This window comes from Petromyzon marinus, chromosome 46, assembly GCF_048934315.1.
Source record: "Petromyzon marinus isolate PM22_M1 ecotype Great Lakes invasive population chromosome 46, UKy_Petmar_22M1.pri1.0, whole genome shotgun sequence".
In the NCBI taxonomy this organism is placed as follows: Eukaryota; Metazoa; Chordata; class Hyperoartia; order Petromyzontiformes; family Petromyzontidae; genus Petromyzon; species Petromyzon marinus.
The window spans coordinates 7,590,604-7,710,409 of record NC_133712.1 but is presented as its reverse complement, the minus strand read 5'-3'; the positions used below and the strand labels follow the sequence as shown (position 1 = coordinate 7,710,409).

General features: G+C 44.9%; 1 protein-coding gene across 1 annotated transcript; it reads left to right on the top strand.

Annotated features, from left to right (window-relative positions):
* The first annotated feature begins 13,732 nt into the window (after window positions 1–13,732).
* Window positions 13,733–118,889, top strand: LOC116952263 (cAMP-dependent protein kinase type II-alpha regulatory subunit-like). Its single transcript, XM_032971454.2, has 11 exons — window positions 13,733–14,665; window positions 29,643–29,678; window positions 68,528–68,580; window positions 75,361–75,444; window positions 86,191–86,297; window positions 101,114–101,267; window positions 103,041–103,142; window positions 112,777–112,851; window positions 113,198–113,263; window positions 116,876–116,999; window positions 118,331–118,889. The coding sequence occupies exons 1-11, from the start codon at window positions 14,272–14,274 to the stop codon at window positions 118,474–118,476; spliced, it is 1,341 nt and encodes a 446-aa protein (XP_032827345.1). The 5' UTR covers window positions 13,733–14,271; the 3' UTR covers window positions 118,477–118,889.
* The last annotated feature ends 917 nt before the right edge of the window (window positions 118,890–119,806 follow it).

Below are 119,806 nucleotides of genomic sequence, written 5' to 3'. Positions count from 1 at the left end.
AATAACTTGAGTGTATCCACACTAGACGCTCACTTTTTTATATATATATAAACACTGCAACCAGCACTCATTGCATGTCAATCAACCTGACGTTTTAAATCCCACAGCTGGAATTCATCCAACTGGACAGATTCACTCTCGTGGGGAAGTTGTGTGTGGCCAGGCGACAGCCAACAAAGTGTCCATTCGGGACCCTTGCAGGGCAGTGCAACCTTTTGCATTTGAGAATGGCCCATGGAAGCAGATTTAACAGAACGACTGGTCATGTGCAAACTCAACACATTCGTCAAAAGCGCCGTATGGCCACAAAAGGAAAAGTATGTCATTCGTGACATTCAGGGCATTCGCCCTTCTTCATAGTATATAGATGGCCCAGAGAGGTAGGTAGGTGATTAATTCTAGATTTTAAGCTTTCGTGACTGCAAGGATCCATACTCTTTGGTTCTATTCGGTAAAGTCACGTAGGTAAAAAATAAAACAACAAAAATCACGACGTTTCGGCCACAACACAAGTGGCCTTCATCAGGAGGAGGGACCGGACTGTCCAGAGGACAGCGTTGGAGTGAAGACAGCCAAGCCCAGGTCGCGTCCTTTAAGCTGTGTGGGAGGAAACAAAACACGCCTTGACAAACAGATTCTGTTTAAGGCCAGCCTATCTTTAATCTCAGAGAGGATAAGACTACTCCGTTTTGAACTCGATACTTTAGACAGGACTCTCCTACAAGCTCATTTAACACTAACACAAAAATGTCACCTTCTGATTGGAACCACGTAGACAACATGACTGCTTCTTCTGCCGATTCACTTTCAGTCAAATACAAAGCTAACCTGATTTCTAAATTCAACCACCTATCGAAGAAGAACCCAGTCCCACATATAACAAAACTAGACGTTAACAAAATCGTCATTAATCAGAGTAGCACCCCGATTTCGGACAATCTGAAAACAGTACTGGCTAGAAGGCTAAATTTTGCTGTCACCCCGAAACATATTCCTGTAAGATGATATAATCTCTCAGGTCGATGTGGCTCTTAAAGGCATAGGACACATCCAAACAGACGTTGTGAGAGCTGAAATAGCCACTATTCTTAAGAATGCTAAGAAACCCATTAGCAACATCAGCAAAATGAACGCTCTGAACTCACGAATCTAAAAAACAGAAGTGATATAGTCATCCTCTCAACCGACAAAGGCAACGCTACTGTAATTATGGATAAAGATTCGTACAACAACAAAATCCAGAACCTACTCAACGATGGAAGTTAATCAAAAATTAAAAATGACCCTACTAATAGCCTAACTATAAAAACCAACAAGATCATCACAAGTTCGACCTCCCTAATCGAACCAACTAAACGTCCCTCCTTAAAACCTTCTGCTGCAAGACCCCCTAGATCAGGGGTGGGCAAATTTTTTGACTCGCGGGCCACAATGGGTTCTAAAATTTGCCAGAGGGGCCGGGCCAGGAACAGATGGATGGAGTGTTTGTGTGAACTTATATAAATAACATGTAAAATCATTACATGAAAGGATTTGGCCTTTAACAGGTAGCAAAGCATTTATTTGCAAGGCAATTTAAAAAATTCCACGAACATGAACAATACAAAAACAGGTCGTAACTCCCGGTCAAAGTGCGCCATCTAATGGGGAAATGGGGGCATTACAGGAGAAAGGTAAAATTTAATTTAATAATAATATTTGGACAAGTTCGGCGGGCCGGATTAAAAAGCCCAACGGGCCGTATACGGCCCGGGGGCCGTACTTTGCCCATGTCTGCCCTAGATTCTATGGTCTCCCCAAGATTCATAAAGAAGGCACTCCACTACGACCCATCGTATCCACGATCAACTCTCCTACCTATAAGCTAGCACGTTTTCTGTCAGATACCTTGCTACCTTTCACTGGCAAGACCTCCTCAGCAGTACTTAACTCAGCTCATTTGGTCTCTATGGTCAAACACGTTGTACTGTCCCCTGACGATACCCTTGTCAGCTTCGATGTGGTCTCCCTGTTCACCAAGGTCCCGGTACCTGATACCATTGAAATAATTGAAAATTTGGTCCAACATGGACTAGACCCCGATACACCTGCGCTGATTAGACACTGCCTCACCAATACCTACTTTACTTGGAATGGCACCTTCTACAAACAAAATGAGGGTACCCCCATGGGTTCTCACTTATCACCAGTGATAGCCAATGTTTTCATGGAGAAATTTGAATCAGACGCCATCCAGACTTACACCCTCAGACCTTCCCTGTGGAAGAGATATGTGGATGATACTTTTGTCATTTGGCCACATGGGCTCCCAGCTTTGAACCTTTTCCTACACCACATCAATTCTAGACATCCCGCCATCACATTCACCATGGAAGTGGAGAAAGATGGCAAGCTACCATTCTTGGATGTTCTGTTTGAGAGGAGACCTGATGGCTCACTGGGGCATTCTGTCTACAGGAAACCCACCCACACAGATTCCTACTTGAAACCTGATTCCCACCACCCAGCTCAAAAGAATTCTCTCATCAAAACGTTATACCACAGGGCACATTGCATTTCGGACCAACACCACCTGACCAGTGAATTAAAACATGTACACCTGGCCCTCAAGAGAAACGGATACTCTGACCGTACCATCTGCCAAGCTGTTTCTCCCTCCATACAAAAACAACCACTTGATATTTCGATTTAAAGCTTTCGTGACTGCAATGATTCATCTTCTTTGGTTCTTTCGGTAAAGTCACGTAGAATGAGAATAAAATAATAAATTGATAAAATAAAATAACACAATAATATTCTCACGACGTTTCGGCCACAACACAAGCGGCCTTCATCAGGTGAAGGGGGCGAGACTGTCTGGTAGGACAGCGCTGGAGTGAGAGAGCCACGTTCAGATCACGGCTTTTAAGCTGTGTGAGAGGAACAAAGAGCCTTGACACAGGAATTAGCATAAAATTTAGCATTGAAATGGCTGAATGATTAGCTTGTGACTGGTCACAGAAATAGCTATGTTAAAAGTTAAAGCATACACATCCGCAGAGGCACCCATTGTTAAAAGGAATTAGCATAGAATTTAGCATTGAAATAGCTAAGTTAAGGCATACACATCCGCAGAGGCACCCCTTGACAATGGGATTAGCATAGAATTTAGCATTGAAATGGCTGAGTGATTCGCTTGTAACTGCTACAGAAATAGCTACGTTAAAGTCAGAGCATACACATTCACCGAGGCACTTAGTACAAATCAAACAGGAGAATTTAGCATTGAAATAACTAGGCGAATTTAGCATTGAAATAACTGGGTGATTTGCTAGTGACTGGTCACAGAAATGACTACACATCTGAGCTATTCACAGTACTATATAGTGAACCAATAAAAACTAAAATATAAATTACCTTCATGTTATCAATAAACTCTATATTCTCCAATCAGCTAAGCTACCAACCATAAGTCGTTATATATCACAATGCTATATGGCGAAAAAATGGGTGGATTCTTACCCTCAAATTTCCGTACCACGGATAGCTATGGGCCCCGTTCAGACGGACGAGTTCGTCCATGGTCGGAACAGAGGAGGGGGAGAGAGACAGCTGCGAGGCCCTAGTATGCTCCATGTTGTAAACCATACCATTAACCGTGGTGTGAGAGGTATTAAGAGGCAATGCTGGCGAAAGAGCTGCGGTCTGAAGGACATCGTAAAATTACAATTAATTAAGAACAGAAATGATTTAACACATCTTTCCAGTGGTTACTAAGCCTGAATCCATCTTCTCGGTTGAAATTGTCTCTGTGCTTGTATATGTGAATGGCCTCATGAACGAATCTCTCATGGTAGCCGGTTGGTTTGCAAAGAACCTCCGTCTTGGAGAAGTCAATGTCATGTGAGCCCACTGAATTGTAACAGTGATCTGCCACGGCAGAGGAGTTCGTCTTACCGTGTTTCAAGTCTGCTTTATGTTCGCGGATGCGGTCCGAGATATGTCTTTTGGTTTCTCCAATGTAGCTACTACCACAGAGGCACTTTAGTTTGTAAACGCCTGGGTACTGTATGTCTGGAAGAGCATCTTTTACAGATGGAACTAAATCACGGATTTTGTGTACTGTGTTGAATCGGACCTGGATCTTGTGTTTATTCAGGATTTTGGAGATCTTTTTAGTGACCCCTGCAATGTAGGGTAAGGTGATGGTTTTGAGTGGCTCCACAAGAGGATCCTTCTTCATGACTGGAGTGATGGCTTTGCGGATTGTGTAGTCGGAGTAGCCATTAGCCCTGAGAGCCTGGTGTACGTGCTTGAGTTCACTGGTAATGTGTTCCTGGTCGGAAATGCATTGGGCTCTATGGTATAGAGTCTTGATGAGGCAGTTCTTCTGGGATGGATGGTGGTGGGAATCCGGTTTCAAGTAAGCATCTGTATGGGTAGCTTTCCTGTAGACAGAGTGGCTCATTGAACCATCATGTCTCCTTTTAATTAAGACATCCAGAAAGGGTAGTTTGCCATCTTTTTCGACCTCCATGGTAAATCTGATGGCTGGGTGTATGGAATTGATGTGGTCGCGGAATTGGTCTAGAGCAGGCTGGCCATGTGGCCAGATGACCTTTGTCATCTGACCTTTGTCATCTGGCCACATGGCCAGCCTGCTCTAGACCAATTCCGCGACCACGTTGATGACACCTTTGTCATCTGGCCACATGGCCAGCCTGCTCTAGACCAATTCCGCGACCACATCAATTCCATACACCCAGCCATCAGATTTACCATGGAGGTCGAAAAAGATGGCAAACTACCCTTTCTGGATGTCTTAATTAAAAGGAGACATGATGGTTCAATGAGCCACTCTGTCTACAGGAAAGCTACCCATACAGATGCTTACTTGAAACCGGATTCCCACCACCATCCATCCCAGAAGAACTGCCTCATCAAGACTCTATACCATAGAGCCCAATGCATTTCCGACCAGGAACACATTACCAGTGAACTCAAGCACGTACACCAGGCTCTCAGGGCTAATGGCTACTCCGACTACACAATCCGCAAAGCCATCACTCCAGTCATGAAGAAGGATCCTCTTGTGGAGCCACTCAAAACCATCACCTTACCCTACATTGCAGGGGTCACTAAAAAGATCTCCAAAATCCTGAATAAACACAAGATCCAGGTCCGATTCAACACAGTACACAAAATCCGTGATTTAGTTCCATCTGTAAAAGATGCTCTTCCAGACATACAGTACCCAGGCGTTTACAAACTAAAGTGCCTCTGTGGTAGTAGCTACATTGGAGAAACCAAAAGACATATCTCGGACCGCATCCGCGAACATAAAGCAGACTTGAAACACGGTAAGACGAACTCCTCTGCCGTGGCAGATCACTGTTACAATTCAGTGGGCTCACATGACATTGACTTCTCCAAGACGGAGGTTCTTTGCAAACCAACCGGCTACCATGAGAGATTCGTTCATGAGGCCATTCACATATACAAGCACAGAGACAATTTCAACCGAGAAGATGGATTCAGGCTTAGTAACCACTGGAAAGATGTGTTAAATCATTTCTGTTCTTAATTAATTGTAATTTTACGATGTCCTTCAGACCGCAGCTCTTTTGCCAGCATTGCCTCTTAATACCTCTCACACCACGGTTAATGGTATGGTTTACAACATGGAGCATACTAGGGCCTCGCAGCTGTCTCTCTCCCCCTCCTCTGTTCCGACCATGGACGAACTCGTCCGTCTGAACGGGGCCCATAGCTATCCGTGGTACGGAAATTTGAGGGTAAGAATCCACCCATTTTTTCGCCATATAGCATTGTGATATATAACGACTTATGGTTGGTAGCTTAGCTGATTGGAGAATATAGAGTTTATTGATAACATGAAGGTAATTTATATTTTAGTTTTTATTGGTTCACTATATAGTACTGTGAATAGCTCAGATGTGTAGTCATTTCTGTGACCAGTCACTAGCAAATCACCCAGTTATTTCAATGCTAAATTCGCCTAGTTATTTCAATGCTAAATTCTCCTGTTTGATTTGTACTAAGTGCCTCGGTGAATGTGTATGCTCTGACTTTAACGTAGCTATTTCTGTAGCAGTTACAAGCGAATCACTCAGCCACTTCAATGCTAAATTCTATGCTAATCCCATTGTCAAGGGGTGCCTCTGCGGATGTGTATGCCTTAACTTAGCTATTTCAATGCTAAATTCTATGCTAATTCCTTTTAACAATGGGTGCCTCTGCGGATGTGTATGCTTTAACTTTTAACATAGCTATTTCTGTGACCAGTCACAAGCTAATCATTCAGCCATTTCAATGCTAAATTTTATGCTAATTCCTGTGTCAAGGCTCTTTGTTCCTCTCACACAGCTTAAAAGCCGTGATCTGAACGTGGCTCTCTCACTCCAGCGCTGTCCTACCAGACAGTCTCGCCCCCTTCACCTGATGAAGGCCGCTTGTGTTGTGGCCGAAACGTCGTGAGAATATTATTGTGTTATTTTATTTTATCAATTTATTATTTTATTCTCATTCTACGTGACTTTACCGAAAGAACCAAAGAAGATGAACCACTTGATACTCCGGTCAAAACCATCACACTACCATATATAGCAGGCGTTACTAAAAAGATCTCCAAAATTCTAAACAAACACAATTTCCTGGTCCGGTTCAATACAGTACACAAAATCCGTGACCTGATCCCATCCGTGAAGGATGCCGTTCCTGACTTACAGTACCCCAGGGTTTACAAATTGAACTGCACCTGTGGTGACTGCTATATTGGGGAGACGAAACAACATGTCTCTGACCGAATTCGCGAGCACAAATCAGATTTGAAACACGGCAGAACGAATTCTTCTGCTGTAGCTGATCACTGTTACAACGCTGTGGGTGATCACGATATAGTTTTCTCCGATACCAAGGTTCTCTGCAAACCCACGGGTTTTTATCAGAGATTTGTCCACGAGGCAATTCAGATTTACAAACACAGACACAATTTCAACCGAGAGGATGGTTTCAAATTAAGCAAGCATTGGAAAGATGTTCTAAATCAAACCAAACATTAAACTAATTTTCAATGGTACAGTATATTTTTTCAAGTAGTGGTATCCCAAACTTTCACAGCAGCTTATTTCCCTTCACACCAACATTATGTAAACTCCCCCCCCCCCCCCACCGTGCCGGTCCAGTACATCATTGTTATGCTAATTCCTTTGTCAAGGCGTTTTTTGTTTCCTCCCACACAGCTTAAAGGACGCGACCTGGGCTTGGCTGTCTTCACTCCAACGCTGTCCTCTGGACTGTCCGGTCCCTTCACCTGATGAAGGCCACTTGTGTTGTGGCCGAAACGTCGTGATTTTTGTTATTTTATTTTTACCTACGTGACTTTACCGAATAGAACCAAAGAGTAGGTAGGTGATTATTTATTATCACCACCAAATAATTTGTTTCCAACATACTAAATCTATTAAATCCAGAAATGTCAATTTTTTTTAAATAACGCCCTACGTTGATAATAAAACATGTTAAATATATTTTCTCCAGTGTCAATTAAATACCACATTTTGGGGTCTCAAGGGCGGCCTGTTGTTCCAATCGCCCCCATTTGGATGCGCCACTGGCAACTTCAAAACCAGCCGAACGGTCCGGTGAACAACTGCTCCCCTCTCACTCATTCACCGCAAATCAACTTTGATGTCATTAGCTGTGCATCTCCAGAAGCTCTCAAGCGGACATCATGACGACGTTAACAACTCGCTTGCTTTGGGCACGATCGTTGTGACGAGCACGCGTGTGGAGTTGTATGGGCTGGCCACTAAGGGGCGTGTTGGCCACGCAAACTGCAAGGCCACAGAGAGCGTAACTTTAAAATCGCTACAATAGTACGAACCATACTAGAGTTTGACAGTAACAAAATAAGGAGACGGGATAGCGCCTTCAAATATATGTGCCTCCACATTTTAAAAGTATTTGTATATTTACACGTCCCATCATCCGCACGACCTTTCTGGGAGTGCATAATTTAATCAGCATTAGATTGGCACAAAGCAACAATTCTTTACCGGTTTTTGAGAAGCCAACGTCTGCTCAGCAGCCAGGCACGCATGTACCAGTGCTGGTGAACTGCCAGATGTGTATAAGGCGAGTGCCCCCTCTGTTAAAAGACATGGGTCCTAGTTTGAAGTGAGGAGAGGAATGGTTTCGCACCCTGGCTTTGAACCCAGCTACCCCAAGTTCGATTCCTGACGGCGGTCGACATCAGTAGCGAGTGATATTACACCTATTATTGAACAACCCGTACTGACAAGCGTGGTGAAGTATGGTCAAACAACCCCCGTGACCAGGGGTCGCTAACCTGTGGCTCCGGAGTCGCGTGCGGCTATTTACGGATTGCTTCGTGACGTTATTCATTAAGGACCACCGTCTCATATTCGCATGCGTTGCGGCTTTTGAAATACTGTATTGTTTTTACCGAATTATACAAAATAAATGGCACTTCCTGTTATTTTGGTTGCCGACCCCTGCCCATGACAGACACGGCACGGGGAGATCTCCATCCAGCAGTGGATTAGCAAATAGCTGTGCATATATACATATACACGTCCTGGAGTTCGTAACCAGCACACTCTGCTAGATTGACTCAAGGAACACAGCTGGTTTGTGTGGAAATATTTCCCAAAATAATAAATTTGAGAGTGTAATGCGTAAATATTTATCGTCCCAGAGAAGGACGCTGCGAAATCATGTTTATTTTGAATTGCTGGATTGGAAAGCCACATTATGAATAAATAAAGCAACAGTGTTCGTACACACACACCAGCCATACACACAACCACTGCCATTAGCCACTAAGTGGTGGTGATGTAACGACGACTCTTGTGCCAAGGATAGATTTACTTTGAAGTCGTCACGTGAAGAGGCAAACGAAGGCTCGTTGGCAAGAAGTCAGGGGACCGGCCCCAGGTGTTGTGTGCTCACTGGATGGGGTGGCTAGCAGGTGTACCGCACATACAAGTATACACATGTATACACAAACTAAAGACGAAGTTCCCCCTATTGCCGTAAAGACTTTAGACGCAAGTGCTGTTTAGGGAGCGTTCGTGTTTTTTTTGGCCGGTAGTGGTGGCTATGCACGCCTGTAATATCCAGCACAGCGGAGGCAGCAAGGTTTTGTGGATGACAAGTGGGCATTACCTGGTAAATAAAAGTTCACCAGTATTGTTCAAGCAAGCCTGACTGCTGATGAGACACCGAATGTTGAAAACGATCTAGAGTTTTGCTTGTGCTGAACCAATGCTGGCCGAGATTATTCACTCCCAGAAGGCCGTGGCGTCCGATGGAGTGTGTAAATTAATACTTTGCATTTTTTTGTGTTTTTTTGCGTCGAGGGACAAATATGTGAAGGAGGCATAGTGTCTGCTGATAGATTTTGTTAACCGGACAGCCCAGCTCTTACAAAAGTGGCACACGGATCATGCATAGCTGCAACTCTCACGTTGACATGTTTGGATCTGCACTGCTGGGAGGATATGGGGGCAGGTGGTGGGGGGTCATGATGAGCATTCTTGGTTTAATTGGCACCTTGGGTGCAACATGTTAATCATCCCCTTGTTCAGTCAAGCCTTTCCCACCTGCTGCTTGCTTCTTCCTGCCGGGGCTTTTTCGAAGGTGTTTCTGCGATGAACTGGCATTTTCTCGTCTGCCCTTGGGTTAATTACACACAACGGGGGAGTGGGGGGAGTGCGGTGAACACAGAGACACATGGAGACAGAGGAGGCATGGGTGCTGTGCTGTAATTGGAATGCCACTGTCATTCGATGCACGCATTCATTAGCTACCTCCATTATATCCTTGAGCCAAACATCTCCTTCATGAAGCAAATGCGACACTCGAAACCACACACACAATGTTCGTAATTAAATTTTGCTCACTGTGAAAACTTTAGTTTGATGCTCTACGTTTTTTATATTGAAACATGAAATGAAATGCTGCATAAATAATAATCATCATAAGTTGCAGCCCAATTTCAATCCACTGCTGGATAAAGGCCTCCTTTAGCAGTCGTATGTACGTATTATGTTGAACTTCTGTAGGTTCAGTCATAGGCGATGCTTAATGTCAAGCGGAACAGGACCAAACAGTGATGTTGGCACACCACATCGCTTTGTTTTGTCCTCCTTTATAGAAAGCTGCTTATATGATTATAGGAATATAGGGTAGGATAGCATCGGGTTATATGGATGGGCACACCTTGCACTTTTGCGGTAGTGCCATATGCCAATGTAATCCTTCCTCCGAGGCAGTGTTCCAGAAAATATAGAGAGATTACTTAAGCCCCGGTGATATCTCTCGTCTGACCACGGGATATTTAACGCCCAATGTGAAGCAGACATCACTCTTATTAATAGTTAATATACCAGCAGCATTAACCAGGGCGGACTGTCGCATTCAAACCGTGGACCTTTGCAACAAGCAGTGAGCGAGCTACCGATGGGCCATGTCACGGAAACTGTGTATAAGAAACGCTCAACTAACATCAGGATTCTCTCTCATCATTTTAAAACTGTAACGCTACCTTTTCCCTCAAAGGGGTTAGCGTTTGTGATGTTATAACAATAATGCAATTTCAAACGCCCAGTGTTTGACGCGTCTTCACGATCCAATTACTTGCAATGAGATATTATCTTCACATCATTTATTATTCGCCTTAACCAAGGCGCTTTACAGAGAATTAACAACTGTACGTATGGATGTAATGGTGGCGATGAGGTGAATAAAATAGATGAAGAGGAAGCGATGGGGGCCAATCTGTGATGCGTCAATTTGGTGAAAGCGAAATTTATTACGTTAAATGATTATACATGGAATGAATGAATGAATTGGGTTTAATGAGAGAAAGCCATGTAATGAGAATATGAAGAGGGGACAGTAAAGGTGGTGGTTATGAGGTGGATTACGGGGTCGTGGGGTGAGCTATAGAAAATAAGTGAGTTATTATTTTATTGTTTCCCTTCTACGTGACTTTACCGAGAGAACCAAGAATATGAGGGGAAGTTTGTTCCAGTGAAGCGAGGCGAGAAGAGAGATAGCGACTGCATGGATTCAGCACAAGGAGGAACAGAGAGACAGAGACAGTAAAGATTGAGAACGAGGAGGACGAGAAGGGACGTAGAAAAACACAAGAATAGCGTTCTTTTTCGATTTAAAGATTTCGTGACTGCAAGGATTCATCTTCTTTGGTTCTTTCGGTAAAGTCACGTAGAATGAGAATAAAATAATAAATTGATAAAATAAAATAACACAATAATATTCTCACGACGTTTTGGCCACAACACAAGCGGCCTTCATTAGGTGAAGGGACGAGACTGTCTGGAGGACAGCTCTGGAGTGAAAAAGCCACGCTCAGATCACGACCTTTAAGCTCAGATCGCGACCTTTAAGCTCAGATCGCGACCTTTAAGCTCAGATCGCGACCTTTAAGCTCAGATCGCGACCTTTAAGCTTAAAGGTCGCGATCTGAGCGTGGCTTTTTTCACTCCAGCGCTGTCCTCCAGACAGTCTCGTCCCTTCACCCGATGAAGGCCGCTTGTGTTGTGGCCGAAACGTCGTGAGAATATTATTGTGTTATTTTATTTTATCAATTTATTATTTTATTCTCATTCTACGTGACTTTACCGAAAGAACCAAAGAAGAATAGCGTTCTTCATTAAGTGTTGGAGACGACCTTTCACGTTTCACTCGTTATCGTTCTCATGGGTTTAGAGCAGCGGTCGGCAGCCTGCGGCTCGGAAGCCACGTGTGGCTCTTGAAGTATTGAAGGTTTATCTTTTTTTTTATACCAAAGGGGCCGTCCATAAATGACGTCACGCACCTGGCGGGGGGGGGGGGTCAGACATCTGTGACGATGTGTGACGAGGGAGGGGGGGTTTGAGAAATGTGACGTCACATCAAAAGCGCAACTTTAAATAAATATAGACAACACGTTCTACTTAATTAGACGTTTTAATGTTTTCTCCTACAACATCAGAGTGCAGCGCCACATTAAATACGCATTACAATGACAATAGTTTAAAGCGATTTGAAGCATGCTTTATTTTGGGAGGGGGGGGGGCAGAGCTTTGTGACGTCATATTTGAGGGGGGGGTCTGACTTTTTGTAACGCCACGTGACGAGGGGGGGTGTCAAAAATCGTCCAAAATCGCGTGACGTCATTTATGGACGGCCCCAATATTCAAATTCTGAAATGTGTTGAGATGAGATAAAATGTAAATCGCTTTGAGGAGCCTATGCAAATAGCTGGGCATATATCAAAACAAATCATTATTATGGGGATAACCTTAAGTGTGTTATGTTATCATTATAAAATGTGTTAATAATTATTATTAAGGTGTGTTAAATGTGCCGGTGCAGCCTTGCATTCGCTTGCTCACGCCACTAGAATGAGCAAGAGAGCTAGTTTTAGGCCTGCTCTTCCACTCTAGAGCAGTTGTTGGTTTTCAATTAACAATGTACTGTATGTGTAATGATCGAAATAAGCAACCACTCACCCCAAGCCAAACAATAAATAAGGTCTCTGATTGGTAGAATATGAACGTTACACTCACGCAAGATGGCCTTTGCGGTTAAAAATAGACAATTTCCTCACGTAAGATGGCCGTTAAAATGCAAAGGAAAACGATAAAACACGAACGTTCCTCACGCAAGATGGTCGCTACAATGTAATCCGAGTTTGCTTGACTTTCTCTCATGTAAGATGGCCATCATAACGAAATGGGGGAGATGGAGGAGACGGAGACATTGATTTCTCACGTAAGATGGCCGTTACAACATAACGAACGGGAGGGGTGGGTGGAAAGACACGTTGTCTCCCCACGTAAGATGGCCATAACTATTATTACTAACAGGGGTGGGGGAAAGAGAAACATCGACTACTCACATAAGATGGCCGTCACATTATAACGAACAGGAGAGGTGGGGGGGAGAGAGAGACACACACATTGACTCCCCACGTAAGATGGCCGTACACATTTTATACAACGAGAGGGCTCGTTGTTGTTTCCCTTCAACGTGACTTTACCGAAAGAACTAAGAATATAAAAACGAGAGGGCTGTTTGAGACACCGATTCCCCACGTAAGATGGCCGTCATAACATAATGAATGGGGGGGGTAGGGGAGAAACAGACATCAACTCCCCATAGTAAGATGGCCGGCTAAGTGCTCGCGGTTTGGAGTGACGTCTCCTCTCGGGTCCCCGTGACGGCCCCTCACCCCCTCGGGGTAGTCTGGGAGTGGGTGGTGGCGGCGGCGGCGGGGGGACGGCTCCGACGACTTCACTCGAGCGGCGGCTGCGGCGGCGGGGTCGCTCACAACAAAAAAAGGCGATCCGAGCGCTTAAATTAAATCACAATTAACGATTGCAGATAACCTTACGGCGTTACCGGCAGCGAAATAATGCTAAGCGTCGCGCTCACAACGCTGTAGCATTGCGAGCGTTTTTTCGTTTTATTATTGTCAGCGTTGCGGTAACAAGGTTATAAGAATAACTCTCATACAGAGCAAGGGAGAGTGCGCGCGTCTAAATTGTAAGGCGATTATAATTATTAGCATTATTTTTAATATAGCTAGTATAGTAACCATAACGATAGCATCATTGTCAGGCTCTGTAAAGCAGCAGCACTTGCTTATCGTTGGTGCATATATAGATTACACAATTAATGTTTGACGTAATATATAACTGGTGTTTGCAATAATTGTAATAACTATCAATGCGTTCACAATAGTAACATCGACAGACAGTCGCGTAAGCAGTAGCGCACGAGTAGTTTAGCATCTTGAGTTGCAATACGTTTATAATTATTCACAGTTATAATTCGCATAATACAACATCGTGTTGGTTAACAGGCTTGTTAGATAACACGAACTCTTGACTTTCAACGTATCTGCAATAATTACCGCCACTTATCATTGCCGCACAAGCAGCATCTCCTAACGACGGAGATAGCATCGGCACGGCATCGTTCTCACGAGTAGCAGCATCAGCAGCACTGCTGGACTACGTGTCGGTGATGAACTTATAAGAGACCATAACCAGCCTCTCAAATTACAATACAAAACAGCAACTTACACAGCGACAACGACCATTTGTCTACCCATCACATTATTGACAATCACAATTATTTACAATATACGACACCAGCAAAAAAATATCGGCAGTAACAACAGCAGCAGCAGTAACAACAGCAGGAACAGCGGGTTGCACCGAACTCCCATAGGTGATGAATATACAGATACCGGACGGACTCACGGAGCTCCTCCAGACCTTCACTGTGGAAGTCCTCCGCAAGAGACCGGCGGACATCGTCTCTTTCGCCGCGGACTATTTTGTCCAGCTCAAGGCGGCGCGGCTGGGACCGCAGGGCCGAGATGGGAGGCAGCAGAAGCAGCAGCAGCAGGTAGATGACCTCGTCTCCCCTCCTCTGGTGGCCCCGGGTTCTCCACCTGGCTCCCGCGAGTCATCCGCCTCGTCCCCCGGGTCTTCGTCCCCGCCTGCCGATGGCCGAGGAGGTGGCGGAGGGCTTCTGGCGTCGCTGGTCAACTTCGTGCCAAGGGGCTCGGTGGACCGTGATGAGGACGGTGATGATGATGACGACGACGAGTCGGATTTTGAAGGTATATTTAGGGTGTGTGTGTGCGAGAGTGAGTTCTAGGGGTGGTGTGGCGGTGTTGTTCAAGTTGCAAGTATTAATCTTTTTTAGTTTAACCGAGAATTAAGAGACCAGGATTAATCATTTGCAAGAGTGACCTGGGGCAATTAGCTCCTGGACGTATTGCCATACGCAAGAGTTGAATAGAAACCGGGAAATTAGACTGATTGCTATGCATAATCCCAATTGAGTTAATATGCGGCGACTACTTTTCGAATTTCGCTAGTTTAAGAGGTGGCATCAGGAGCAGCAGTGCTTCAGCAGCAACATCTGATAGTTTGACGGGAACAATTGATCAGAAAGTCCGTTATCATGAGCTTAGTTTAATCGTCATGGTCATCGATATCATCGATTGCATCAAATTCATCAGCAGGAGTTGCATTGTCATCAGCTTCATCATCATCAATGTAGTAGCACCATTTCCAGTAATGCCAGTCACAATCCATGAACAAAAACGTTATTCTCATCACGAATTAGTGGCACTTTAATTAATATCGTTTTCAGCAACTTGATCGTCAGCAGCAGTATCATGCTCATCACCCTAATCGGTATCTGCTTTAAAGTATATTTGTATTACTCCTTCATCTGTGCTTTAAGAATGTGTAGTAATAGCAGCAGCTAAATTTATCAAATATGCTCATACCCATCATAATAAACGGAATTTATAAACTATCATCAGCAGCAGGCATAGTCATCATCATTTGCAACTCTTACCAGTCAGTGATCTGGGCATATTACTGTATATCTTACGATCTTCCCGTCATCAGTCTGCTCAAAGTCCTCATTTCATCAACTCTGACCGGTTTTTTTTTACCTTGGTCATCACTCCACAGCGGTGGCGCAGAGGTTAGCGCACGGTGCGATACGACCCTGGCTGAACCGAGTTTGATTCTTGACCACGAGTGATATCTCAACCGCTCCTGGCCCCGGAGAAACTCTTTGCCAACACACTGACCAGCGTGGTCAGTGACACGGCATGGCTCCCATGGATCCTGGTGCAAAGAATTAAAATGGGCACTCCTTGTACCAGTGTCCATAAAAAAAATTTGTAGTCCGGTGCTTGTGCCTCCAGCCTATAGACCCCCCCGCCCCCCCCCCGGTGCAATTGCAACATTTTCCACACTTGGCAGCGACTCCTTTGGGCGTGATGAAGTCTTGTCAGACGACTCCCGTGGTCAATGCGGTGTGGATGCAGCATTGGATTGTCAATAGGTTATGTAAAGCTAGACTTTAGTACATACATAACACCAACTAAGTCCCCATGCCCGCATGTATACAGGAGCCAGTCTTCTTCCATCGCCTTGTGTACAGATCATCCCCTGTCATCCTGGCTCCTTCAGTTCTGCTTGCCAGCTTCCTAACATCCATCATGGTTCAGATCTCTTCTCGCCTCCATTCGCAGTAATCGTGATGATCATAATTACAGTTATCAATATCATTCCTGCACATGGATTATGTAAAGCTTTGCGACATGCATCTGTTCTGGGAAGTACTTTATTGTAGCCGACGGGTAGCTGTCGAAGCCAAACACGTTTTCATGTTTTAAATATTCCTTTGAATCCTGGTTTGTCATAAAGGTTTGGGCAACCCTTTGAATAAATTTGTCGCGTTTCCAATGGGACAAGTCCCACACTTGATACTAACGATGAATTCACATTTGGAGCATTTAAATAACAGTTACAGCCCCCCACCCCCTGTTTCAGACGGACAGCGATGATGATCAGATGCTTTTAACTTCAGTTGGAAAGGTTAAAAACGCCTAAGTTGCCCCCATCTTTATTTGCGTGTAAATCTCTATGGTAGGTCTCTGTGCTAAAAGCGACACATTGCAAAAGCACAGCCACTGTGAAAGTACACAAGGTAGTGCTCAATGTTAGGACCTTAGAAGGATGTTGATGTTTATGATGGCGATGAACGTGATGGTTAATGATGAGCCACGTTGACCCTGGCCTGAATTTGAACTTGCAATCTCACGACGCATGCTCTTCCACCAACTAAGCCACGCTTTTGACACCGTTATTAGGCGCATAATTATTACAGTTATATCACCGCCAGTATTTTGAGTGACCCGTAAATGATCTGGTTAATCGGCAACGTGAGTCAAAAGTAGTGAGGGCTCTTGTAACATGCTGATTAAATGATATGACCAAATCGCTAGGAATGTGCCTGATCCAATTGGATATCGGAAGATGATCAGGATTGAGCTTGGAATAATTGCTTTCATGGGTGCCCACTCTGTACAGCAATATTTTTACAGGCCCCTGGACTATAAGGGAGGCAGAATAACATTGCAGCAACATTATTTTCTACTGTACTTCTTTACTGCCACATCCACGCTTCCCCGCCTTGACCTACTTGCTCATCAAAGTGGTGATTTTACGTTTCATCATCTAAATCCCACAACACCCGCGGTGCGTGGAGGCCCTCACCCAGCAGTGGATTGACAAGGGCTGTACTGACACACAATGTACTGTACTCAGGATTGTGTTTTACGATTCCTCTTGTGTACTCGACTGTCTTTTGAAAGTGTTTGGTCTTGCAATGCCTCTCGAATATTTATTTATGGACTCGGGGAGCAGCGGCGCAGCACACTTTCATATGAACCTAACAATCTTAAGGTTTATTCTGGGTCACGGCCAACATCAGGTGGCGGGTGGTATCTGAAATTATCTTTGGCCTCCCCATCAATAACCTGCAATGAACAATGTGGTGAAGTATGGTAAAAAACCCATAACCACGTGGCTTGATGAGCTCTTCAGTGCACTGACAGATGGCTGTAAATTCTAAACTGAGTGGATGGGTGTTAAGATTATTGACACACTGCGTTGTAAAAAAAAACAGTGTCACAGCACAAAACTACTGGCCCAGTTTACGGAAACAAACGAATGTTTTATTGCAGGACCCTCCTGAAAGATAGTCTCGAGACTCATCCAAGGGCTCAGTGGAAAAAAAACACAGCATTGTAATTGTTAAACAACCATCATTCTCTCATGTTCGAGTGCCACTCCGTGAGTGCAGTCCACACGCTTGGCCACCACTATCATCGACTCAAAATCAGCACATTGCCAATAATGCACATGTCGTGCATTTCTGGTGTGTGTGTTGTGTGTGGGTTCGTTGCCTGACTCTTCTGATAAGTGGATTACATCGCAGGCAACGCGATGTCCCCGAGTGTGACCTTAATAAGGCCCCGTGCCATCCAAATGCGATTAGCGAACATGAACTGGTAGCAGAACTTTAATCTCAGGCAAATACTGTAATCTTGATGTGTTGTATTATTGTCTAGCCACACAATATATTGCCAAGGTGTGTGTGTTTGCCCCCTCCCCCGTCTGGCCTCCACACCTGGTTGGCTCACAAGTGAAGACATTAAATTTATCCCCCTATTTAAGAACGAAACAGGAAGATTTCTCCACAAATCTGGCTGTCACCTGATGATGCGAGTTGTAATGACTGGCGACACGTCGTACTCGAATTGTAAATGTTGCGGTTTTACTCTCCAACACACTGGTGTGCTGTACTAGTAACGAATTAGCATGTTTTGTTTATGTGACAAAGCTTACTAATTGGCTGTGTCAGGTGGTGGCGGGTTTAACGACATATTTACGTGATCTAACCCAAAAAACCTCTGGGTGTATGTTTGTGTGTGCGTACTGGTGTGGAAAGTGGTAGTGCAACGGTTAGTGCCACGAACCCGCCGACCTGAGTTCGATTCCTGCTCACGGCCAACATTGGTGACGAATATCCTAGCCTGGGCCTCCCCTAGTTCCACACAGTTTTTAAAATGAGTACCCAGTGCGGTGTCTAAACATCGCCACTAGGCATGGTGCTGGCCACCCCCTCGTGTGCCGTGCCGGCCTTATTCGGTGCTCGCTCACAGCGCTTGTCCCAACAGTTTGTCAAGGCTAAACGGGGGATTTTTGTTTTTGTGCGTGCGCATGGTCTTGTGTCGATACCGTTTGCCGCGGTGGTGTTTAGTTTTTGGGCGGACGTGTTGAGCGTTATCTCTCACTGGGCATGCTCCCCGCCGGCTCTGTTCACAACGGCTCAGCCGCCTGGGTCAGTGCTCCGTGCCATTGTCCATGCTGGTGTCCGAACCTTGATGTGAGATGGGAGCGTGGAATTTCTCCCCTCCCCAGAAATAACAGCTGCCTCAATGTGAAGGTCACGAGGCCAAGTCCCCTTTTTTTCCTTGATAACGTCAGTTAAGCTGGGGTCTTGCAAAAGCAGTGATGAATGTGATGGCTCGAAGCTGTCTAAAATTGAGGTCACTCTGGTTCCCGTGCTGCACACAAAGGGATGCCCGCGTGTGTTTTTGTGTGAACCCGTATTGCAAAAACAAAGAAGAAACATCATGCATACGTGTGGCTTACGCACGCTTTCCCACACGCTGGCCCACGATGACACAATGGGGCTTGTATAGCAGCTCAGCCGGGGAGGGTTCAAGCAACTCTTTGATCAATTTCCTTTCTGCTAAAGTTTTGTTCACATTAGATTATCTTTACTGTAGTTTGCCTGTTCCGCCCACAATTGATAGACGGACAAAGCTAATGCATACATACTTTTGACCTTCATTGGAAAGCTTTCAAAAAACAACTTATCCTTGGTGCCTGTGTCCCTGAGCCTGGCACGTACTGGGTGTTCGTCAGATATGTTGCCATCCTAATCGGCCACGTGTGAACTGAACGATTGCAAGCGTTGACAAGGGTCGTTAGGACAAGCTGTTTTTATTGTAATTTACTACTGTACGCGAAACGACCGAATGCTGTAGTGCGGGCCCGAGAAGGCCAGCACTGGTACAACAGGCGTGAACCGCATAGCGGGGCTGATGGTGAGATAAGCTTGCCATTGTGCAAGAGCCAGGCCCATATTGTCGCTTCTTTCCACGTTTTTCCTCAACTGTAGTGGACATCACGAGGTCCAATGATAATCATAATAATTCATGGCCTTTTGGCAGCTACTGCTGGATGAAGGCCTCCCGATGCCGTGTCGGCCACAGCGCTTGCTTGACCATACTTTACCAAAGCTGGTCGGTGTGGGCTGGTGAAGATGGGGGGGAGGGGGGAGCTCATGTCTGGTGCAGATATCAAGCCAATGACGTTCGCCATGGCCGGGAGTTTATCTCGGGAAGGCAGGTTCACATAGGGCAGTGTGTGTACCATTGCACCACCCGAACTGGGCCTGTTGCGGCATTCATTACGGAGACACTTTTACTTAATCACTGCAGAGTAGTTATGGTGGTGCTTTTGCCGCTGTCTCACTGCTGCAGTGCATGTCTGCAGTTGTCATCCATTCATCGCAATGGATGGATGATGAATGGCTTTCAACCCCCACTCTCTCTCTCTCATCGCCTTGGACAAATTATGCACCGTTGTGCAATCTCTGACATTTGCTCTGTCTTTTGGATTTACATTTCGCAGGTGACAGTGAGGTGGTGCTTACCGAGCTGTTCTCTTCGTTAAGCATCTTTACCCTGCTCTGCAGATCGGGGTCGTACCATTGCAAAAACAAATTAACAAACAAGCAAGCATTTGGGAAAGGGAGATGTTGCTATTACTTGTGCACACTTGTGCTGCGTTTGCTTCTCGGGTTATCAGATGAATGACGGGTAGACATCTTTCTAAAAATGTAACAGTAGCGCGATAACCCGAGCGAAAAGTGCCAGTTGGGGGAAAACGTTGTCCAGCAGCTCAAACGGAGTGAAGAAATACAATTCTGGTTTCTATCACTTGCTTGGGAAGTTTCCAAAATGTACCCTTCTCGCGCGGTTGTATATTTTGACGTTAAAACACTCGGCGCGTAACACGTGTGTACAACAACTGGGTAGCTCTTCTCCCCCCCTCCCCCCCCCCTGCTGTCTCTTTAGATATGCATGCGTATGACCTCTGTCGGTGTGCCAGAGCACAATTTTACATAGGCACACACAAAGATACCCTTACATAATTGATGCCGCTTAAATGGTCGGCTCTGGCAGACAGACGCACGTGTAGGATGCTGCAGCGGGCGCAGGATTTGTTTAATGGCGCGTGCTTGAACTCGTGCTCAGATTTGACTTTTCTCCTCCCACACCCCCGCCCGACCTTTCCTAAATGCATTAGCATCTATCGGTGGCGCTTTCCTTGCTCTTTGCCAGCCTGCTGCTGTGGCTGTGTAATGCATAAGGCCAGTTCCTCTTCTACACCCCCCCCCCGCCCCCAACGTGGCTGTTGATTCATTTTGCATTGCAGCGAAATAATGATTCATCGTCTGGTCTAGCAGGCAGTTGTGCACACTTGTCACACGCATCGAAATAGAGGTAATGGTAAAGATCCCACTGTTGCGGCGCACGTGTCGGCAGTGTGTGACGGTCCTCTAAAGCCTGGGACCTGCCGTAAATGTGGTGGTCACTGTTGTAGCCAGCGTGGGGTCCTTCTCGTTGCTGGTGGTTTCCATTGGCTGTTTGTTATGCCCAGCCAGAGCCGAACTATGATATGCTGACCTCACAAGATATATGAATCTGGCTCGGAGCAAAAGAAGGGTCTGGGGTCGAATGAGACATTAATTGCGTGCGATGTTAGTGGCATGGCTCGGCTCTGGAAGTGTAAAAAGCAACCTGGTGCCGCCTCCTGAACCATGCCAGGCTGATTGTACATGGCCGCAGTGTGGCTTGGTTGTACAGTGGAAAAGAGGTGTATTTAATTCCACAAGTGGAACAGCCCTCTCAAAGGATTCACGGGATTCAGTGGAAGTGCCTGAGGTGCTGAGAGCCAAACTAAGGAACCCTAACAACACAAATTACTTATGCATGTTCCAATATATTAGCATGATTGGCTACGTACGGTGCGAAAAAAGTTCAACATACATACACTCCCCATTTATCCTATACTGCAATTTCGATTAATTTAATTTTGGGTGGTGATTTTTTTCCTTTTTTGACTCACTTTTGTTTATTGGTTTTACAGTTTCAATCACCTAATTAGCATACATGTAAAAGTTATCATTCATAGAGTATGTATATTACATAATTTGTAAACAATTGGTTGCAAACACAATGTAATGGATAATTACAAGCGACCAAATTACCTATAACCTCCGTTAACTATCACCAAATCGCTCCGAATGCGTTCAACCTCTTGGAAGCTAAGCTGGCTCGAGTCTGGCTAGTGATTGGATGGGCTGTGCTGTTTCGAGGCGATGTTGCAGCAAAATCAATTGTTGTACTGTACGATCTACCTCTATGCTCCCTGCCTTTAACAATCTGATTGTTACCAATAGGGCTGTGCGTGTACATGATGAGCCTAATAATCTATTTGAATCCGATGTATCGTTTATGTGACACACAATACATTAGAGTAAACTAGATACTGTAGTTTGAGTTGGGATTGAAGATATACGAGCATTCGCGGAATGTTTTCCATACAGCAAGAGGAGCGCACGCTGGCACGCGGCGCATTCCAGAGCCCTTGGCTTCTGTGCGTAAGCACCGCGGTCAGTTTGCCGGGTGACGCGGTCGGTTTGCCGGGTGACGCGTACGAGAGACGTACGCTGCTACCCCCAAAGACAAAGATCTCCCCCCGTATAGCCTTCACAGACTTTTGGAGCAAGTGCTGTTCACGAGCTCCTGTGATGGCCTGCATGGTACACGAATGGGGTGGATCGCCAGCACCACACCACCCGACCGCCTTTGTCTCTTCAGTGGCGATGTTTACATACCGCACCGGGCTACTCATTTAAGGCTAAATCGACCTTGGACCAGTTCAGATAATTGTCACTGGTCTTGGCCATGAGTAGGAATTGAACTCGGGTCGATTCCCGCTCACACCCTGCCGCTCCCCCACACACGCACACGCTTTAGCCGCGTGCATGGCTACAGCATTCAAATCCCTTATGTAACCCATCTACTGGGACCTTAATTATAGGGGAGAGTTCGATTCGTGTGACCCACCCCCCACGAGAGCCCTTTGTTTGCGGAGGAACACCCCTTGTGGAGGAGTTATCCCGGAGTGGTTCTTCGGTTTTACCCGGCTGGCAAATCCTGCGCATACGGTCTTGGCACGCTGCGTGCGTGCGTGCACGTGCGTTACATGCCATGCCTCCGCCGTTTTGGCTGTCGGTCAAAATTGTATGTATACGCTGCACGATGAAAAGGGAGCTGCGTGGCCTACTATTTAAGGTCGTTGTCCCCTTCCACTGCGCCATCCCCGCTTTTCTTTTCTTTTCTTCTTTTCGTTTCGAATAAAACGTTTCCTGCCCTGCAACTCTGGCCGGAACGAGCCGAACCAGAACATGGACGTCATTCACTGCCGGTTGTGGTTGCTGCACAGCAACCGCATTGTTGCCTGCAGGCGATTGTCAAAATATTGAGAGTTGACACTGAAGCCCATACAATGCTCGCCACGGCATGCGGCGTTTTGCCGATGGCTTTAACGAGCTTGAAATGACGTTGCGATGAACTTACTCGACCGACAATAATAAAGATACCGCGGGCGTGTGAGATATAGGAAGAGGCCCTATTGTCTGAAAGTTGGTTTAAGCATGTGGGGTATTTCCGGTCCTGAGGCCTGCACCAAGCTTCAGCTTTCACGTTTTACACGTGACACGTTTTGCTTTGGGGCCTCTTGGGCACTGGGTTTCGATTTAGGTGCTCGCTTGTGTACACCTCGATTTAAAGCTTTCGTGACTGCAGGGATTGATATTCTTGGTTCTTTCGGTAAAGTCACATAGAAGGGAAAGAATAAAATAATAGAAATAAAACAAAAAAATTCTTACGACGTTTCGATTGCAACACAAGCAATCATCTTGCTGTGGTTTTCACACCTGATGATGATTGCTTGTGTTGCAATTGAAACGTTGTGAGAATTTTATTGTTTTTATTGTTATTTTATTATTTCCCTTCTACGTGACTTTCCCGAAAGAACCAAGAATATGCGTACACCTCGTTTTGTCAATCCACTGCTGAACGAGGGCCTCCCCACGCCTTGCAGATAGTGGGGCAAGGTGCAGAACGATAGTGGATGTTGCTGCACTGCACACTACTGCCCACATTGCCTCCTGTTCCTGTCTATTGTGCATTGGTGACCACCCATCCAACCGCCATCCTGGCTCAGCCATGTTTATTTAGCTTCTGATGTCTGACAAAATTGGGTGCATTCTCGGTGATTGTGTGGAGTCGTGGAGGAATAAGACGTTGGTTACTGCACTCTTGTGCACTGCAATATGAATTTGGCGATCTGAGGTATGCTCGAGTGAGTCTATGGTGGTGCAGTTTTAAATAATAATACAATTATACATAATTTACAGCCCTTTGTCAATCGACTACTGGATGAAGACTTCTTTACAGTGTAAACTATACTAAACCATTTTTATTTTACCAGGTAAGGGCCATTGAACTATATAGCTCTTTCTCAGAAGCGACCTGGCCTGAAATGATATCCCACCGAAGTGGGTTATCGTGTGGAAATTTATAGCAGCCAAATACTGAAACGCATGTTTCTAAATGTGGAGGGAAAAGCCAATGGACCCGAAGAAAAATCCACAAGGCCATGAGGAGAGCACGCAAGCTCCAAATATTCAGCCGTCAGGGTCCGGATCAAACCCACGAACTTCTGCATACCAGGCGACAGAGTTAACATCTCTCCACCACGGCGCCACTGTGTCGGTAATGGTGATTCTTTTGGCCACGCTTCACTGAGCTGGTCAATGCAGGTTGGTGAAGTGGAGGGAGACGGAGTAGGAGAGTGTGCCTGGTACTATTTCAGAGATCATTCCCGACTGATGTTGGCCGTGGCCGGGAATTGAATACATTGACTTCAAGTTCGGCTTTATAGCGTAGTCATACTGTGCCACTACTCTACCCAGTGCATCTTCGTTATTGTTTTATTTTGCATAGTTTACACCGATCTTGACAAACCTGAACTATTTTAATCATTTACGTTATAAGGGTGTGTGCTCCATTGTTTTGAAATAGAAGGTCATATAATTTGCTGCCACCTCTACATGCAAGCTGCAGTAGGCACAATGTATAAATGTAAAAGTGTACAACTCCCGCATGGACCGTTGACTTCAGCTTTCCTGGGTAACCTTTCTTCGGCTACAGGAAGCTCGTAAAAACACGTTTTTTTGTTGCGCTTAGCTCTTTTTATTCGATTTGATTGGCGACCAAGTTTGTTGTTTTGCTAATTATTATTCATGTTGTGCGACCATAAGAACATACAAACCTGGACGATTTGTGTTGTTCATTCTTGTTTGTGCTTTTTCCTAGCGATGGTCCAACCTTGTTGCCGTGTCGTGGAAATGAAGACGTTTCCTTGGCGCATTATTGTAGTACAAGCAGTGCACCACACTGTTTCAGAAAGTAAACCCACAGTTTGTCATGTCACCCGGGCCGTTCTATCCACACTCAACGTAATAAGCAATCGGATTGGTTGATGGTCCAGCAATCGCTGGTTCACGCCACTGACTCACTCGCTGAGGATCAGTCACCTCCTTATCACTCCTATATCCTTACTACTATGGCTACTTATTCTTGGTTCTTTCGGTAAAGTCACGTAGAAGGGAAACAATAAAATAATAAAAATATAAAAACAATATTTGTATTATTTTATGAATCCCTGCAGTCACGAAAGCTTTAAATCAAAATTTTACTATGGCTACTGTTCCAGTGAACTTCAATTGTTGATTCCTCTACTCATATTGGGGACTCAGTTTACCAGACGGACCCTTTTGTCTGATCCAGTTTGTGTTAAACCACCACAACAACACACTCATCCACTTACCCACTCACCTACTCACCCACCCAACCACTCACCACACTGCAGGTCAAATACCTTCTCTTCCTGCTTCGTCCTTGGCAACTGGTTTTACGACTGCAATTCTTCCCCATGGTCGCATTCCCCAAATTCATATAAACTAGTTTAATTCAAGCAACATGTTAACCTTAAATATATTACAACTTTGAGAGTGCTGTTTGTTTCTGGCCGCTTGGGCCTTTGTGCCTGTGCTCAGCAATCTTAAAAAGAATACATTTGAAGCACACACCTCTGTTTTATGCCCTTCCAATGGTGTTTTTCACGTGGCTATGAAACTGAAATTTTAATTTTCAGAATTTAATCTCGTGAAATTAAGTTAAAATGAACTTCAAAGTGATGGTGTTTTTTGTGCAGTCATCAGTGACCAGGCTGAAACTTATCAACCGGCTATACACTGGAACAAACTTCCTCTCCACATTAAACAGTCACCTCCCCTCACTAGTTTCTGTTCCTCACTCAAAACTCACTTATTTTCTCTAGCTCACCCCACAACCTCTTATTCTCCCCCTCATTACCACCACCACTACTTTTCCCTCTTCATATTCTCATTACATGGCTTTCACTCATTTCCCATTCATTAAATCGATTCATCATCATTTACCGACATCAATTTCACTTTCACCGAATTCATCCATTACAGATTCGCCCATTGCTTCCTCTCATCTATTTTATTCACCTCATCTCCACCATTTCATTCATATCTACTGTTCTTCATTTTCTGTATAGCGCCTTGGTTAAGGCACTATATGCATTATGTTAAGATGACCCAGTTTAATCATACGTAGCCAAAACCAGGATTTTAACCTAGGCTTTCAGTGTCTCTGACATTACATTAGCACCTTGATCCACCCAGCCACCTCTCAAAACAGTATTTATGCCATCACGTCGTCTAAGATTACGCCGTTTTAAAATAAACACTGCTGTAATCAACGTGTATTCAGAGAAAGATCATCAGATGTATTACAGTCATGGTGTTACGAGCTTCATCACGCCTTTCACTGTGTACAGCGCGCCAGTTAGGATTAAGATGCACGGCGGCGTAGTTGCTGCTCTAAATAATAAAATCAACATCTTGCTGGGTGTGGTGTGTCGTCAAACGTGGTCAACCATAGTGCGCAAGCCCTTGGATATTTCCTGTACACACCAGTCTTTCCCGCACTGCATTGTTAATGTTATCGGTCTTATTGGAGATTTCTTAATTTCTTCACACGAGGGATCATCCACTGGTGGCGCACAAGCCCAATCTGGCCCACGAAGACTTGTTGTTGAATGATCTGCCAAGATATACGGCTCTCCCCAGGCATAAAAAGACAATTTATTTGGTGATACTGCTGCTGAGTTGGCAGTGACGCACAAGGACAAATAGCAAAAACAACTCGACATGTTTGCCAGTAACAATATCACCTTAAAAGAACTACATAAATGTTTGGCGACTTTTCGAACAATGGCCCTTTTTCATAGCACATAACTAGGGAGGCCAGAGACAGTGGATGATATGAGTCTGAGACTTCACTTTACATCATGGCGCCTGATGAGAATTAAATTCTAACAATGTTTTCTGATGACAAGTTTGTTTTAAATCGGCACAGCAATAGTTGCCTAAGCTTATTTCGTATGGCTGATGTAGACGCAGAGAAACAACTACAATTTGACATTCAGGTGGTAAAGCCAGAAAACGGCGTCAGGAGCAGCAGAGTGTATCGCTGTGATGTTTCCTTGGTATTTGTTGATCAGGCATTGCATTGTTATATGCTGTATGGTCCGTTCTGGATGACCACGGTCATGCATTGGCTCATAGTAGCTATCGAGTCACAGACAAAACCTTCAATAATCAAAACGAATCTCTAAACACACTATCCTAAAAGTTGAATTATAAAATGTTGCTTTCACATTGCTTTGTGGAAAGATTTGTTTCTGATAGAAACAAGGTACAATCCACTTAACAATGGGTCCAGGAATGCATTATTTACCGAGGTTTGCATTATAGCTTTCCAGGATATAGCAGTGCAATAATTCCAACCAGTAAGAATGTTATATTCTTGGTTCTTTCAGTAAAGTCACGTAGAAGAACCAAGAATATGAATCCCAGCAGTCACGAAAGCTTTAAATCAAAAGTAAGAATGTTGTTTTTACTCTGAACGGTGTCCAATCAAGCCATTGAAGGTGTAGTTATTTCCTCCATAAATAAATGGTCAAGGACTCACCAAACTGGATGCGGTGAGGTGCCAATCAGTGATGACTGCCAAGTAATACACGCGTATTCTGATGGAACAAGCGACGAACTCCCCTGAACTACCCCGGATGCTGTGGAAATGAATGGCTTACAAAAATTTTAAAAATACGATTATATTGTGTTGGTTTTTCAAACGCCATGCAAGAGAAGAGTTAAAAAGGAAGTGTTATTTGCAGATGCTTTACGTATTATCATACACATAGTCTTGACATTTAAGGCATTAACAGCAGCTTACATATATCCGCGACGGAACCTTTGTTTAAAATTAAATTATGCTCGGGGCTCAAGGTGTTCGTTTGTACAGGTTGCATGGCTCAGCGCTGTGATTTTCCTGCAAATTGCGTGCGACATTGTCGCCTCCCGATTGATTTATGGTGGGCAGGATATAAAATGAGATTCCACCCGTGTGACCTGCCGTAATTAGTGGCTGGGCAACGTCATATTTAACTTGATTCACCCGCCTTGTCCTCTGGGTATCCAAGTGCCAAGCAGCTCTTCCATCACTGTACGTTTTCCGCGCTTGTGCTGTACAGCTCTCCGATGTGTTTTCAGGGTTACGCCATCTGTCGTTAGGCACGACGTCTGATGTTTTCGTCCAAGTGCTGGGTGGTGCTTCAGAAATTTTATCCACATCACCGTGGTATTTTATAAGCATTTCTCCCATTTTAATGAAGAGTGGACAAATTATATTTGTATTTGAATTACAGCCATTATTGGGTTAGGGTTATGACCAAAGCAGTGAGCTACTTTATGATTATTATAATGATTACCCGTATCAAGTGTTTTTGAAATATATGGTCCGAAATTTTGGAATTTTTCATCGAGCTGAAAATTATCGGACCATACTGCTCGACAGCGCTCATCATCATCATCGTCTGTGCCACCTGCTTTATCAGTCAGTGGCGTGAGCAGTAGCATGAGCAAGCAATTATATACCTGCACCTTGACCTCTTTTAAGTTCACTATAATACCTGTATTTTTGTTTCTTTTATTGTATGCTTATTTAACTGAGGGTCATCGTCGTCTGCAGTGTTCAGTGCTCCTAGGTGTGGTCTGGTCAGAGGGCAAGTATCCTTCTCCTCTTTCATATTCTGTGCTACAGACTGCAACTGTCTGCGTTTACAGTCTGGGCCCTTTTGATATATTCATCTGGTCTTGTTGACCACAATGTTTGTGTTCCAACGTGAGATTTGTGGTCAGTGGCTTGTCGAATCTTGTTGGTGCAATTGCGTCCCAATTGAAGAATCGTTGACGGAGCCTTTCCTGCAATAGCACCACATCTATCGTTCCATGGCTATGTAAATAAAATAAACTTGGAATTTGGCTATGGATTTGCTTCCTGATGGTATCGTTTCCTATGAAATGTATTACAATGCAAGAAGAGGTGGAAGAGTCACTTTTTCACATCTTGTACTTTATCTAAAATAGCCGTTAATGTCACTGTCAATGACCTGTGCGATGTGTGTGTGTATATGTAACAACAAAGACAAAGGTCCCCCACATAGCCTTTAAGAGACTGGTAGGGCAAGTGCTGTCAGCGAGCACCTATGATACACGAAGGGGTGGGTGGCCACCGCCACGCTCGACCACCTTTGTCTCTCAGGGGGGGATTTCTTTTTAAACATCGCACCAGGTACTCATTTAGAGCTGAGGCGACCTACCCGTATGAATGACACGGTGTGGGCAGGCCTCCGTCTAGCAGTAGATGACTAATTACGGTATATGTGGACATACATCATGTGGCACCTCTTGCGTTCATGCAATTGCTTCTCCTGTGGGTAATCATCTCTCTTGCAGATGACATTTGTGACAACTTGTATTAATATTCATATTCTTGGTTCTTTCGGTAAAGTCACGTTGAAAGGAAACAATGAAATAATAAAATATATATTAACCTCTGCTTTCTTGTTTATGTTTTTCAGCACCTGTGATCAACCGCTATGGAAGGCGAGCATCTGGTAAGTTCAGTTAATGATGATACCTGCCATTTGAATAATTGTTACAGAATATATACAACATACAACATGACATTATTTTTAATGCGATACATTGACCTCTCAGCATCACTTGCTGTTACTTCCATTTCACCTGTGGCGGCATATTGATCACATCCCGCCACCTATTTCAGGCCCACGATTGAAGAAGATTTTTAACAATCCTGTCTTATCAAATGATGATGCTGGCAAATGATGCAAGTGGGCAGTGTTGTTACTCTGTGGCCCATGGTTTGAGATTGGTGACCACAGTTGCACTCTGGGCTATTGTTAATATTCCATTGACTGGCAGAGACCATCAATTGACCATCAGCTATTGTCTTATCCACTGTTGGATGAAGGCCTCCCTACTCTGCTTCCATCATCTCTCATGTCCCAGTGCAGCTACCATCTGTTTCACACAGCAGCGAGATAGAAGTTGTTAATTTTAGCTTTTTTTATCAATAAAAGCATGAAAAAAAAGCGATCGTCATTTTACCAACCTTGATCCCACACTGACTCGGGTCAGTGTGGGACTCAGGCAAGCCCCGTGACCGACGTGGCATGTTGAGGCCTTCATCTGGCGGTGGGCTGACAAAGCCTGTCATTTTCTGGCACACTTTGTACGTAATGGGTCGTCACGCCACTCATCGCATTCGAACGCACTACGTGGTTTAAAGGTTCGCGCATGCCCAGTCAATTTGTTAATTGCTGAAAACGAACTGGAATCGATTATGAAATCTGTGACCTTTCGACTCCCATAATTGATTCTGTCTTATCGAAATAACGAAAATTGATTAGCAGCCCAAAGTAAGATACTCCTTTAACCTTTGTGGTGACCCGTAACTCAGTGGCATTACTGTCTTGCTTTGCCTATTGTCCTCTGTTTTGTTAGTGGCCTGCAAGTAAGGCACACAATACCATTGATTGAGTTCTCCCACTGAGTGGCACAACTGTGACTGATGGTCCAGATTACTTTGCTCTTCAGGGTCCTGACTAAACCCAATTGCAAATACTTCAGTTAAATATACCAGCCCTTGCGTCCTTCAGGCCAGGCTCTGTAAATGATTAATGCTTCTTGGCTGTACACTACCAGTGGCCACAGTATATTATGGAATCGTTTTTATGTTTTTTGGGTGGATTTTTTGACGCAAATATTTTAAAACGAAACTTGTTTTTTTAGCTGTTAAAACCCACTGAGCTATATATATATCTTTTTCAGAAGCAACCTGGCCACAAATGATAGCTCTACAACTTGGTCTATCATTGGGAAATATATAGTAGCCAATTACTCCAAACAGATGTTTATAAATGTGGAGGGAAAAACCAGAGGACCCGCAGAATAATCCACATGACAACGGGTAGAAGAGACACGCAGACCCCAATTATACAGCAGGCGTCAGGGTTAGGAACGAACCCACGTGCTTCTGCATACCAGGCAAGGGATTTAACATCTCGCCACTGTGGCAACTTGATGGTACAGTTAGGTGGTGTATGGCAGGGCCAATTATGGCTACTCTTGCCTCTTCCAAAGTGTCTGGCCAGCGTGAAAGAGTAGGCCTCTAAATATTCTCTCTCGAGGTGGGGGGGGGGGCTCTCTTGAGCTCCCTGAAGTAGAGGCCCATCCGCCAAAAGTAGCGTGAGAAAGTGATTGCAGGGCTGCACCTTTACAATTAGCGTTTGAATGGCGCTGTCTTCGTCATATCACGAGATGAAGACGTTGCTTTGGAATTCTTTCAGAAAAAAACATTGTAACGTCGTTCTGTTAGGATACAGTCTCTGGAAGGTGATATCACAGAACATCTGAGGACCCTTTCAAGTGACTCCTTATCAAACACTATCAGGCACATCTTCCAATATACTCTGCTGCAGAGACATTTGTGCATGACACAGTCAAAAAAACTATTATTTTAAATTCTTGGCAAGTATTTAATACATCAAGGGGAATATGTAGTACGTTGTTTTACACCTTATGGCATTTGGGTGGAGCATAGGCACACTGGTTAGCACGTTGTGTTATTCAGTCAGAAACCCGACTTAAATTCTAGATTTGAAGCTTTCGTGATTGCAAGGATCCATACTCTTTGGTTCTATTCGGTAAAGTCACGTAGGTAAAAAATAAAACAACAAAAATCATGACGTTTCGGCCACAACACAAGTGGCCTTCATCAGGTGAAGGGACCAGACTGTCTCGAGGACAGCGCTGGAGTGAACACAGCCAAGCTCAGACCGCTTTAAGCTATGCGAGAGGAATTAAGGTGCCTTGACAAAGGAATTATCATAAATGCTAATTTTTATGCTAATTCCTTTGTCAAGGCACCTTAATTCCTCTCACACAGCTTAAAGGTCGCGGTCTGAGCTTGGCTGTGTTCACTCCAGTGCTGTCCTCGAGACAGTCTGGTCCCTTCACCTGATGAAGGCCACTTGTGTTGTGGCCGAAACGTCGTGATTTTTGTTGTTTTATTTTTTTGCCTACGTGACTTTACCGAATAGAACCAAAGAGTACCGACTTAAATTATTGGTCCTGCCTTCCCCCTGCCCTGATTCACACAACACGCACTGACCAGCGTGGTCAAGTATGGTGAAACAACCTCCATGATCGACACAGCGGTGGGGAAGCTGTGGGGACGCTATTAGGAAGCCACTGGAGCTTTGAACTTCAAATATAGATTGAAAATCATTTCTTAAAAACAGCTTTTTGTGTCGAGTGTTGTTGTCCTTTCCCCGCACCTCCGATGAGCATGGTTGGCTACGTACGGTGCGAAAGAAGTTCAACGTGCATACCGCGCATCCAGCAGTGGATTGTCAAAAGGACTGCAAAATAAGTTGGCCATAAACTCTCTACCAATTGATATCCCAGCTAAATCATGGGTGACTGAAACACAGATCTAAACCGATAATTGTTCCCAGTGCCGACGCAGTGACCGGACGGACACACCATTTGCCCCCAGAGCTGCCCCACTACTTCGCAAGTGGGAGTTGTTTGGATTCTCGTTTTGTATGTCACCCTGGTGGCATTTGGCACAGATTCTAAAATTAAAATCGACACGTTTATGGAAAGTGGGTCAAGTAGAGGATGATTTGTTTCCGTGAGCACAGGAGTTCAAGCTCACAGACTTTTCGATAACACCAATCTCGAAGACCTTTGGCACTAATATTAAATATTAATTGCAACAATTGTTCACCCAGTAAAACCTTACTTAGTCTCAGACTAATTTTCAGAAAGAGCTTGCATTTGGATATTTATCCAGTTGTATTTTTAAGTATTTGAAAATAATGAAAATAAAACATGCTTACATGCATGTCATATGCATATGGAAGGTATGTGGAAGATATAACTTATCGTTGAGGGTAGAGTGTAATCTCCACACCGATTTTAAACTCATAAAAAAAACGATTTTACCACAGCCTGTCACACACCTTTGTTGACTTCCCACAAAGTTGTACTTAATTTATTCACTCTGAAAAAATAAAGTGATTAGTTGAGCACCACCAGGATTGCACTCCGATTGTAAGCTTCTCCCCTCTAAACAATGCCAGAATCGGAATACTTATACTGGAGGAATCCGATGAGCTATAAAGCTCTTTCACAGATGTCCAATAGTACCATAGGAATGCCATGTCGCCAAAAGTGCCATCGGAATGTGGAGTTTTCACAATTATGAGTCGAGCTTGAGACGAGATCATTTCCAACGGGGAGAAATTCCTCATTTTCCCAAACACTTTGGGAGACGGGGACAGTCTTTCTGAAACTAGGACTGTCCTGGCCAAACCAGGACATTTGGTAGCTTTATCAGAACCACTTGGATGTTTTTACGTCATACAATATTGTGAGAAATGCTTTGTTTTCAGTTTTCAATGTTTAAGTCGATAATGTTGTCAAACTCTCTTCTCGGTGTTTGGACAGATTTGTTTTGTTCCATTTCCTGTTGCGCAGTCATCGCATCTTTTAGCAGCAGTTCCCAGCTCATTTCCCCTGAGTCGAACGTACATTTTGATGAAATGCAGTGCACGGGTGTGGGGGGGGGGCTAGGTTGAGTGCACCCTGGTGTGACATTAACCATGTTTGTTTTTGGAGATTGTGGGAAAAAGGGCAGTCGTGGTTTTTTGGGGTTCACGCAACAGAAACACGACTGGGTGACATGGTTGCATATCCATTTCTTTGGGAAAAACATTTGTTAATGCTCAACACAACACGTTTCAGTAATAGGTTTTACCCTTTTAACTGGCACAAAAACTGACACCTTTATTCAAGGCATCATGTTTGCAATAACCACAACACAAGCAGTCAAAATGCAAACAAAAGAGACAACTGATAATAATATGCACTGTCCTTGAATTTGATTGGTCCACACCCGAGACGGCTTTTCTTAGAGCCTAGTCTCCACTGGTGTTGGACTAGAAGACGCCAAAAGGCGCACAACTCAAAAACAGCGCACTACCAGAGTATTGAGGGCTCGGGGTGAGCATTTACATCATGTTTGCAATGATTCCTTGAATAAAGGTGTCAGTTTTTGTGCCAGTTAAAAGGGTAAAACCTATTACTATATCTTGTTACTGGCAAAGGAGGTCTCAATGTAAATGCTCACCCCGAGCCCTCAATACTCTGATAGTGCGCTGTTTTTGAGTTGTACGCCTCAAACAGCGCACAACTTTTTGAGTTGTACGCTGTTTTTGAGTTGTACGCCTTTTGAGTTGTACACCCATCTCAAACCTATATAACATCCCGCCTCAGCATCTCTCCCGCTATATTTTTTCACCTGATGACGATTGCTTTGTGTTGCGATCAAAACGTCGCGGTATTTTCAATTTTTTTTATTTTTCTATCTATGTGGCTTTACCGAAAGACCCAAAGAATATGAATTCCTGCAGTTACGAAGAATGTTATAAGTGCTTCCGTGACGCATTATAACACATTCCTGCGGAGGGAGCTGGTAGGAACGTTGGGTTGCTCGGTCAATGGCCAGGGTCAACAGAACCAAATAATGATAAATACGTGATGTATTCCGCAAATATGCCCGACTGTGAGGGTGGGCACAAGCCGGCGTGAGTAGGTTAAACGTTGAGTTTTATAAGGGCACCACGTGGTGACCAGCCCCTCCCCACCCCTCCTACCCCCCATCCAGCCCCACCCTCCCCACCCAGCCCCTCCCCACCCTCCCCACCCAGCCCCTCCCCACCCTCCCCTACCCACCCAGCCCCTCCCTCCCCACCCAGCCCCTCTCCACCCTCCCCTCTCCACCCAGCCCCACCCCTCCCATTTTTGGATGCACGACGGACGGACAGACGGACACAATAATTCCCTGTGGGCTGGTGTAACCTGGAGGTTCCTACCAGTAAGATGTGTTGATGTAGTGGCGTGGCGCTGTTGGCATGGGACCAGGTGCAAGGAATTGAATGAGGTCCGCTGTCCAAAATAATCCCCCGCCCCCACTTCAGAGCCTGGTTCTCAGGTCCCTCTGGCCTGTGGACCCCAGTTGCGGCTACACACTAGCATACTCTTTTTATTTGCCAAAAAAAAAAATTACACCGCACATTACTCAATTGGGACTATACATAGCAGCAATCATCGCCCCCTGCTGGCAGACTCATGCCCCAGGTCGCTCATACAAATCAGACTCATCGTGGTCTCTTTAAGTTCTCACTCAGTTACACAAACAGACGTTCTTTTGCGTTGACGATTGAATTTTCTGTTCTTCTATTGGTCAGAGTTAAACACTCGTTTCATAAGAACTTCTAACAAAGTAATTAATAATTTCAGCAGTTTTTGACAACACGGTTTAGTGATGGACGCAGTGCTGTTACATATGTTGAGAATGAACTCACATCCAATTTAAAAGCGGAATATTACAGATATTGTGTTCCGATGATAATGTGTTTCAGTTGAAGCACACAATTTGTCAAGGAATATTTCACTGATGAAATAAAAGTCCATCAAAAATGACGCTTCCAAGGGAAAGCAGCATCGTTCAACTCCACGGGCTCTCATGCATTCCTAGAGAATTCAAACAAACCAAAGTGGATGCATGACATTTTGGCCTTAGACCAAATTATGTGTCCAATCTTTATAGTCCTCAGAAGCTTAACAGGGCTGAGCCTAGTTTAGTACTTTCAAATGGAGACTGCCTGGGAATACCCAGTATTAGAGGCTTTTGGCTGCGATGATGCAAGTTGGCAGCACAGTAGTGGATGCTTGAATATATCTGCGTGGAACTTTGTTACTTCCTTGTGCTTTGGTGGGGTTTCTCCATGTTTTCCGGTGTCCTCGACCGAGCCCATACATTCAAGAATTGAAATTGGCATCCCAATGTATCAAGGACCCTCTTGACAAGAGTGTGAAGACTCGCTGAGGCTTTCCTGAGTATATAAAGGGCATTGTAATAACATGGAAACAATGGTAATCCAGTGCATTTGCATAGTCACTGAATTCCAACTCATAGTCTTCACTGACGTTTTGGATAATTGTGTGCACAGTCAATTTAAAACCTGTAAAAAAATAGAAAAAAACGCCATTGGTTTATTTATTTTCCCACTACACTGACTTTTACAAATTTATGTCTCCTAATGTGGACTTGCGGAGTTCAATACTGTCCACGCCACACGCACACTGATGAGTACATTTCTGCCTTGATGTATTTGGCTCTGAGTGGCCCTGGCTGGTAAAGCTGGCCATATAGCTGCACTGTGCTGCTCAGTAGGGAACAGTGTCCTTCGGTATAGTATATATACAGTTAGGTAAAACAGTATTTGATCCCCTGCTGATTTTGTACGTTTACCCACTGACAAGGAAATGATCAGTCTATAATTTTAATGGTATGTTTATTTGAATAGTGAGAGACAGAATAACAACAACAAAATCCAGAAAAACGCATGTCAAAAATGTTATAAATTGATGTGCATTTTAATGAGGGAAATAAGTATTTGACCCCTCTGCAAAACATGACTTAGTTCTTGTTGGCAAAACCCTTGTTGGCAATCACAGAGGTCAGACGTTTCTTGTAGTTGGCCACCAGGTTTGCACACATCTCAGGAGGGATTTTGTCCCACTCCTCTTTGCAGATCTTCTCCAAGTCATTAAGGTTTCGAGGCTGACGTTTGACAACTCGAACCTTCAGCTCCTTCCACAGATTTTCTCTGGGATTAAGGTCTGGAGACTGGCTAAGCCACTCCAGGACCTTAATGTGCTTCTTCTTGAGCCACTCCTTTGTTGCCTTGGCCGTGTGTTTTGGGTCATTGTCATGCTGGAATACCCATCCACGACCCATTTTCAATGCCCTGGCTGAGGGAAGGAGGTTCTCACCCAAGATTTGACGGTACATGGCCCCGTCCATCGTCCCTTTGATGCGGTGAAGTTGTCCTGTCCCCTAAGCAGAAAAACACCCCCAAAGCATAATGTTTCCACCTCCATGTTTGACGGTAGGGATGGTGTTCTTGGGGTCAGAGGCAGCATTCCTCCTCCTCCAAACACGGCAAGTTGAGTTGATGCCAAAGAGCTCCATTTTGGCCTCATCTGACCACAACACTTTCACCCAGTTGTCCTCTGAATCATTCAGATGTTCATTGGCAAACTTCAGACCGGCATGTATATGTGCTTTCTTGAGCAGGGGGACCTTGCGGGCGCTGCAGGATTTCAGTCCTTCACGGCGTAGTGTGTTACCAATTGTTTTCTTGGTGACTATGGTCCCAGCTGCCTTGAGATCATTGACAAGATCCTCCCGTGTAGTTCTGGGCTGATTCCTCACCGTTCTCATGATCATTGCAACTCCACGAGGTGAGATCTTGCATGGAGCCCCAGGCCGAGAGTGATTGACAGTTCTTTTGTGTTTCTTACATTTGCGAATAATCGCACCAACTGTTGTCACCTTCTCACCAAGCTGCTTGGCAATGGTCTTGTATAGCTTTCCAGCCTTGTGTAGGTCTACAATCTTGTCCCTGACATCCTTGGAGAGCTCTTGGCCATGGTGGAGAGTTTAGAATCTGACTGATTGATTGCTTCTGTGGACAGGTGTCTTTTATACAGGTAACAAGCTGAGATCAGGAGCACTCCCTTTAAGAGTGTGCTCCTAATCTCAGCTCGTTACCTGTATAAAAGACACCTGGGAGCCAGAAATCTTTCTATTGAGAGGGGGTCAAATACTTATTTCCCTCATTAAAATGCAAATTAATTTATAAAATTTTTGACATGCGTTTTTCTGTCTCTCACTGTTCAAATAAACCTACCATTACAATTATATACTGATCATTTCTTTGTCAGTGGGCAAACGTACAAAATCAGCAGGGGATCAAATACTTTTTTCTCTCACTGTACCCTGTATATACAACGTGGTGTTTGTCTTATCAACTGTAAGTAATCGATTTCTCTACCGGTCATCGGTTCCAGTAGTCAACTAAATGGTTAATGCAAAATAGTTCGGAACAAAATTACCTTTTTCTACGTGTGCCGCTTGACGGGAGGTGATGGGTGTGGCTTGACGATGTTATCGGAATCTTCAGCCTCATCTCGCTGGGCATGGCTTGTAGGGGGTTTCCTGCCTACGGTGAGGCAGGATGTGATGGCAGTTGCTTTTTTTTTATCAGCCCAAGTAATCGAACACCAATGTCTGTAGTCTATTATGATTTTTAGTCTATAAAACAACTTAATAATCCTACCTCTAAATGTTATTATGAAGTAGAGTCAAATAACCCCATAATCCCTACATGGCATGGGGAGTCCCTCATCCAGCAGTGGATTAACAGAGGGCCATACATATGCGGTTACAATGTAAACGTCGTTGCTGGTACAGCTGTGATGGTCAGAGTCTTGGTGTCTGCGAGCTCTAAATGGGTGGTGGGTGGCAGAGTAGTTTTGATGCTAAATGGGGCGCTTGGCAGCTGCAGAGTAGGGGACCATGGAGACAGACACCAAGAGAGATAGTGGGAGGCACATTGATAGAAACCAACAACACTTTGAATTGATTTTGCATCTAAATGCAGTCGCATCTTGCTTTACAAAAATAAAATTAAATAAAAACACTACATTAGAGCCAGTGGTGGGTGGCGGTGGTGGGGGAGGTCAAGGCAGGGAAACATGAGCGAGAGGACTGAGAGCAACACTACGGCATAGATCAAGACCAAGATTGCGGGGCCAGCGCCAAACACAACGAGCCCCGGGGGCAGCCAGAACAGCACCAAAAGTTCCAGGGCTTCCACGGGAGGCCCGAGTGAGATATGTGGAGAGATGGACACCAAGAGGCACACAGTGAGAGCTGATGTGCAACAAAAGACACCTTGGTACATACAGAGTGACAGAGAGAAGGAATGGAGAGAGACACCGAGAGTGATAGACAAATGGGAGGGAGACAAACGACTCAATCGATACAGGAGACATGAAGATGGCAAGCCCATCCGAATACCAACCAGGCTCAGCCCTGCTTAGCGACTGAGTTTCTAGCTAAATCAGGCACGTTCGGAGTTATTTTGGTGTCATCGATGAGCGTTACCCACTGGTGATGTGCTGCACCAACAACAGCAGGCAATGCTGATGCTGCAATGCCCTTTTCTACATGAGAGCGGGGAAAGGGCATTGCTCTTCTTGGGTGGGATTACCGCTCAAGCCGAGCCTCCAGCGCCCTACATCAACAGGGGTTTATATGCGGCAGCGGCCCCCACTGTACTTCATTAGCACTGGAGCGCAGAGAAGAGACCGCCGAGAATTTGACCCTGCCCCTCTGAGCGATGTTGCCTGCCACCCTCAGGCCAAGCATTTTGTGAACCCTGCATTATTAATCTCGCCGCCCCATGTTTTTGTGCGCGTGCGTTTGTGTGCGCGTGACGGCACGTTCCCAGGCCCACGTTTTTCTCCCCTCTCTCGCATGAGAGTCTCCCATGAGCTTGTCCTGCGGCTCGTAGGCGGAATTGGATTGGGATGGTTTTGGTGAGGGCAAAGGTAGAGCTGCAGCCCAGTAATGTACCTGCTCAAGCCCGCTGCTGGCGGAAGAGCCTGCACTGCACACAGCTCTAAAGAGAGTGTTTTGGCCTACTCTGCCACGTTGGCCAGATATATTGGAAGCGCTCAAAGTACCCACACTTTATCCCACCACGCGCGACCTGCTGCGTGGACAGAGGTGGCAGGGTGAGATTGAATAAACTTGCCGCATTTTTTGAACTGCCGTTGCCCTCACACTGATTTGACTAAAATGGTTTAATTACGTTTTCACGGGGTGAAATAAGGCAGCTTTCTAAATCAGGGCTTTTTATGGCTTTGGACAGTGAAGATGTTTTGTCACATAAGCCCGTACATAATCCCCTTGCTCGATGACACAAATTATATAACGCCACCTTTGGTTTCACTCGTGAATTGTGATCTGAGCATCATGTTGTGCTTACTAACCACACACAACAAGACCCTGTTCCATCGGTGAACCAGGTGGCCCAACGGTAGAGCGAGCGGCTCACAATTTGGCAGATGCAAGTTTAAATCCTATTTTGGTTCTCAATTCAGCCGAAGCCTCGCTCCCTTGTCCATACAATAAGTTCCACTTTATGGTGACGTCAACAGAAGTTACCCTCTGGAAGACTCACTGAGTAGGAACTCACTTTAACCTTTTTTTATTTGACCCATGTAATCCATGAGAGAGAGATTACTTACTGCCTGACAGAGAATACAAAGTCTTTCAGGCACTCCTCTGGGATCCCTGGGTATCTATCAGAGCTGTAAGTGTGAATGACCCCACGGAGAGAGGCTCCACTTTGTTTTGTAATTGCTGCACATAACCCCATGCAGGGGATCCAAGGTGTCATGGTTATGAAACCACCTGCAACTGCACTGCAAGTCTCTATCAGGTTGCTGTTAATTAGTAGCACCATATTCTTAGCTCTTTCGGTAAAGTCACGTTGAAGGGAAACAATAAAATAATAAAATATATAAAAATAATGCAAACCGACACCTGATGACGACCGTTTGTGTTATGGTCGAAACGTCGTGAGAATTTTTTTTGTTTTATATATTTTATTGTTTTATTGTTTCCCTTCAATGTGAATTTACCGAAAGAGCTAAGAATATGAATTATTGCAGTCACGAAAGCTTTAAATCAAAATGTAGTAGCACCATAAACAAGCAGACGATATTACGCCTCCTTCCTGGGCAGTGGTGGCTCATGCTTGTAATCCCACAATATGGAGGCGAGGATTGGTGGATCGCACGAACGTTGGGTGTCGAGGAGCCATACCTTTGTTCGCCAGGAGAAGGCAGTGCAACAAGTGGACTAATTGCCATCTCTTTCCATCTGTACAAGGATAGTGTTTTCCTTCACGTGTGTGGGTTTTGTTTGGGTGTTCTGATTTCCTCCCACTTGTATAATAAACACCCATCATTAATTGCTTGGAAACATTTAAAATAAAAATGTAATGCAGGACCCTCCTGAAAAAGATTCCCTTGACTCAGTGTGGCTTTCCCAGATAATTCAGTAATTATTCTATTTTCATCCTTCCCAAATCTGCACTGCCACAAAATAAGTAAAAAAATAATTACAGCCTTTTGTCAATCCACTGTTGGATGATGACCTCACTCCTTACACTGTGTCAGTCGTGGAGAATATACATAACAAAACAAACAAACAGAACCGCTTTCACATGCCCATTCCTCCACGTGAAAAATAAAGGTATTATTTGTATACAGCTCATGAGCCGCACGGCCTTCTAGGAGTAACTTAAGTTACTCAGAATTGGTTGAATGGAAGCAAAAGTCTGGAGCTGTTTCGACATTCAGTGTTGCATCAGCAGAGTCAGACTTTCTTTAACCAATGCGGGTGAACTGCCAGATGTTCATAGTTGAAAGGAGGCGTTTTGTCTTTGCCACGACCGTGCTGTTGGTTATCTTCCGTGACGCTAAACAGGACAGTTTTCATGTAATATTGTTGATTAAATATAGTTGCTCTCAGTTTTGCTCCGTTTAACGCAGGCTCTCTTCGACGACGATGTGCGTTCTGCATATTTATTGGCTACCCAGATCTCTTCATGCCACTGCTGTGATTTTTTTAACGTGATTATTACTTGTGCAGAGTGTAAATATATGTCCCATGAACACCGTGTCCCACTATTGCTGGTCAAACAAGCCACCACACTTTTCTTCCCGTCGTTGAGAGCACCTGTCCAAAGGACAAAATAGTCTGTGCGTAGTGAAATGGTATATCAAATAGTATGCGGAATGACCGTGTTAGGGGGAATAGTTAGTTCACGCCGAGACACTGGGGGAAAAAGCGACAATGTAATACAAGCCTGTATTGCTGGTAATACAAATATATAATAGGCAATGTTTTGGGAAATGGCCCTTCTTCGTAGTACACAGCTCATGCTATGAAGAGCAATTGCCTGAAATGTCACCTTTTCAATATTTTTTCTCTTAAGGCCACAGTGTTTTTGATGAATGCTTTGGCTTTTTGCTACTGGTATAAGTAGCTTGCCAGTGCTGGTAGTAAATATTCACAAGGGAATAGTCATACATCGTGCAGTAATTTATTCTGACAGTTCTGGTTCCACTTGGCTACTGTGGCTTCTCAACATGCTCTGATTTCCTGAACTCGTTGGCATAGATTAGTGGCCTTTGAATAAAGGTGCCTGTGGACAGTGCTAGGAATTAAGACAGAAGGAGGATAGGGTAAGAAACTTGGAGCTTAGGAATATAGGAGGCGGCAATGGGTGGGATACGTGTGCAGGGTGGAGAAGATCAGGTTCCTGAGCTGGGCAGTGGAGTGGCACCCAGAAGACCTTAAGCAAGATGGTTGTGTGGGTTGTCAGAACGATCCTTCAATGTTCAGTGCTCACCCTTCAACAACTACAGTACCTGACAGAACGAAGGCATTAACCCTTTCCCGTTCCCATGACGTGCGTGTATGTCATTGGAACTGAACTGGAAGACAAACAAAAGTAAAATAACTTCATAAAATAATTTTAATGGTACCGAGGCTCCCACAAGACTATGCGGGAGGGCGTGGCACAGTTTGGCGCCAGCTATCATAGAGTGTGGTCGTGTCGCTACAACTATCTGCAGTGAGTACAATATATTTAAAAACAACTGCGCTATGCCTCTCTAGGGACGCCATGGTGGCGAGATGTTAACTACCCCGCTTGGTATATATGAGGTCGTGGGTTCGATCCCCAGCCTCACTCCTGTATGTTTGGAGTTTGCATGTTCTCCTCGTGGTCATGTGGATTTTTCTCCAGGGTCCTCCGGTTTTTCCCTCCACATTTAGAAACATGCATTTTAGAGTATTTGGCTGCTATAAATTTCCACATGATAAGCCACTTCATTGAGATATAATTTTTGCCCAGGTCGCTTCTAAAAAAGGTTATAGAGCTCAGTGGGCCTTACTTGGTAAAAAATATAGTTTTTTCGTTTAGTTTTTAAATAAAATGAACGCTGAACTGCTTGCTCATTCCGAGATTCAGCAGTGAGCGGGACCCACCCTGCAACTTGCGGTCTCGAAATAGGAAATGGTTAACAACCAAATGTGTTGGCAAAAGGATTGGTCACAATAGCCTCTTGACCTTTGGGATAACATTCCTAATTTACGGATGTTTTATATAGTGAATATATCTCGTGCTTTTCAGGATTTTTTTTAATTGCGTCTCTCTAACTCACAGCAGGGGAGGTCGCACCGTTCTAAAACCGTACCAAATCAAATGAATCATCTCATGACAAAGTGCCGAGGGTACAATTAGAGTAAACCGGGGGGGAGGGCGGTGGGTGGGGCAAAGACACCCAAGTAATTAAATATTTTTTTTTATTAACATCGCATTCGTCGCTGTAGTCTGCGTGCAAGCAAATTGGGATCGCAACGCGTCGCTGGGATACGTGCTTCGCAGGGCGCCCGAGGAGAAGCGCGTGCGTTTGTTTCTTCGTCCATTCGCTGCTTTGATTGAATCTGTCCCCCCCCCCAGCGGACGAGAAGGCAAATTACGGCAACTTCCCCACTCGCCAAAATAATTATCCTCCGCAGTGGCAGCACAGCGCCCTCTCACTCCCACCCCACCATGCAGACGCATGTGATCTCTCACACCCACCCGTACGTCAAACCGATAGCACGCTCATTTCCCTCATTTCGCGGCGGTGAAGGTAAAAAAAATTCAAGGTGCAGCCCTGCAATTGCTTGTCCATGCCACTGCTGCCGGAATGAGCTTTCGCTTAGAGCAGGGGTGGGGAACCTTTTTTCTTGCCAAGGGCCATTTGGATATTTATAACATCATTCGCGGGCCATACAAAATGATCAATTTAAAAATTATCCTGCTATACTTGGTCAAACATTTAATTAACTCACCCCTAATGTGATGGCTGGAACTGCTTCTCTTTGGTGAGGCATGGTAATGTTAGCTGGTATTGATGATGTTGCTACTTGCAACTGCTTTTCCAGGGTTGCTCCTAGATTTATTGAATTTCGAGTCCCGCCTACGGTTGCCTTGGCAGGGCCAGACCAAATGATTTTGCGGGCCTCATACAGCCCACGGGCCGGACGTTCCCCACCCCTGGCTTAGAGGAAGCTCTGGAGATCTTCACCAGAGGGTACTCCCAGCCTCGTTTTCTCCACACTGGCCAGATATCTCAGAAGTGGTGGGAGTAGTTTACCCACAATTTTCCCACCACACGTGGCCAGCTGATTGACTGTGGCATGCCCATTCAAACTGCTGGGTGGATAGATGTGGGGAGGTTTTAGAAACGGGCACTGTTTTAAACTGGCGATCTCTGTTCAATGCTAAATCATTATCTCATGGCATGATCTAGCCACTGCTGTATGAAGGTCTCCCCACATTGTCACTATGTCCACATGGTCCTGCCACGCCACAGTCCGTCTTGCGTCTCCGCATGAGCCGATCCCTTACACTCCGTCTCCTCTGTGATCCTCGTCTCGGCCGATTTCGGGAGAGTGTCCCTGGGGCTTTGTCCTTGAGAATGAAGTCCAGTTTGCTTCAAATGTCTCCCATTTTCTCTGCTGTACATGTGATGGGGCTCAAGATTCAAATGAGCAAACAAAGGTAATAAATAAGTTCTCTAAACAGCTGAAGGAATCTGTAGGAGGAATAGGGCTAGAAAACGCAGCCGAGTGTGTGTAACCAGGGCAACTATTGAAGGTTGACCGCGATCAAATTAACAGTAATAATTTCAACTTTTGTTAACGCACCGCACATTCAGTCGCTTTCATAGAGAGAGAGAGAGTGACTCAGAGGCACGAGGAACCACAGACTTGCGGGCAGGTAGCAGCCAGGCATTGCCAGTGATAAATATCCCCCTGAGCTCTGGTCCTCTATATAGTCATAATCATCGGCATTTTCTCAGGGTTCGAGGATGACATCCATCACATACCAATTAATGATATAATTGCCCAAGTAGACGTGGCTCTCAAGGGCCTGGGTCACATCGCTGCAGACGTAGCAAGATCTGAAATCGCTGCAACCCTCAAAAACGCTAAGATGCCAGCTAGCAACCTCAGCAAAGATGAGCGTTTGGAATTATAGAAATTAAAAAAGAGGGATGACATTGTCATCCTCTCAGCCGACAAGAGCAATGCCACTGTCATCATGGATAAAATAGAATATAACAACAAAATTCAAGAATTACTCAACGATGGCAGCTATACAAAAATAAAAAGAGATCCCATCAACAGCCTCGTCATACAAACCAACGAAATCATTTCTGATTCAACCACATTAATTGATCAAACTAAACAGTTCTCGTTGAAACCTTCTGCTTCCAGACCACCAAGATTATACGGCTTACCAAATATACATAAAGTAGATACACCCCTTTGTCCCATCGTCTCTACTATCAACTCCCCCACCCACAAACTGGCTCGTTTTCTGTCTGAAATCCTGCGGCCTTTCACTGGAAAAACCACCTCTGCGGTACAAAATTCTACTCACCTGGTATCGACAATCACGGGTATTTCCCTGTCCCCAGACGACCTGCTTGTCAGTTTTGATGTAGTTTCCTTATTCACCAAAGTTCGTGTACGTGACACCATTGCAATCATTGAAGACTTGGTTCATCAAGGACTAAACACTGAGGTACCCCCCCTGGTGAGACACTGCTTAACCAATACATACTTCACTTGGAATGGAACTTTCTATGAACAAACTGAGGGCACCCCAATGGGCTCCCCCCTATCTCCGGTTGTAGCCAACATTTTCATGGAGAAATTTGAGACTGACGCCATCCAGACTGCCACTGCGCCCAACCTTATGGAAGAGGTACGTTGATGACACTTTTGTCATCTGGCCACTTGGCTGGCCTGCTCTAGACCAATTCCTCGACCACATCAATTCCATACACCCAGCCATCAGATTTACCATGGAAGTCGAAAAAGATGGCAAGCTACCTTTTTTGGATGTCCTAATAAAAAAGAGACCTGATGGTTCAATGAGCCACTCTGTCTACAGGAAAGCTACCCATACGGATGCTTACTTGAAACCGGATTCCCACCACCATCCATCCCAGAAGAATTCTCTCATCAAGACTCTGCACCATAGAGCCCAATGCATATCTGACCAGGAACACAGTCAGTGAACTCAAGCACGTACACCACGCTCTTAAGGCTAATGGTTACTCCGACTACACAATCCGCAAAGCTATCACTCCAACCATGAAGAAGGACCGTCTTGGGGAGCCTTTCAAAACCATCACTTTACCCTTATATTGCGGGGATCACAAAAAAGATTTCCAAAATCTTGAATAAACACAAGATCCAGGTCCGATTCAACACATTACATAAAATCCGTGATCTGGTTCCGTCTGTAAAAGATGTGATTCCGGACATACAGTACCCTGGCGTCTGCAAACTAAGTTGCCTCTGTGGTAGTAGTTACATTGGAGAAACCAAACGACATGTCTCGGACCGCATTCGTGAACACAAAGCAGACCTAAAACACGGTAAGACCAACACCTCGGCCGTGGCAGATCACTGTTATAATTCAGTAGGCTCACATGACATTGACTTCTCCAAGACAGAGGTTCTTTGCAAGCCATCTGGCTACCAGGAGAGATTCGTTCATGAAGCTATCCACATATACAAACACAGAGACAATTTCAACCGAGAAGATGGATTCTGGCTAGCAATCATTGGAAGGATTTGATAAACCATTTCGGGTCTTAATTGATTGTTCACGTTTACGGTGGCTTTCAGACCGCATCCATTATTTTCGTCTCCCCCCTCCTCTTTTCCGAACATAGATGGACTCGTCCATATGAATAACTGCCAAATCGCTCTCCGTGGTGCTAACGTTTAAAAAACCGCCACTTTTTTCAAATTTTCTTGCTGTGGTTTTCACACCTGATGATTGCTTGTGTTGCAGTCAACGTTTTGAGAATTTTAATGTTTTATATTTTTATTATTTTATTGTTTCCCTTCTACGTGACTTTACCGAAAGAACCATGAATATGAATCCCTGCAGTCACGAAAGCTTTAAATAAAAAAAGAGTAATGAGTGTTTACATGTGGGAGAAAACCGGAACACTTGGAGAAACCTCACACACGTGCAAGGAGGCAACATTCTATCCCGTACAAATGGATCAGATGGAGTCCACAATTTGGTCTACCACCTTCTGGCAATGTGATTAAATGAAAAGGTGGATGGATGAAGGTTGGAGAGCACTTTTGGGAAAACTGAACATAGTAATGGAAAGCAACTTACCTGCTGAAAGATGAAAGCTTGTAATCGATGTGTAATACCTGCGTTGGCAGGTGAAATGTACGCAGGAAAGCATGGCGAGGTACGTGTTTGGAATTACATTGAGAGACGGGAAGAGTGAACCCATGCGTTAGAGAACACACAAGTTTGGGACGTTATGTTGACTCTGCAGAAAAATAAGCTGACTTTGGCAGGGCAACGTCACCAGAGACTTAGCAACGGAGTTGCAGCCAAAGGTTGGGAATATGCCTGAGAGCATGGCTTCCGTGGAGATGGAGCAATAAAATTAGATCACATGCAAGAGCCAAATTGGTTGTTCCATTGCAGGAACGTGAGAGACACCCAGCGGTGGATTAAACATGGCTGATGATGATTATGAGTGTACCTTTTTAACAATTGCACTTTATCTTTGACAATTCTAGTGGTTTGTGCAACCACACATCATATCGACAGGAGCAGCTCTCATCGGTTTTGTATCAGCGCAAAGTGGACAGGCCCAATTCGACGTGGTCCAATGTAACGGATTATCCTCGCACGGTTGTCTTGGAGACGCGATGTTAATTTTAATTCAGATCGCCGGATACTTGTGCTGTCTGCAGCCGCTCGTCCAACGACGGCGAAGCGAGGGAGGAAGGAGGTGGCCGCTTTTTTTTTTTACAAATAATGACAGAGACGTCGTGTTAAGCCCTCGTTATGTAAATGAATGCAGAACACACGGCCACTGCTTTGTACGCGAATGACAGGGAGATGGATTAATTGGTGTGCAACTTGTGAATATATGAATGAAGAATAATATTTGAAGTCAATTTTATACGTAGGCTTTCACGATAAATTTTATGATTCTTGAAAAAAATATTTGGGTTGGTTCGTGTAAACAAAAATAATGTGTTGTAAACCCTCCCCCACCTGACATAGGCGATTAATAAAAAAACGTGTCACGAGTGCCACATTTACTGCTCTCGAGATCTGAGATCTCAAAAGGCCTAAGCTCCAGTTAGCAACCTGAGGATGCTGGATATATTCTCCAACTAATTGTCGTTACCCATTTAAATATTGCGAGATTACTCTCACACCGGTGGTGCTACTGAAGCAGTGATGAATGTGGCACGTTGGTTTATCGTGACACTTTTATTAATTGGCTGTGTCGGGTGGAGGTGCGGGTTACTACACACATTATTTGAACGACCTAACCCCCAAAAAAAACCCATTTATGAATCATAATAGTAATTAATTTCTTCAGAAACCCTTCCGGAGTGTTGCTCATCTTTATTTCAGGAGAATGCTGAATTGGAATTATTCCTTTTTAACATTAACTTTGCATGTGGGAGGAAACCAGAAATCCAGATGCGACCCACTGCACATACAAAGGGGATAGCACTCAAAGGTCCACACAGACGGGTTCACGAAACCCGCTTGCCGTGCCACTATCTCCTGGCTACCTCGCAACCCAGTGGAATTGTTTGTTTCACAAATATCTACGTGATGCATCAATCCTAGTCTTCAAGTGCTAGATCACAGGAATTGCCTGGTAGAATTAAATATGTCTTATTTCATGCTTTTACCATTGATCTATTTAACCGCCTATGGTCAGGTGAGACCTCATTCAGAAACAACATTTGTGTCTGTATTATAACACCACTGGTTATATTTATCACATTCTCTCAGCTAGGTTTAATATATTTAATATTGTGTGCGTGGGTTGTTTTTTTTCCTGGGTTGCAATAAACTTTCACATACCGGTTTTGCTCCCGCAATGTTGCAGACCGTGCCCGTTCTGCCAGCACGGTGGCTTAATTACTTACTCCACGCTCTGCTGCCTCTGGGTTTCTTCCCTAATGAACCCACTGTGTGCTGAGATAATCCATTTGGGCCCTTGTGCAGAGTCCTCTACAAGGCCTCGTGTCCATTATCACATGGGGCCATGCTCAGTCTGCCCCCAGGAATGACCCCAGAACCGGCAGCGGGGCTCAGGGCCTGCGTTTCCACGCTTTGTGAGCCTGCGGCCCACCTAGGGCTGACCCCCCCCCCCCTCCCAACGGACCTTTCCCCCCTACTCTATTTCCCCCTCTCTCTTTAACCTCTGCGGTCGGCTGTTGTGGTAAGGCAGCAACGTTAAAACAAAACTAAAAGCTTGGCTAAACACAGTTTTACGTAGGCTTGGGTTGAGTTGTCACACTGCCGTTAAAATAATCCATGCTTCCATTTTGCTTGCTTGGTGAGGAGCTGGGCTCCTCACCACTCCATCAAAAGTTTTATTGTTAGTCGTTACGGGCCGTAGCCCCCGAAACCATCTGGATAACTGGCTAGACCGTGTTTTCCGTGCAATAAATAAATATATCGAGTTGAATTTATATTTCAGAAGAAGTTTGGAAGACATGATAATAATGGATAGCGATACCGAAGAGGTGGAGTGACTAATACAGAAGACTGACGCGGTTCATTTAAAATTGCTAGCCTTCAGTTTGTGCTCCTATTAATGTCATTTCTTCAATGGAATATCCTTTAAATCCTAGAGAATATAAAAAAAAACTAACAATACGTATTATCTTGACATTTTAGGCCTAAAAAAAATCTAGTTACTTTTATTTCCGAGTACAGGATTGGCAGATGATTATGAAAATGTCAGCTGTCACTTATTTTCCGTTGCTGAGCAATGTGTTCTCTCCTTGTAATGGTTTAAATTAATATTGCAGCCAAAGGAGGGAATATGCTAGAGGGGACATCCACTGTGGGGGCGAAGCAGTGAAATCAGCTCATGTGCAGGTGTTGGACGGATCTCTGCATCGCAAGACCGTGAGAGATGACATCTTGGGGAGCTCTCCATCCAGCAGTTGATTGAACATACGTGATAATGATGATTATGGTATTAATTATTTATTCTTCAAGGATCCTAATGGTGGTCGTGATGAATAATATACAGTCCTTTGTGAATCCTCTGTTGGATGAAGGCCTGCCCATGCTGTGTTGGTCACTGAAGTTGACAAACCATTCTTCACTCTAGCGCTGGTTCAGGAAGGATGAGGGCTGTGTGGTATAGGACTGGTGAAGCTATAATTCGCCACTGATGTTTTCCACAGCCAAGAATTGTACTCATGTGGCTGGGTTTATAGCACAGTGTGCTATCCACTTCTCCACTGACCCACATGATTCAGTGTGGTCAAACAGCTCCCGTGATCGACACAGCTTGGGAAAACCTTCATGCTCCCTGTGAATTGACAAAGGGTTGTAAAATTAAATAGCATAAAATAACTTTCGAAATTGCCAAAAGCGACAGATGTCATAATATCAGCAGAGCCGCACATTGCAATTGTGGTCAGCTCCACTCTTCAAGCATTCGCCTGACATCCTTAAGGGATCTTTCTTATCAGAAGGTGACCGGGTGACTCTAGAGGTGAAAGTTCTGAGCCATTATCGCTGAGATCCTGAGTTCTCATGCATGCAGCTGTCTGCTATTAAACTAGATTCTAAGGTGTAGTAAGTCAGTGGTCTCAACCCAGTCACCAATGATAGCCCACAAAATAAGTATGTAAAATGTGGTTAAATCTGCACGTAATTGGGCCAAATTCGAGCTTTGAGAATTTAAATATTGGTTTGTCTGTCACGTGGCAAACACTACTCTTGGGGGTGGGGAAGCGCTGCCCCTTACCGTGTGGATCAGAGGTCACTTAAAGGGGATCTCAGAGGTAGCTCTGCAATATCTACATCTGTGGGCTATTCTCCCAGCGCGAGGGGGCTTGCACTTCCCTGCGATGCTGATAGCATAGTTCGGAAAACATTGGTGGGAAGGTTGGTGGCGGGGAAGGGGTGGGTGAGAAGGATCTATCTCAACACAACCTCCACCGTCCTTCAGCTGTGCAGCTGAGCAAGCAGTTTGCATTTCTGGCTCTCTGCCAAATCAATTGTCAATGCAGGGCTAATCCTTTATGCAGTAGGTGCAAAACAAAATGTATACGATCTGCTATTCCCCTTCCCCCACGCCAGTCGCCGTCAACCTGAGACGCAAATCTGTAAATGATGAGAAAGCCATCCCGACAGGAGGACTAGTACCAGCCATAAAACAAACATTTTACAACACACAAAGATGTACAGCATTGCACAAGGCTGAGAGGTTTTGTACTCTACAGTGCGCATAGTTGCGTGTTGTTAAATCAACCTTACCACCAGGTATTGACGGTTACATTCTTCGACATTACAGTAATTTTTTTGACTTTTGATACAAGCACCACTTCTCTCGTATGGCTGATGTAGATGCAGAGCAACAACTACAATTTCACATTCAAGTGGTCAGGCCAGATAACTGCGTCAAAAGTAGCCCTGAAATTATGCCTGAGAATCGATAACGTTATATGCATAATTTTTTTCCCTTTTAGGATAAAACTGAAATAGATCATGATAGAGTGGATGAGACTAAGGATATTAACATGCACAGAGAGTGCAAATGTGAAGAAAAAACACACAAAGTCAAAGGCTTTTGGGGCCAGTGCTCTGCCAGAGGGCACCGACAACGAAGGGTGACACTTCTAGATGTAAAGCTTTCGTGACTGCAAGGATCCATAGTCTTTGGTTCTATTCGGTAAAGTCACGTAAAATACAACACTCACTCCAACGCTGTCCTCTAGACAGTCTGCTCCCTTCGCCTGATGAAGGCCACTTGTGTTGTGGCCGAAACGTCATGATTTTTTTTATTTTTTTGTTTGTTGTTTTTTTACGTGACTTTACCGAATAGAACCAAAGAGTAAGGGTGGCACTGCGCACGACGGGGATGGTTGTGGCCAGAGCCATGCACGTTCGGCCACCTTGGTCTACCCAGTGCTGATATATACACACCGCACCAGGTACTCATGTAACACCGAGTTGACCTAGGGGAGGCTGCGCACCGATTATGATATCACTTGTAAATTGTGTTACTTGTGGACGGGAATTGAAGTTGGGTGGCTGGGTTAATTAGTACAGTGTGCTAACCAATGTACCACCACTCCAGTAGAGACGAGATAGGCCAAGTAGAAAGTATATAAATGAAGCAAACATTGCCATCGCAACAGGACAGACACTGCAAGTGATACAGTCGCGTAGTGGTAACACTTGTCTCACAGCAAGAAGGGCCTGGGTTTGAATCCTCACTCAAGCACGTTTCTGTGCAGAGTTTGTATCTTCTCCCTCTGTTTTGCTTGAGTTTCCTCCGAGTTCTCTGCTTCCCTTCCCTCCTTAACTAATATATAGTCAATGTAACTGGTATTGGGCGAACATCCCAGTACAAAAAAAAAAACACGTGGAAATTACTAAATTGGTATTACACCTAGCAATGTCACCCCCTTATATCTAGAGGTTTATTCTTTATTCTAACCCGCCCCTACTTGACATCTGTAAAAAAAGAGCTTCATAGCTCATTGGATTTCTCCAGGATAAATGCAGATTCTGATTCCGATGTTTCAAAAGGAGTTGCAGGATCCTCCTGAAAGAGAGTCGAAATGCTCGGTGATGGTTTTCTAGGGTAATCAAGTCTAACAATGAAGATAAAAACTAGATAATATAAATGGGACGGATGGAACAAACACTGCAATAGATATTTATTTTCAAATTGGTTTGTAATTTGAATTGTGGTATTTCATTGAATCAGAGGTTTGGAGAGGGTGAATTGGTAATGCATGCGTCATGCTACGCATGAGAAGCCTTGCCTAATCTCAGGAGAGAGTCTGGGATCCAGACATAGGATCTCAGCAATACCTGGCTCGGTGCTCAAAGGGGCATCACAGCCCTGAGCCGGCTCAGCCCCCTCCAATGAATTAATTACATTTGAACTTGCAATAGTCCTATTACAGCAGCAAAAATCGGTACAGTGACAACTATGGGCTACGTTGTGGGCAGCAGAGGTCAGATGACCAAAATCCATTTTGGTACTACTATGCATAGGCAGAAAATTGTATCAATGTCAGTCAGCGAATCGTTAAATGGTTATGTCCCTATCATCTGTTCACTTGAACTTCTGTTCACTGAGACGGTGGGTGACTGTGCGTCTGTGCTCCTCCATCCTTCACCGAGCTGCGGTGAAGGATGGTGAGATGACCCCTCTCCCACACGTGGACCTGCACGTCATGGGGAGGCCCTTATCCAGCAGTGGACAGACAAAAGCGCCATTACATGTACAGTAATGCTCGGAGTGTTCACAAATCTTGACCTCCACTCGACGATGGATTGTCGCGATTCCATTCAAGAGTCGATTTCATTATTAAACGTAGCAGTGAATTCATCGCCAGCAGAAATAGTTTTCTTAGTCTTCGAGGTTTAATGATGCATTGATTCAATATTGATTTTTAAGCTCATGCTTCTACTCATTTGAAGCGTTAATAATCAACACTTATTGATGACTCGTTACATCGTTTAAACTATTAGGAAAAACATTCTGGGGGTTTTATAAGAAAGAGGGAAAAATAAACGACACATTTTAATGTAAATTGCGTAAAACTATGCCACTAGTTTGCAATTAGCACAAATGTTCGATATTTAAAGTTATTTTTATACGTGGCAGTTATTAAAGCAAATGTTAACACGGAGGCATTAATTAGGGTCCTGTCAAAGTCTGGCGGTGTACAAGGTGGCTTTTCTCCACACTTCACAGTGTCGTTTATACCCATACACCATAATTGTTATATCTGTGGTTAGGAGAATGAATGTTTTCTTAAACCACATCAAAAGCTTTCTTTTATTGGGAGCAGCATTAACTTGAGATATTAATTTTGTCTATGACAGGCCAAGTTACGCCTGCGACTGAATCTCAGAGGGCCCGATATTTTCTGAAACACAAACATTGTTCCAAACCACTGGGAAAGAAAAGAATGCAGTTAGCAAGGGGTTTAATGATGCACTGATTCACGTTGATTCTGAATCTCATGATACATGATGCATTGAAAAACTTTAGAATCGGAAGAGCTCAGCAGGTTTGAGCCTGCGTACTGGTTGCGGATGGGTGACTGCCGTGCACAAATAGGTTGCTGTCGACTGATGCGTGCCAATGGTAGCGGAGGGCAATGTCGCCAAAGGCATTGTTGTAATCTACTTCGGTGCTCCCAAATCTATGCTGCCCTCACTTTCACCAACTTGCACTGACCAGCGAGCATGGTCATTTAACTCCCATCATCCGTATGGTGCGGAGAGATCTTCATCCAGCGGTAGATCGGCAGGGCTGTATGTACGTGTAATCTTAAAGTTCTGTGCGTGAGAGCAGACCCTAATTTCCTGAGCTGTGGTTAAGCTGTGCCCATCATATTGCTTCAAATTACCAGGCTTGGAAGGATTCCCCTTATTAAAATCGGTTCTCGCGTTCACGGCGATGAAGTGAATCGCGCGTGTGAGAATCGCTGATTTATTCATGGATGCAAACTCGACAAAAAAACAACAATAAGCATCTTCTATAAATTAGACTGTAATAACCCTAGCAACCTTCATCATTAGAGCTCCTTTGCCAGTACCAAAATGTAATAATAGGGGTTTTTTCTCCTTTTTTCTGGCAACGAAACTGAAACCTTTTTACGAGGATTCATGTCTGCATTAACCACAATACCTGCAGTCAAAATGCAAAAAAAAACATACTATGTTGATTTAAACTGAAAACCTTTTGTTGCCAGAAAAAAGGGTAAAAAACCCTATTATTACATTTTGGTACTGGCAAAGGAGGTCTAATGATGTAGATGCTCACTCCGAGCCCTCATTACTTTGATAGTGCATTGTCTTTGAGCTGTACGCCTTTTGGCGTCCTCTGGTCGAGCACCAATTGGGTCGAGGCTCAAAAGGAAGCCGTTCCTTGGTGTGGACCAATCAGTTTCAAGGACAATGCATATGTAGTGGATTAACACGCGCATACAGGGGGGGAATGGTAAAGACGCGCGAGTTATGGACAGTGGGGTTACGTCGGGCCGGCCAGGTGTGGAGGCGGGAAACTGTGCAGTAATGACGGACCAATTAAGCTGGAGAGAGATGTACGGCTGTGATTGGCTGGGGTTGTTGTCAAGGGCGGAGTGGCGCCGGGATGTCTGGGAATAGAGGGGACAAGTAACGGGTGCGGGGGGCGCGGGGCGTCGGTGGCACGCGGCCTAATTAATTGGTTGGTAATGAGGACGGGGATATATTCGGGAGACGGGAAGAACGGGGGAGTTGTGGTTGGGACTTGAACGACGCAGGCGTGAGAGAAACGGGGAGAAGACATAGGAGACGTAACAGCTAGCAGTGGAGCAGAGACAAGCAGAGACAAGGAGTGACTGAGAGGGATAGAGACAAGCAGAGACAAGGAGCGACTGAGAGTGAGAGAGAAGCAGAGACATAGTGAGACATAGTGAGACAGAGGGAGACAGAGGGAGACAGAGGGAGACAGAGAGAGACATAGATACAGAGAGGGTACGGAGAGAGACAGGGAGAGGTAAACAGAGTGAGACATAGAGAGACAGAGTGAGACAGAGGGAGACAGAGAGACATAGATACGGAGAGGGTACAGAGAGAGACAGGGAGAGATAGATGGAGTGAGACAGAGAGAGACAGAGTGAGAGACGGAGAGAGACGGATGCAGAGTGGGAGAGAGACAGAGACAGCGAGCGATGGGGAGAGACGGACAGCGAGTGACGGGGAGAGGGACAGAGACAGCGAGCGACGGAGAGAGACAGTGGGAGACAGGGGAGGAAGCGAGCGAGATGGGCGGAACGCGGCGAGCGAGCTGCGGCAAACAGGAACTGTGAAGTTATAGACGTAATGTAGAGAGTTGTAATGAAAGTGGTGTCGGAGAAAAGCATAAAGTTGTCCGCGTGAAGTCGACCACTACACATATATTATCATAGTATGTCTTTTACTTGCATTTTGACTGCAGGTATTGTTGTTAATGCAGACATGAGTCCACGTAAAATGGTTTCAGTTTTGTTGCCAGAAAAAAGGGGAAAAACCGTATTATTACATTTTGGTACTGGCAAAGGAGGTCTAATGATGTAGATGCTCACCCCAAGCCCTCATTACTTTTATAGTGCATTGTCTTTGAGCTGTACGCCTTTTGACATCCTCTGGTCGAGCACCAATTGGGTCGAGGCTCAACAGAAAGCAGTCCCTTGGTGTGGACCAATCAGTTTCAAGGACAATGCATATATTATCATAGTATGTTTTTGTTTGCATTTTGACTGCAGGTACTGTGGTTAATGCAGACATGAATCCTCGTAAAAAGGTTTCAGTTTTGTTGCCAGAAAAAAGGGGAAAAAACCCTATTATTACCTAGCAACCTTGGCGTGGACAGTCCATCCAGCGGTGGATTGGCACTGGGTTTGACTACGTTACACCGAGTTAAAACAATAATGGAAATTAATAAGTAAAACAAACGAGTGGGTAAGAGGGAGTGTTTTTTTGTGGGTTGTTGTGGTTTCACTGTGCGCGGGCCTCTCCCCGGATAATTTACAAGACTGTGTGGGATGGGAACGGACTGCAGCCCTCCTGTCTAATCCCTCGTGTCCCCCTCCCTTACAGCCCAGCTCTTCGAGAAACATTTTACATTCCCCGCGTGCTGCTCTCCAGTAAAAGCGGCTCCCACAGTGAATTAAATTACTGAAAGGGGTGGACGATGGGACGTTGGTGAACGGTGGGGTGGAGTGGCAGCGCGGTACGTTTGTTCGTACGTTGAACTTCTTTCGCGCCGTACATAGCCAACCGTGCTGATCGGAGGTGCGGGGAAAGAAAGAACAAACTAAACGCAAAAATCAGTCCTAAGGAAATCATTTTAAATCTAGATTTAAAAGTGCATAGCTCCAGCGGTGTCCTAATATCGGAAGAAAGAGCATTGCAGACGGCCGCAGAAGCACATCTGAAAGCACGCGCTGCGGTGACCGTCTTTGTTCGATGGCTCGCCAGGTGGTTAGCACGCTGCGCTACTAGTCCGGTGACGGCCACTGGTGACCGGGCTGAGACCATCAACTCGCTACCCTTTTGATCCCAGTTTAAACACGGGCGGCTGAGACCCGATTTGAACCTACTCTCATCTCAGTCCGACAGCCTTGATTTCATTTGAGTAACGTTAATAAATCATTGTTAATGTACCGTATTAATTGATTGTATGTTATAAATATAACAATGTGTTTTTGAGAGGGTGGCTAACGTCAGTGGCGAGTGATATCTTAACCGGTCCTGGGCACAGTGCACTAACCCATCATGAAGATATATCACTCGAACAACATTTGATTCTCACACACACGACTCAATGCATGTAACGTGAACATGAAAAGAAATTTCAATCCGCGAATCATTAAAATCATTATATCCATATCGGTCGCCTTACCGTTCCCTTGAGTCAACAAGTCGCTCTTGCCTAGGATGCTTGTTCGGCATCCCAATGGCCACTCAGTAGCCTCGCAGTCCGGTTCGTGAGCCGAGCCCCGGAATTGACAGCAGCCTGCGAGCTTCGCCCAGGCCCCATTGGGATGATATCTTTCTGGCCCACGTGGCACACTTGGCGACAGAAGCAGCCGTGAGATATCCCAGGATCTCCACGATAGGAAAGACGCATCCCATTCATGGCCTCTGTCGCGTAGGTTACCTTCAGGGCAGAGTTTTGTCTCGAGAAACAGAAGGGCCTTATTTTTTTTATACAACGGAAAGTTACTCAACTGCATCCTTCATTGTCCGGTACACATGTCCAAATGGCTTTTGTGTACTTATTATTCCTAACAGGGATGAAACTAGTTTTAGTGTTCTCATTATCCTGCTGCTATCTAAAGTGAATTTGACACAAGTTTGACTCTGTTGAGCTGGTGGTCCGAAACAAGGTTGTGTGCTGATGTCACGAATCATGCAGGGCACGATGTGAGGATCGATCCGGTGGTCACAATTGTGCCTTTTGCTGTCTAGAAATCACCTGTTGCTTTTGTCATCACTGCTCGTCTTTGTTTTGAGCCTGCATGTATGCATGCACCCTTCTGTCTTGACAAATTTTTCTCCATTTTCAATAGAGGGTTAATATTGGTTTAGGGCAGATAGCAGTAGCTTGTACAAGTGTCGTTCCAAGTTTATTCTGTTTAATAAGGTGAGAGCTCAAGATATCAGGATAAGTTTCAATTGATAGAGTGACCTGGGAAATTAAAATGGCAAAAGGAAAAGAAATAAAATAAAGTACAGCAATGAAGTAAATTGACATCAGCGCAAAAAAAAGACACTATTACATAAGGAACAGAAAATATTTCATAAACCATAAATCAATGTCAAATCAAAGCTAAAGGTTAAATTCCAGCAGTGCAAATCGACTTTGGCAGATTACCTCCAGATTTAACACAATGCAAATGACAAAACTAAGCTATAGAAACATTGAATATTAAACAAACAGACATAAGTTGACTATATCACCCTTGTGTAAACAAACAATGATACATGTGAAAAGGTAATCGCAAACATACGTAGTCCTTATATTCTTGGTTCTTTCGGTAAAGTCACGTTGAAGGGAAACAATAAAATAATAAAGAACCAAGAATATGAATAACTGCAGTCACGAAAGCTTATAATCAAAATTTTATATGTAGTCCTCATAAAACCCTGTCACGGCAATGTTGCGCATTAGCGGTTAACTGGGCCGGAATGGCGCCAGTGAAAATCCCCAACAAGGCCACGCACAGAACGCTCCGTCTCGCCACGACCTTGTAAACGCCCGGTGATTCAACTGGGCGGCCTCGCTTGAAGGCCGCCCTGCCCCTCCTCATCCCCTGTTCTCATCGTGTTTCCGCCGCCCCGTGTGCTGCACCAAGGAGAAATCTAATTTCCTGGCCGTCACGCGTTCTGCTGAAGTGGTGGGGGGCAAAGGGGGCGGTGGGGGGGAGGGAGTGGGTGAGTCCGTGGGCCCCTATTTTTGGGCCGTGAGCCAAGCTCCTAGTAAAAACTGTGAACAACGCTAACTCATCCAAACTGGGCGCCAAAGTGTCCACCCAAGAGGGGGCATGTGGTTTCTCCCGATCGACCGTCCGCTTGTCACCACTCGCCTACAATGTGCTCACGGTGCGACCGAAACTCCACGCCTAACACTCGCCACGCTCAACGCATTCTGTAGACGGCATTCAGTTGCGGGCTGACGAGTGTGGTTAGCGCACTGGACCTGCGATCTATAAGCACGGTCTCCGGCGTCGGAGATCGAGCTACGGATTGGAAATTTCCAGCAAATCTATAGCTCGTTCTCTGCACTAGTAGTTTTAACAATGGTGCAAGTTTCTTGTATATCCATGCCCCTGTCCACCCAGCAGTATTCATGTTTGCACTGCCCTTTGTCGAGAGTATAAATCCTCAACCACGCATGGAAAACCACACTTCGGTTACAAACGGCTGTGTTGAATAAAAAAAGAGAATTGACTTGACATAAACAGTCAAGCGCAAGGTAGTGTTTTGGATCACGTGCTGGCGCCAGTGCAAGTCACACCTCACTATAGCCACAGGTGACAAAGCTAAATCCATACAGAAAAAGACAGTCTAGTTCAGGTCATCATTTTCACCCTGTCTTAAAGCAACAGATTCTAATGCTCATAGAGGCAAAAATGATTAAATCCATGTCACTACTTGAAATAATGAAACAACTAGCATCGTCATGGACACATTTTTGTGACACTACATTGGCGGTGGTGTGCAAGCAAAAATAACAACAAAACTCGGCACAATCGTCATTATGGCTGCTTTAAAAGGACGTTTTTGGCCATTGCTCGTTGCTTGAAACTTCACCGATTGTATTTTGCTATGAAGAAGAGGCATTGCCACCAAACGTCGCCTATTATACTGTATATGTTTATATTTCCCTTTTGAGGCCACACAGTGATTATTGACGACGTTGAATTTCTAGTCGATTGTTTGCACTGGAGAACCGGGAGTCCGTTGATTGATTTTTGGTCGCCAGTTTGATGGGGGCATTGGTGGTAATCTCTCACGTCACAGAGTGGGCCATGTGAAGGCTTACCCTCTTGAGTTTATAGACATGACGGTCGACTGAAAGTGAAGGGCACGGTAAAACAAAACACAACTTATTCAAAACCACCAGAGACTTGATGATGAAGACGCTAGGAGGTGTATTAAAAGTGATGAATATGCCAACCAAAAAGATAAACCTTTTTGTAAACGAATGAGAAAGATATCAGCGGGCACAACTAGGAATTATTTAAGATGGCAAAACAAGCAATGGGAGCATGAAAATTGCAAAGAAGGTCAATGATTGGCCAATCAGTCACAGTCGCTCTTAGGGAGAAAGATAGAACCATAACACGTGATAGAAAATTATGTTTACATAGATTTTTTATAGAAAAAGAACATCGTACGTCCCAGGAATTAAACCATGAGAAGAGGAGGAAGAGGTTTCAAGATGTCACTTTAAAAAAATTGGAAATCTCTTGGATCACGTGGTAAAAGTGTGAAACATCGTAAAATAAGTGTGACCAGCTGTTAAAGTGAAATTAGCGGGTATTTTAACATTTTTTTTTTACACTAGCCCCCCCACTCAACCATGGCGTGATGGCTCAATCATTCTTCTGTTGAATACGAGGAGACAAAACTGACTTTAAGAATTACAGACCCATTAGCCTCCGATGATTGTATACAAAGTGCTCGCTGAGGTAATGGGGCTAGAGAATGATATCCACTTTAGAGGCCTCTGCAACCACTCAAGCAAGCTGGAATTAGGATATATTTTTTTTGGTATGATTGACAACAATTGTCAGTCGGATTCTAGAACCGGTGTATATCAGACACCAATTGTCTAGTTTTTGTAGACTATGCAGAGAGACGTTTGACCCGGTGGAAATTTGAACACGGTGCACATAAATTGTAAATGGTCGATTCTTAAACACGATTCGACATGTGAATGACGAGCATATAGAGTTTTATTTTAATTGGCAAAATTACGTGACGTTTTACGCCTGTTGCACACTGGCACGTTTATTTTTTGTACCTTGATTGCTCTTTCCTTCTAAAAGCAGCACGTATTTGTCCGGAAGTTGTGCGCACGCTGCGGAGAAGCAGATAGCATGGAATGGCACCTTGTGGAGCTGAAGGATTAGCTGTTTAGACAGACTAAATAAACAAGGCCGTTCAATTCTGTTGGCTCGGCTGTCCCGCAGAAACACAACGAGCACTTGGGGACCCACTGCTTATTATTGTTCTGAACGCATTGTGTTTAATACAATGCGATAACATTTGCATTTACATTGCATTCCAATTGCGACAGCATCTCAAGATGCTGGTAGAGAAACGGTGGGGTGTGCGTGTTTTAGAGGGAGAGAGACGCGAGACAGGGACAGTCATAGGCAGAGGAGAAGAGGAAAGGCCTGAGCCTGGACTTGTGCAGGAGCAGGGAGTCAACAGCACGGATGGCGGGAGAAGGGATTTCCAGGTTATTGGTGCAGCAGAGAAGAATGAGTGAATATTGTGTGACGATTGCCCCGGTGGCTTAGATAGGAAACCTCTTGCTAGAATGACGAGTGCATGGTGGGGAGTAGAGTGATATGAGAGGGAGGGCATTGGGGGCAAGTCCATGGCGGACCTTGGAAGATGGTAAGAAGAGTGTGATGTTGAAATTGATCCCAGGGTTGGATTGGGAGTCGGTGGAGGAATTGTTGAATATGGAGTTTGCATTACAGTAGTTCCTCGTTAATCGCAACGGATATCTTCCATAGATGCTCGAGGAATAGCATATTTCACAGATAATGATATTGGCCTTCGATAACTTATCTTTTTTAAATAAATACATCAATAAGATGTTAAACACCCGAAAATTATTGCAAAAAATTGGTTAAAATAAACAAAAAGTAGTTATAATAAACAAAAAGTAGTTATAATAAACAACAAGTAAATAAAGTAGATAATATTAAATAATTTAATAATGGTTTATACATTTACTTGCCTTAAATTATGATGATATTGTGCATCATCACTTTATCTCATCGCTTTATCTCATCACTTTCTCACAACACATTCTCTCTCATCACTTTATCTACCATCGCTTTCTTTCTCTCTTATCTCCTTCGATGCAGTTGTGGAGTTCCAGATGCGATACGCGGACAGCAAAAATCGCGGACAGAGAATTCGTGAATAATGAGGGAATATTGTAGTCGAGTCAGGATGTGGCGAAGGGTCTCGGCAGCAGCTGGAGTAGAGAAATAGCAGTTGTGTCAAGATGTTGCGCAGATGGAGGCGTGAGGTCAGAATTTAGTTGCATTTCGGCCTTGTGATGGTCACCAACTGGAAAGATGGGATTTTTCATGTAGGTGGTGGGACAAAAAGGCATCGTTGTAACTAAACCAATTCTGCTTGGTCTGTCACAGCTGACAGCATTTCAGATATTGTTAGGTATGTCGGTCACCATGCCCCTTTTGAACAAGCCAGCATGGTATGGGTGGTTTTCGTTTTGCTAATTATGGAGCCAATCTGGAACGAGTGTTTCTATGCAGGCCTCACAAAACATCAAAACATCTGAACCTGGCTTGGAGCTAAATCCTAGCTGGGGTTGGTACTAGTGACATATGATCCTTATGGCGGTAACCCGGGGTACCAAATATTACAGAATGGCCGAGGCAATTAAATATTTTATTTCTGCACTCTATATTTTCCAGGGGTGTACTTAACTCCGCGACTGGGGTACCAATAAATCCGAAATCAGTGCTACTCCGCGATGTCGAAACGCCAAAAATTAGCATAAAAAATCCGTTATCGAAAAATTCAACTTTGAATAGTGCAACGTGTACAGCTCGTCGAGGTGAGTCGATTGCCGCATCGCGGACATTATGCGAGAGCCGGGGTTACTGTGGTACCCCGGGGTACCGCCATGAGGTTCATGTGTAATGTATGTGTGACGTCATCATACCTGAATAAAATTAATACGGTGGTGTCCGGCAAATCCTTGGCAGCATCGACGATTCCGCTTTACGGGAGTGTAAGCCTGTATATCTGTGTGCATGTCTTTGTATTTTGTGTGCGAGCATATGTGGCTAGTGGTGGGTCAGTGGTTAACGCACTGCACTACGCAACCAGCGACTCAAGTTTGATTCCCACTCAGGTTCTTGGCCTGCCCTAGGTCATTTCAGCCTCAAATGAGTACCTGGTGTGATGTGTAAACACCGCCACTCGGGAGACAAAGGCGGCCGTTCTTGGTGCTGACCACCCACTCCCTCGTGTGCTGTGCCCTCCTTCGTAAGTGCTCATGAACAGCACTTACCCTAAAAGTCTGTTAAGGGTATACCGGAGATCTTTGTCTTTTGCACGAGCATATTATGTGTTCTCGTCATCATATCATCAACTTATGTCTTGATATAACACGTTGCCCGTCATGCAGCGGCACGGCTCGGCTTGTGCAGTTGAAAAACAACCCGTGCTTTTAAAGCCAAGCCAGTTTGGCTCGGTTCAGCCCGGGCACGGCTCGGTTGGGAAGTGCAAAAGGGGTTGTGTATGTGGTCCATGCTTTAGCTCACACGGAGTATGTGCAAGCAGTGCCGATGTCATCTTAGCACTGAAGGAATTCTCGGATTTCTATTATGTTCTGCTGTTAAATTAATCTTGTTGCCTACGTATTCGAATGACTTTCTGTCGTTGCACGCTTTTCTTTTGGCTGTTGGATTTCCCCTGTAGCCAAGAGAACGCACTTAAATGTTTGCATAACAGTTACATCGTGCCTTAACGCAGATTTACAACTTCAGTAATAGCTTATGTGGGGGAAAAAAACAAATCTTTAGTTTGTGGCATTCTTGGACATTGTTTTGGTGTGTTGTGCATGGACATCCTGGCTACTGCTGCCGTTGCTCGTACCCTCATGAATACATGCAGACCACGGCGTGTACATAAATTAAAGTGTTTTCGTCTGTGCAATATAAATAAATCTCACTTGTCTCGAGCTAGGAAATGCGCTTAGTCGTGAATAATGATAATGATCGGCTCACTGATTCGTGCTCATGTAATTCTCTCCTTTGTGGTGTGGTGGTGGGTTGCAAACAATACAGATGAAGTATGTTCCGTCGTGCAGCACCGTTGTATGTATTCTAGGACAGGTACGTTGAGTCGAATAATTAACAAAAAATTATAATCTACTGTGAACCCAGCGTGACCTGGCTGATGATGCTGGCCATGTCACCAAGCTCTGCCCCATCACCTCCAGTCCAGTGGCACTTGTGGGAACAGAGCTGAGACATGTTTTACTCCCAACTATTTTCGTGTCATTCATTTTGTTCAGTATCAAAACCAAAGATCGACAGAGGCGTCGATTCGACATATAACTTGAGAGCCCAGCTCTGGTACATATTGCACGAGTCGTGATGCCAGCTGTATGTTGATCGAGCAGATGTGAACTACTTTCTTGACTTCACGCTTGCGCAGAGGGTTATTTGGCTGCGCTTCATGCTGGTGGAGTGGCAGCTTATTGAAAGCAGGAGCATATACGTGGGGACTTAATGAAGTACAGCACAACGATAGGTTTTGCTGCACCACTCACCACATAGCGCCACAGCAGCCTAAGACGACCTGTGTGCGTGTGGGAATGGTGGTCGCCCATCCAAGCACTGTCCAGCCTCAAATCTGCTCGGCTTCCAAAATGTGACGAGATCGGGTGCATACCAGGTGATTTGGTCACAGACGACCTTGCTTAACGAGTGGTCTCAGACCACTCGTTAAGCAACTGGCCATCGCTCAGATCATTTGCTCGGCAGCAGAGTTTCAGAGATCCACCGGGCCGCTCCTGAAGCCGTCCACTGACTCACTCGCTGAGCTGTATTGGCTTCCGGTTGCTGAATGAATACATTATAAGGTCGCACTAATTACACACAAAATGCTTGCCACAAATTCACCACAATACCTTGCTGATCTCGTCAAAGAACATCACCTAGCTATCAAGTGAAACCCGGCCTTTGGCTAGCCTTACCTTATTTTAACGGAATTGATATATCGCCTTAATGAAGGCGCTTTACAAATACTTAACAACGGTCCATATCAATCTAATGGTGGATATGAGGTGAATGAAATAGATGAGAGGAAGTAATGGGCAAATCTGTGATGCATGAATTCGGTGAAACTGAAATTGATGACAATTTTATGATAACGAATGAACAAAGATGGTCACCGCATCGCACGCTTTTAGATGTGTTTCTTCGGCCGTCTTTAACGCTCTTCCGATGTTAGGAAGCCACTGGAGCTATGCATTTCTAAATCTAGATTGAAAACTGATTTCTTTAAAACTTATTTTCGTGTTTAGTTTGTTGTCCTTCCCCCGCACCTCCGATTCGCACGGTTGGCTATGTACGGTGCGAAAGAAGTTCAAAATATATACATACTAACACTGCTGATCAACACACCGCCATACGAAAGAGGAATTACTGCTACATCTGTTGCATTGGATGGTATGGCGTGGCGGTGCAGATGTGTTTTTATCCGTGAACATAAACGTTTTGGGCTGCTTCTTATTACCTTGTTTCTGCTTTATGAGACCTCCTTTGCCAGTAACAAGATATAGTAATAGGTTTTACCCTTTTAACTCTGATAGTGTGCTGATCAGAGTACTCTGATAGTGCGCTGTTTTTGAGTTGTACGCCTTTTGGCGTCTTCTGGTCCAACACCAGTGGAGACAAGGCTCTAAAGAAAGCCGTCTCGGGTGTGGACCAATCCAATTCAAGGACAGTGCCAATATCATTATCAGAGTTGTCTTTTTGTTTGCATTTTGACTGCTTGTGTTGTGGTTATTGCAGACATGATGCCTTGAATAAAGGTGTCAGTTTTTTGTGCCAGTTACAAGGGTAAAACCTATTACTATAACTTGTTTCTGCTTTTCATATATTTTTTTTATGAACAGCTGTGCTGCCTGCCCTTTTCATGTTTTGTTCTCTGCTAGGAAATGCAATAGAACCCTTTTATGAATTATTTAATAGAGTTTTTAAAATATATATTTTATTTTTGCTGCTACTGGCTCTAGACATTTGGGAGAGGTTCAGAGCAACACATCCACTCAAAATGTAATTCCATTTTCTAATGCTCACTGCTCATTGAATCATAAATAATCAACATATATAGAATAATCATGGCATTAGAAATTTAAATTGTGAACGAGCAAATTAGGTCACAGATTTTTGTTAAATTTACATAGTTTTTACTGGACTGGAAAACTATGTACATTTTCCGAAAATAATTGTCATACCCTTTTCTAATCCACTTCTGTATGAAGGCCTCCCTATGCTGTGTCGATCCTGGGATTTGCGTGACCATACTTCACCATGCTGGTCTGTGTGGTTGGGTGAATGAAGAGGACAACCCTTGACTGATTTAGATATTCCATGCCACTGATGATGGCCGTGGCTAGGTTTTGAACTCAGGTCACCAGGTTTATAGTGGAGCGCACACTAAACACTTCTGCCATTACTCATTGGTTTTTTCGGTAAAGTCACGTATGTAGAAATACCATAAAATTATATTAACATAAATCAATCACGACGTTTCGACCGCAACACAAGCGATTTTTTACATAATTTTATGGTATTTCTACATACGTGACTTTACCGAAAAAACCAATGAGTAATTTATGCAGTCACGAAAGCTTTAATTCTTTACTTCAGCCATTGCTCTCCTCAAACACATCTTGAATACTCCACCGTAAGGATGCCTTTTATGTTTATTCATATAAATTTAAGACTATATATTGTCGAATAGTTGAGTTTAAAAAAAATATCATTTTATTTAGATCCTCCCTCACATCATACATTGCAACATCCTAACATTCTCGATGGTATTACCAGGGGCATCAACGTTATCAGGCACACCAGACTCATCAGAGCAGGATGGGGGGAGGAGGAAGGGATTTTTCTTTGGGGTGGAGGTGGAGGGAGGGGGGTTGGCCAGGTCATTGCCATTATGGGCTCAGGTATTTAAGACTGTTCTAAGGTTTTGGAATGGACCCCATGTACATGTGCATTCTTCTTCTTTGTCTCTGAGCTTATAGCTTAGATGCTCCAGTGCTGTGATTGGGCCTAATGAATACAGCCATTGAGTGTAGGAAGGGGGGGGGGAGAGGTTCGTGATTCTTCCACGCACTCAGTATGGTTTTCCTGTTTAACACGTAACCCCAAAAAATTCTTATGGATGGTTTTCCTGGCTGCTATATCGAATATCTTGAGTTTTAAGTCCATGTTTCGGTCACTTGTAACGACCGCACAAAAAAATCCCATCACATTCAATGAGATTTTTCACTTAAATTGGAAAGACTAACTGGGAGAATTTAATATTTGGCTTTGACTGCCTTGCATAAATGTACTGTCTAGAAGCAGGGCATGTTGGGAGCTGCAGCTCCCCTAGTGTGGATAAAAGGATATTGAGCAATTCTTAGCAGTAGTTCTGCCATATCAAAATCATCGGGCCATTCTCTAGCAAGCTGGTTACAGTCGTTCCGATTGGACATTTCTTGGGTGTTACAACATGCCGTTGATAGCGCAGTTGGAATATAATTTGGATAAAGACAAAAAAGTTAAAATTAAATCCTGATCAATGTTGGTGATTCTTAATGTCACATTCAACATGTTAGTTCCAAAAAGGAAAGAGTCAAAATTATACAAAATATCATTTTGACATCTCTCCAAAAGCATATTTGGAATATTGTTATACATTATTGAGAGAAAAAACCCAAAATAAATTTGCTCAGTATCTTGGCGGTTCACAACTTCACATTCAAAGTGTTACGTCCAAAAAATTAAAAAAGAAACATTTATGCACTTGTTATTTGAAAGTCTGCGATACAATTTGCTGATTCTCTCATGTGGCCAGCTCTTTACAAATGTTATCGGAGTGTCTGGTGGAAGTGGCAATCGTGTGCCGATAACACCACCTTGGGACATGAACAAACCACCAGCCATCATCCACTCTAGCGACAGGTCCTGCCCGTTCCACTTTTATTAATAGTTAATATTATATCTCTACCGTGTGACGGTTCTCCGATCCCTGTGTCCATTTTTCTGTCTCTTAAGTGTAATTCCAAGCGTGCTGTTTTAACACTCAATATGATATGATGTCTCTAACTTGTATATTTGTTTTACATTGCTTCATTTGGCATCTGTTTAAATTAAGCCTTGTACTTGTTCCTTGGCAAGACTCTCATGAATGAGTCTTGAGACTCAGGTATTCTTGAGTAAACAAGCATAATTATAATAATATAATCATAATACATCCACTGTCTTTCACAGTTTGTGCCGAGGCCTACAACCCAGACGATGAAGAGGAGGACACGGAGCCGAAGGTACGGAGCATCGACACGGCGCACGTGCTCTAGATGCACGCGCTGTAGACGCACAGTGTCTGTGGGGCGCGCACCCGTGGTGATCCAGAACTGTGGAGGCAGGGGTTGGTGGATCACGCAGAGATTTGTGAAAACTCCCAAACACTGGCTGACTGATGGTTCTGTGAATTGTCACAATTCAGGGACCTGAATCGACTCAAGAGTTGATTCTTGTTTTTGACGTTTAGTTGAAAAGTCACGCGCCTCCAGAGGCTGCACGGATGACGTGACCCCTTTCCATTGAACCTATGAGGATAAAAAGAAAACACGCACTCAGACTCTTGCACACACGATTTGCTACATGCAGTGGTGAGAATGCGGCGGTATACGACTGTACGTCATTGCGGCATTTCTCAGAATACCAGCCCACGTGCGTCCCACCGGCACTGTTCAGGATTACTCTGATGCCTGTGCTGCAATGCCTTCGCAGAGGGGAAACAGCAGTGACCGTGGGTTGCAGAAGGACGAATAGGTTTCGAGCACTGTTTGTGTAGTGAAATTAAGAATCAATATTAACGAATCGATGCATTGTTATGCCTCTAACAAAAATGGAACACTCTCATCTGTGTCCACGAGACAGTCTTTACCTGAAGTTCACTATTACCTTAAGTGACAGGACAGAGGATTCACTGGAGTTTTACGATACTATATTTGCCATTAAAAGTGATCTGTGAATTCATGCCCGTGCTGAATCCAAAATTATTGAGGCAATTAAAACTCCTCGTACATAAAAAAGCACAATTGATTAATGTGGAATTCGGCTGCTATGTGTATTTATTTTAAACAAGTGCTTACGTCTGCTCCAACTTTTATATGTAACCAAGATTCCAGTGCTGAATGGCAGACTTGTGAACGTCTTTGTTTTTAAAACTGGCTCTGGTATTTATTGATTTTGCTGTGTGGTCCAAGGCTGATGCAGAATCACTTCTAAAAATAATTCCCTGTCTGGCGCCTATCTGCTTCATGCCACGTCGGATAGACGGAGCACATTCCTCATAAAGCAGACTCCATTTGAGCAAGTGAAAAAATTGCTCTTGTACAATAATTGAATGCTGAGCATGGCATATGTGTGAGTATATAAGAGTGGTAGCGCAGTGGTTAGTGTGCTGCCACTGTGAACGCGCCTATCCGATTAAATTCCTGGCCACAGCTGCCGTTACTGGTGGGTGGTATCTGAACAGGTCCTCCCCCCTTCATCAACAGCACTGAAGTACAGTCAAACAACCCCCATAACTGACACAACATGGGGAGGCCTTCATCCAGCAGTAAATTGACAAAGCGCTGAAAATTAGGGCACAGTAGTGGTGCAATAGTTACCCATACGGCTATGGTCTGAGTTTGATTCCTGGCTATGGCTAACATTCGGGGTGAGTGATACGTGAAGCACTTTTATTAACCTGCACTGACCAGCATGGTGAAGTATGATTCAGTTACCCCACAGAGAAGCAGTGTGGGGAGGCCTTTATCCACCAGTGGATTAATGAAGGGCTGTACATTATTATTACTTTTTAATTTATTTACATTTAATCCTGCCTGGTTTCCACCATACCAAAGTGAAAGTGCATGCTCTTTACAATTACGTTCAGTGCCGCTGTGTTGTAATGAGATGTTGCTGATATGCATTTAATTTTCTAAATCAATATCAAATCACGGATATTGATTGCCATTTCCCCACCGGTCTGAGAGTATAATTTACACGCCTACAAATCTCTGAATTTTCATCTCGTGCTGCCAAAGATTGCTCGCTCTTGTCTTCTGCCCTTGAACACTCCTAAAAAAAGAATACCCCAAAAAGAGATGAAGGGGGTTGCTCAAGCAGTTATTCATAATGGCCGTAGTGTCGCACGCTGAGACTCTACGGGACGCTGAGACTCTACGGGACGCTGAGACTCTACGGGACGCTGAGACAGGAATCTCAATCAATTGGAATTTTTATTTATCAGTGTTATCACCCACATTGGTTGCATTACTTACAGAACTGGGGACTAATTTTTTTTTTTCATTATATGGTTATTGTACATTTGGAATGTAATTAAGGAAGAAGAAAAAAATTTTTATTCATTTGCCATTAATATTTCAATGCCACTTTGGGATTGTAGCTCCTCACTTCCCCTTGGTGGACCCTGCTCACCAGGTTCTCTGAGCTGGAGAACCTCCTGGGTGGGGGGGGTGGGCCAAGGGAGTGGCCACGGCCTCGTGGCTGCGTCAGATCGACCGCTATCTTCGAGACTCGGGGATAGGAAGGGAGCTCGCTCGGGGCCTTTGCCAGGAGGGACCCCTAGGAAGGGGGTTCACTTGAGGCTATTCTAGGAGAGACTCCTAGGAAGGGGGCTCACTTGGGGGAGCATTCCCAGGAGGGACCCCTAGGAAGGAGGCTCGATTGGGGGCTTGTTGCTATGCACAGGCTCGGCATATGCTCCCACACATTATGTCATTGAAGTTTATGAATAAATACAAAAAATAACTGCAACTTACAGTTGCCCGAATAGGAAGCGAGCTACTTAACTTTAACTCCTGCTGCCTGTCAGCTGCACGCTGCCGGCAACGTCCGCACGCCCGTCGCTTGTAAATCGACCGCCGAGTTGTCCCGAATGGATCGCTTTGACGCGGCTTGTGCTCCAGCGAGTGACTGATGGAAATCGACTTGCAAACGCATCGGCGGCAGGCCCTCCTCGTTAATTACGAGCGGCGGCGCGTCGGTCTGCGCCCTTATGGCCCAATCGGCGCGGACGATCAGTGGCATGCGGCCGCTCGTAATCGCTTTGACGCTGACGACTGAGCGGACAGCCGCTAAGCAATGTTGCGAACGTTCGGTCGCTGTGATTTATTGTACGGCGTGACCATTGATTGATACTTGGCTATGTACTTATATACTTAATTTTTTGCTTATTTATTTCTGGTGACTTGCTTACCCCTTTTCTTTATTTTGCACTGCTATCGTTTGTTTGTATTGTTTGTTGTTGCAACTTGCTGACCCTCGCCCCTACTGGACGTTTGTGAAAAAGAGCTTCATAGCTCATCGGATTCCTCCAGGATAAATCAATATTCTGATGTGCTTAAATAGTTTGTATTTTCAGATTTTTGTATTTTTAAAGGCCAATTTAAGATATTTTTGTTTTACAATTATTGGATTAAAATTATTAAACGTTCGTAGTTTTCATTGTTTAGCTATTAAAGTGGAACATATTTTTTTATTAATGGAATTTAAATGAGATCAAACATTCCATTTATTTTTTTGTTATTTTAATTGTTAACGTTTCACATTTTTAAATGATCTAAATCCCAATCATTTCAGATGTTCATAATTCAACTGTTATCCTCGTAAAACTTAATTTTCAATTCAAACATTTGCTGTATTTCATTTATTTAAAACTACAGTTATTGTATTTGTTACATTTTAACCATCTTTGAAAATATTTTTTACAGTTGAAAATTTATTTTCAATAAAAACGTAATGTTATCATTATTAGAGTCACGCTATTATATCTCACCAAGTCGCAGGAGGATCCTGTTTTAGATATTTAATCAGTGCCACGTTTAAATGAAGAGGATTTGGCTTCGAGTTTGAAGAAACTTAAGAACGTGGAAAAAAAACCCACCTGGCAAACATGGAGAAGAACACTTCGCAGTCCGCTTACGAGCCCTCTCTACTTTCTCTACTGCCCTTTTCTGACTACCGCTTCGCAAGCCAGCCCGCCTGGGAGATTCACAAATCCCTGTGATCCAACAACCCTTGCCTCCCAAGCGCTTGGATCGTTTGCGTACGATTTCAAGAAACCGGCCGCCAACGTTGCCACGGGCGGTGATGTGAAGCTCTCGTGCTCGTGCCTTTGTTCATCCATTAGTTGCGCAGCATTCCTGAAGGGGACCCCTTGCTCGTTCTCGGCGATGTCAGCGTTTTTGTCTTCATTCCGTTGTTGCTGTGCTCACATGCCATGGACCTCCCTTGTAAAATAACCGGGCAACTGGCTAAACAGGACCACCCGTGTAACAAATAACAAACTGAAACACTCATACACACTAACAAAACAGGGCAAAGATCTCCCGCGTAGCCTTTAACAGAATGTTGAAGGTATTGTTCGTGAGCCTGCAACACACCCAGCAGCCTTTATCTCGCCAGTGGTGATTTATGCAGACTGCGCCAGGTACTAATTTAAGGCTGAGTCGATCTAGGGGAGGCCCAGAGCCGGAACAGATAGCACTCACACTCTGTCTCACATACACACACACACATTCCAATATGTAAGCAATAGTGACGTCACAGTGAAGTAATTTCCACTTCTATATGTAAATGTATCCTAATGCTGTCACATCATATATTATCAGATAATTAATCCATCTCTCGTGGCCAATCTAGCCACAAGGTCGCTGGGACTCTGTTGGCAGCTCTGCTCATTATCTACCTCCACCTTTCCCACTCCTCAACCTTACGGTTCTGCTGGTAGTAGGTTTATTACGTCCAATCCAGGAAACAAATATATATGTTATCCGATGATTTTCGATTTCGTATTGATGCCGATGTTTGATTTTTTCTGATAAATTTGAAAGTCGGGAGCATGTCCCTGATTGAATAGGAGTCTACCACCGAGCTTCATGCGCATACAGTGAGGAAAGAAAGTATTTGATCCCCTGCTGATTTTGTACGTTTGCCCACTGACAAAGAAATGATCAGTCTATAATTTCAATGGTAGGTTTATTTGAACAGTGAGAGACAGAATAACAACAAAAAAATTCAGAAAAACGCATGTCAAAAATGTTATAAATTGATTTGCATTTTAATGAGGGAAATAAGTATTTGACCCCTCTGCAAAACATGACTTAGTACTTGGTGGCAAACCCCTTGTTGGCAATCATAGAGGTCAGACGTTTCTTGTAATTGGCCACCAGATTTGCACACATCTCAGGAGGGATTTTGTCCCACTCCTCTTTGCAGATCTTCTCCAAGTCATTAAGGTTTCGAGGCTGACGTTTGGCAACTCGAACCTTCAGCTCCCTCCACAGCTTTTCTCTGGGATTAAGGTCTGGAGACTGGCTAGGCCACTCCAGGACCTTAATGTGCTTCTTCTTGAGCCACTCCTTTTTTGCCTTGGCCGTGTGTTTTGGGTCATTGTCATGCTGAAATACTCATCCACGACCCATTTTCAATGCCCTGGCTGAGGGAAGGAGGTTCTCACCCAAGATTTGGCGGTACATGGCCCCGTCCATCGTCCCTTTGATGCGGTGAAGTTGTCCTGTCCCCTTAGCAGAAAAAAACCCCAAAGCATAATGTTTCCACCTCCATGTTTGACGGTGGGGATGGTGTTCTTGGGGTTATAGGCAGCATTCCTCCTCCTCCAAACACGGCGAGTTGAGTTGATGCCAAAGAGCTCCATTTTGGTCTCATCTGACCACAACACTTTCACCCAGCTGTCCTCTGAATCATTCAGATGTTCATTGGCAGGTCCCCTTGCTTTCTTGAGCAGGGGGACCTTGCGGGCGCTGCAGGATTTCAGTCCTTCACGGCGTAGTGTGTTACCAATTGTTTTCTTGGTGACTATGGTCCCAGCTGCCTTGAGATCATTGACAAGATCCTCCTGCGTAGTTCTGGGCTGATTCCTCACCGTTCTCATGATCATTGCAACTCCACGAGGTGAGATCTTGCATGGAGCCCCAGGCCGAGGGAGATTGACAGTTCTTTTGTGTTTCTTCCATTTGCGAATAATCGCACCAACTGTTGTCACCTTCTCACCAAGCTACTTGGCAATGGTCTTGTAGCCCATTCCAGCCTTGTGTAGGTCTACAATCTTGTCATTGACATCTTTGGAGAGCTCTTTGGTCTTGGCCATGGTGGAGAGTTTGGAATCTGATTGATTAATTGCTTCTGTGGACAGGTGCCTTTTTTACAGGTAACAAGCTGAGATTAGGAGCACTCCCTTTAAAAGTGTGCTCCTAATCTCAGCTCGTTGCCTGTATAAAAGACACCTGGGAGCCAGAAATCTTCTTGATTGAGAGGGGGTCAAATACGTATTTCCCTCATTAAAATGCAAATCAATTTATAATTTTTTTACATGCGTTTATCTGGATTTTCTTGTTGTTATTCTGTCTCTCACTGTTCAAATAAACCTACCATTAAAATTATAGACTGATCATTTCTTTGTCAGTGGGCAAACGTACAAAATCAGCAGGGATCAAATACTTTTTTCCCTCACTGTATATGTTCGAGTCGTAGTTGATTGTGTTTAACCAGGTGAGAACACGAGAGACCCATGAGATGGGCGTCTCGTTTGCAAAAGTGGCCTTGGTCACCAAAGTGACAAAAGCAAACCAATGAAATCTGAACAAAAACAAATACCACTGTATGACATGATGAATTGAATATCGACGTGATCTGATGTGGTTGTCCCGTACTGAGCCTCAGTGTATGTCTTTGTTACGTGGAGCGGCAGTGTAGCTGTTAGCGTGCTGCGCAACGACCCCTCCAACCCGGGTTTGATTCCCGCTCACGGCCAACACCGGTGACTGTTATCTAAACCGGTCTGGGGCCCCTCCCTGAGGTCGACTCGGCCTCAAATGAGTGCCTTGTGCAGTGTTTAAATATCGCCACTAGGGAGATAAAGGCGGCCAGGCGTGGTGCTGGCCACACACCCCCTCGTTTGCCGTGCTAGCCTTTATAGGTGCTTGCTAACAGCACTTGCCCCAGCAGTCTGTTACAGGCTACACGGGTGTCTTTGTCTTGGTTTTGACTGCATATTGTCTCCACAGGTGGTCCATCCCAAGACAGATGAACAGAGAAACAGGCTCCAAGAGGCCTGCAAGGACATTCTGCTTTTCAAAAACCTGGACCAGGTAATTTCTAGTCTCCCGTTCGAACAGACATAAAAAATATTTCTGTTTATATTTGAAGTCCTCACTTAACGCGTGTCCACACAATGCATTATCGCAATAACGTGGTTCTTCCATCCATAAGGGAACACTTTTCGTACAGCGCGGAATGCTCCCCTTAAAACACAGAATGTGCCGGTTCTGACGCATAACGTGCACCATTACAACGTGGATTTTGAGCGGTCGACGACGAACTACTTTCCTGAGCTGCGCGGCTGAGTGGTATGGTACAGTACGCGGAGAGATACAGTATGCTAAATGATACAGTAACGCTGCGGTATACCCTCAAGTTCTTTGTCCCGCCACTGCACTGTGTTTGTGTAGTAGGACATCATATCACGCCAAACCTTTATTGTTACGTTACTTGAGGGGGAATTGTTTTTGCTTGACGCGGCAATTTTCAGGAATGCATATACTGCACTAATCGAGAACTCACTGCACATGTAATTTTGGTGTTCGAGCCAGGCCCAATGTAAGTTAATATCCACAGGTCCACAGATTAGGGGCACCACTTTCCCACCTGCCCTGCCACGTGAGCGTAATGTTTGCCACATTGATTCTCAGAGATGGAGTTTAGCCAAATTAAGCACAAAATATAATTAATGTCACGAGTCATTGGTGACCGGGCTGACATCATCCACTCACTCTGGTCACTATACTTGAGAACCCAGTTTAATCAGAACCTGGTCTATATGAGGCTATGGGTCTCTATAGAGGTTTGTGGGTTTCCATACAAGTCTGTCAGTCTCTGTGGAAGTCACTGGTGACTGGTCCAAGACCATCAACTCGCCAACCTTGAGAAACCTGGCTTTAATCACAGGCGACTGCCACCTGGATTTAGACCCAGAATCTCAGTGGTGCCGGCTAAGAGCTCAGACCTTCGAGGCAGCTGTCCACCTTCAACAGATATTGGTGAAGGGGGGGGGCACTTGTCGGCTGTATCAGGGTGGGGTGGGTAAGGGCAGGACTAGTGTCTGACAGAGGTGTGATTTCGTCAAAGGCATTGACCACGATAGCCTCCTTATTAACCCCCTTTAGCCTCTTAACCCCACTGGGACAGTTAATCAAACGATTGAGGCAAACGCAGTTCGCCCCGATCAATCTCATAGCCGCCGTTCTTATTATAGTTTTTCTTCAAACAGGCATGGTCATTAGTATCCATTGCACTTCCCCACCCCCTCCCCCCAACAAACCCCCCTTTCCCGTTCCTATGAAAGCAGCTTTGCATCCGGCTTCAAATGCGCGACACCGGGGATGCTGACGCAAATTCACTGTGGAGATTACCGCAGAGCGATTGGGGGATGGTGTGGAGGGGCACGGGGGGCGACTCCTTGAACCTGCCGCGGCTCTTTTGACATTTGGCTGAAAAGGGCCTTTGCCCTTCCTCCTCGCTTACGAGACTTCATTAGTCCGCCAATCTGCACGAGGCATTGCGCTGGGCTGGCGGAAACGTTCGAATTGGCTCGTGAATTTTTAATAAATGTCACGCTTATTTGAAGTCTGGTAATTAAGTTGCTTTTAGTTAAATATGTCAGGCCTTTCACTGGCAGTGTTAATTATTTAAGACAAAAATGGTGGACGTCATATTTTTGTTATCCCTTCCACCTTCAGTGAAAAGCGTTCTTTGAAAAGTTATTTTTCCCCGCTTGCTACAGTCGTTGGGGGTGGTGCAGTGGTTCGTGCTTTGCCCTATGAACAAAATTAGTCACAAGTGTAGTGGGCATTATTGACGTCGGAGACTGTTCTTTTGAGGCAACACGTATTTATTACAGATGCTTCAATTACAGTGGCGAATCTGATACTTGAAGAGGTAACGGCCTCTTCACCCGTACTCTATAGAGGGAACGCTCCCCGAGCTTTAGCCCACGCTAGCTCCATGGTTCCCTCTATCCTGGTCCTCTCTCAGGAGGCTATCTGACCTGGCCCAGCTTCGGCGCAGGTCCCGATCACCAGCCCCACGAGTCCGGCCCTCAGAAGGACATCGGCCCTTGCGGCTCTGGTGCCGCACCCTGGCTTGCTCTGCCCGGCCCTCAAAAGGACAGCGGGCCAAAGGAGTTCCAGGGTCTGGCTAGTCAATATTCTTTATTCACTGGATCTTCATCTTGCTTCAGTTGAACTGCCTCTCAGCTCCCCGGGTCCCACCTTTTATACTGTCTCTCACTGAGGGGTGGTGCTGGGAAGGATCACAGCATCCCCCACAGCCCCCCAGGGTGGTGGCCGTAGCGGACGTGTTTGTGGCCACCGTTATACAACCGCTTGTCACCCTCCCGTAACACCTCTACACAAGCGAGATCTGGGTTCCTGGACCTGGATTGTCATCTTAATTCACCAAACCCCACCGATCAGCTTTGTGAAGTATGGTCACAAATCCCCATGATGACATGGCATGGGGAGGCAGTGGATTAGCAAAGCACTGTAAATTCAGTCATTTGGAAAAATAAAAAAATTTGTGAAAAAATTATGTGAGATAGCATATCGGAACTTTTGAATGACATACCACAATGTACCCTGCAAGCAATACTTCCTGGGAATATAGCGGGTGTTGTGGGTTTGGGCTACAGAGATGGAAGTACAGAAATTGATTCTTGAATCAATTTGTGCAGAGCTTTGAGCACTATCTCCCCCTTCGTGTCTGCAGTGGCCAAACATCCCAGTGCAGGACCCTCGCAAAGAAGAGGCTTGAGACTTGGTGAGGCTGTCCCAGATCAGGAAATTATATTACTTTTTTTAGCCTTATAATAATTCAAAAAGTATGCAAAGAAGCGCAGAGAGGTGTTTTCTTGGAATTACATTGACAGACAGAAGGAGGAGGAGGAACGTCAACACATGCGATAGAGAACACAAGAAAGTTAAAGACATTGTATCGACTGCTGAGATAAGTTAGTGGGCTTTGATTCTTTAGATAAGGAAGCGGGCTTCAGTCAGGAAACTTGGGTTGAAGGGTTGATGACTTTTGGGCAATCATAACCATGGAGTGGCAGCCAAGGGAGGGAATCGTGCCCTAGAGGATAACTGCCGTGGAAATGAAACTATTAAATCTGCTCGTGTGCTGAAGCTCGATGGATTGTCGCAACGGCTTGCGGTGGGGGGGGGGGTTGGGGGAGGCCTTTATCCAGCAGTGGATTAGTCATGGTTGTCGATGTGTTCACTTGACCAATTAACATTTCTCGATTGTTACTTGTGCAACATTTGTTAAGAGCCTTGCCATCGTTTGCAATATTAACATGTTTTTGTTTGTGTTGCTACTGCTGTGCTCATGCACCAGCACGGATTTCAATTGTAAAATAGCCAGACATCTTGCTAAACGAGAACACCTGTGTAACAAATAAAATAAAATTCAGTCACCCGCACGTGTAACAATTACTCCCATCCATCCCCACGCAGCCAACTTCAGTGAATAAAAATAACTTGTAATAAAAAAAATCGATTGTTCTTACATATGGTTTCATTATGTTCTCGAGATACTCGCATTTCGCCCAGGAGAGTCCCTCAATGTTAAGTTGGAGGAAACTTGTCCCAGGGCCTATCTGGTGTGTTGTTTGTCCCAGAACAGGGCCATTGGGCGTGGCTAGTGTTGGTGTTGCTCTGGAGACTGAGGTCAATGATCGATGTTAGGTTGCCGCGTTGATAGCGTTTGTCGTGATTTCTCACTTAACAGAGTGGGCTGCCATCTTCTACTCCCGATGATAGCGTGTAACTAACTACGGGGAGAGTGCTCTGATACATTTGTGAGCTCAGAGTCTCACGTGCAACCCGGTCCTAATCGGGCTTTTACTGCAGGCATGTTGGTTGCGCGATACTACTGCGTGATAAAACGTGATACTGCCCAAACAAAGGGTTGTTCAGTGACGGTGCCATTTTAGGACCGATTTGCCATCAAGGGAGCAGTGAATTGAAACCCAGATAGGCAAGTGAGCTGTAAACAGGTTATTTTGCTGTCGACCTAATTAACTTTTAGTTAAAAGGAACATCTTATAAATATGTAAAAGGGAAATTTGTGATTGTGTCTGTTCAAAATGTTTAGCATACTTCCCGACATGCAACAAACTTGAAATTTGGCATGTGGGTAGCTTCCAGGCTGTACACAATGCTAAAAGTGTAAATGGATATATTTTGCACGGCAAGTGAGCGGTGACGTCACATCTGTGACGTCCCCCGCATGCGGCAGCGTCACGCAGTGCGCCTGCTGACTTCACGCATCCCCCCCACCACCCTCCGCGTACGCCGTGTGTGGTGTATTAATCCAAGACAAGAATACAAATCTCAGGTGAAGCCGGGTAGTAAAGCTAGTAAATATATAAATACAAGTTACAGTTTGGGCAATGGCCCTTATTTATAGCAGATGATCGAGGCACATTTCCCGAAACGTCTATTATTATACATATTTCCAAATAAGATCGCACAGTAAATTTTGACTTAAAACTTTCGTTTTTTTATTATGATTTTTCTATCTACGTAACTTTACCGAAAGAACCAAAGAATAAGGTCACACAGTGTTTTGACCAATGCGTAGAAGCATAATCAAAACACATTTTTCTTAAATTAACAAATGCGGCTTACGATGGGACGTCACAAAGTATCCATGTGCTTCACTGATGACATTGCTCACTTTACAACGGAGGTGGACACTGCCAAATCCTCGTTCTTATCCTGTGTCATTAGCCATGCATTAGCCCATCAGATGCAGACGCCAATAGTTTTCCTGTGCAAGAAACAAGTTGAATGATGAAGCTCTCGTGGAAAAATGGAGCCTTTAATGATAAAAATTACACTGCTATTTATTTGCCTGAGGAAAGCCTTACCGAGTCTCAAGACTTGTTTTCAGGAGGGTGGTGCTGCTGCTGCTTGTTGCATTGGGATGCTTGGTCAAGTCTATTAATGAGCTTTAGTGAGGCATATGGGGGGTAAAGTGGAACCCTGTGGAGAAAACCGACCAAGCGTATGAGTTTGCGACGGCACTCAAAGCACCCTCACAAATAGGTTCAAGAATCCAACGCTGTCCAGCCTTTTCCTGACAACTTCTCAGCCCAAGCCGACAATACCTGCTAATCCCTGGTGATCTCCTATCCCAAGTACTAACCAGGCTTAATGGCTGCATAGCTTCCAAGCTCCGACACATTTGGACACATTCAAGGTGATTGGGTCAGAGGCCATTCACACAGGAGGTAGCACAATCAGTGGAATGCCACGGCATTTGATGCATAGTTACGACTTTTGACACGTGACTAAGCTAAATCCGTTGGCCCCCTGCGATAAAAGAGGTTTCTGCAGTATTATAAAAGTTATGTTTACAGGCCCGAGCTATACCGTATGCGTTTACGGCTGTGCGACCTTTGACCTTGTCTGATACGAGGTCTCGGTGATGAACAATTCTCACTCTTGTCCGTCTGCCATTTGTGTTTCTTAGAATTTGTCGAGTTTGGTTTTATAATTTCGCTGTACGCTGCCTGATGGTTACTAAGATACCACCGTGGGAGTTGAGCAGAGTAAACACGATGCTCCGGGGACCTTACTTGGACATGCCTGAGGCTAAAGACGTCTTTTAAGGAAGGAAATTATTTCCATAAACAGTTTCCTTAATTCTTATGGGAGCAACACATTTTGTTTGAGCCATTTCTAAACGGTGAATTTCCCCTTGGCTGAATTTGGATCATCAAACTAGTTGCAGTCACGAACGCTTCGAATCGAGTTTAAGAACTTTTTTGTTGCCATTTCAGTTGGAAGTCTCACCTCGGGCTTGAACCTGGTGTGCTCACCTCTGACCTTAACCACTGGCAGGACTCAAACTCGGGTCAATCGGAATTCATTCATAGGAAATTATAATATTAATAGCTGCTGTGGTGGTTTATTGGTTAGCACACTGTACTTTGAATCCAATGGGCACAGGTTCGAGTCCCTCTCACGGCGCAAGCTTCTTAAATCCATCGGCCCGCCTCTATCCAACCCAGCAGTATAATCGGGTACACCACAGTTAGTCGATGGGCAGGTTGCATACGGTGGGGTAAAATGTGGGTACTCCCATCGCTTTCAAGACATCTGGTCAGCGTGGAGGAGTAGGTCAAGTACCATTTAGAGCTCCCTCTAAATCAAGGCCCTGCCATCTGCAGCGACGTAGGCAAGCAATTGCAGAGTAGCACCAGAGAACCAATGTCATACGTTACCATTCTGTTTTTCTAACAACCAAGGAGTATCCAAGGAGACTACTCATTGATTAGCGACGGCGGTGTATGCATTTTCATTCGCACCTTTGCACAAATTAGTCTTGGGTCGTGGTGACACAGCAGCAAATGATGAGCAACAACCAGCTTTTGTCCATTTTGTTAATTGAACAGTGACAAGGCTGCAGGGCTGTCTGGCTTAGGGAAGATTTGTGGAGGATTTGGGAAGATCTTTTTGTTTATAGAGTGTTTCTTTGTTATGATTTGTTTCTCATACACTGTGATGTGGCTACGGTATTCACACACGCATGCACGTTTAGTCGCCCTTGGATACTCGTCACACACACACATTTAGTCTTCCTTGGAGACTCGTCACCTGCACTGCTGAATAAACAGGTGTTCTGCCACTGGGGATGTGTTGTGCTACTCTGTCTATTATGGGAGTGAAGCCCTACATTAAGTAGGGATGCGATTTTAAGGTCATAAATCTTGTTGAATTGGGCCCGACTGCTCATTATCTGGCACCTTTGTTTTGCATGTACCATTTATTTTACAAAAAATAATAATTCTGCATTGCATCTGAAGTTGTGCTTTTGAGTCGTCAGTCTCGAGCGTTAACCATTTCAGTGACAGAACGATGTGAGGATTTTCTGATGTCTGCATCCATCCATCTCTGGTTCTCTTGCAGTAGGAGAGATGAGGCACAAATAAGTAAGAAACAAAATCATCTAGAATATTTTTTCTGCGGCTGGCTGAGTTTCCTGAACATTGACTTAGAAGTAGATGCAACATCGTATATAACTGTTAGCACCACCATAGTGTATGCTCGTAACTAAATATCAGATCTCGCCCACTTTCAGTTGGCTTCAATGTCACACTCCACGGAAATTCACTAGTGATGGGGCTCATATATTTGTAAGTGTTTAGCGTAAGATTCGAAGAAAATACAAACTTGAGACTGACCACTGTCCCATGAGTGAAACCAATCGATGTCCAGGCTGCAATTTATTCGCCAAATCTTCTTGGTTTTTTGGTAAAGTCACGTAGAAGAGAAATAATAAAATAATAAAAATAAAACAATAAAATTATCTATCACGACGTTTCGGCCGCAACACAAGCAGCCGTCTTTAGGTGAAGAAACAGAACTGTTGGGAAGACAGAGTTCCAATGAACACTGCTGAGCTTGGCAGCGTCGTTTAAGCTGGGTGGGAGGAGCAGAGCGCCTTGACAAAGGAGTTTACATATCAACAGAAGAATTTAGCATTGAAGTAGCTAAGTTAATGTGATAGATTAGCAGGATGTTAAAGTCAGAAATTAGCATGTAACTGGGAAATTATATTAAACATTACACTGAAAGGTACTAAGAGATTAGCAGGATGTTAAAGTGAGAAATTAGCATGTAACTGGTAGATTAGCATGATATTAATGTGAGGATTTAGCATGTAACTGGTCACGGAAGTGGCTATGTTAAAGTCAGAGTTTACATATCAACAGAGACATTTAGTATATTAACGCTAAAGAACTGCAACTACCCACCTATCATACAATAAACCGATGTGAAAGAACTAAATATAAACTACATCAATATAATCAATGTACTCAATATATTCTCCAATAGGTTGAGCTATTAACATAAAGTAACTGGGTATACACTACACTATATGATGAATACCATATAGTAAACTGATAAAAACTAAAATATAAATTACATCAATATTATCAATAGCTCAATATACTATCCAATCAGCTGAGCTACTAACAATAAGTCACTATACATTACAATTCTATGTCGAAAAAAGTAGCGGTTTCTTTTCAACGTTAGCACCACGGAAAGCGGCGAGCGTTCAGACGGACGAGTCCATCTATGCTCGGAACGGAGGAGGGGGGAGAGAGAAACAACCACGGTGCGCTACTCTGTCCTGTGCTGCGTTACAACGATGCTATAAACTAGACTACTATACATTACAATATTATACCTTCCAATCTAAACTACACTGTATAATATCGTATACACAGCCCAATATAAACTCTAACATTATGCATTATATTGATATGCCTCCAACTAAACTCTTTTCTACATTACACGACTATACACCGTACTATACACTTCCATAGACAAACCCACCATTGAATTATACCATGCGTTACTTTAGACTATAATAATATTAGACTTGTAAAATTACATTATGTATTATTCTACCAACCCTAATAACATCATGCTAATCTCCCAGTTACATACTAATTTCTCACTTTAACATCCTGCTAATCTCTTAGTACCTTTCAGTGTAATGCTTAATATAATCTCCCAGTTACATGCTAATTTCTGACTTTAACATCCTGCTAATCTATCACATTAACTTAGCTACTTCAATGCTAAATTCTTCTGTTGATATGTAAACTCCTTTGTCAAGGCGCTCTGCTCCTCCCACCCAGCTTAAACGACGCTGCCAAGCTCAGCAGTGTTCATTGGAACGCTGTCTTCCCAACAGTTCTGTTTCTTCACCTGAAGACGGCTGCTTGTGTTGTGGCCGAAACGTCGTGATAATTTTATTTTATTATGTTTTATTTTTATTATTTTATTATTTCCCTTCTACGTGACTTTACCGAAAGAACCAAGAAGATGAATCCATGCAGTCACGAAAGCTTTAAATCAAAATGTATTCGCCAAATTTCAGCTTTTCTCGCCCATCGAGAACGCGATTACAATTTACATCACTCGCTCGGTTACAGCCGATCATGCAGCTCGAATGTGCGTCGTGACCAAGCTAAGCAGGTTTGAGCCTTTAATCGTGACCGCTCAGCGTTAAATAGGTGTCATAGACTGCGGGAAAATGTTGTGGGCAGCAGAGGGCAGTTGCAGTTAAGTCAATATCTGCACTGTACTTCTATGCCCCCTATCCTTGCCTCTCCCCACCTATCACCAACCCGCCCTTACCGGCATGGTGAAGTATGCTCAAATAGCTTCCCCATGGCCCGCACGGCGTGAGAAGGCCCTCATCCAGCAGTGAATTTACAAAAGGGCTGTGCAAGTGAATGCCCAGAGTACTTTAGTTATTGACGCTGTGAGAGTTGCAAGATGTAGCAGGATGCAAGGTTTGAGTCCAGGCTCTAGCTAGGTGAGCTATCACATCTGCAGGACTGATTGATCCACCAGTCTGTAGTGTTTATAAAGACGAATAAACTTCTTATGAGGCACACTCTGTTGATTGTAATTCTTCTCTTACACAGTCCTTAACACACGGAGGGGTATACGGTCCCATCACCCGATACCCTAAGGAGGTACAGCCTCCGGACTCAGCGTAACCTACACACAGGTCTCCTTGATACCTAAGGAGGTACAGCCTCCTATCTTGGCGGGACTTACACGTCTACCGCTATCCTAGCCTAAGGAGGTACAGCCTCCTATCTTGGCGGGACTTACACGTCTACCGCTATCCCAGAGTCCTCCGGCAGGGACCTAGGGGAGGCTGTCTGACCCACTGCTGGCCCGGTGGGTCCTGACCACTGGGTACGCTGAGCCTTAGCCCATAGAAGGGCTGGAAGGCTGGGTCCAGGGTCCTAGCTAATCTTAAGCCCGGGCTTCGGTCTTCGTGTAGGGAGAGAACTCCCCGTGCTTGCGTGGTTACCCTTCTTACACTTGTTTGTGGCCAGGTGTAACCAATCCCACATTCCCACGTGGAACTGTCTGATTGGTTCTTACCAAACTGTGGCTACGATCCAGTTCACCTCGTCTGACCCCAACCGTTATTCACACAGAGGTAGCGCTGCACTGCCCCTTTGATACCTGGTGGCAATGCAGGTTACCGAACAGTGTGTAGTTAACACCTCTACAAATCCATTGACCATAGCTGATGATGGTGATGACAACAAATAATAACAAGATAGATTCCAGTGCTCTATTAATGAAGGCGAGAAACCCCCGTACCAGCCACGACCTGCTCGATGTGGCTGAGAATGCCCATGACATCACCAAGCCCTGCCCATCACTTCCCGTCCAGCGTCACACGTGGGAACATAGGTTGAACCATTTTTTTACAACAATGTCCATGCTATCCGACGAGTCAAGTATTTGAATAATCGGCAGAGTAATGATCGAGTTAAAACACGTGCTCCCAGAAGGCAATGCGACTCATGGGTTGTTAAGAAAAAAAAAATCACGTGGATGAATATGAGATGGATATGTGAAGGAGATGTTACCGACTGTTTGTTTATTTAGTTTCAACTATTTTATTAATATGAATGTTTTTACCAGGTAAGGCTCACTGAGCTGTATAGCTCTTTTTCAGAAGTTACCTGACCAGAATTGATAGCTCAATGAAGTGGCGTATCACGTGGACATTTATAAAAGCCAAATACTATAAACACGCATTCATTATAAATGTGGAGAGAAAAACCGTAGGACTTAAAGAAGAAGCCACGCAATCACTTCAGGGAGAACATGCAGGCATCAAGGGTCGGGATCAACCCCACGACCTCCTTCTATACCAGACGAGGGAGTTAACATCTCATCACCGTACTGCGTGCGTGTCTCCCCGCTCGCTCGCGAACGCAGGAGCAGCTCTCCCAGGTGCTGGACGCGATGTTTGAGCGCCAGGTGGACAACGGCGAGCACGTCATCGACCAGGGCGACGACGGCGACAACTTCTACGTCATCGAGAGGTGGGGGGTGGTGCCGTCGCCAAAATGTCCCCCCCCCCCAATTGGGGTCAGGATTGAGAGAGGGGGGGGGCAGGGGGTCGAGGCTGTTTGGAGAGGCAAAGTGGCCCATTGGTGGTGGGTACTTTTGCCACTTGTTGCAGAGGTTCACGGTTAAAATCCAGCGGCTGCCCTAATTGTCACTGTGTGTGCAATGACCACAAATAATGCGATACGCCGTCCGCTTAACTCATTCTGAACTTTAAAGACCCCTAATGTCATTCGCAAGAGTAAACTAAAACTATAGGACCCACTGAGCTATGTAGATCTTTTTTAGAAGCGACCTGGTCACAAATGATAACTCTACGAAGTGGAATATCATGTGGAAATTTATAGCAGCCAAATACTCTAAACGCATGTTGATTCTAAATGTGGAGGGAAAAACCGTGGAACCCGGATAAAAATCCACGTGACCACGAGGAGAACATGCAAACTCCAAATATGCAGGCATCAGGGTTGGTATCGAACCCACGATGTTCTGTATATCAGGCGAGGTAGTTAACATCTCGCCACCGTGTGCTGGAGTCGGGGTCCAAATTTGCCAAATTTTAAAATGACATCGGAAATTACATAATTGTGGACTATACATAGCAAGCATTGCCCCCCTACTAGCAGACTGATGCCCGAGGTCACTCTTGCAAATGACTCATCCTGCCTGGTCTCTTGAGCTCTCACCTGGTTACACAAAAATAAACGTGGAGTAAATTTGTAAAAAACATTCGGCGATGATGATGTTTTATGGCAATTGGTGAACATCATTGACTTTCATACTCGGGTCATTCCATCAGACCTCAACCAGAGCTTCTCACCTCAAAATTTTGATTTTGCTTACATTGTGTGTGGTGTGGGGGGGGATATAGCGCAGTGATGAAACCACGCCAAATATTTACGCTCCGTTCTTTCTGCTTGCATATGGCTTGGTGAAGAGCAACATAAAGAAGGTGTGGTTCGTGTTATTATTTTTAAAGATCGATATCCGCTGCCTCTGTTGAGACACGTAGGTATGGTCCTACGCTGCTGTTGCCGTCTCATTTCTTGTTTTGAACGTGTTTTTTAGATTTTAATTATTATTTTATCCCACGTACCATCCCTTGCAATGTGCCATTGTTGCCACTTTTCTGTGCAGGTCGCCCTTCGGAAAATAGCTGTATAGCTCAATGGGCCTTAGCTGTCTCAAAAGAGTCTGAGTTTGCTGTTGTAAGTCAGAATCAGAGTCTGTATTTATCCTGGAGGAATCTGATGAGCTATAAAGCTCTTTTTCACAGATGTCCAGCAAGGGTGGGTCAGAAAGTTACAGCAACAAACAATACAAAAACACGTCATGGTCCAAATAAAAAGACAGACACGCAAACGACGGCTCAATTGGAATCTGCAATGCAATCCATCTCCCACCCAACCCCCCACTGCGAAAACTAGTCAGGTTCCTCCTGAAAGCGAATCACAACACTTGGTGATTCTCTCCTGGGTATTAATAGGGGCGCTTACCCAGGGTAAACGCCCCTATTAATAATAACGAACCATCGTCAATCGCCGTGGCGTGGACTGAGATAAGACGCAAGCGAAACGTTCATTGCCCAAAAGCAATCTGACTGCGTGCGCCGTATTATTACGCTCACGTGTTGTGATGTGTCACTGTCTGCCATCGAGCTCCCCGTGGGTGCACCATACAGTTAATCTCACTTCCTGGCCAGAGGGTCAAGACGGCCGGGGCAGCAGAGGTTGGAAACCGGCAGTTGTGCAATAGGGCCAGTTGACTGTGCTGAAGGCAAAGGCGCGGCCCTGCACTTGCTTGCTCGTGCCACTGCTGGTGGAGGGTGGCCTCCACTGGAGAAAGCTGTACAAGAGGGTGTTTGGGCTACTCTTCCACCCTGGCCAGACGTCTTGGAAGGGGTCGGGCAGTGTACCTGTACTCTTAACCTCACGGCGCACGAGCCTGCCGATCGGTCCCCGTGGTGCACAAGCACTGCTGGGTGATCGGAAGTGCGGTGAAATTTGTGACCCCCTCAGACGTTGTTTCAACTTCCGGCTACCTCCGCGAGTCTAGCGTGCCGCCATCCACGACTCAGGAACCCGATGAGCTGTAAGGAGATTTTTCACAGATGTCCAGTCGGGGCAAGGTAGAAGGTTATAACGGCAAACAATACATAAACACGATACGAGTGCAAAGTATAGGAAAGTTAAGCAAATCACAAAAAAGCTCAACTATTTTTTTAATTTCAGCAGCTAAAGCTATGGGTTCTCTTTTTCAGTAGCGACCTGGCCACAAATGATAGCTAGTTCAACCAAGTGGCTTGTCATGGTGTTTGTTACCGAACTTCCTCGTGCTCGTTGCAGATTGTTCCCCTAAGTCGGGGTGTTAGGTAACCTTTTTTCTGTAGCAATGGCAGAATAGGACTTTCAAAAAGCTTTGGCGAGTGGCCAGACGTTAACGCTGTCAGCTCGGTAATTTCCGTCACACCAGGGGGGGGTGGGGGGGGGGGTAGGCCTGCAGTGGCGGTGGTGACCGAACGCGCATAGATTATAAACTCGTTTTTTGCCAGGTCGACAAACATTCCACTCTAGTATCTGATTAGAACAACCAAGATGCTCGCAGTGAAGGTAAATAAGTATCAAATTATATATATCGACACTTTTAACATTAAATGCTAAGACAAGTTCATTATTGCTTGTGGGCCATATGGAATGATGGCCGCGTTGAATTGAATTCCACGGGCTGTACCTACGAAATTAGGTCGTGGGTCATATCCGTCCGGTGGCCTGTGGGCTCCCCATCCCTGATGTAATCAAATTGCGGCTCTGCCGGCTTGAACCCCACAGTGCTTAGCTTAGGGCGCAAGCATGGTCAGATTTGTACAAATCCTGGCAGAGAGGTCCAGTTTAACTTGACATTCATGATAAAGGTGTTTTGGGTTAGGTCGCGTTATTTATAAATGTGTCGTAACCCTCCACCACCCGACACGGCCAATCAGCAAAAAAAAGTGTCACGTTGACAAAAGACAAATAATTCACTACTTTAGCCCACCGGTGTGTTGAAGAGTGAATCCACAACATTTACAGTTTGAGTACGACGTTTCGCTGGTAATTACATCCAGCATCATCGGGCAATTCGCCAGAATGGTAAAGCCCTCGCTTGCTCCCGGTCTTAAATAGAGCAGCAGGGTGACGTCATCATTTAACTCATTTCAGGTGCAGTGATTTGAGGTGGAGGGGGGAGTATTGTAATTATGTAATCGATTAGTAATCAGTCAATGGTTATGATTAGTAATGAGTTGTAGATTAGTAATTCGTTGTAATGTGTGTTAGTCATTATAAGCTATGTTAGTAATCCGTTAATTAGTATGTGTTTCCCCTATAAGGAATTGTAATATGTATTATTTAATAATACGCTTCCAGGCCACACTAAGCCTGTAGCTGTCAAAGCGATAAAAGTTAATCCGATTGCTGAAAGCGATCAGATTGTTAAAACAATAAAAATTCCATATATCTCAGGAGTAACTGACAAATTAGCCCGTGTTTTGCAAAAGCAAAACATTACAGTAAGATTTGGTACAGTACACAAAATTAAAAAACTAGTATCTTGCACTAAAGACGCATTACCTAAATTATCAACAGAAGGTGTATATCGGATTAATTGTTTATGTGGCAGATGCTATATTGGACAGACGGGACGTAACATCAGCGTAAGACTAAAAGAACATCAAAGAAATATTAAATGATCTCAAACACAACTGTCGGCAGTGGCAGAACATGCTTGTCAACAAGGACACTCAATTGATTTTGATAACGTTGAAGTGTTGTGTAAAACTTATTATTACTGGCAAAGACTAATTCGAGAATCCATTAAAATTGAGAGAAATAAAAATAACTTTTATCGCTTTGACAGCTACAGGCTTAGTGCGGCCTGGAAGCGTATTATTAAATAATACATATTACAATTCCTTATAGGGGAAACACATAGTAATTAACGGATTACTAACATAGCTTATAATCACTATCACACATTACAACTAATTACTTATCTACAACTCATTACTAATCATAACCATTGACTGATTACTAATCGATTGCATAATTACAATACTCCCCCCCCCCTCCACCTCAAATCACTGCACCTGAAATGAGTTAAATGATGACGTCACCCTGCTGCTCTATTTAAGACCGGGAGCAAGCGAGGGCTTTACCATTCTGGCGAATTGCCCGATGATGCTGAATGTAATTACCAGCGAAACGTCGTACTCAAACTGTAAATATTGTGGATTCACTCTTCAACACACCGGTGGGCTAAAGTAGTGAATTATTTGTATTTTGTCAATGTGACACTTTTTTTTGCTGATTGGCCATGTCGGGTGGTGGAGGGTTACGACACATTTATAAATAACACGATCTAACCCAAAAACCTTTATTATTAATAATATTGGTCGCGAAAGCCTACGTGTTAAATTAACTTGACATCATGATCTTATGCAAGCACAATCAGATTCTTATCAGCCTCTCTGTAGACGCCCCATTCACAGAATTTGAAGCATCTGTGCGGGCCTTTGTGATCACAATTATGGGCATTGAGGCGTTATAAAAGGAGGAAAATGTGTTCTGGCAGTTACATTTCAAGCAGGCGAACGTGTAAGTGCAAGTCCTGCCTTACCATTGTCATCGTCACCATCACGGTGAGATGTGGCCTTTCCACTTTCTGGATAAAGGCCTTGCCATGTCGTTGCCATCCCCCCCAGCTCCCGACTTCCCCAGTGAATCTCACTCCAGCATGTGAGCCGATTGCGTCGCTCCATCTCTCCCCGGTGGTTGGCTTCCCGGGTGCGGTTCCCGCTCTGGTTCTTTACCGCCAGCGTATTGCCGCACACCCATCCCTCCTATCGACACGTCCTGCCCAAGCCCGTTCACTTTTCTCAACAATCTGTGTATGCGCTTCTGTAATTCCGAGCGCTTCTCTCTCCGCCCTTCTTTTTGCACGCTCTCACTCTCAGCCAAAAATAAATTGTCACCGCTTCATATTGGCACCCGCGTCACGTGCGTCATCCAGCTGACCCGCTAATTAGAGCCGGAAACGTTCCACATTACGACACCACCGTTTTGTAGTGCCTAAAATGCAGTTATTGCTTCACGCTGGAATGCAATGAGGGTGGGGGAGGAGGAAAAAACATCAACAACAAATTGCCCTTCCAAACAGTTTTCCCACTACTGCAACGGAATATGCTCAGTGCTCGCTCGGTGCAAATCCCGGCTGACCGTTAGGCAATTCCGGCGAACGGCGCTGACAAAACTTTTTGACCGTAATCGTGGCGCGATGGGGCAATCAGTCCTCGGCACTTTGCCCACCCCACGGCTGCTTTTGCCGTGTGCTTCTCCCTGTTTGCTTTGCGCTGTGGGTACCCATAAGAGAAAGAGCGTTAATCCTTCGCCAACTGGTCTTTATTGACACGCGTGCAGTTGAAAGGACCCCTTTCAGGTTATATTTACGTGCGGTGTTAATTTAGTTGGCATTTATTTTCAGTCACAGCCTTATTCTAGTTGACAACAGCCTACGCAATTTTTGTAAAGTTTAAAGTTCGTAGATTGTATGCAGTTGCTGTCATTATTTAGTCAGCTATACAGTCACAAATGTAATCCACTCAGAAGTCATTTATAATTTCCATCAATAACCAATTACCATTGTGGGGCTTGCACTGTAGTATCTAATGGCGTTGTTGAATAATTTCTGCCCACGTGTTCATGCGGACTCATTGATTTCGCCTTGCTGGGGTCATGTCACGTCGTGGTCCCTCGTGGGTAGTCGTAACCATTTCTCGCATGCGGGCTAGTGCAGTGCTCACGGCCAGAGAGTTCCTCATGAAGACGCCTTGGTCCAACACCTGACCAGACACTCACGGCACACTTAGAATTGAACACAACACCCCCCCCCCGCCCTCAAATAAATCACGTCTTATGAACCAACCTAGATAACGCGTGAGATATTACTGTGCCTTACATAATACCCGCTTACCATACAACAAATTAGTACATTGATGAGCAGCAGATGAAATCTCCTAAGGTGTGTGGGTTGCCACAAAGGGAATGTAATGTGGTTGTGGAGGAAGTGATGAATGTTGTGAGTGTTATTTACCTTGTCTGAACGCTCCCTGGCTTCGTTGCTCCGTGTTTTGTTTGAGAGCAAGCTGCAGTCCCTTGCACCAGAGCACAGCTCATCTCGAATTCCGTCTTTGTCGCCTGCTCCGCGCAACCCCAGCATTTGGAATCAAATTCCTGTTAACGACCTGCATTGGCGGCGCCCATTGTGAATGACGGAGCGTGGTGTCCGCCTTGCCTGTCTGTACAATCATTATCGTCTTCATACATTGGGTTTCTAGTAAGAAGTATACAAAATTTACTCGTTGTATTCGAATCATCGTTTTGACATCAATCTACTTTTAACGAGCTGCTGTGTGTCCTTTGAATGATGAAAGGTAGTGTCTGTCTTGCCTCTCTGTCAATGCGTCCTCATCATAATTGTCCATTTAATTTGTGGTTATTAGGTATGAATCGCAACGTATATTAGTACGAGCTGAGTAAGTTTACTTTATTTACGGAATTGTTTTCCCTTTAATGACTGTCGCTGATGCCAAGTGATGTGGTAATGCACTGTGACTCGTTCCACCGGAAAATCTGGCAACTACCTGCTGATACTGGTTGTAACTGTCAGTGAAACGTCAGACTCCACAATTTTTAAATGTTGCGGATCGCTTTCCAACCGGTGCTGCCGCTGAAGGGGTGCCGCGGTGACGAGATGTTGTCTGCCTCGCCTGGTATGCAGGAGGTCGTGGGTTCGATTCCGACCCTGCATATTTGGAGTCTGCGTGTCTCTCTCCCTGTGGTCATCTGGATTTTTCTCCAGGTCCTCCAGTTTTTTCCTCCACATTTAAAAACACGCATTTAAATTATTTGGCTGCTATACATTTCCACGTGATGAGCCACCTCATTGAGCTATCATTTGTGGCCAGGTCGCTTCTGAAAATGAGCTTTAGAGCTCAGTGGGCCTCACCTGGTAAAATACAAAAATTGTTTTAAAATAAGTTTAATATTGCCACATTTGTTCACGTGACAACTTATTAATTGGCTGTATTGGGTGGAGGAGGGTGTTCGACACAAATTTTCATCGTGTGATCGAACCCAAATAACAATTATCAATCATAATATTGGTCATGAAAGCCTACCGGTTAAACATAAGAATCTACATTTTGATTTCTGCGGGTATTTGTAATGAGTTCACGCGATGATTTCTCCAGCAACCAGAGACCGCTACATTCATTCTAATGTAAATAAAAAAGAAATGGATAAATTTTGATTTAAAGCTTTCGTGACTGCAGTGATTCACATTCTTGGTTCTTTCGGTAAAGTCACGTTGAAGGGAAACAATAAAATAATAAAATATATATAAAACAATACAATTCTCACGACGTTTCGACTGCAACACAGTCACACCTGATGATGACTGTTTGTGTTGCAGTCGAAACGTCGTGAGAATTTTATTGATTTATATATATTTAATTGTTTCCCTTCAACATGACTTTACCGAAAGAACCAAGAATAAGAAATGGATATTTTGAATTGATTCGCAAGCCTGAATCGTAACAGCTCGTTGAGAATGGCAAAGAGGGTGGATCGTTACACCCCTAGTTTTTGGCTTGAAAAGTCGTGCTTTTACCATTAATATAAAAAAATATAAACTTCATATCTGTAGAGATATGAACTGTTATATATTTTGTCAGGACAGGTAAGTCCACTTTCCATTAATAATTTGAACTATAAACACGTTTTCTTTGTAAAATTAAGCTCAACTTTTAGTCATGTAAGGGGAGACAGGGAATATTAAAAAAGTTTTTTTAATGTTTTTAAAAGGTAATTAACTGTCAAGTGTAGTTTTCGAATGAATATCTTCACAATAAAAGTTATTTCCAAGATTAAAAAGTTTAACTTTAACACTTCTACTCACAAGAGATGTCATTTCAGTTTAAAATTAACCCATTTAGGTGACCAGGAGGCTCAGAGGTCACTGAGCCGGCACATTTGAGATCCTTGGTTCGAGTCCAGGATTGTACCACCCGTGATTGAACCGGGTTCTCAAGTTGAGCAAGTCGATGGTCTCGGCTTGGTTACCTTCGGCTCTGAACATTAAAAATGCTGGATTGTAAGACACGTGACAAATGCCCTGCGCATGGTGGATTAAAGGCAGGCTCGGTGCGTTAGTAAAGAGGCCGATTGAAGTTCAATGGGGAGCAGCGGCGCAATTGTTAGCGCACTGCGCTACGAACCCGGCGACTCGGGCTTGATTCCCGCTAATCAGTGACGATTATTATACGAATCGGCTTCAATTAAGTTCACGGTGGGGTGTATAAACATTGCCAGTGGGGAGACAAAGGCCGCCAGGCGTGGTGCTGGCAACCCAGCCCCTCGTGTGCCGTGCCGGCTTTCATAGGTGCTCGCTAACAGCACTTGCCCCAACAGTCTGTTCAGGCTATACGGGGATATTTGTCTTGAAGTTCAAGTGACTCTCAAAGCCCTGCCTGCTGTCATAGTTTTGAACGAAAATGTAATTGTCTCGTGACATTACACCAGTGGCGTTACACCAGTGGCGTTACACCAGTGGCGTTACACCAGTGACGTTACACCAGTGACGTTACAGTTGTGACGTTACACCAGTGACGTGACACCAGTGGCGTTACACCAGTGGCATTACAGTTGTGGCGTTACACCAGTGGCGTTACACCAGTGACGTTACACCAGTGACGTTACAGTTGTGACGTTACACCAGTGACGTGACACCAGTGGCGTTACACCAGTGGCATTACAGTTGTGGCGTTACACCAGTGGCGTTACACCAGTGGCGTTACACCAGTGACGTGACACCAGTGGCGTTACACCAGTGACTTCACACCAGTGGCGTCACACCAAGTGGCGTTACACCAATGGCGTTACACCAGTGACGTTACACCAGTGACGTGACACCAGTGGCGTTACACCAGTGACGTTACACCAGTGACGTGACACCAGTGGTGTTACACCAGTGACGTTACACCAGTGGCGTCACACCAGTGGCGTTACACCAGTGGCGTTACACCAGTGGCGTTACACCAGTGACGTTACACCAGTGGCGTTACACCAGTGGCGTTACACCAGTGACGTTACACCAGTGGCATTACAGTTGTGACGTTACACCAGTGACGTGACACCAGTGGCGTTACACCAGTGGCGTTACACCAGTGGCGTTACACCAGTGACGTTACACCAGTGACGTGACACCAGTGGCGTTACACCAGTGACGTTACACCAGTGACGTGACACCAGTGGTGTTACACCAGTGACGTTACACCAGTGGCGTCACACCAGTGACGTTACACCAGTGACGTGACACCAGTGACGTTACACCAGTGACGTGAGACCAGTGGCGTTACACCAGTGACGTTACACCAGTGACGTGACACCAGTGGTGTTACACCAGTGACGTGACACCAGTGGCGTTACACCAGTGACGTGACACCAGTGGCGTTACACCAGTGACGTTACACCAGTGACGTGACACCAGTGGTGTTACACCAGTGACGTTACACCAGTGGCGTCACACCAGTGACGTTACACCAGTGACGTTACACCAGTGACGTGACACCAGTGACGTTACACCAGTGACGTGACACCAGTGGTGTTACACCAGTGACGTTACACCAGTGGCGTTACACCAGTGACGTGACACCAGTGACGTTACACCAGTGACGTGACACCAGTGGCGTTACACCAGTGACGTTACACCAGTGACGTGACACCAGTGGTGTTACACCAGTGACGTTACACCAGTGGCGTTACACCAGTGACGTGACACCAGTGACGTTACACCAGTGACGTGAGACCAGTGGCGTTACACCAGTGACGTTACACCAGTGACGTGACACCAGTGGCGTTACACCAGTGACGTGACACCAGTGGTGTTACACCAGTGGCGTTACACCAGTGACTTCACACCAGTGGCGTCACACCAAGTGGCGTTACACCAATGGCGTTACACCAGTGGCGTTACACCAGTGACGTGACACCAGTGGCGTTACACCAGTGACATTACACCAGTGACGTGACACCAGTGACGTGACACCAGTGGTGTTACACCAGTGACGTTACACCAGTGGCGTCACACCAGTGACGTGACACCAGTGGCGTTACACCAGTGACGTGACACCAGTGGCGTTACACCAGTGGCGTCACACCAGTGGCGTCACACCAGTGGCGTTACACCAGTGGTGTTACACCAGTGACGTTACACCAGTGGCGTTACACCAGTGACGTGACACCAGTGGCGTTACACCAGTGACGTGACACCAGTGGCGTTACACCAGTGACATTACACCAGTGACGTGACACCAGTGACGTGACACCAGTGGTGTTACACCAGTGACGTTACACCAGTGGCGTCACACCAGTGGCGTTACAGCAGTGACGTCAACCAGTGACGTTACACCAGTGACGTTACACCAGTGATGTGACACCAGTGGCGTCACACCAGTGGCCTTACACCAGTGACGTGACACCAGTGATGTTACACCAGTGATGTTACACCAATGGCGTTACACCAGTGGCGTTACACCAGTGATGTTACACCAGTGATGTTACACCAGTGACGTTACACCAGTGACGTTACAGTTGTGACGTTACACCAGTGACGTTACAGTTGTGACGTTACACCAGTGACGTTACACCAGTGGCGTTACACCAGTGGCGTTACACCAGTGACGTTACAGTTGTGACGTTACACCAGTGACGTTACACCAGTGACGTTACACCAGTGACGTTACACCAGTGGCGTTACAGTTGTGACGTTACACCAGTGACGTGACACCAGTGACGTTACACCAGTGGCGTTACAGTTGTGACGTTACACCAGTGACGTGACACCAGTGACGTTACACCAGTGACGTTACACCAGTGGCGTTACAGTTGTGACGTTACACCAGTGACGTTACACCAGTGACGTTACACCAGTGGCGTTACAGTTGTGACGTTACACCAGTGACGTGACACCAGTGACGTTACACCAGTGACGTTACACCAGTGATAGAACTCGAATTAAATTCGGAAATGTTACACCCTAAGTTTGCGATGCATCCATCGCACAGGTAAACTAAGTGTACAATAACAGAGCTTGTGAATTTTAAGCATTATATCATGCCACATGCAGCAGCTCTTTCTCAATGCACAGCCGCATGAAGTCCTCCCCACACCGTGTCTGCCATAGGGATTGTTTTACTATACTTCACCGCACTGGTCAATGTGAAGTTGGGGGTTGGCGGTTGGGGGGGGGCTTGGGCCCTTGGGTTGGTTGAAATATCACTCGTCACAAACGATATTCATCGTGGCCAAGTATTGCCTGGCGAAGGTCGCCGCGTGGGTAGTGCACTGCAGCCGTGGGTAGTGCACTGCACTACCCACGGCTGCCTCCAGGCCGACGCAACTCAGTGGTCCTTTGAGTTGCGTAATTTCCTTTTGACAGAATGCGGCATTCGGCGCGGAGGTTGTGTCGGATGTACCCTTGGGAACATGTACAGATAATTTAGGATTTATCAACTTGGGGACGTTGTTTTCGGTTCCCCCCCACCCCCTCCAAATAATTACACAATGAATAACCAATTGAATGAGAACATTCGGTATCTGCACTGTTCTTGTAGCATAAAGGCTATCTCGAAAGCACTAGTTACGATTCACACACCTGGCATGGTACACGGCGTCTCAAGTGGGGAGCACTCGAGGTGCAGGAGCAGTCCGTGGCGAGATTCACTCTCAATTTCTGGGCACGCACGATGACAGAACAGATTGTGTGCGGCAGCGCCACAGTCCCCCGTCAAACAAAGATGTTAACCGTGTCTCTGTTTTGGTTACGTATATTAAAATCCCTTCTTGAGGCCCTCAGTAGTAATTGAGTGATGGTGTAAGGATGTCAATCCAGCGAATCGTGACCATCCGAGTGTGCTTTTGGTGTGGTGTACAATGCACGCTCGAAGGTAGCTTTTTTTACAAGCTTTTTATTAACTCACTCTTTCTTTTGTATCCTCAAATCTTGTAACTCAATTTTTACCCACTTCCCAATGTGGTATCGACTGCAAACTTGGTATACTTATGTCATACTGATGACAATACTATATTCTATCATAAAAAATAAACACATTTTAAAACATTATTTTTATATGTTATGTTTCGGCTTGGGTCTAATTGTCCACGCTCAACTGACGTTGGCTGTAAATCACCACGGTCCCCTTATGTTATGGCAAGCTTCGGGACCATTACTAGTACAGTACATTTCATTAAAGCGTGTTTTTAGAAAAAAATATTACTTATTTTTGTAGCGACTTGTCGCCATGTCATCCCACTGACCGCTTTCCTCTGTGCCAGGCAAGAAGAGTTGTGGACTCTTGAGTCGTGCGAGCTCGGTCTAACGTTCGAGTACAATGGTCACCAGCACTGACTTTACGGCTGTCTGAGTTCACAATAAAACGCCTCGCTCACACACTCGCTCAATCAAACAAGCTGCCAGGCTGCTGCATTGAGGGAGCCCTTTGCTTCTGTCATGGGATTTTGACAGCGCAAAGAAATGCTGTGCGCAGAAATGCGTCGGTGCCCAAAATGACACCCGCTCAACTCCCGCCCCATCCTCGGGTTACCGCGCCACCTGTCCTGGGGTTTTAACCAGGATCATCGTCCTCTGTCCTGGGAGCTCTGCAAGTCTGTCTGAGCAGAGTTTGTGTTGGTTGCGTAATAATAATACAGTAGTTCCTTGGTTAACAGTGACATCGGTTCACAGTTTTTCGGTTAACATATCGCCTCCCATAGGACCCCCCATGGTTTGACTAATATCATTTTGATGACAGCTATGTGTTTACATTATGCATGTGGGGTACCAATTTCGGCCAATCAGAGCGCTTGTCAGTGGATTGAACCATGCCCTCAGCCAATCAGCGATGCCCATTTATGAGCTTTTAGACCTCGACTGGCTTTGTTTACATTACGTTTTCTGTTTTGGCAGTGGAAACAGCTCTCTTGCAGACTCGGTGATTTTTGTGCTTATTTCTCAACTTATAAGTCAATTCGATTAACAGTTATTTCGGGTTCACAGTAGTTTTCGTGGAAGGGATTATAAAAACGTGAACCGAGGGACCAATGCAATAACGACGACGACGTACCGTGAAGGACGACACACCTTTTGGCCGTCATTGCCAGCGGATACGGCTTGCTGCTCGTTCGCAGAATTGCAGAGGGTCACGAGCGTTATACGGTGCAATGCTCGGGAGTATGCGGTCAAGTACAGTCATCCCTTCTTCCCGTATTGTTGATAATCTCCTCCTTCCCCATAATTTGTCCTTGTTTTTTTGTACCACAGAAGTGGCAATTCACTAAAGAGAAACAATCTTCGAAGGAATTATTTGTCCAGTTTTTTATAGCATGCGGAAGTCCGGCATCCAAAAATTTATTGAAAAAGGGCTGTAAAATTTGACACTGGAGTTGCAGCGGCACTTGTATTTGGTTCAATAAGCAATCGATGCGGTGATGCCTTTTCTTATTTTTCACAAGTCATTAAATACATGTACGGCAAGCCAGGCCACAACATATGTGCGTAGCCACAAGTTAAGAGCTGTTTGAGGTGACCCGGTGGCTCAGAGGGCAGAGAACGCTGAGCCAATGCCACTGAGATCCTGAGTTAAATTCTGGGCCTCAGTTGTCCTCTGATGAAACTGGCTTCAAAAGTGTAGTGAATTGATGTCCTTATTCCAATCTCCAATGATTGCACACACAAAAAACCCATCTAATTAATTTTAGTCTTTCACTAAGTTTGGCTTAATTGTCTACCAAGCAGTGACTTGGTTGGATCATCAATAGCAGCAGCAGCTCTGGTCAATCCACCGCTGGATTAAAGCCTCCCAAGCTGCTGCCATCTTACGATCCTGTGATAGGGTTGCGCCCCTTGGCTTCATTTCTCGGCGAATATTTTCTGGGTCGTTTAATAGATTGGAGTAGGCTTGTGAGACATGGTGCGACGAGCTAGGTGGTATACTGAAAGTGGCGTGCTGGGTGTGGAAATACTTTCTGGGTCACTGAACCTAAAAAAATCTGGACCGATATTAAGCCCTAGTTACCAATGCTGCAGATTAGTATACCTATTTATACTGCTAAAGTAAATTTTACTATTTTTTTACCAGGTAAGGCCCACTGAGCTAAGAAACTCGTTTTCATAAGTGACCTGGCCACAAATGAGAGCTCAACTTTTATTTATTTTGTATGGAATGTAAGCAACAGTTTGTTGAATGGTAAGGTCCTTCAACCAATCCAAGGCGGCAGTAGAAGCTGTATGGATTGCAGCAATGCCGCCAGGGTGTGCATGGATGGCACACTCGTCGTTGATGTGTTTGATGCTCAACAGAGTGGCTTATCACGTTAAAAATTTCAGCAGCCAAATACTCTAAACGCCTGTTTCTAAATGTGGAGGGAAAAACCGGAGGACCCGGAGAAAAATCCACGCGACCACGCGAACTCCAAATATACAGCAGGCGTCAGAATCGGGAGCGAACCCACGACCTCCTGTATACCACCCCCACGGTGGTGAGTAGTGGACAAGAAGCGGGCAAGCAGATTTGAGAAATTCGCCGGTAGATAAAACCTTACTACCTGCTCACCATCATTTGTGACGAGGGCAACTGTAAATTAACGCCGGATCCTGCGCGTGCACCTGTGCCATCCGTTCTCCTCCTCTTCTTTCCCAGGGGCGTGTTCGACATCTTCGTGAAGATAGATGGCGCCCCCAAGAAGGTGGGCTGCTATGACAACCGGGGCAGCTTCGGCGAGCTGGCGCTCATGTACAACACTCCGAGAGCCGCCACCATCGTGGCCACCACCGAAGGCTCGCTCTGGGCCATGGTGGGTGCACGCACTGCTCGCACTGCTCGCACGCACGCACGTCATCACGCTGTCGCCTTCTTCCTCTCCCGTCCAGCCCCCTTGAAAGGGAGGCTGCTGGGTCCACGAAATTCCAACGTAAGCAGCAGTAGCAGGACAGTGCGAATGAGACTAAAAAACAGTCAGTACTCTTTGGTTGTTTCGGTAAAGTCACGCACGTAAGTAGAAAAATAATAGATCTTGACGTTTCGATCGCAACACAAGCAATCGTCATCAGGTGGGACAACCACGGCAAGAAAAAACTGCTGAAGTAGGCGAGAGGTCTGCCGTGGCACGAGGTTATATAGTAGGCCTCGGCAGTAGGGGGGGGGGAGAGAGAAGGGGGGGGAGACGGGGCAGAATGTGGACCCCGCAGAGCAGCACCCGGGTCACTGGAGTAGAGATTGGAGAGAGATGCACGGAGAGAGAGAGAAAGACACACAGAGTGGGAAATAACAGCTGACATAGGCAGGTAGGATGGAAACATCACAGTCAGTTAAGACTTTACCTGGTTAATAACGTCCTTCCAATGAGCAAACTGAGCAATCATTGGAAGGACGTTATTAACCAGGTAAAGTCTTAACTGACTCTGATGTTTCCATCCTACCTGCCTATTTCAGCTGTTATTTCCCACTCTGTGTCTTTCTCTCTCTCTCCGATCTCTACTCCAGTGACCCAGGTGCTGCCGCGGGGTCCACTTTCTGCCCCGCCTCATCCCCACCCCTTCCCTCTCCCCCCTACTGCTGAGGCCTACTATATAACCTCGTGCCACGGCAGATCCCTCGCCTACTTCAGCAGTTTTTACTTGCTGTGGTTGTCCCACCTGATGACGATTGCTTGCGTTGCGATCGAAACGTCGTGATCTATTATTTTTCTTCCTACGTGACTTTACCGAAAGAACCAAAGAGCATGGATTTCTGCAGTCATGAAAGCTTCAAATCAAAACAGTCGGTGCCTGGTAGACCATGTCCTGAATTTGGGTAGAGGATTCGACGAGGTGAAGTTCACGGAAACGGTAACCGTAGTCGTATCGGTCGAAGTATTGAATAGCACGGTTGGCTACTTACAGTGCGGAAGAATTCTAGATTTAAAGCTTTCGTGACTGCAAGGATCCATACTCTTTGGTTCTATTGGGTAAAGTCACGTAGGTAAAAAATAAAATAACAAAAATCACGACGTTTTGGCCACAACACAAGCGGCCTTCATCAGGTGAAGGGACGAGACTGTCTGGAGGACAGCGCTGGAGTGAAAAAAGCCACGCTCAGATCACGACCTTTAAGCTGTGTGAGAAGAAACAAAGCGCCTTGACAAAGGAAGGGGTGCCTTTGTGGATGTGTATGCTTTAACTTTAACATAGCCATTTCTGTGACCAGTCACAAGCTAATCACTCAGCCATTTCAATGCTAAATTATATGCTAATTCCTTTGTCAAGGCGCTTTGTTTCTTCTCACACAGCTTAAAGGTCGTGATCTGAGCGTGGCTTTTTTCACTCCAGCGCTGTCCTCCAGACAGTCTCGTCCCTTCACCTGATGAAGGCCGCTTGTGTTGTGGCCGAAACGTCGTGATTTTTGTTATTTTATTTTTTACCTACGTGACTTTACCCAATAGAACCAAAGAGTATAGTGCGGAAGAAGTTCAACATGCGTATGAGAGCGATAAAGATGCGACCGATGGCCGGCGAGCGGGTTGCCTCTAACCCCTTCTGTGTTCTCTGACCCCGCTCTCGGTTCCATCCACTTCACTCTGGTGATGCAGGACCGGGCAACGTTTCGGCGAATCATCCTGAAGAACGCCGCGCAGAAGCGCAAGATGTACGAAGCCTTCATTGAGTCGGTGCCCCTTCTCAAGTCCCTCGATGTGCGTACCACACAACCCTGGGACCTTGCCCGGAGCCTGAGGCTCTGCGCCGTTACCTTTAGCTGCCCGTAACTTTGTTGCATTTGTTGACCGCTCCGACTTGCTGCTTCTGATTTTCTAACAAAGGTATCGCATTACTGATCCACCTCAACCAGGAGCAACATCCAATTGTCTAGCAGGCTTCAGCCGATTATTAGATGCGCAGTTTTCCTCTGCATTTTAATGCAAATGTTGGAATCTGCATCTTATCTGGTAGCTGTTTTCTGTGAGTCCAGATCTGTATAACATTATTGTCACTGACCACAAGTTTGGAGTGTGTGACTTTGTAGAGCGTCTTATAATTTGAAGAATACGGTAATTTAGTAGAGGGTGGGAAGGCCTGAGGCTAAAGGCTTGTACCAGGCAGGGTATCGAGACGTTTAGGTGCACCTTATCAACCTCTGAATGAAATAAATGATAGAGCAAAAATTATTTCGTAAAGAAATTACGTCTCCAATAATTAAAGTGATTTGTTAATGTGTCTTTAAGAAGATAGACAAATCCATATTGAGTACAAAAACCTGCCATGTTGAATTGTCGTTCTGCTGCCGTGAAGACCCATACTCACGTGGCCATACCCAGCCAATTGCAGCGCTTTTGTGTCTGCAACAACAACAAAATCATATTGATTTTTTACAGCATTGCTGTGCTTTGCCGAGCATTGGGCAACGTTGTTTCCCAGTGTCTCATGGTAATTGGAGAAACACGGACAAAAGGCATTGTTGTAAGCAACGGTTTTTCAAAAAACATTAATGCTACTCAGCTAAATGTGACCCTTGCAGTGCTTGCATGTAAACGCCAACGCAGTGGAGCTCAGTGATGTAAGCGCACTGGCTGTGATCAATCCACTGCTGGACAGAGGCCTGTGCAGGCCATCACTTTCCTTCATGATCCTGCGATGTAAGGATACATCTAGCACCTGCGCACAATCCTATTTAAGCGCTCCATCTCCACCGTGGATGGATTCTCTCTCAGATGCGTTCCATCACTTTGGCCACCAATCCATTGTTAGTCTCGACCACTGGCGATCGTCCCTTCTAGCGACACATCCTGCCCAAGCCCAATCACTCACAGTCAGTACGGTGTCTCCCAACTGTATTAATTTCCTATAATCCGATGTACACGTGACCTACTCCAATGTACACGTGACCTACACGTTCAATTATCAATTCGTTATGTTATGCTCACCACTGCAGTAAACCGCAGTGGTGAGCGTTAGCTTTTGCCAAATGAATTGGTCTATGATATGTTGACGCTTTCCTTCGAACAGTACCAAAGATCATTACACAATGGACGAGAATTGGATTTAAAGCCAGCGGATGAGTTACCGTCACCTTGCCTGGAAATGATTTTCCATAATATTCGATGCTGTTGATGGCTATGTATCCTAAATTTAATATCAGTGGAGCAGTGGCGCAGTGGTTTGCACACACTGCAACATAAACCCCCGGCGACCCGTGTTTCATTCCAGACCGTGGTTAACATCAGTGGTGAGTACTTTCTGAATCGATTGTGGACTCCCCCTCATGACCCTGTTTCACTAATCTGCACTGACGAGCGTGGCGATTTTTTGTCAAACTTCCACCCCTGACTAAGAACATGTCAGAGGTCTTCATTTAGCAGTGGATTGACAAAGGGCTCCACTTTATGACATTGTTGAATAACCGTACCTTGATTTTAGTTTCAGAGATGACCCTGTTCTCACACTTGGATACCTTTTGGCCAGGGGTCAGCAAACCTGCGGCTCCGGAGGCTGCATGCGGCTCTTTAAGGAACTGCTTTCATGAATGTTATTTATTAAGAACCACTGCCTCGTATTCACATTGCATTGTGGCTCTTGAAATATTGAGGTTTTTTTAAAACCAAATTAAAAAAAAATTGTCTTGTTTTATTTGTGTCCAACTCCTGCCTTAGGGCCATCTCGTGCTGGTATATAAATATATATTGGCCCAGGTTACGTTTGTATTTAAAGGCTGTACGATGCCCTTAGCATTAAAAGATAGATGGTGGCCAGGATGGATGGTGGGCGGCCAGTATCAGAGCGTAACTCCTCTTTCCTAACGATTACTTTTTGAATTCATTTTGTTGTGGTTTAAAAATTGAGTGTGGTTGCTTTCACAAACGGGAGCATTGGAGGCTATATATCAACCACAGATGCAGTCCCGTAATTTATACTTGGCTGCAGCCCATCCCATGCCCAGACCCAATCCCCAGTGAACAAAGCGCTGCTCAAATGGAATTGGCCTGCGGCGGGGGAAGGGTGTTTGGAGTGGCTCTCAATGATTAATGCTGAGCTGGTGCCCTGTGTTAATTTTGTTTGCGAAATTAGCGCCCAAAATATTTTTGTCAGCTGAATGTTTACTTGTACATTTTTTGGGGTATTTTGGTCAACAGTGACTGCGAGTGGACGAGATCATCGGACTTGACAATGACTCTGATTTCCACAATGATGGCCAAAACCTGACCGGCGGTGTTCAGACGGGACTTAACGAGTCCGCATGAAGATGCCAGACTTAAGATAATGTAACTATATTCTTAGTTCTTTCGGTAAAGTCCCGTTGAAGGGAAACAACAAAATAATAAAATATATATAAAACAATAAAAATTCTCACGACGTTTCGACCATAACACAAACGGTCGTCTTCAGGTGTGTTGGTTTGCATACATTTATTTTTAAACGGCGCATTTATTTATTTATAAAAAAAAACGTTAGCGCCACGCGCAGCGATTGGCAGTTTATTTAGGACTAGTCCATCTATATTCTGAAAAGAGGAGGGGGGAGACGAAATTTTTTTTTTATTAATGTATGCTGTCTGAAAGCCACTGTAAGCGTGAACAATCAATTAAGACCTGAAATGGTTTATCAAATCTTTCCAATGATTGCTAAGATAGAATCCATCTTCTCGGTTGAAATTGTCTCTGTGCTTGTATATGTGGATAGCCTCATGAACGAATCTCTCATGGTAGCCAGATGGCTTACAAAGAACCTCTGTCTTGGAAAAGTCAATGGCATGTGAGCCTACTGAATTATAACAATGATCTGCCACGGCCGAGGTGTTGGTCCTACCGTGTTTAAGGTCTGCTTTGTGTTCACGAATGCGGTCCGAGACATGGCGTTTGGTTTCTCAAATGTAACTACTACCACAGAGGCAACTTAGTTTGTAGACACCAGGGTATTGTATGTCCGGAATCACATCTTTTACAGACGGAACCAGATCACGGATTTTATGTAATGTGTTAAAACGGACCTGGATCTGGTGTTTATTCAAGATTTTGGAGATATTTTTTGTGATCCCCGCAATGTAGGGTAAAGTGATGGTTTTGAAAGGCTCCTCAAGAGGGTCCTTCTTCATGGTTTGAGTGATAGCTTTGCGGATTGTATAGTCGGAGTAACCATTAGCCTTAAGAGCTTGGTGTACGTGCTTGAGTTCACTGCCTATGTGTTCCTGGTCGGATATGCATTGGGCTCTATGATACAGAGTCTTTATGAGAGAATTCTTCTGTGATGGATGGTGGTGGGAATCCGGTTTCAGAGAAGCATCCGTATGGGTAGCTTTCCTGTAGACAGAGTGGCTCATTGAACCATCAGGTCTCTTTTTAATTAGGACATCCAAAAAAGGTATCTTGCCATCTATTTCGACTTCCATGGTAAATCTGATGGCTGGGTGTATGGAATTGATGTGGTCGAAGAATTGGTCTAGAGCAGGCCGGCCATGTGGCCAGATGACAAAAGTGTCATCCACGTACCTCTTCCATAAGGTTGGGCGCAGAATGGCAGTCTGGATGGCATCAGTCTCAAATTTCTCCATGAAAATGTTAGCTATAACCGGAGAAAGGGGGGAGCCCATTGGGGTGCCCTCAGTTTGTTTGTAGAAAGTTCCATTCCAAGTGAAGTATGTATTGGTTAAACAGTGTCTCACCAGGGGGGGTACCTCAGTGTTTAGTCCTTGATGAACCAAGTCTTCAATGATTGCAATGGTGTCAGGTACAGGAACCTTGGTGAATAAGGAAACTACATCAAAACTGACAAGCAGGTCGTCTGGGGACAGGGAAATGGGCTCTATGATACAGAGTCTTTATGAGAGAATTCTTCTGTGATGGATGGTGGTGGGAATCCGGTTTCAGAGAAGCATCCGTATGGGTAGCTTTCCTGTAGACAGAGTGGCTCATTGAACCATCAGGTCTCTTTTTAATTAGGACATCCAAAAAAGGTATCTTGCCATCTATTTCGACTTCCATGGTAAATCTGATGGCTGGGTGTATGGAATTGATGTGGTCGAAGAATTGGTCTAGAGCAGGCCGGCCATGTGGCCAGATGACAAAAGTGTCATCCACGTACCTATTCCATAAGGTTGGGCGCAGAGTGGCAGTCTGGATGGCATCAGTCTCAAATTTCTCCATGAAAATGTTAGCTATAACCGGAGAAAGGGGGGAGCCCATTGGGGTGCCCTCAGTTTGTTTGTAGAAAGTTCCATTCCAAGTGAAGTATGTATTGGTTAAACAGTGTCTCACCAGGGGGGGTACCTCAGTGTTTAGTCCTTGATGAACCAAGTCTTCAATGATTGCAATGGTGTCAGGTACAGGAACCTTGGTGAATAAGGAAACTACATCAAAACTGACAAGCAGGTCGTCTGGGGACAGGGAAATACCCTTGATTGTCGATACCAGGTGAGTAGAATTTTGTACCGCAGAGGTGTTTTTTCCAGTGAAAGGACGCAGGATTTCAGACAAATAACGAGCTAGTTTGTAGGTGGAGGGAGTTGATAGTAGAGACGATGGGACGAAGGGGTGTATCTACTTTATGTATTTTTGGTAAGCCGTATAATCTTGGTGGCCTGGCAGCAGAAGGTTTCAACGAAAACTGTTTAGATTGATCAATTAATGCGGTTGAATCAGAAATTATTTTGTTGGTTTGTGTGACGAGGCTGTTGGTGGGATCTCTTTTTATTTTTGTATAAATACCATCGTCGAGTAATTCTTTAATTTTGTTGTTGTATTCTATTTTATCCATGATGACAGTAGCATTGCCTTTGTCAGCTGAGAGGACTACAATATCATCCCTCTTTTTTAATTTATATAATTCAAAACGCTCATCTTTGCTGAGGTTGCTAGCTGGCATCTTAGCGTTTTTGAGGGTTGCAGCGATTTCAGATCTTGCTACGTCTGCAGCAATGTGACCCAGGCCCCTGAGAGCAATGTCTGCTTGGGCAATTATATCATTAACTGGAATGTGTTTAGGTGTGACTGCAAAGTTTAGACCTTGAGCTAAAACGGATTTCAGACCATCGGAAATAGAACTGTTACTGCGATTAATTTCGACTTTGTTAACGTCTAACTTTTTGGTGTGTGGGTCCGGTCTTTTGTTGAAGAGGAGGTTAAATTTGGAAATCAGGTTTTCCTTACATTTGGTCGACATAGTAGCAGCTGAAGAGGCAGTCATATTGTCTACATGTTCCCAATCCGATGTGGACATTGTTGCCGTCAATGATAAGTGTGATTTGTAGAGTGTCTTGTCTAACTGATCTAGTTCGGTGCGTATAAGTCTGATTTTTTCTGAGATAAGAGCTAAGCTAGTTTTGAAAAGAATTTGTTTCGCATTAGAAGAAGTTACAGCAACAGAGGTCAGTGTAAATGCGATTGGTAGTTATACAAAAATAAAAAGAGATCCCACCAACAGCCTCGTCACACAAACCAACAAAATAATTTCTGATTCAACCGCATTAATTGATCAATCTAAACAGTTTTCGTTGAAACCTTCTGCTGCCAGGCCACCAAGATTATACGGCTTACCAAAAATACATAAAATAGATACACCCCTTCGTCCCATCGTCTCTACTATCAACTCCCCCACCTACAAACTAGCTCGTTATTTGTCTGAAATCCTGCGTCCTTTCACTGGAAAAACCACCTCTGCGGTACAAAATTTTACTCACCTGGTATCGACAATCAAGGGTATTTCCCTGTCCCCAGACGACCTGCTTGTCAGTTTTGATGTAGTTTCCTTATTCACCAAGGTTCCTGTACCTGAAACCATTGCAATCATTGAAGACTTGGTTCATCATGGACTAAACACTGAGGTACCCCCCCTGGTGAGACACTGTTTAACCAATACATACTTCACTTGGAATGGAACTTTCTACAAACAAACTAAGGGCTCCCCAATGGGCTCCCCCCTTTCTCCGGTTATAGCTAACATTTTCATGGAGAAATTTGAGACTGACGCCATCCAGACTGCCACTCTGCGCCCAACCTTATGGAAGAGGTACGTGGATGACACTTTTGTCATCTGGCCACATGGCCGGCCTGCTCTAGACCAATTCTTCGACCACATCAGTTCCATACACCCAGCCATCAGATTTACCATGGAAGTCGAAATAGATGGCAAGCTACCTTTTTTGGATGTCCTAATTAAAAAGAGACCTGATGGTTCAATGAGCCACTCTGTCTACAGGAAAGCTACCCATACGGATGCTTCTCTGAAACCGGATTCCCACCACCATCCATCACAGAAGAATTCTCTCATCAAGACTCTGTATCATAGAGCCCAATGCATATCCGACCAGGAACACATAGGCAGTGAACTCAAGCACGTACACCAAGCTCTTAAGGCTAATGGTTACTCCGACTATACAATCCGCAAAGCTATCACTCAAACCATGAAGAAGGACCCTCTTGAGGAGCCTTTCAAAACCATCACTTTACCCTACATTGCGGGGATCACAAAAAATATCTCCAAAATCTTGAGTAAACACCAGATCCAGGTCCGTTTTAACACATTACATAAAATCCGTGATCTGGTTCCGTCTGTAAAAGATGTGATTCCGGACATACAATACCCTGGTGTCTACAAACTAAGTTGCCTCTGTGGTAGTAGTTACATTTGAGAAACCAAACGCCATGTCTCGGACCGCATTCGTGAACACAAAGCAGACCTTAAACACGGTAGGACCAACACCTCGGCCGTGGCAGATCATTGTTATAATTCAGTAGGCTCACATGCCATTGACTTTTCCAAGACAGAGGTTCTTTGTAAGCCATCTGGCTACCATGAGAGATTCGTTCATGAGGCTATCCACATATACAAGCACAGAGACAATTTCAACCGAGAAGATGGATTCTATCTTAGCAATCATTGGAAAGATTTGATAAACCATTTCAGGTCTTAATTGATTGTTCACGCTTACAGTGGCTTTCAGACAGCATACATTAATAAAAAAACAATTTCGTCTCCCCCCTCCTCTTTTCAGAATATAGATGGACTAGTCCTGGGTAAACTGCCAAATCGCTGCGCGTGGAGCTAACGTTTTTTATAAATAAATAAATGCGCCGTTTAAAAATAAATTTATGCAAACCAACACACCTGAAGATGACCGTTTGAGTTATGGTCGAAACGTCGTGAGAATTTTTTATTGTTTTATATATATTTTATTATTTTGTTGTTTCCCTTCAACGTGACTTTACCGAAAGAACTAAGAATATGAATTACTGCAGTCACGAAAGCTTTAAATCAAAATATAATGTAACTAATTATTCTGCTGATGCTGCTGAATTGGCAGTGGTGAAGAAGCACAAATAACAACAACTCAACACACTCATTAATTACAACACCGTGGCCTAGAATGGAAATAATTTGTTTAAAAGGATCCTTTTATGGCAGTGTTATTGATAAACTTGTCCAGTTTTAGATAATTTAGTAACGTTTAAAATTAGAGACTGCAGTGCACTGAGGAAGACCAAAATGGTTATCGTATGTGTGTATATATATGTGTGTGTCTGTATATATAAAAGATGTACTATGAAGCTGACCGATCGAATTCTGGCTGTCGCCTGATGAACCTGGTTGTAATTACTGGCAAAACGTTGTACTCGAATTTTAAATGTAGTGGAGTTGCTCTCCAACGCACCGGAGTGCTGTACTAGTAACTAATTGGCATGTTAATGTGACAAACCTTAGTAATTGGCTGTGTTTGGTGGTGCCGGGTTTAACGACACATTTACGCGATGTCGCCCCAAAACAAAACCTCTTATGGACGAACATTGCTTTCGGTGACAGGGCAGATGAGAAATTTGAGCAGAGGTCACTTCCAGGCATCTCTAAGTATTTCTATGTCATCCACTATTGCAGGCCGTTCTCTTGCACAGAGTTGCCCTGCTCTGCGAGAGTTCCGAACTGATCCATCGTTTGTTGACACTGATGGAACAATCGGAATAAAATTGGTGAATCGAGACAAAAACATATACGAAAGAAGAAAAATCCTTAATTTTGGGATTTGACTTAATTTGCCATTTTCCACTTCAGAGCTAAAATTGTGATTGGATTTACGTGATGAACACTCTTAGCATGTCGTATAAAATCTGTGCCGCCTGGTGTGGATAAAGAGGCCAGTTCGAAGTAACTTAATACTGTAAGCAGTTCTGTGACGTTATCCTCCCAAGCCCATTCTCTCTACGCAAAGGTTTTTGCAGTGCCTTTTGTGACTGTTTATCACGGAAATGCCTTTGACATTTTGTGAGTAGCACAATTGAGCGCCGATTTGGAGGACCGGGGAAAGGGAAAGAAAACAATACAAAATTAAATGACACTGCAGATCATGACCCCTCTCTGGAAGTCTGAATGCTTTACTTAATAAATCAATATATTATTATTACTATTATTACTGCTGCCGTACATCCAAAGGAGAGGCGAGACACAACTCTACTGTCAAAGATTAAAAGCCGGCACATTTGATGTGGTCACGGCGAGCGTAATGGCTCTGATTTTACGAGCCCAGCAAGGCAACCCCAGCCGCTGGCACTCTCTGAGCTCGCTCTCACGGTCTCTTAAAACCACAGAGCTGGGCGTTTCAACCTCGTTTTTTCTTCGTGCCGACAACGGAATCCCAAAGTGCAGCAATGCTATACAGGGAGTGTGATCCGGTGCTTTGGAGGTGAGGGTGGATCACGCGGCTATTTTTGTGAAACTCCCAAACCCACTGAGCTGGAAGTTGTCTAGGTGTGAATCCATAGGACTGTCGCGCATCTGTAAGGGGCAAATTAGTCTTACCCCCTTGCATGTTTAGGGTTTTATTTGGCTTGTTTATTCAGGAACCTCACTGAGTTGGAACTCTTTTTTTAGGAGGGTCCAAGATTGTGCAGTTGGGAGGGCAACATTGCTGCTGCTATATGTGATCCCAATTGAGTAACTCACAGGTCACTTGAAACGATGGGAGGAAACAGCATAACCTTGAGAAAACGCATGCAATGACAAGGCGAGAACGTATGACAAACTCGACACAGAAAGGCCGCCCGAGTTTGAGGATTGAACCCAGGCCTTCCTTGCTGTGAGGCGCAAGCGTTAACCACTGCACCACCACCCTGCCATGGAGTTGGTGAACACAGTGTTGCACCTTTACCTAAGAATCATCATCAGTAGAGTGCTGCCTCTGTCACTGTATGTACCATTACTCTGAGGGCGAGACTTTACCAGATGAATCGATGACCTCACTGTTACTGTAGTAGTTCAGTGTGCAGGGGTGGTGGTGGGAGCTGGGTTCATGCGCCTTCTTGAGAGTGACCGCTCGCTTCCCCCCCGCATTGTGCCATTGCGCGTTCACAGGCGTCGGAGAGGATGAAGGTGGTGGACACCATCACCACCAAGTCATACGAAGACGGGGAGCAAATCATCGCTCAGGCACGTGCCACGTTGCATTCGTTTAATCTTGCGTCTTACCAAACCTAATCCAGCATTTGCTCACAGTTCGTCAGCCGTAAAATGCATCTGTACAAACCATGGGCAGCAGACGCTGATACTTTATGACGCGACTGTGGTCACCCAGAACAGAACCATGGCACATATATAACGACTTGGTGCCGATTCACAGCGATGCACTCCTACGACTATTCCTGACACATTTATCTGACGGCGGTGGAACGTTGCTGTGACATAAGCGGCATTGGGGGCCTGACGACCTTGAGCAAAACCAAGCTAATTAGAGCGACGATTTAATGTTTAACAATCGTGTATTGTGTGTGTGCAGGGAGCCAAGGCTGACTGTTTCTTCATTGTGGAGGCTGGGGAAGTGAGGATCATGATGAAGAGCAAAGTAAGTCACAGGACCACGGCCGCACTGCCCCTTTTCGCTGTTGGCGCGGACTGCACTCTTCCGAGAGTCGTGCTGTGAATCGTGGCTCTGTGCTTCAATCACGCAGCAGAGACACGAAGCTGCCCAGAGCTCTCCTCAGGGAAGCCCTCTTGTTGCACCAAACAGACAATGGGAGTTTTGTTTTTTTTTGCACGGAGTGTTATATTGATTTGGCATTGATTGGATTTTTGAGGCGTTTTTCAATCCATCATGTGATGTGCTTGTTTATTTGTCCCGACGTCTGTTCGATTTGTTGCTGCACTTGAATTTGTTTGTTTTTGCTCTTTCCTTTCCGGTGACCCAGGTCTCGCTTGCAAATGAGGCTTTTAGCCAGCTCTCTCGAGTTTGCACCCGATTAAACACAAATAAACTTGAAACCTGAATAGGGCTCCAGCTAACACAAAAGTCCTTTGATAAAATTGCGCATGTGATGCTGGGGTACAGCCCCTGTGGGTCCTGCGTGTTGCAGGACAACCCCCAAACCGTTTTGTAGACGCGCTTAACGATACACCCGGAACATTATTTTTGAACGAAAATCGCCAACGTTATTGCGCCCTGCGTTTTTCTCCCGTCCAACAACACCCGTTGACACAAGTTAACGATTGTGCCGATGACGGGGAACGGTTGAATACATACGACAGTGCCTCGAGAGGGGAAGTTCCGCCGTACACGGAGCCCGTCGATGAGTCGACGTGGTATAGTTGTCAACGAAAATACTGGACACGTTCGTCAATAACACAGCCGCCTTAAAATAATTGACAAGAAGCGTTTTGAGCCATTGCCCTTCTTCATAGCACATGAAGAAGAGCCATGAACCCAAAACGTTGCCAATTATACATTTTTCCTTTTAAGGTCCCAGTTTTTTTTTCATGAATGCGAGGTTCATAATTTGTTAGTTGTGCTTGTGCACCACTGTTGATGCAGCAACAACACCAGATAATTCGAATACTTTTAGTTTGGTAGAACTCTTATCCGATTGGGGTAAACTCTGCTGATCCCATCTGTAATCTAAGCAACTAGTATTTTGCCCGTCTAAGGACGGGTGTATTTGCAAGTGAAAAGCAGACCACGACATGATATATTCATCGCATCAATTCGTGTGCAATTTGTAAGGTCGCGGTGACACAGACATTTCATTTGAAGGTCATAATCCCTTGTTCATCATGATGTCCTTTTCACTTCTATATCTCAATCGCGTTACGGATATCACATGACGTGAGGCTTGTGCCTTTGTAGTGAGGGTTGTAAGTCAATTTAACATGTAGACTTTCGCGACCAATATTATTCATAAAGGTTTTTGGGTTAGATCGCGTTATTTATAAATGTGTCGTAACCCTCCACCATCCGACACGGCCAATCAGCAAAAAAGTGTCACGTTGACAAAAGACAATTAGTTCACTACTTTAGCCCACCGGTGTGTTGAAGAGTGAATCCACAACATTTACAGTTTGAATACGACGTTTCGCTGGTAATTACATCCAGCATCATCGGGCAATTCGCCAGAATGGTAAAGCCCTTGCTTGCTCCCGGTCTTAAATAGAGCAGCAGGGTGACATCATTTAACTCATTCAGGTGCAGTAATTATATAATCGATTGGAAATCAGTCAATGGTTATGATTAGTAATGAGTTGTAGATTAGTAATTAGTTGTAATGTGTGTTATTGTGATTATATGCTACGTTAGTAATCTGTTAATTAGTATGTGTTTCCCCTATAAGGAATTGTAATATGTATTTAATAATACGCTTCCAAGCCGCACTAAGCCTATAACTATCAGAGCGATTAAAGTTATTTCTATTCCTCTCAATTTCAATGGATTCTCTAATTAGTCTTTGCCAGTAATAATTAGTTTTACACAACACTTCAACGTTATCAAAATCAATTGAGTGTCCTTGTTGACAAGGACACAACTGCCGACAGTTGTGTTTGAGATAATTTAATATTTCTTTGGTGTTCTTTTAGTCTTATGCTGATGTAACGTCCCGCATGTCCAATACACATTTATAAATAACACGATCTAACCCAAAAACCTTTATTATGAGGGTTGTAAGTCGTTTGCCATTTCTACCCCCCCATGTGAAGTGATGTCACCCGATAATTCATATTAATGGGGGCGGAGAGGTGTCCATTTCATGATTATTAATGAGGGGGGCTGTTTGATGTGGAGTGACGTCACCTGCTCATGATTATTAATGAGGGGGGGGGGGTCCATGTGGAGGACGTCACCTGTTCATGAGTATTAATGAGGGAGGCTGGCCGACGCGGAGTGACGTCACGCGTGGGACACAGACATTCTTTGCTCATTATAGTAGTAAATAACCACCGGAAACCGTTCGCTAGTCGAGCACCCCAAACTTCCTGAGCAGCGTACTGGACAAAGCAGCGTGCTGTGTGTGTGCCACCTGGTGGTGAACATTTGTATCTGCGACCGAATTGCTCCTGCTTGAGATTTAGTATTGTCACAAAAAAAGTTTACTCTTATTCAGGATATATCTTTTTTTGCATGACCCTGCAGTCCATCAGCTGCGAGATTATGTTCTACGAGCCCCAACACCCTTCTCTACCCCATCCATTACCCCATCCTCTACTCCCATCCCCTACCCTCAACCCCTACCCTCATCCCCCCCCCATCCCTTACATCCCTGGAGCGTCCAACATTGCTGAGCAGGAGAAAATGTTCTCATTGTTGCAGAGATTCATGACTCGTGTATGGCGGCTACCCCGGTTAATACTGGGGGTGTATTAGACCGTAGAAATACCTGCTGCCTGCTTCAAAGTCGACATTAAAGATCCTTTGACGTTGTTCACAAGAGCAGGCCAATGTGTGCTGGCGTCATTGTACAAATTTTCCAATTACCCCACTTGGAATAACTCAATTGGAATCTACATAGCAGTCATCATCCTCCTACTGTGAACACTTTCCAGAACCCTATTGAAAAAGGGTCCTGGGTAAACAAGCGTAATATAACAAAAAATATAAACAGTAGTCCCTCGGTTAGCGTGTTTAATCCGTTCCACGAAAACTACTGTTCACTGAAATAACTGTTCATTGAATTCACTTGAAAAATAAGTAAAAATCACTGAGTCTGCAAGAGGGCACTGCTGAACAGGGAACGTGATGTAAACAAAGCCTGTCGAGGTCTAAACGCTCATTAATTTGGCGTCGCTGAGGGCATGATTCAGCCCCACTTTGGAGAGCTTGAATTGGCTGAAATTGGCGCCTGCGTGCATAACGTAAACATAGCATTAGCCAAAATGTTAACGTCAGTCGAAACCATGGGGTCCTATGGGAGGCGAAAAGTTAACCGTAAAAAACGTTAACCGATGTCACTATTAACCAAAGGACTATTGCAAAACACAACCTCCGGCGGAAACGTGGAGTCATAGCCGCCGTTATGGACGACTTGAACGACGCTAAAACGGAGCGACGAAATGGGCTCGCTGGTTATGACATCGCGAGACGGTTAGCGGTGGTGGCAGCGTCTCAGGGAGGCCTCCATTCGGCAGCGAATGGCTCTTTTCTGATGACGATGGCGATGATTGACGTGTGCTCGCTTCTCTGTCCGCCGCGTAGACCAAGGAGGGGGAGGTGGAGATCGCACGCTGCACAAGGGGCCAGTACTTCGGAGAGCTGTCCCTCGTCACCAACAAGCCCCGAGCGGCTTCAGCCTACGCTGTTGGAAACGTCAAGTGCGCAGGTGTTTGCCGTTCCGCCTCCTTGAGCCCGCGTGCGCCCCCGTGCGGCAGTAGTGAGCGTCGAGTAAGCTCCCCAGTGTCTGTATATATAGTTGGACTCCTCTACTTACGAACTTTCGACTTACGAGCTTTAATAGATACGAACAAACCTGTACGTATCTCCAGTTGCCTGTTCGGACCGAGAGTCGTAAGTTCAACCGCCGCGCAATAGATGGCGGTGGTGACATCCTCATCTGCAGAATGTGAATAACCAGTGGCATCTACATCTACAGGAGATTATACAACTTGTAAAGCCATTCCCCGTGTTTAGTGTACATGCCGGACAACATATTTGGAATCGACAGGAGCAAAGTTGGACTTAAGAACAAATCGACTTTTGAAGAGACATCTGGAACCTAACTCGTTCGTAAGTAGAGGTGTCCCTGTATGTATGCGAAGAGACATCTGGAACCTAACTCGTTCGTAAGTAGGGGTGTCCCTGTATGTATGTGACTGTTCGTGATTGACTTTTGGGTTAGGCCACGTAGTTAGTTAATTATCCAGACAAATCTGTGTCGTAAGGCCCTCCACCACCCGATGTGGCCAAACAAATCGAACTGTCATGCGTACAAGTGTTCAAGCCGGTAGGTTTTATCGTTCCGGCTGACCGGTAAGTTAAAGAATGATTCTTGCAGGCAAATTCAGCATTTTTTTTGTTTGTTTTTCTTGCGTTTATTTGGACGAAAGTCGTCTCGGGCCAGGTTCCGCTACCGACACAATCGTCGGCGACGCAGAGGTGCACAGCCCATCCTGCACTTTATTCCGAAACATGTCCTTGTTTACGTGCCCGTTTCATGATAAATGCAGTCATCGTAATTTAACATTTGGGGTGGAGACATTGCTGAGTGGTAGCGTGATTGCCGCTTGTTGTGGTTCAAGCTTCGCGGCCGTCCTGCTCGTGGGTTCGATCCCGACCCTGACGCCTGCTGCTGTATATTTGGAGTTTGCGGTGTCTCTCTCCCCGTGATCGTGTGGATTTTTTCCCGGGTCCTCCGGTTTTTCCCTCCACATTTAGCAACATGTGTTTGTAGTATTTGGCTGAATAACATTTCTACGTGATAAGCAGCTTCATTGAATCCAGGTCACTTATGAAAAAGAGCTATATATATAGCTCAGTGGGCCTTACCTGGTAAAATAAAAATAGTCTATAGTTTTTAATAGTTCTAGAGACCCTTCCACCAGCAGTGGTGCAATCAAAAAATCATGGGGGGGCTGCACCTTTGCCTCTACCTGAATCTGTCCGCCTCAATGCCCCCCACCCCACCTCACCACCCACTTTGTGATTCCCGCGCAGTCATGGGCGTGCAGCCCTTTGAGCGCCTGCTGGGGCCGTGCATGGACATCATGAAGCGCAACATCACGCACTACGAGGAGCAGCTGGTGGCGCTGTTCGGGACCAGCATGGACATATCGGAGAACTCCAGTCCCGCGCCTGTCTAGACGGGTTGCGGGCAGGCGTCCATTCGGCTCGCGTCCTGCAATTCGCGACGGAAAAGTTATTTCGCCCGGCGGAGCGTTGTTTGTCACCGGCGAGTCCGCGAGTGGACGCGAACGATCAAAGCGCGATGGTGACGACAACGACTGCCCCCCCCCCCCCACTCCCTCCGCCCGCAAAATATTTCCAGGGTTTTCTTTGATTGGCCGACCTGATAATATTGGGTGGGGGGGTGGTGGTGGGCTATTGCGAGCTGCTCACACCAACTTCGAATAACTTGAGAGTGTCTTGGCTGTTGTCGCCTTGACTGAGAATAACTAAAATGTGATCCGGAGACTTAAGACGAATTCCACAGGTTAAGGTTAACAAGAAAGTATATATAAAAAAAAAAAAAAATCTGACATTTCCAAATTACCACTGGACTGGACGTGTCTGCCCGTTGCAGCAAAACAAAAAAATTCCCGACAGGGCAGCGAAAGAAAAACAAATGCCGCCTGTGTCCACTCCACGGGCCGTGATTGTTTCTGTTCGTAGTGCGTGGCTGCTTGCGCGTTTTGCTATCAGGGTCTGTTGTCTGTCCGTATACTCGTTCATTGGACTTTAGAGCCGATATGTTAATTAACTCATCTGGTTTTTTTTTTTCTACCATGCCCTGTCGATAAAAAGATCGTCGTTACACTTGAGGTGTAAGCGAAACTGAAACGTGTGTCGTCAGCTGGTTATGGAGTCTAGCACGCACCCATATGAAAGATGATGACGTCGATAATGCCGTTGGAATAATTTCCCCCCACGCATTTCTGGACGTTGCCGTGTGTCGCTCGGCATGGGCGTTCCACTTGGATAACAAGTGAGAAATTATAGCGAAAACATACGTGTTTTATCTCAAATCTCCCAACCAATAAATCGATTATCGACATGGAGCACGTTGCATTCACGTAATTCACCCTCGCTTCAAAAGGATGTGATTTTTGGCGTGTTGTACTGTTTTGCCACCCTACAAACGGGGCCACGCCAGGGCCGTGCCGGGCCAGCCCAGCGTGCAGCCCGGGAGTTGGCACCAGGGGTGGTTTTTTCGACCGCGTGACACGATCCGTGCCCTCCAACGTCACACAAACGAGTCGAGACGCCGTGTATGTGATGGTGGCAACACCATGCCCTAGCGGTCGGAAAGAGTAAGCGTGTGTCATTCAAAGCCATCGGAGGGTGGGGGGGGGGGAAGCGGGGGTGTGAGTATCCATAAGTGGGTCTCCCCTAGTATCTCGAAAATATTAAAGCGACCCCTGGTTCACACATTGGAGGGCGGTACTTTCCCACCCGCCGGCATTCGACGTTTTC

Excerpts from the sequence above, each read along its gene's own strand:
- LOC116952263 (XM_032971454.2), top strand. The coding sequence starts at position 14,272 with ATGAATATACAGATACCGGACGGACTCACGGAGCTCCTCCAGACCTTC. Across the intron at positions 75,445-86,190 it reads TTTTCAAAAACCTGGACCAG|GAGCAGCTCTCCCAGGTGCT; the intron begins GTAATTTCTAGT and ends TCGCGAACGCAG. Across the intron at positions 86,298-101,113 it reads AACTTCTACGTCATCGAGAG|GGGCGTGTTCGACATCTTCG; the intron begins GTGGGGGGTGGT and ends CTTCTTTCCCAG.